Source organism: Hemibagrus wyckioides, linkage group LG09 (genome assembly GCF_019097595.1).
Source record: "Hemibagrus wyckioides isolate EC202008001 linkage group LG09, SWU_Hwy_1.0, whole genome shotgun sequence".
NCBI lineage: Eukaryota > Metazoa > Chordata > Actinopteri > Siluriformes > Bagridae > Hemibagrus > Hemibagrus wyckioides.
This window is the reverse complement of record NC_080718.1, coordinates 15,141,362-15,256,964: the sequence shown is the minus strand read 5'-3', so window position 1 is coordinate 15,256,964 and position 115,603 is coordinate 15,141,362. Positions and strand designations below refer to the sequence as shown.

Below are 115,603 nucleotides of genomic sequence, written 5' to 3'. Positions count from 1 at the left end.
GGATTACAGAAGTGTTAGGAGAATAAAACAACTTTATAGTATACTTAACTTCACAGTCACAACTTACTGAGTACCAAGAGGAAGAGCAGAACCTCTCAATAAGGGCTTCTCTCTCATTGCCAGTCAGGTGTGATCAAGCAGCAGTGCCCTGCATCACCTACCTGCTATGTCCATCTGAGCCAGCAAGTGACTGGGTGGGTGGACTTTCTGAGAAAGTGCAAGCTACATTCATTTATGAATAATGTTCTCTTGCTAGGAATAAATCATACTTTTGTATGTCTCTAAAATACATGCACTGGCAGGACAGCATGAACATAATCTGATTATACCTCATGTGTATGTAAATGCAATATTTCAATATTTTTTTTTCCTTCTGTATATTGCATGTCAATGTGATATAATGAGAATAAGTCTACACTTAACAATATAATTTGTTATTTTAAGAGGATTTTAGTCACCTTTGAGAGCATTAAATGTTTAAATATGAGTTGTTTTTTTTGTATAAACAAATGTTTGTTCTTTATTTTGTGGTCATTTTAATCAAAAGACACGCCGCAGACTAATTTATAGTATGGTGAAATATTATTAGATTTCCTCTGCGTTTGGTGTTTGGCTGTTATTAAATTAGCTGTAGCTGTCACTTTGTTATTGATTTAATTTTATTTACTGCAGTGTGTAATTTGATCATATGCAGAGCAAAGCCACACCAGGGACCGAAAGATGAATGGCTGGCTTAGATGGCTAGAAATATCTTAAATGCTTCTGATGGTCAGTTATGAATACATGCATATACTTTGACATTTCCAAGGTTAAAACATGCAAAAATGCCATCCATGACCTTCACTACACCCTGAATGATAGCCTTCATGCTATTATTTACTGACAGAGACTGACTTTATTTGACAGTACTCTTGTTACCTCAGCTGGCAAGATGAAACTGAAATCATCCTGTGATAACTCCTAGGCCCAAATCTGTCCATATTAAGTTTTCCTGCATCTGGTATCATGCTACTGTGGGATTGAATGGAGTGAATCTGATACTCACCACATTGTGAAAAAAAACCCTTTATGCATTGCCTTTTTAAAACTCTGTGGTTATTGTATTTTCTGTAAGAAAGTGATGTGCTTTATTCAATGTCTCATGCCCAAAAATTGGATAAGTTAGTTTTAGTGCAGTAGTCTAACATGTCACCAGAAACCAAATAATACATTAAGTCTACGCCTATTGTCTTATCATAGATGTTACACGTACATGCCCACGTTTTATAACTTGGTCTATTCCTGGGTGGGCTTCTTCCACCTCCAGGACCCTCTCTTTAGAGCCTCCTCATCCATCACTACCGCTGCAGGAGAGCAGAGGTGTTCAAATTGGCTCAGTGTAAATGTATCAGCCTGGACTCATAACTCTTTATGGCTTACAGCCATAGCTGTACAGAATCTCCGTGGTGCAGTTCGCGAACTTAAACTGTCTAAGGAATAATAACAAGCGAAGTAAGATATTCAATTCAAAATACCAGACCCAGTGGTTCCAATATTGTAGTCACCGAGTTCATACAAGTGTCACTGAATACCAGTTTAAATCATGAAATTGAACTAGGTTAACAGCTGTGCTAAACTGTTCACTTCAGTTTCAATTATCACTAAAAGAAGAAGTTATTATAAGAACAACATTATACAGTGCCCCTGAAATGAGTCTATTACATCACATATTATGGATATACAAAGTAAAAATGCTGTAAGTGAAAATCAGTAGCAGATGTTCTTGGGTGCTGAGTCTAGTATAAAGTTGCCCTTCTGTGGAAGTGTTCAAATGGAGTAAACAGAGTTACTTTGGGTAATTAGAGTGTGGATCCTGCCCCCTTTAGCAATTTCTGTTGGGGAATTAGGCAAGGTAGCATTTGTCTCCTTTACTTTAATACATGATTAATCATTGTGTATAGTGTATCACTCTAAAGAGAAAAGAAACAGATTTAAAGCTACAGGATTTTGGAATTTTGTCCTCTCTGACAAGAAAATGCCTCTTCAAGCTACTAACAGAAGATGACTACATAACATGGTTTGTGCTGCCTGCTTCTTCTATGTCTGCATTAATTTTATGACCGTGAGTGAACACATTTAGACAGAATTCAAGGCTGTGTTCCAAACCGAATACTATTCAGTATACATAAACAGTAATGACACCAAAGGTGCAGTGACATCTCAACTTCTCAACATGGGCTTCTCTCTCATTGCCAGCCAGTTATCTCTCAGTGATCAAGCAACAATGCCCTGATCACCTATGTGCTGTTATATAACTGTGACCATTCTGCAAGATAATATAAAGCTCCAGCATGTATTAGTTAGCTACTCCTCACTAGCTAGCAAAATTAAGCTCAGATGGAAAAACAATTCAGATTGAATGGGAAACTTTTGATTGAATTGAATGGGAAACGGACACATTCCGAAATGTTTTAATCTTCTAATAACCCCTTATTTTGTCAATTTATCCAAAATTTAATGTATGTACAGTATATAATGAAGGACATCATGCTTATTATGTTGTTGTTATGGAACATCCATGAGACCATCCAAGTTCTTTTAGATCCTTTTTGAAATTTCTTTTTCAGTCACTCTCATATATGCTACATTATATGCTGTGCTATGCTCTATGCTATATACAGTGCTCTTACTCATGAAACTAAATGAAATTCCATCTATAAATGTTAAATAAATAAGTTCTTACAGCCAGTAGGAATGAAAGATCTGATCATTATTAGCCTCAGGGCTCAAGGCTCTGGGTTGTTGATCAGAAGAACAGGGTTCAAGGCCCAGCACTGACAACCTGCCTTTGTTGGCTCCTGAGTAAAGGCCCTTAACCCTCTCTGCTCCAGGGGTGCTGTATCATGGCTGGCTCTGTGCTCTGAGTCCAACCTCCAAAGGTGGGATATGTGAAGAAGATTATTCCACTGTCTTCTTCTTCTTTCGGCTTTTCCCTTCAGGGGTCGCCACAGTGAATCATCTCTCTCCACCTATCCCTATCTTCTGCATCCTCAACACTTACACCCACTAGCTTCATATCCTCATTTATTACATCCATATACCTCCTCTTTGGCCTTCCTCTTTTCCTCCTGCCTGGCAGCTCCATGTCCAACATTCTCCTACCAATATAGTCACTCTCCCTCCTCTGGACATGTCCAAACCATCTTAACCTGGCCTCTCTAACTTTGTCCCCCAAACGTCCAACATGAGCTGTCCCTCTGATGTACTTGTTCCTAATCCTATCCAACCGTGTCACTCCCAAAGAGAACCTCAACATCTTCAGTTCTGCTACCTCCAGTGTTTAGTGACACAGTCTCTAAACCATACAGCATGGCTGGTCTCACTACTGTCCTGTACACCTTCCCCTTGATTCTCGCTGAAATTTTTCTATCACACAGAACTCCCGACACCTTTCTCCACCCATTCCAACCTGCCTGCACTCGCTTCTTTACCTCTTTCCCACACTCTCCATTACTCTGGACTGTTGACCCCAAATACTTAAACTCCTGTACCTTCTTCACCTCTTCACCCTGTAATCTTACTGTTCCACTTCCCTCCCTGTCATTCACACACATGTACTCAGTCTTACTACGACTGACTTTCATTCCTCTTCTCTCCAGCGCAAACCTCCACCTCTCCAGGTTTTCCTGCTCTCACCTGCTCCCTGCTCTCACTAAAGATCACAATGTCATCTGCAAACATCATTGTCCAAGGAGACTCCTGTCTGACCTCCTCTGACAACTGGTCCATCACCATAGCAAACAGGAAGGGGCTCAGAGCCGATCCCTGATGCAGTCCCACCTCCACTTTGAACTCTTCTGCCTGACCTACAGCACACCTCACCACTGTCCTGCTCCTCTCATACATGTCCTGCACCACTCTGACATACTTCTCTGCTACTCCTGACTTCCTCATACAGTACCACAGCTCTTCTCTTGGCACCATGTCATACGCTTTCTCCAAGTCTACAAACACACAGTGCAACTGTCTCTGACCATCCCTATACTTCTCCATCAACATTCTCAGAGCAAAAATTGCATCTGTTGTGCTCTTTCTGGGTATGAAGGCATACTGCTGTTCACAAATTTCCACTACCTTCCTTAACCTAGCTTCCACTACTCTTTCCCATAGCTTCATTGTATGGCTCATCAACTTTATCCCCCTATCCTTATTCTTAAAGATCGGCACTAATACACTTCTTCTCCATTCCTCAGGCATCTTCTCACTCTCTAAAACCCTGTTAAACAAACTAGTTAAAAACTCCACTGCTGCCTCTCCTAGACACTTCCAGACCTCCACCGGGATGTCATCAGGACCAACTGCCTTTCCACTTTTCATCCTCTTCAAAGCCTTCCTGACTTCATCCTTTCTAATCTTATCTACCTTCTGTTCCACAGAGTTCACCCCTTCTACTCTTTCTTCCCTCTCATTTTCCTCATTCATCAGCTCTTCAAAGTACTCCTTCCATCTCCTCTGTACACTCTCCTCACTTGTGAGCACCTTTCCATCTCTACCCTTAATAAGTCTAACTTGCTGCACATCCTTCCCATCTCAATCCCTCTGCCTAGCTAACCTGTACAAGTCCTTCTCTCCATCTCTAGTGTCTAACCTAGTGTACAACTCATCATACGCCTTCTGCTTGGCCTTAGACACCTCCCTCTTCACTCTGTGCTGTAACTCCTTGTATTCCTGTCTAATATATAAAGTCCTGTCCATGTCCCACTTCTTCTTGGCTAACCTCTTCCTTTGAATACTATCCTGAACTTCCTCATTCCACCACCAAGTCTCCTTATCGTCTTTCCTCCTTCCAGATGACACACCCAGCACCTTTCTTCCTGTCTCCCTGATCACTTCTGTTGTAGTTTCCCATTCATCTGGCAGCACTACCTGACCACCCAGAGCCTGCCTCAACTTCTGTCTAAATTCCTGACAACATTCCTCCTGTTTCAGCTTCCACCACTTGGTTTTCTTCTCCATCTCTATCTTTGACCTCTGCTTACAGACCATCAAATTCATCCTACACACCACCATCCTATGCTGTCTGGCTACACTCTCTCCCACTACCACTTTACAGTACCTAATCTCTTTCACATTTCCTCTTCTACATAGGATGTAGTCAACCTGTGTGCTCCTACCTACTCTTGTAAGTCACTCTATGCTCCTCCCTCTTCTGAAAATAAGTGTTAACCACAGCCATGTCCATCCTCTTAGCAAAGTCCACTACCATCTGTCCTTCAAGGTTCCTTTCCTTAACTCCAAACTTGCCCATGACCTCCTCATCACCTGTGTTCCCCTCACCAACATGTCCATTAAAATCTGCTCCTATCACCACTCTCGCCCAATTTCCACCAGCGCCCTGTAGGTCAACGGTGCCGATGGTGGTCGTTGTTAACCCGGGCCTCGACCGATCCGGTATGAAATTTAGAGTACTGACGATTCGCATGGTTAAATTTGGCAATGTTTTACGCCAGATGCCCTTCCTCACGCAACCCTCTCTATTTATCCGGGCTTGGGACCGGCACAGAAGTCACTGGACTGTGACCCCCATGGCTAGATTAGATTATTCCACTGTGCTGTAATGTAATGTGTGGCAGTGATAAAAGGCTTCTTCCAGATGATATAGATTGTTCAACATATAAATATAAATATGTAAAACAGAATCAATAACCTAATAAAACAAGCATGCTAATATAAATGCATGATTTGAATGACAGTCAGAACAGAAAATAAGTTTCAATCAAAAGTAATGAAATTCAATCAATAGAGGCAAATTATACTGCCTGAACTGGAGTTTTTACAATGTCTTTATTAGACACAGCCTTTAGATAGGAGATCTTTACCAGGTTCAAATGACTGACAAGGCAGCATTTACATGCTATGACTGTGCTATGGAGGAATATTTCTAACCAGCCATTTCATACTATTACCATAATTTTTACACTGAAAAAAAAAAATCATGAATATGTCTTTTTCATGAATCATGAATCATGTCTTTTTAAAACGAGTCTAGGTGTTAATTTTAAATTGAAAAGAATGTACATATTAACAGTATATTGTAACTAGATGTGCGATTTCATGTTTCATCGTTTCAGTGAAGGGGTGAACATGTACTGTATCGAGCTTTAACATACATTGTCTATACCTATACAACACAAAAGAAATGCTATAAACCAGCTCAAATAAGCTGAAATAAAACAGATTTTGTTTTACCTTTTGCTCTCATAAAATATGCCTTTTCTATTTCTAACATGAAAAACCTATGAACTGTAGCTGAAACTAACAGCTTTATGGATTTTATTCACAAAGCCTCCAGAAAATATTCACCTCCCAATAATTATTTCTCTTATTGCTGTATTGCAACATCAGATTTCAGCACATCAGAATTTTTTTCTGCTTCTTATGAAAAAAGAAAAACTCTCTACAGAAATGAATATGAATAAAGTATATAGATGTCCTCAGAAATATTGACAATTGATTAATTCACACACTCAATACGTTGATTCCATAAGTACTGCTTATATGTACCTTAAACAGTGCAATCTGATTGAAATACTATATGTATTCATTACATACTGTATATTCAGTCACCTCAAACAACCTGTTCTTTCCACTGGATGCCATGTTCATGATGAAAAACTTGAGACATGAATAAATTTATGCACCACAACACTACTCACATTTTTTCATTGTCTGTACCGCTTATCCAATCTATCCTAGGGTTATCTCAGGGGTCATCGGGCATCAAGGCAGGATACACCCTGGATGGAGTGCTAACCCATCACAGGGCACACACACACTCACACAATCACATACTATGGGCAATTTAGAGACACCAATCAGCCTAGAAGCATGTCTTTGAACTGTGAGAGGAAACCGGAGCACCCGGAAGGACACCCACCAAGCACGGGGGAGAACATGCAAACTCATTAAAATCGAGTTCACTGGGATCAGCTGAACGATTTTAAATCTGATTAAACTATCGATCTGATTACTATTAGATTTTTTTGATTGTATGTAAATGTATTTTGAGATGTCTCAGATGTTTCCATGTCTAACCTTTGCACATTTTGACCCTGACATTTTCTTCCATTCCTCATTGCAAATCTGACTGTATGACTTTACCCCCCAAGTCATTTTGTTGTAGTTTTTGCCCAGTGCTTTGGCTCATGGTCCTTTAGGAATATATACAGTGCTTGCACCCTGAATGCAGGTCTGGCCGACAGGAACAGGCTGTCCTCAACAATTGGCTTATGTTTGGCTACATGCAATTTTTGTGTGATAGTGAAAAAAAGTGTCCCAGTTCCTCCTGCTGAGAAGCAACCCCAGAGTATGATGCTCCCAACACCGTCCTTGATATCAGGAATGGTGTTAACTGGATGTTGGACTGTGTTTGGCTTTGTGCTAAACATTATGGTTTGGCTTTAGACCAAATCACTCAACTTGAGTCTCATCAGACCACAAAAGCTTTTTCACAGAATTTCTAACATGGCCATTCTGAGAAGTGGCTTTCCCCTGGCCACTCTCTTGTAGAAGGTAGATTTGTGAAGAGCTGATGCTATTCACTATTGAGGTCTGCCCAGGTTCTCCTATTTCAGCCAGTGAGCTCTGTATAACCCCTTCAGAGTTGTAGCTGAACTCTTGGACACTTCTCTGACCTGAGCACTCAGCTTGGTTTGATCTTTGTAGTGTCTGGTTTGTGCAAATTTATTTCCACTTTATTATAACAGTGCGCCTAAGAAGCTTTGCCAATGTCTTAATAAACTTCAGCTTTTTTTTCCTTCAACCTGAAGCTTCAGAAGCCTTATTCTTCATGACAGCAGGAGTGATATGATTTGCCATGTTCGGTGTGAGACCTCCTAAAACTGGACATAGGTGGATTTAAAATTAACACACAGATCTACCTTGTTTAACATGTTTAGTGTGCACTATGTGATTATTCACACTTTATTTGTACTAAAAACCACACAGACTGTATACTGGTCAGGGCTATTTTGTTTTATGAATCTGTCTTGCAGTGTATTGTATTGTCTTTTGACTTGACTTGACATGCACTTTGTGTGATAGGTTAATTTTTTATTTTTACTTTTTAGCCCTTAGTCCTGAGTTGTTTTATGTAGCTTTATGTAGCACCAGGGTCATGCACTGCATCAGCTATGTACGTTTCTTCAAAATGATAATAAAAAGCTTCTTGAAAAAAAAACCTGAAACAAAATTAGTCTTAATTTAGATTGCTAAAAGTAAGAGTAGTGAATATGTATCAGTGATGCAGTATAGCTGATTTTTTACCTAATCCAGGGGACATACATTTTTATTTTCAGTAGAGAGTCATTTGATGTTGCAATACAGCAAAAAAAGAAGTAATCACTGCGGGGGTAAATACTTCTGGAGGCACTGTATATACCATTTTCAAAAATATTTTTAGGAGACCTTCCTGCTTCCATTATAAATTTATTGTGGTGAAAAAAAACAAACATTGAAAGTACATAAGATGTACTTTTTGCTGTTGGGCTAACAAGAGAGCTGCTTTGTATTTACAGCATCAGAATTTAATCAAACACACTGTTCACCGCTGTTTACAAATTAGGCATTCATTAACAATTTGTCAGAAACCATACAATTGATTGTTTAATTATGTATCTATATGCTAAAGCTAAATCTGTTCTCCATGAGACCAGGGGGTCAAAGTGTCACCATCTAAACTAAAATTCTCAACTATAAATAACGCATTTGGACTGTCTCAAGCACTCTGGTTCATGCTTCAGAAGCTTTCCATGAATGTTTTATGACTGTGGATGCTGTGAGTGTGATTGGCCAGGACTATAAATAAGGCACAGCTTAGCCTTTGTTAAAATGTTCTTCCATGCTTTAAGAAAAAGGAGAACAATTTCCTAGAGGAAATGAGAGATTACAGTGCACAAGTCATCATTTGCGTGATTTTAAAAAATCTGGAACACTTTCTCAGCTTCCACAAACATGTATGAAATCAAATCATGAGCGACGGAGGGAATAGTTGCATTACAGTGCATTCGCTCAATCTAGAAGACACAAAATACTTTCCAAAACTACTTTGCATAATATTTGTAAGATTATATTTTTTATCATAAATTAAAGTTGTCAGAAGTACTTGATCCTCACCCTGATGTTAACCATGTGTAATGTTTCATTAATTTTGACTTAAATTCTTATGCTGGTGATACAGTTACAATTAATTTATTCTAAATTTATTATACCATGATTCATATCTTTTTTTATATACATATATATAGAACAATGGAGTAATCTTGGCAAAGGAAATGTGGCAGTAGCAAAGAAAAAAGCAAGGTGTATTATAATACTGAAGGACATGTTTTGCTTAAGACACTCCCAGGGGCCCACATTAACCAGTGGGTGGATGGAAGGAAATCAGTGAAAGAGATCTGCGAGTAGGAGAGGCTGGTAACACTTACAGTACATAGGCTTTACATAACACCCACTGTAATGGAGTTATGTGAATATAGTGTGCTCTGAAATTCATTTTAGTGCAAAAGGAAAAGCCTGTTTGAGCATCTTCCATATATGCTGACACAAACAACCCTGAAAGGTCAAACCCTCCAGTAGTATTCTTACTAATTATTCATCTTTTGCAAAGATTCTGCAGTGTGTTTGCTACAGACGATCCGTACTCACATTTACTAATATCACACGGTCAGATGGTGTATATAATCTCTCAGTTGTTGTAACAGAATCTTTAAATGCATAGCCACTGCTTCACTGTTTAGATAACTTTCCTAAATCAATAGCTCCTGTCTGTCTTCTGGCCCACCAGGAGCATTAGCATTACAGCTCTTTAAATCCACCCCGACTAATTAAAGCCATGGCCCCGCGTGTTTAAGTAATCCCTGACATTAAATATTCACCAACTTTGTTTCTAATTAACCCTTGCTGAAGATGCAGGTTGCTAAGGCTAATTTTACACTGCAACCTTTTTACCAGAATGCTGGCTTTACTCCAGCTGTGACTCATGATAGATTTTGCTGGGGCAAAACAACATTAATAACAAAACTAAATGAAATCCAAAGCTATCACACATGATTTATGTCAAGTGTATCTAGTGAATTTTTAGAATAACCTTATAAAAGGCACTTGAGAGTTGAAATCATACAGTCCTACAAAGTACAGACTAGCAGACAATTTTGTAACTGTGTTTGATACAGCAAGCACCAGAGAGGTGTTAACAGAAAAGGTCATATCATTAACCAGGTTAACCAGGTTTCACAAAACAACATCTCAAAAACAACAAAAGACCTGAAACCAGAGCTAAAAATTTGGCTATTGGAAAAGGATTGTACATTTTTCTTCTCCTTTTTCTCAGCCACTGCATGAAAAATCCCCCTTTCCCTCTCACAGTCTATGCAACATATGGAAATGGATCATAAATTTATAAACACCCCTTTTTTTTTTTTTGCAGAAATCTATTAAAGTCTAATTATTTAATCTACCCTTTTAATTACACTGATTAATTATTAACAAGCCCAATTTGGTGTAAAAACTGCTAGCTTTTAATCAGTCCTGCCATTAACTGTCTTGTCAGCTGTTCATCCTCCACAGAAAATGTTCACAGAGTGATTATGTGATTCCTACCCCAATGGGCCTCTATTAGCGCTTGTTGCAGTTCCCAGTGCAATAATACTCTATGAATCTCAATGAGGCAGTGAGAAAATCAACAGAACATCAGCTTATTTCTGTCAAATAGCAATGATTTTTGATTGTTGTTGTTTTTTTTTTTTCAATTGTTGTTGAATAGTTTATATATAGTAGGGCTTTGCCTCACCTGCAGCTATGAACGATCCACCGCTGTCTTTCTCTATATGATGTCAGAGCAGCAGTTTATCTTTAGTGCACATGATATATTTCCAGGACAGAGGAGGGATTAAGAAACTGATCACAAAGGTGACCAGGCATGTCTGAGAGACAGAAGAAAGAGACTCGTCAGGTTGCTCATCCCCTTGAAGTGTCCCTGTTCTCTTTTTGGAACAGCACCCAAACCCAAGCCTTAATATCTTGCCTGTATTGCCATATTACATTACAGCAGCCTCTGAACAACTCCAGATCAATAAAGTGACAGAGGGCTCTGTGCCCATTTCTAGATATAATTTTTGAGGCTTATATTATTCAAGAGACAATTATATACAAGCTAACAATGCTTTGCCTGACAGTGGGTCTCAGAGCTCCTTTATGCAGTATCACACAAAGATTGGCTCATATTAATCAGATTAAACGGAACAGACTTTTAAGTTCTTATGGCAGAAATTGGTCTCCATCCAAAAAAGGTCACCCTGAGATTTCCTAAATAAAGAACCTCAAAAGGATTCTGTCTTTACCATAGTTTAACCAAGAAAATGCGAATCCAGTACTCATCAACTGTATCCTCATCATACTGAAGGTGTGTTAAACAGATTCAGGATGTTACAGGTTAGAGCACTGAGCTTATTTTATGTAGAAGTGTACATTACAACCACAGATCTTATTTAAAAGCAAGCATCACCTATAATCTTGTGTTTTATGTGTTCTGACTCTGTAGCTCTTGAATATGTATGCACAGGCTGATCCATACCAGATTTCACTTATTAGCACATTAAGTAGAGATTTAGCAGTGCTAAGCTGACATGCCCTTCTTACTGAATATGTCCATGTCCACTTATTCACAGGTTCCTCAACCTGGATCAAAGTATCAGTGTGAAGGGAAGAACATTTTGATGTATTTTTAACAAGTAACGGTAGGATCTGGTGATAGTCAGGGGATGACAGGGGCCACAAATAAGTAAGAAAGGGCAAGGTAATGAATGCTTCTATGGCATCACTGTCAAAATGCTAACTGGGTTAACATTAAAGAAAAGTAAAGTTTTCCACAAAAGTAAAATTTAAGTCAGCTTGCCAACACCTATTACATTCATCTACCATGCTGTATAAAAGAGATATCTATTTATCTATTTTTTCTATCTATCTATCTATCTATCTATCTATCTATCTATCTATCTATCTATCTATCTATCTATCTATCTATCTATCTATCTATCTATCTATCTATCTATCTCTAAGGTACCTAAAAAAAGTTAAAAAAGTATCTCTAAGGTATTTACAGGTCTCTGTGTTTGTTGATGAATAATTTCACCCTTTAGCAAAATAAAATGAACAAATCCAAATATAAAAAAGGTAAAAAAATAAAAATAAAAGCTCAAATCCAAGTAAAAAATTGTTTTGGAAGCAAACGACCAACCTTTGAAATGGCCCAGTCAGAGGCTAGATGTGAGTCCTAGTGAAAAATTACTTGAAGAGCTACATGCACAGAAAATCCCACACAATTTGATAGGTCTGGGCTATTTTTAAGAAAAGCGGAATAACATTCCTAAATCAAGATGGTAGACTTAACACTGGGTCCTTTATTACAAGAAAAGATGCTTTAAGAAGGTATAATTTAAGTGGTGTGCAATTCAATTCAATTTTATTTGTATAGCCCTTTTAATGATGTACATTGCCTCAAAGCAGCTTCATAGACATATATAAATTCAGGATATAAATTAAAAATGTTATTAAATAGAAATTTATTCCTATAGGCAAGCCAGAGGCACCAGGGACAAAAGTACCTGAGGGGAAATTGTAAAGAAAACAAGAGGAAACAGACTTAAAAGGGAACCGATCAAAATATTATCAAGAAATTTCCCATCTATAATTGTAGTATATGGTCAAAAATGAGCAATTGTGTAGCCAGGAAATTCATTCTAGTTATAGCAGGAAGCCTGTCAGGAGGGAGCCAGGGAGCCAGGAAGCCAGGAGGTTATCAGCTGTTCACCTCAATTCATATATTGTTGTGCATTTAATACTGCGTAATCTTTTCACTTCTTTAGTTCACAGCATTTCTTTGCATGTGGCACACTACTATATAAACACCAGGCAGTTTAATAGAAACACCTGTTCATTCATGCACAAAAGCAATCAGCCAATCCTGTTATGCATGATGCATAACATCTTACAAGTCAAGAGCTTTTAATGTTCAAACAATAACATTCACAACGATGGGTTAAAATATGGTCTCCGTGACTTTGAATGGATGGTGTGGTTGTTGGTGCCAGACAGATCAGCTGGGATTTTTACACAAACAGTCTCTAGATTTTACACAGAATGGTGCAAAAACAATAAAGTACAGTACAGTAACTCAAATAGCTATTTCTTTTCAGACATGGTGAGCAGAAAAGCATCTCTGAACCCACAACATGTTAAACCATGAGACGTACAGGCTGCACCACCTAGAGCTCAGATCCTGCCAGGAATCTCAGGCTGCATTGGGCAAAGGCTCTCTGCAACTGGGGTGTTTTAGATTGGAGAAATGTGGCCTTTCCAATACAGCTAGACATATTTTGAAGAACAAAAGAACACAAGGCTGCAATAAGATATGCAAATTGGTTGTTGAAAGGAAAAGAAATCTGAATTAAACTGTATAATCTCTTCCTTCTGTGATCACAGCTCTCTCTTTTTATTCCTGCCATCGGCCTAATTGATGCAATGTCACCCTGACATCTCATTACATCCCATCTCTTTCTTCTTTCTCTCTCTCATTCTCTCTATCCTGTCGGTTAAATGAATGGCTAAACAGGCAAATCAGCTGCCAGACAGTCATTCTGCAGGTCCAGCCACGCATTTAAACCCAGTCTGTTCCCTTTCTCATTATGGGCTTGGGTTTCAACCACCCGCTTCCAGCACGTCTGGCTGAGTGAGAGAAAGAGGGAGAGACAGATACTTATAGGATTGAAATAGATGGAATCTACTTTTCTATTAGCAGAATCATTTTTAAGCCTGGAACAGATCATACTACATGCCTTGAGACGGAGAAGGAGGCTGGTCTCTCAGGTCCAGCCCTTATTATCATGCAGAGGCCCTCCTCACCAAGGCAATCTGTCTAACAGCCTACTCAGAGGGCTGACAGCCAGGCCACCACAACACTCTCATCCAGCAATGTTGTTCACCTCAGTTACTCATCTTACTTTACATTTCAGTGCTGGTAAGCTTCCATGGACGTATTACTGCTTCTACTGTATTATTAAGCTGGCTCCATAGCTGATGAATGTAAATAATTCATATAAAATAGAACTAATATGGAGGTGGGTTTAATTGATACTCATTTTTTTGAGAGCAAACTCAGGTTAGTTTGTAAACTGCTAGGTTGAGTGCCCAAGGTGATGCTTGCGCTACCATTTGATGATGATATTCGTGCTGTGATTTAGTGGACAAGCATCAGTAAATGATGATTTGTTGGCACAGCAAGTGGATATTTAATATTTCCCTCTTAGAAAAGCAGGAAGCAACTTTCTGATTTAAGTAGTAATTTAAGAAAGTAATTTAATCATCTTTATTGTTGATTTGGCCTTGAAACACCTGAAAAACAGACTACAAAGGAATAGCATAAACCTGAAGGAGAACAAGAGAAAGTAAACATTATGTAGAGAAAAATAATCTGTAGAACTAACAGATTTAGAGATAGAGTGAGGACCCGCTAACACATTTTGGCAATAAAAAGGAGTGACAGAGAGGCTCGGCATGTGTCTTTCACTGCAGGAAAATTGCCCCTAGGTCTCTGCAAATCAATTTGACACGAAAGGACTGAGGTCCCAGAAACAGAGGCTCTGAAATACGACAGCACGTAATATTGGATTTGAGATGGCCTTCGCATCAGCACATTTTTCGGGGCAGCTTGCTGAAGCTGGAGGACGCTGTAAAGCTGAGGATGGGATAAGAGCCCACAGCAAGCCTGTACTCAGCACTGGGAAAGAGACTGTGTTGGGGGTTTGCGCTTGTATAACATTTTACTCAACAAAGACAAAAATAAACTTTACATAACTGACTAATGGGCCCTTCGAGTCCAAATTCACTGGCCCCTCATGCATTAGATATACAGCTATATCAGCTTTTCTAAAAGCATAATTATGGGTACTTAAAATACCCATATGCCCAGATATCAGACAAGTTGTTTTTATTTGTTGAAACAGAGAAAAAATCTTAATATATAATAATATTGTATTGTATGTTTTCTAGTTGCGTTTTTTGAACCATGAAAAATGAACAAGAACGACGCATATGGAGTGTCCTTGGCTCACTCACAGGCCTGTGGTGAGCAAACTGCATGAAGACACATCATGAGGAGGCAAAGAAATTCCGTGACGCCAGTGTGGAAATCTGTCCGCTCCTCCTCCTTCTTCATTCCTCCTCCACATTCTTTTCAGAAATAATTTCCCTGCTTAACTGTAGCCATTCTGATGATACCAGCTACATCTTAAACCACCTACTACCATACTAATTTATGTCAAAATAATAAGACTGGTATTCACCATTTTAATACTTACAAATTATTCCCATCCCTTTCCAAAAGGAAACATTTTTTGTAATTAATGGGAAATAGTATATATTTATTAGATCTGATTTCTGTTGTAAATAAACTCAACACATACTTACCTGTTTCTGTTTGCTGCAACCAGCATTTGTTCATGCATTCATTTCTACATTCAATTTAGTTAACTGAACAAAACAAAGCAACCAAATTGTTGGAATATTGTAACAATAACTGTAATTCATTTCAAATGTTTAGAAATGTAATTTCAGGTCGAACGTTATTGAGTGCGTACAAATTTCAAGAATATGTATGTAACCCCTATCGAAGAAAAATAAGTGAAATACTTCAAATGGAGTAATGGCATTTGATTAACTTCATCTGAATCCCAATTCAAGCAGAGATAAATAATTATAAAAATCATGCATCCATCCATTTTCTGTATTGCCTATCTTACACAGGGTTACTACAGGAAACGTGGAGCCTAGCCCAGGCACTTCAGGCACAAGGGAGTGCACACTGGATGAGGTACCAACCCATCTCATCTCAGGGCACAGTCACACTCTACAGACAATTCAGAGAGGGCAATCATACTATTAAAGCACATATTTGGACTAGCAGAGGAAAGCAGAGTACCCTGAGCTTTCCCTGAAGTCCAGGAAGAACATGCTAACTCCACACAAAGTGGAGGTTGGAATTGAACTGAGTTAGCAAGGCAAACATGCCAACCAGTAAGCCACTATGAACCCTAGCTATAAACCAATTTCAGTATTTGTACAAATAAGTGTTAAAATTGCTTTGCACTGGCAAGGACATTGTTTTTCAAATTAGACAATTGGACAAACTGATACTGCAGCTAGAAAAGCATTTATATATTATATATTTATATTTGTATAATAAATGCTTAAAGTATTTAATGCTTTACAGGTATTAAGTTTTTTTTTGTGTGTGTTTGTTTGTTTTTTATTCATACTCCAAAAGTACAGTTTTAATGATTTTGAACTGGTATAATGACCAAAAATTTTTTTATTAAAAGTTTAAAAAATCTATTTCTTTGGAAGTTGCAGTCTCATGCCCCACCCCCACATCAGTGATGCCCCCGAAAGCTCTTTTCTTCTTCTGATAACTGAAAGATCTCTCTTTCTCCTTTTTCACCTTGTACAACTGTTTTGTTTCAACAGTTTTGACAGGAAGGCTACAGTAACAGTTTCTTTCCATTTGGGAATGGTCTCCAATGTTCTGGGAGGTGGAATATAGATACATTTCAAGTGTTAGTTGCCTAGAAATGCTTTCAGTGGCAGCTGGTGATAAACAGCTGCTGCAGGTTGTGGCCTGGTATTGACCTGGCAATGCAACTCTGCTCTCTGTGCTAAATGTAGCTGGTCTGTAACATAAGATGCTGCACATTCTCACGGCAAAAAAATGTTGTGGTTAAAGAGCTGGATTTCCAGTAATTCTGTACACTTGTTTCAGGTTCAGAGAGCTTCAGAGAGAAAGCTTCAGAGAGAAAGCTTCAGAGAGAGAGAGAGACAGATCAGATTATTAAGCATTCTCATGATTTAAAAGGGTGTACAATGTGGTCAGAGTGCAATCAATCAATCTGGCACCCTAGCACTCGGTCACTTTGCCACTTGAGATTTGACAGCGCAATTAAAAGTAAAAGCCATACGGAAACACAGGCATGAGAGCAAAGGCATGAGAGAAGCCTGAGAGAGAAAAAGGCTCATTATTCCACCATCAACAATGCTGAGTGATCATGTGAAAGACGGGTGGGGTAACATCATCAAAACATTCAAGTTTACCAAAATTATATAACTTCATGAACCACTAAAATAAATTGCCTTTAAAAAGAAATGTTATTTAATAAAATGCCTGACCAAAGAAACGGGTTTTCTGCCTAGATATAAAGAGTTCTGAGCACTAATTGGAAGGCCATTCCATAGCTGAGGGACCATGAAGAAAAAGCTTTGCCTCTAGCTGTGACTTCCATTATTCAAGGCACTGATAAAGACTCTGGACCTTTTGATTGAAGCAGACATAGAGGACCATAATGAGAAAGTTCAGCAACTGTTGAACGAGATTATTTAGTGCTTTATAGGTCATTAGCAGCAAAACAATATAGTCCAAATTCAAATTAGGCTTAATAAAGGCATTATATATTGTTTCTGAATCATGTAACAAACAGCATATTAATTATGCTAGCATTGTTTCTGATATAAAAGAAAGAGGTTTTAGTAATGCTGTCTCCACACTTTAGTCAAGATAGGGACATATGGAAGCAAGTGCAGGTTTTCTGGTAAAAGACAAATGAAAGGGATAAACATTCATCAGAAATGTAAGGCAGACTAATGGCTAGATGATCAGCAAATAAGCATAAAGACAAAACTAATAAGTATAAAGACAGATGAGACTAAATCAGTGAATGTGAAGCAGGCTGTGGTCAAACACTTATCAAGACAGGCTGATAAAAGCTCGGAGAAAAGGTAAAAAGAAAGAACTGTGATTACTAGGTAAAAAGAAGTATTTCTAATTATGTTCCAACATCCTGTCTGTAATAATAACTGGTCTAGGTTGGCAAATGTAGTCCAAAATGAGCAAAACAAAAATTCTTAAATATGTTTCAATTATGTTTCAACTTTAACTCGTCTTCCCACAGGAATACAGTAGATAAAAATATCTACACACCCCCGTTAAAACTGAAAACCAAGTTAACCCATGTCAGATCTTTTCTACCTATAATGTGATATTGCAACCAATAATTTCACAAGTGAAAAACAAATAGCACAAAAATGTATTTCCACACATTACATGTACCATGTAACACTGCAAATGGCATCATCAACAAGTGGAGAAAATGTGGCACCACCATGATGTTACCAGGAATACAAACCTCCAGAAATGATGAAAGGACTAAACAGATGTTTATCAGAGAGTCTGGCGACTATTAATGCTTCACAGATCAGGGTAGGCCGGCTATACAGAAGACCAGAAGACCTTTCTCACTATTTTTGTCTTATAAGCAAAGAAGCAAACAAATTTTCAAAAGTATAAATATAATGTGAAACAATTACATTTTAGCAAGTGAAGATAGAATATAGACAAATGTATCTAGTATTTCCTGTTAATAAATAATAATAATAATAATAATAATAATAAAAGCACAATTATCTCTAGAATGTCTAGAATTGGGGTTAATCGAATCATATAATTGGAGATACATTTGATTATATGAAAGAAGTTTTCACTTGCTTAAATGCTCCCTACTTTTTTTGGAAGCCTGTATCACAATCAGGATTCATCATATCATACATTTTTGGAGATCAAACCTTAGTTTTACTGACTCTTACACTCTTACCCGGCCTTAAGGAAATCACCCACTGGATTGTCAATCAGGTACCACTATAGCTTTTTTATTTTAATGAAATTAAAATGTAATAAAAGTAATTAGAATAAAATAATTTAAATTAATTTGTCACCCCCTTTCCAAAGTTCCAAATAATCATCTCATTTCAATGACAACCAATTAATGTACTTAAGTTAACAGACACAGGAGCTCAGACTTGAGTGATATGATAAAAAGACAGCTGACTTTGTTTTCACTTCTAAAAGAAGTAAGAAAAAGCAGTAGGCCAAAACAAGATGCTAAAAAGCAACAGATGAGCAGAGCATATTGCACCATCAAGATGAGACTGTAAATTACATTAATTTGCAGGTGACTCCTGCTGCATCACTAAAATCTTATGGTTGCAGTCCCCTGTTGTACCGCAGTCATAATACCAATGCTATTAGCTCTAAATTTGTGACTTTCAGCATGACTGTATTACATTAAGTGCTTGGAGCAGTGCTGTATATGCTCCAGGACATTATCCCTCTCTGTCCACTTGCTGGATCACCTCTCCTTTATTTTTGTGGTACCTTGTAACTTACCACTTAAGCGCTGCTCTTATCTTTCATAAGCTGAGGATAGATGGAAATCTTACCATCTTTTCAAGCCAAGAAGCTTTTATTGTCATTTCGACCATATATAGCTGACGCAGTACACAGTGTAATGGATCAACATTCCTCCAGGACCCTGATGCTACATTAAAATACACAGATGCATAAAACTGAGAACTAAGGACTAAAAAGTATGTTAAACTAGCCACATAAAGTGTATGTGTGCAACCTAGCGCAAACAGTGTGAGACAAAAGACAAACAGTTCAATACACCACAATACAGATACAGTACATAAGTGCAGACTATTGTACAGTTTGTGTGGCCCTGTGTGCAAATAAGTATACAGGTTTGTAAATATAGGTGTATATATGCATATATGACAGCAGCAGTTGGTAGCAGCATTAAAGTGTGACGTGCAAAAACTGCATTAAATAGAATTGCAAGTGTCATTTGTGTCAAAAAAAAACCAAACAGAAACTGTTGTAAACAGAGATGTATAGTGAATGTGTGTGTGTATGTGTGTGAGAGAGAGAGAGAGTTCAGTTCTCTGGATTCAGGAGTCAAGAAACTGTTACAGTCTGGTTGTGGCAGCTTGAATGCTTCGGTACCTTTATCCATGGCAGGAGGGTGCAGAGTGTGTGTGTGATGGGTGTGTGAGGTCTTCCACAATGCTGCTGGCTTTGCGGATGCAGTGTGTTGCTTCCTATGGTCATAATTTGACATCAACGCCATTAATCCATGGAACCTGAATTGTATTAATAGTTCAGGTTGCATGGTGTATTGATGCAGGAAATGTTTTCTTGGGCCACCTAATACCAAATAAGCATCAAATATTCTTGCAGACCACGTGCCTTCCTTAATCATCAAACCTTTTTTTTATTATATACTATTTTGATTTATGACACGCACAAGTGAGGAAAAAACTGAATATATGCAATTGGTTTGTTTTGTTTTGTTTTGTTTAATGCAAATCCTAAAACACGTACCAAACTACCTAGATTCCCAGGAGAAGCGCAGGATTCTTCCCCATTATTTCCGCCTCATGGTAAGACATGATGAAAAGCAGAAGGCGTGTAATATTATATTCCTCTCGGGACTGTATTAGTGCGCTGGGTTCGTTTGAATTTTATGGCATGTGATAACACTGCGCAGACTCGTTCATCTTCAAGTCAATTCCCTGTGGCGTAACCTACTATTTTCAACGTACTACTTAGTACGCTAGGATGCGGATTTGCTGTGTTTCCCTGGCGCTGGCTTTTGCGCCCCCTGGCGACCGGGTGCTGGAATCACCGAGCCAAGTTTCTCCCCCTCCTTTCTGGAGCTGTGTAGTAGTATCGGAATGCGTCTCCTCCGCCACTGGTGATGCTCTTGTCGGCGGGTCTCGCGTGGTTATCGGTTGTTGCTTAGAAGCCGACCCGCCTTTTATCCCCCTGTTCTCCGGGAGGATGAGCAGCACAGAGAGTAATGTGTTGGAACAAGCGAGCAGTCGTCCAGATTCGGCCAAAAGCACGAAGAGCTCGAACCTACCGACCAGAGCATCTCCCAGAGCGGGTTACAGGCACGCGCCGCGAGTGGCGGCCAACGGCGTGCACGACATCGAGGACCGCATTTTACGCATGACGGGCTACTATGGTTACTACCCGGGATATTCCAGCCACAGGAGTAAGTAACATATGGTTAATAATAAAGCTGTTCGAACTGAGTTCTGCGCTTGGCAGATCGTGCTGATGTTAATAAGGCTGGCATTGCTTCGCAACGCGTTGGCATGATGGCACTGAAGGCAAGCTGATGCACTGGAGCATTCAGATGGACCGTTTATTTTACAATTCCGTACGCTGATACATTTAGCGTAGAGGTGTGTGTGTGGGGGAGGTTTCCATTAAAACCTGATGGATTCCAAATTCACATTGCACCACATGGTGTGCACTGGAGGCAGGCAGCACGAGCCATAACTTCCTGGCAAACTTTGGATGCAATGCAAATGATCTGCTTTAGAACACAGGTTTTCCCAGCCCTGGTCTTGGAGTACACCATGTCCTACACAGAGTAGTATTTTCCATGCTCCCAACACACCTGATCTAATTAATCAGCTAATTAATACCACTTCCTGAGGGGTGGGTGTGTGTGTGTGTGTGTGTGTTAGAGCAGGGGAAATACAAAAATATGCATGAGCAGTGATACTCCAGGAACAGTGTTGGTAAACTGTGATACCCAGGGTTCTGTGAAGCATTGCCAGAGGTTTCACATTTTTTTTCTTCTGTTTTGTTTTTATTTTTATTAATTTAAATGTAGTGGTGGAAATCCCACTATTGTGAAATTATTATGTTTATTACGGAATTTGTTAGCATATTTGACTGGTTCCTTGAATGGTGCAGGTTTAATCCAAACCTCAATAACTCAAGAGCAGGTCTATAAATAATGTCAACTTGTCATTGTGCTCTGTTAAAGGAAATTCAGTCATAGAAAGCATTATGGGTCATAGACATAGACAAAATTATTATTGTGCATGTTTTAAATATTAGTGGTTATGAAACAAATCTGTCTCATGGACTTCTTTGGGTTTCAGTTGACAGTTACAGTGGAACAAATAATTTGAGATCCCTTTGCTCTAGAGTACCAGAATAACATCCCTTCTTTTATCAGTTTATAGCTCGACACCATGGTGTAATCGATGATTTAATGTAAAGCACTACGAAGAAAGCAGCGTTTTAAACTCCACCAGCGTGAAATGCACTCCTGGGTATTCTGTAGCTCTTGGTGTAACAGTAGCTTTACTGTTTAGAAATCTAACACTACTACTTAGTGTTCACCCAATTTGCTGCACTGCTTAAGTGCTTATATGCAGCATTATAATTAAAACATTCAAACCTGACAAAAAAAACACAGGGCTGAGAGAAGGGTCAGAGCGTCCTTGCACTGCCAGTTTTTTCCAACATAAAGAATTGCTTCTCTGACAGTTTTATAGACGAAATAAATTGCAGTTCCCTCTGTCATCTCTTATACCTACTGAGTTTTCTATTACAAGCTAAACAGTAAGAAGTAAAGGATTTTTTAAAACTATAACCAGAAGCCTATGTCCTTACATACCTTAGAATTATTACTGTTCATTACACTCATACTTTGATTTAAGTGGTCATAGTTGAGTGCCTTTAGGTCTTTTTTATTTTGAAATTACACCCACTTTATCATAGCTGTTAAAGTCTGAGTCGGCAGTTATATAAATAACGGAGAAAGTGTGAAAGGCTGTTATGATCTGGAATGGAAGTAAAGAGTTACTGTTACTGGAAATACACTAATCTACATCCATCTATTTACTCCAGTCCAAACTTAGCATCAAGTCAATTACTGTATTAATGAAAAATAAAGATATAGAGCTGCATTTTATGGTCAGAATGATCATATTGTATTAATAAGATAAGATAAGATGGAACTTTATTGATCCTGCAGGAAATTCTTTATTCTTCTTTCTTCTTCAGATTACACATGAAATAAATATAAATGAAAATATAAATGAAATATTCTATATATACAAAAGTACAAAAAGTACAAAAACCGTGACACATTGTGATAGTAATATGCAATTTATTAAAACAACAACTGGTGAAAATGTGATGCCATTCAGGTGGACAAACTAAAATGTATTGAATAATATTATTGATTTATCAAAACAATTACAGTAAATATTCATGAACATAGAATAATTCAGAGAGAGTGATGAAAAATGCCTGTACATTCCTGAAGCATAGCCTGTTACATATCCAACCTTATATTTGCCTTAAAAGCTGGAGTGCTTTTGGACTGGAACTGATATATTTTTTTCAGTACATTGATGTATTTCCGCCCTGTGTTTTCATGATTGACAAAAACAAATATCTTCATATCATTTTTGTGTCAGCCAACGCATGGGTATTGGCTGATTTTGTAATGTGAATGTTGAAAAAAGGTATTGCTTCTGTTATAGGCAATTTTCTTTCATGTGTATTTTCTACAAAATCATATTTATGAAAGAAACATGTTTAATTTCAGTTGTTTTCGATTTAGCCGTCCAATTAAGTAATAACTGGAACATATTACACAAATTACCCAGTTACATTTATACTGAAATGACCCTGGTATGTCCTAGAAATAAGCTGTAATTTAAAAAATAAAAAATCCAGCTTCTAAGTGCTGCAAGATAAAGCATTTACCCTGTCATTGGGAGATTGGGAGATTGAATCCAAAGAATGCCACAGCGATCCGTGGCCAGGAGCCAAGAGAGCAAAATTGGCCTCGCTTTCTGGGTGGGATAGATGTTATTACTCTCTCTCCTGTCAATCACACTGACACTAGCAAATTGTAGGTGTTTGTGAGATAATGTATGAAAAAGAGGACTGATAGCATTTTCCTCTCAGTGTGTTAAGCTGCCTGGGGATGCAGCGTGAGTAGCAGTTTGAAAAAAATGTGCAAGTCACATGTCTCAAAGAAAGCACATGCTAGCCTTCAGCTTCCCTGTAGTATGATAGGAGAGAGATGAAATGGCAAACTGGGGAGAAAATGAGATGGAAAATTAAAATCATTAAGGGTTCTTTGGTTGTCCTTCTGGGGAAACTATTAAAGATTCTATATTAAACTCTAAATGGTTTTCTATCAAAAAACTATCTAACTTTCAAAGCTAAGATCCCTTTACTATCCAAGGTACCCTGAAAGACCCATTGAAGGACCCCTTTTCAAAGAATGTACTCTTCCTAAGTGGATTTCTTCACACATTGCAGCGAATCTGCAAGGAAATTGTATGGCTGTAATTGGTTCAGGAAAAGCAGATTTAATTCCCCGTAAAGTGATTAGATATATATTAGATATGGATATGATTTTAAGCATTTTGGCTGAGTACTCTGAGTGCAGTCAGCCCCATCACAACACTCATATCTCCAGCTTTCCTGAGACCTCCTCTCTTGGTGGACTATTTTTATCTGCAAGCCTAATGGGACGCTATACAACCGAAGAGGCGCTGTTAGCTGCGGACTGGCTGAGAATAGAGATAGAGCAGTCTGCTGACTCAAATACTTGACCCTACGACCATCGGAGCATGTGTGTAGAATTATTGAGTGTGTAAGTTTGAAGAGTAGATACACAGAGAGCAAAGTTTAGGAGTGGAAAGATGAAATTCCAGCATTTTTGGAAACCATCCACTCCCCTGTAGTGTGATATTATGCCTGTACGTGGTGTGAAACCTCCGGTATAAGCACTATTTATATGTTCAGGCGATATTCTTGGGTAAAGAGTAGACATGTTGTGTGGCATGTTTCCAGCTGATCAATTTTACTTGAAGTGCATATTTTGTCTTGTTAAGATTCCAGTATATGGCCTGCAGTTAAAATGTGTACAGTACATTGTGTTGTGTATGTTTGACCTGTGTGTTTTTCCTTCCTTCCTTCTTTCTGCTGCAGAAATGTGTATTTAGAAGACATATTTCATTATGAACTCTTAGAGGTTAGAGACGTTGTTTAAACTGATTCTCTCTATACTATGTCTTTTTAACCCCTTCTCAGTAGAAGTGCACTGTCTTATATTTCCCTACTGCCCCCCTCTGGCTGTTGGTCATATCTGCCAGCATTCTGGCACTGAGGGATTGAGGGAGTGGAAAGCGTTGTGACTGCTGGCGCCATGACTGCAAATCTACTTATACTGATTACTATGCCAGTAACATCCAGTCACAGAGGCATTTAGTCTTTTTTTCATTTTTTGTAGCTCTTCTAGGCCGTGATGGTCTTACAATAATAATACATGGAGGAGTGAAGTGGCATATTAATCATCCAGAGTCAGCCATTTGCATACTACTAAACATTCTAGAGATGTTGACTGATATGTGGCATATTTTCAGTCACTGACTTACGGGTATACTTAATCACAGGCCATGCTGATGCTACAATTTATTTACAGATATAATCAGTGCCACAGCTACATGGTTGGAAATAACTAGAAAAATAGAAGTTGCTTGGTCCTTTGTCCGTTAACTGTGTAATGAGAGATGTAACACATGTCTAAAAACTATGTAGAAGATGAGTATAATACAGTGTCGTAATACTTCATTATATAATATGATAATAGTAACACTAGATTTCTGTCGCTATGGTGTACCACTTTGCCACATCCACATGGTGTCACCCTCACCATTTTTAACCCATATACATTTCCATACTTTCGTTTGCTTTACCTTTAAGCCATCAACTAATCCTAATTTCTTTCTGTATAAACACATGCTTATTTTTTGCCTGTCTCAGGTCTCAGATGCTTCTAGACCACAAAAGAAAATAAAAGCACAATTTTATTTCCAAGCTAAGACTGCTCCTGAAAGATGTGCTTAAATATCTATGCAAATCACTCATCGCCTCCACACTCTGAGGTCTTTTATGAGGTCTTAGTTGAGTAAGTGGATATGAAGTATGTAAAACACTTTCACTGTGTGGGTGTTGCCTCCGTTTTGTCGTATCTCTCAGCTCTCTCTCTCTTTCTTTCTTTCCTCTCCGAGAGCGCTGAGTGTTAGAGACATACAAAAGGCAGGCAAGGTGTGCAGACAATAGTGGAGGAACATGCCACTGATCTAAATGACAAAAGCCTGATAGCAGCAGTGTACCAGGGTAGAAGGCCAGGGCTCAGCCGTTGCTATGGGAGGGGGAAAGAAGGGGCGAATTTGAAATCATGGTCCATGATGAGACTGCAGGTCAGTAGGCCTCTCTGATCAGGTGTCTCTGTATGTGATGGATGGACAGAGGGATGGATGGGGATAGCTGGACTTATAGAAGGGTGATGACCCATGGTGCGATGTCAGTTAGACTATAGAAAAGACACTATTATGGATATGAACATATATAATACATTATGTGGAATGAAGAGATGATGTGTTCTACAAAATACAGATAAATATATGAGAGGAGGCAAAAAACTTCACATTACATCTGTTTCTGTATCAGATTCAATCTAGGTGTGTGCATTGGGACTGGGATCCCACAGGAAGAAACAAAATAATTGTGCAAGTAGGTGGTTTTGTTTTTCTATGTAGGCATGAGTATTGTTAGATATAAAACTCACAGAACAAAAAGTGCCGCATTTATTAACATGCCTTTGCAGCATTCATTTATTTACATTCACTCATGTAGTAATAAATGTAGTAGCTACCTGGTCAAGAATTGTTTATATTTTGAGAAATGGATATAAGTAGATTTATTAAGAATATATCACAGGCAGGTACAGACAAAATCAGAATAGGATAAGCTGGATAAAAACATGTGCACCGTTGAAGCCACTTTATATATATATATATATATATATATATATATATATATATATATATATATATATATATATACACACCTACCTCAACACCTACACCCCTCTGTGCAATCATGCAAATATCCAAATGGCCAATCTTGTGGCAGCAGAACAGTGCGCAAAATCATGCCACTACAGGTCGAGAGCTTCAGATAATTTTCAGATCAAAATCATAACAAGAGAGAAAAATGTGATCTTAGTGATTTTGTCCATTTGAATATTTCAGGAACTGCTGATCTCCTGGGGTTTTCACACACAAACATCTCTAATGTTTACTCAGAATGGTGCAGAAAACCGCTCTTTACAATCTTTGTGAGCAGAAAACCAAGTCAGGCATTTCTCACCTTTCCCTCTCTGACCCATAAAGCCACACCATGCTGTTTTCTACTCAGCGAATACAATAATATATTTATGGTAAGGACTGTTTTAGTCTTTTGCATGCACTTTGCTTTTTTGCCACAAAATGTTATAAAGCTGTAACATTTTGTAGTCCTTTTCGAGGGAGCTGTAGTTCCCTCAGGCATATTCAGATTATGAGTGTTTTAGTCTGACAGAAACTTTGAGTTATTAAACTAATGATATAAAGTGTGCATTATAAGGTTTCAGAGCACTTGGTGCTTCTGTGTGTGTAAGTGTTAATAAGGTCTCTCTCTCTCTGTGTCTCTGTCTCTATTCAAACTAGCACAAATTTGCCTGTGAAATGTTTGTGAAACATGTCTCCTGTAGTCCTGCTGTCTATCTTGAGTCAGTTGGGAGGAGAAGCATTTAAAAAAGAAAGCGCTTTCTGCTGTGTGCTTCACAGCAGTGTTTTATTCTGAGAGAGAGAGAGACAGAAACCTGGAGGGTGAGACATGTGCTTATGTCAGGAATATCTCACTCTGTGGCTGTGCTGTCTGCTGGGAGAGTGTAGGTCCCATGTGTTGGAGGAGGAGAGTGTGGGTGTTTGAAGAAGTGTAGATGGGGAAGAAGGGATAACTTTGAAACCGCAGAGAGTATTCCAGTATCAGGATGATGCTGTGTTAATGGGATTTCCCTGAGTTGACAGGACAGCTGTGGGCCAGGACAGCCAAGCCTAGGGACACACCCTGCTGAAGAAATCCACACCGCATAATGGAGACTTTCCACTTCAGTAAATGTAATCATATTTTAGCTGTGCTGTCTATTCCAGTCTTAACCAAACAAAGGATATGATGGTACAGTATATCAGCAGGGTAGTACACTATGATAAAGAAATTTAAAATGATTTATTATTTAAATTAATGAACCAATTCCACTGTAGGTATTTGGATCAATAGTGGCTCAAGGTTCAAAGCCAGTGATTAGAAGGTTACCATTAAACACCTTAGGTCCAGTAGCAAGGCCAATCGGTTTTGACTGTTCAAATGTCATATGAATAAAAAACAAATATGTTATATCCAGTAGTGGCTAAAATATTCCAATATTCATAATAAATGATTTAAAATTAATTGCCTAGAAAGTGTTGGAGCTATATAATGTACAACTATAAATTCAGTTTTATATTCTATATTTCTCAAAAACTATTGAGCATAGAGATGCTCTGATTTTTTTTTTGTTGGCTTAAAGGCAAACAGTAGTTTTCCCAATTTCAGTAGTTTAATACTTGCACTGCAGTGTTTTATACTATCATCCAGTGTCAGCCTCTTTAAAAATGTCATGAGGCTGACATGATAAAAACAGTGATATTTAATCATATATTTTTTGAACAATTTCACTCCACAGCCAACTACTCATTAGAAACAGGCTTTTAGCTAATTAGCTAAATGAAAAAAAAAAATCAAAGTATGCAATATTGTTAATTTCTTTTATCAGACATAAGAGAGGTAAGCAGTTAGATAGAGATGCCAGTCTGTGAAAAAATTTTTGTATGTCTTCAACAAACCCACACTCATTTCTGCACTCATCTGTGAATCTCTGAGTGCTCAGCAGCAGCAGTTCAGATGTCCAGCACTGTTGACACTTTAGGAGCAGCACAGCCAACCCAGCCTGAGGTAATCCAAGAAATAGAATCATAGCACTGTGAAAAGCGCAGCATATCATTGAAAAGATTTTACAGAGTCCCTGAGGCCTGGCGTTTGGCAAGCATAGCGCTGCAGTGGCTCCAACATCAGAGCAAGAACACGATCAGACGTAACGGTAGAGAGCTTTCGAGTTGAGGACAAGAGCTCCTGAAGGAGGTAGAGAGTGATTGGGAAAGAAGAGAAAGATGGCACACTCTTCGATTACCTATGATTTCTTTTTACTGGCCCATGTGACAATGTAGGCAACAGACATGAGGCAACAGACAAACGGGCTAGAGGGGAGAGGGGCAAACCCATCATAATTAGCCGGAGCTGCTTGGTTACCTTCCAAACAAAGCGGTGGCTCCATTGCGCAGCCAGGGAGGCGGAGAGAGGAGAAGCACGAAAGAGAGAGATAGAGGGGGAGAGAGAGAGAGAGAGAGAGAGAGAGAGAGATATGAAGAGAATGATTGCACTGTTCCACACACACTTGAAGCCCAGTCTCCCTAGGAGACACAGGATAACAGAATGACAGTGCAGCTGTGACGCTGGGAGTATCGTGGCAGGCTATGGTTATATGTAGAGACAGAGAAAGAGTTGGAGAAAGGCAGGTGGAAGTCAGTTGACAGTTGGAGGAGGAGAGAGACAACACACAATAAGGAAAATGGAAAAAATAGTCAAGAAAGAGTGAGTTAAAGCAGAGATGTACGTAGGGGTGAAGAGGATCTGTCAGAAGAGTTGAGCCGTGTAGCTCTCTCTCTCTCACACAGAGACACACACATACACACACACACACACACATCAGGCACACTTCTGAAACAGGGACGCACAGGAGGATGAAGAAACATTCCGCTAGAGTGGCTCCTCTCAGCTCTTACAGCACACAAGTCCTCACCTGCCCCATCTCTGAAGGTAAATAGTTTTGTGGTTGTTTCTTGTACGAACTGAAGAGAGGGAAGAAAAAAAACATGGTAATTGACAGGCACATTTACACCTTAGTGTGAGTGTGCGTGTGTGTATTTTTTTTTTTTTTAGGATAAATGCATGTATGAACATGAGCATGAAATATATGTTTTTAAGGGTGTGATGGAAAAACAAAGCAATATTCTATGCTGCTAAAGTACACATCGTTAAATTCACATCTATCTAGGGAAAAGTTGGTTCTCTGCTCGTTTAGGTATCATTCAGGATTGCTTGCACACCTGGAACAAGGAACAGAAAGTAGGCAGGATTTGTTCAGTGACAGGGAACATGCTGAGTACAGAGACACTGATGTGAGCAGCGGTTTTCTGACTGAATGCTGCTACTGTGGTGCTAATTCACCTCAATACAAATAGTTATTAGTACATGTACATATAAACAAATTATAGTAATTAGTACATGAATTTATTATTAATATTTGCTGAAAAGTATCTACTTGTGTAATTTCTTAACAGCTTTTCTCATTGATAATTTCTCTGGATCCAAAAATCATTAAATGTTTTGAGTTGACTCAGACTGCATTGTTAAAAATAACCTGAACTAATAAACCCAAAGAACTATTTGTTCAGTATATGAATGAGCACTCATCAAACTCATTAATATTTAATTTATTCGTTTTAAAATCAAGCCTGGTGTATTCCCTGTATTAGCCAAAGCATGTTAAAACAAGTGGAAATCACTTCCGAACATGAAAGATTTGTGCTTATATACAATATTTTTGCTCCTTGTCAGCATAAAAAACAGGAAGTGCAGTATTTCAGCCAATAGTACTACAGTTTTGTCAGTGATACAAAGCTATTACATCAGATGGGATTTATTGTATCATCTGCCAAATCTTTAAATAAAAGTATTGACAAAATGTGGTAGTTATGTGGATTAAGTTTGCTATGAGCTTATTATAATGATTGAGATGTGATATAATATTTGAAACCTGATGGTGATGTTTGGGTAATATAAACATAGTAGGTCTACTATATAATACCTCCTTTGCTGCATTATAACCATGAAGAAAACAGGTTACCTGATTGAAATGAGTTTAAAGGGTACATTATTGATTAGTGATTTGTGCTGGATCCTGCCCTTATAGCTGTTTCTAAAAAGGCATATTATGAGTGGATCATGAGTTTCTGTGTGTGTGTGTGTGTGCGCATGCAGAGGCAGGGTGTAGAGTGTGACAAAGTAGAGGGGTGAATGACGGATGGGTTTGGTGCTAGCGAGCATGCTAAGATTTTACCTAGCAGGCAGAATCATCTTATAGCTATGTTAACCTCTTATCAACAATAATTCAGAATGCTTGGTTAACATGTTTTTTGTCAGATACCTAGCATTAGTTTTCATCCACCAGGACTCTATCAGTAGCCTTATTAGCTGAAACCCTCCTTACAAAATGTACAGGTAACTCAACATCTGTAAAATACAAAATCCTGGATTTTGTGTCACTGCATTTCTCTGTTGCAGTATTTTGCATTTTGATATGTTTCATCCATTCCTGGCTAACAATACCTGACTGTATGCTTAAAAATAACAGTAAATCTAGTTAGCACAAATGAAAAACACTTGAAACTCAAATATACACAACAACTGGATGGAATAACAAATAGAAATGTATACAGTTATACAAATTATGAAAGAGTAATATGCAGAATAGTGGCATCATCACAGAGTGCAAAACAGAGCAGGATCTGATACACATTTCTGCTACATTAAACCCAGTTATTCGATCAGTTCAGCACACTGAAGACCAGAGAGTAATCCAGAGGCATAACAAAATGAAAGCATAGATACAGTGAATAACTAGTAAAGTTAACTTAAATATTTACCATAAAAATCGAGTCGGACTAAAAGAGCTGAAAATCTCATTAAGCTAGAAAACTTCACATTATTTTTATGCTCTAGTCATACTTTAGTTCCTTTTGAACAGTGGGCTAGAGAGGGATCTGTGTTTACACTTTATTCACTGATTCTTAATACAAGCGAAATCTCATGGAACTAGTCAGGAAGTAAATACTGATGAGGATGATGAAAATCCATGCAATATTCATGATTCATGCAACACAGTATAATATAATAAACTCAAATACAGTTGGTTCATATAGTGTGCTTTCCCACATGAGATGTTTATTCTGTTTGAATCGATTCCTGATGCATTTCCTCCCTTTGTGTGATTCCTTTAGCCAGGTCTGAACACAGCAATCACACTCAGGTGGAGACTACACTAACCTCAGATGGTCTCAAAGTGGCTCTAGTGCAGTTTGATTACAGTGAGAAAACAATTCTACTCTGAAATGACCCGACGGCAGAAAGCAAACAGGCAGCAAGTATTTGTCTGCTAAAGTGAGCAGAGAGTCGCAAACTGAGCCAAAGGACAGAACAGAAATGCTGCAGAAATGCCATGTGTTCTTGATATTTGAACTGACGAACAAAAGGAGAAAATAAATAGATGAAATACGAAACAAAATGGGTGCAGACTCTCTGTGCTCAGACTATTTTTGGCATTTCTACACAAACTTGGCAAAGATTGTTTTTCCTTTTCCATCATCTTTCTGACCAGTGAATGAAGGTGTTTGAGTAAAGTTTCAACCCTCAGTGTTGTTTTTGTTTTCTGTAAACCAAACTAAGTATCATACTACCAATTTGAACAATTTTACTCTGATGTAGAATTGACAAACAGACTAATGGGTGCTGTGCATATGAAAATATACAACAGAACTGTGAAATTTAAGTACTGCATTGTCTGCATCAGAGGCATACTAAATCTCCATTGGCACATGAATGAGTGAATGAGTTCTGGGGAAACTGAGAATATGGAAGCCATGATGTACCTGATATAATATCTGCATTGTAAGGTTAAGTGACCAAAAAGCTAAAGTAAATGATCTAGTGTTGAGTACATATGCACTCTCCTCTACTATATTTAAAATATCAGTTCTAGTGGATTGTACATCATGTACAAACCTTCCTCATAAGCCATCATCCCTGCAGATGTAAAGAGCTAGAGTACCAGAGACCTGAAACACAAAGTGGGAATTTGGGGAGTATGTTGCCTACTTTTATTTTAAATGGAATACAGAATGTGCAAGATGTTCATTCATTTTGGTGCCATTATTATTGGGTCAGGCTTAATCCTGTTTAGTACAATCTTCCATGCTCATAATTTAGTTGATATTTCAAGCAGTTTAGTTTAAGCGGGAAGTTTTTTCTGGCCATGTTTTTTCTTCAGCATGTTTTTTGTTCTCTTTTTTGCTTTTCTTTTTTTTCTCTCTTCTTTTGGTAGACTGCACCTTAGTGAAGTGTCCTTTGATATACTGCTTTTTACTCTTCGAACATATTCATATGTAGGTAGAAACAAATAGTAGTCAAAGCTTGTCATGATTATGTATTATTCAGGACTAAGATCTAATGGCAAAGAAATGGCAAAGTAGAGGCCCTCAGTTAACTGTTATTGATTTTGATTGAATGTTTCATGCATTGTTATAACACAAAGGTATTCTATTTGGGTTAAACTCAGATATTCTATTTGGGTTAAACACAGATTCTTTTTGGTGTTAAACACAGAGATTCTATTTAGGGTAAACACAGATATTCTATTTGGGTTAAACGCAGAGATTCTATTTGGTTAAACACAGATATTCTATTTGGGTTAAACACAGATTCTTTTTGGGTTAAACACAGAGATTCTATTTAGGGTAAACACAGATATTCTATTTGGGTTAAACGCAGATATTCTATTTGGGTTAAACGCAGAGATTCTATTTGGTTAAACACAGATATTCTATTTGGGTTAAACACAGATTCTTTTTGGGTTAAACACAGAGATTCTATTTGGGTTAAACGCAGAGATTCTATTTGGTTAAACACAGATATTCTATTTGGGTTAAACACAGATTCTTTTTGGGTTAAACACAGATATTCTATTTGGGTTAAACGCAGAGATTCTATTTGGTTAAACACAGATATTCTATTTGGGTTAAACACAGATTCTTTTTGGGTTAAACACAGAGATTCTATTTAGGGTAAACACAGATATTCTATTTGGGTTAAACGCAGAGATTCTATTTGGTTAAACACAGATATTCTATTTGGGTTAAACACAGAGATTCTATTTGGGTTAAACACAGATATTCTATTTGGTTAAACGCAGAGATTCTATTTGGTTAAACACAGATATTCTATTTGGGTTAAACACAGAGATTCTATTTGGGTTAAACACAGATATTCTATTTGGTTAAACGCAGAGATTCTATTTGGTTAAACACAGATATTCTATTTAGGGTAAACACAGATATTCTATTTGGGTTAAACACAGATATTCTATTTGGGTTAAACACAGATATTCTATTTGGTTAAACACAGATATTCTATTTGGGTTAAACACAGAGATTCTATTTGGGTTAAACACAGATATTCTATTTGGTTAAACGCAGAGATTCTATTTGGTTAAACACAGATATTCTATTTAGGGTAAACACAGATATTCTATTTGGGTTAAACACAGATATTCTATTTGGGTTAAACACAGATATTCTATTTGGTTAAACACAGATATTCTATTTGGTTAAACACAGATATTCTATTTAGGGTAAACACAGATATTCTATTTGGGTTAAACACAGATATTCTATTTGGTTAAACACAGATATTCTATTTGGTTAAACACAGATATTCTATTTAGGGTAAACACAGATATTCTATTTGGGTTAAACGCATAGATTCTATTTGGTTAAACACAGATATTCTATTTGGGTTAAACACAGAGATTCTATTTGGTTAAACACAGATATTCTATTTGGTTAAACGCAGAGATTCTATTTGGTTAAACACAGATATTCTATTTAGGGTAAACACAGATATTCTATTTGGGTTAAACACAGAGATTCTATTTGGTTAAACACAGAGATTCTATTTAGGGTAAACACAGATATTATATTTGGGTTAAACGCAGAGATTCTATTTGGTTAAACACAGATATTCTATTTGGTTAAACACAGATATTCTATTTAGGGTAAACACAGAGATTCTATTTGGGTTAAACGCATAGATTCTATTTGGTTAAACACAGATATTCTATTTGGGTTAAACACAGAGATTCTATTTGGTTAAACACAGATATTCTATTTGGTTAAACGCAGAGATTCTATTTGGTTAAACACAGATATTCTGTTTAGGGTAAACACAGATATTCTATTTGGGTTAAACACAGAGATTCTATTTGGTTAAACACAGATATTCTATTTGGGTTAAACACAGAGATTCTATTTGGTTAAACACAGATATTCTATTTGGGTTAAACACAGATATTCTATTTGGGTTAAACGCAGAGATTCTATTTGGTTAAACACAGATATTCTATTTGGGTTAAACACAGATATTCTATTTGGGTTAAACGCAGAGATTCTATTTGGGTTAAATGCAGAGATTCTATTTGGTTAAACACAGATATTCTATTTGGTTAAACACAGATATTCTATTTGGGTTAAACGCAGAAATTCTATTTGGTTAAACACAGATATTCTATTTGGGTTAAACACAGAGATTCTATTTGGTTAAACACAGATATTCTATTTGGGTTAAACACAGAGATTCTATTTGGGTTAAACACAGAGATTCTATTTAGAGTAAACACAGAGATTCTATTTGGTTAAACACAGAGATCCTATTTAAGGTAAACACAGAGATTCTATTTAGGGTTAAACACAGAGATTATATTTGGGGTAAACACAGAGATTCTATTTGGGTTAAACACAGAGATTCTATTTGGGTTAAACACAGAGATTCTATTTGGTTAAACACAGATATTCTATTTAGGGTAAACACAGAGATTCTATTTAGGGTAAACACAGAGATTCTATTTGGGGTAAACACAGAGATTACATTTAGGGTAAACACAGAGGTTCTATTTAGGGTAAACACAGATATTCTATTTGGGGTAAACAGAGATTCTATTTGGGTTAAACACAGAGATTCTATTTAGGGTAAACACAGATATTCTATTTAGGGTAAACACAGAGATTCTATTTTTGGTAAACACATAGATTATATTTGGGGTAAACACAGAAATTATATTTGGGGTAAACACAGAGATTCTATTTGGATGAATACACAGAGATTCTATTTGGGTTAAACACAGAGATTCTATTTGGATAAATACACAGAGATTCTATTTGTGTTAAACACAGAGATTCGATTTGGATGAATACACAGAGATTCGATTTGGGTCAAACACAGAGATTCGATTTGGTTAAACACAGATATTCTATTTGGGTTAAACACAGAGATTCTATTTAGGGTAAACACAGAGATTCTATTTGGGTGAATACACAGAGATTCTATTTGGGTTAAACACAGATATTCTATTTGGTTAAACACATATATTCTATTTGGGTTAAACACAGAGATTCTATTTGGGTTAAACACAGATATTCTATTTGGTTAAACGCAGAGATTCTATTTGGTTAAACACAGATATTCTATTTAGGGTAAACACAGATATTCTATTTGGGTTAAACACAGATATTCTATTTGGTTAAACACAGATATTCTATTTGGGTTAAACACAGATATTCTATTTGGTTAAACACAGATATTCTATTTAGGGTAAACACAGATATTCTATTTGGGTTAAACACAGATATTCTATTTGGTTAAACACAGATATTCTATTTGGTTAAACACAGATATTCTATTTAGGGTAAACACAGATATTCTATTTGGGTTAAACGCATAGATTCTATTTGGTTAAACACAGATATTCTATTTGGGTTAAACACAGAGATTCTATTTGGTTAAACACAGATATTCTATTTGGTTAAACGCAGAGATTCTATTTGGTTAAACACAGATATTCTATTTAGGGTAAACACAGATATTCTATTTGGGTTAAACACAGAGATTCTATTTGGTTAAACACAGAGATTCTATTTAGGGTAAACACAGATATTATATTTGGGTTAAACGCAGAGATTCTATTTGGTTAAACACAGATATTCTATTTGGTTAAACACAGATATTCTATTTAGGGTAAACACAGAGATTCTATTTGGGTTAAACGCATAGATTCTATTTGGTTAAACACAGATATTCTATTTGGGTTAAACACAGAGATTCTATTTGGTTAAACACAGATATTCTATTTGGTTAAACGCAGAGATTCTATTTGGTTAAACACAGATATTCTGTTTAGGGTAAACACAGATATTCTATTTGGGTTAAACACAGAGATTCTATTTGGTTAAACACAGATATTCTATTTAGGGTAAACACAGATATTCTATTTGGGTTAAACGCAGAGATTCTATTTGGTTAAACACAGATATTCTATTTGGGTTAAACACAGAGATTATATTTGGTTAAACACAGATATTCTATTTGGTTAAACGCAGAGATTCTATTTGGTTAAACACAGAGATTCTATTTAGGGTAAACACAGATATTCTATTTGGGTTAAACGCAGAGATTCTATTTGGTTAAACACAGATATTCTATTTGGGTTAAACACAGAGATTCTATTTGGTTAAACACAGATATTCTATTTGGTTAAACGCAGAGATTCTATTTGGTTAAACACAGATATTCTATTTGGGTTAAACACAGATATTCTATTTGGGTTAAACGCAGAGATTCTATTTGGGTTAAATGCAGAGATTCTATTTGGTTAAACACAGATATTCTATTTGGTTAAACACAGATATTCTATTTGGGTTAAACGCAGAAATTCTATTTGGTTAAACACAGATATTCTATTTGGGTTAAACACAGAGATTCTATTTGGTTAAACACAGATATTCTATTTGGGTTAAACACAGAGATTCTATTTGGGTTAAACACAGAGATTCTATTTAGAGTAAACACAGAGATTCTATTTGGTTAAACACAGAGATCCTATTTAAGGTAAACACAGAGATTCTATTTAGGGTTAAACACAGAGATTATATTTGGGGTAAACACAGAGATTCTATTTGGGTTAAACACAGAGATTCTATTTGGGTTAAACACAGAGATTCTATTTGGTTAAACACAGATATTCTATTTAGGGTAAACACAGAGATTCTATTTAGGGTAAACACAGAGATTCTATTTGGGGTAAACACAGAGATTACATTTAGGGTAAACACAGAGGTTCTATTTAGGGTAAACACAGAGATTATATTTGGGGTAAACAGAGATTCTATTTGGGTTAAACACAGAGATTCTATTTAGGGTAAACACAGAGATTCTATTTAGGGTAAACACAGAGATTCTATTTTTGGTAAACACATAGATTATATTTGGGGTAAACACAGAAATTATATTTGGGGTAAACACAGAGATTCTATTTGGATGAATACACAGAGATTCTATTTGGGTTAAACACAGAGATTCTATTTGGATAAATACACAGAGATTCTATTTGTGTTAAACACAGAGATTCGATTTGGATGAATACACAGAGATTCGATTTGGGTCAAACACAGAGATTCGATTTGGTTAAACACAGATATTCTATTTGGGTTAAACACAGAGATTCTATTTAGGGTAAACACAGAGATTCTATTTGGGTGAATACACAGAGATTCTATTTGGGTTAAACACAGAGATCCTATTTAAGGTAAACACAGAGATTCTATTTGGGTTAAACACAGAGATCCTATTTAAGGTAAACACAGAGATTCTATTTGAATTAAACACAGAGATTTTATTCGGGTTAAACACAGATTCAATTTGGGTGAATACACAGAGATTCTATTTTGTTAAATACAGATATTCTATTTTAATGGTTTCACAGATATCCTATAAAGTTAACACATAGAGGGTCTACAGAACCCTAATTCAGTTTTTTATTAGAATCTCTTTAGAAGACTAGACCCATTAACCATCCAAAAAGACTTTGCATAGTTTTACATGTAGTTCTATGTCAGCCCTTTACTCTTTATCTCGTAAATTTATGGACTTAATATTCTGTTCAGAATTGCCGTTTGTAAGCAGTTTTTTTACACTGTTCACTGTTTTTACCCAGTTCTTTAAAGGAAATTGGTAGAGGTGTGTAGAAACTCCTGCATACATTTTGCACAACTCTGTACACAGTTCTCTGCACCTAAACTTCAGCAGCTTCAAAAGCTTCATGAGCCACCCTTCCATGATTTAGGAATATTTCAGTGTTATTCAGTGGAAAAATGCTGACGATAGTGAAAGAAAGACAAGTTTCTTTACATGTCTACTTCTATAGTAATTGATAAAGTTATTATATAGATGATAGAAGTGAAAAATGGTGTTCCTCCAGGAGTTTGTCTGCAGCTATGCACTGGTATAGCCTACATATAGGGATGCTGAGGTTAAGCATCTCAGATGGCTTGTCCTTGGCATCTAATCGGAGGTAAGAACAAAACCAGAGCACAGGAGTATGAGAGTAATTGACTTTTATGACTGAGCAGTGTGAGCATGTATTACTAGAACTAATTGCCAGAGTTGTGATGTGGTTTCTGTGAATACATTTTATTAGAGGATGAATTGGAGGTCATGGAAAAAATGTATTGTGTTTGTTTTGCCATTTTACTGGGCTATTGCTTATTTATTTTAGCACGCCATTTTTGAACTGGAAGTGACATTGTGTTATTCTCAGATCCAGTGTCAGCCAACACCTGTCGTTTCTAATGTTTTATTACAGTTTAATTCCTATTGTTGCCATAGACAACAGGTTCCCAACCCTGGCACTGGAGTAGCCCCTCCCTGTCATGCACATTTTAGCAACACACCAACTTCAACTAATCAGCTAATTAACAGCCCTTACTGAAGTGGGTGTATTGGGAGCAGGGAAAGACTAACATGTGCAGGATGGGAGGTACTCCAGCGCCAGGGTTGGGAGCCTGTGCCATAGACCAAACAAAATGATATAGAATAGCTAAATAATGAAACATAAATCTTTGCAGAACTGTTTAACTACCCCCTCTCATATCCTACTGAGACTCTAAATGTTTGTATGTGGAATCCTACAACAGTGTTTCCTTCTGGGAAACTTTCCTTCTGGGAAGCGTTCCAAATAATAATAGTTTAATCTAGTATACCATTAAAAATTCTCCTTATTCTAAGAGTGTAAGAGAATATAATTATTTTATTATATACTCTTTTTTTTACAGAAAAACAACACTATACACAATAATTCTCTGTATGAAGTATCTACACTTTATGTTCAGGCTTACAGGTCTAGTGGGCACCAGTGCTCACATGAATAAAGAAATAAAAGAAAGAAAAAGTGAGGTAGAGGTAGAGATAATGTTAAAGAATAAGGAAGAGTAAGAGGAAATCTCTTAAGAAGACCAACAATCCAAAATGAACTTCAGGATAATATAGCTGACACTGTCACCTTGAAGAAATTTCCAGCATTGCTAAATATATATATTTTCCTGTGCTAAATGTTCATATTTTATTGTCAAATTCAGTAATTCAATAATCTCAGTGCATCACCGTAAGAATGACCAAAAATTACAATGCTTTTCAAATAGTGTAGATTTTTGCTAGAAAGCAGAAAGTCACCAATTTTGTGGGCGTGTGTGTGTGGGTGTTGGTGTGTGTGTGTGTGTGTGTGCACGTGCTGACAAAGAATACTGCAAGATAGCAGTGATGGTCTAGCACATGTCATCTTTTATTCCTGGCCTGGTGTAAAATGATCATTCTGTGTCTACTGCAAAATGGATCTTGGCTCTGTGCTACTAACACTCTTCCTCTCTGTTCAGTCTGTCATCAGTCTCTGTTCCTGCTTTGTGTGTAAGAGAACAAATATCACAAGTAACCCTGACATTTCCAAATGCAAACCCCTCAAAGCTGTTAGGGTTTAGTCTTGGTTTGAATTTTATGTTGATTTTTTACATTGAAATTTAGATTTCAAATATAATTGCATAAATATTTGCTATAATTATTCTATCCCTATATTCTTCAGTGTTAGAACCAAAGGCAGAGATAAACATGTAGAGATAAATAGCTGTAATGGAGGAATAAGCTCTACAAAATTAATCCCAGGATTCTTCATATAATTGAATGTTTTTTCTAAGTATTTCTGTGACTTTTTCTACATTCAAATGATCAGTTTTATGGATATTTTTTGATGTATGATTTCAGTCTGTTGATATTGTTATCAATAGTTAGTAAGATAAATGGTTTTGAAGTGTTGATAATGTGGAGATGTCACTGAGTCATGCTGTATTTGGTACATACATAGGAATGCTGAGGTTAAGGATCTCAGATAGCTTGTCCTAAATCTTGTAAAGTTTATGGGCTGTTTCTGTGAATACCTTTTATTGGAGGATGAATTGGAGGTCATGAGGAAAGTTTATTGTATTGTGTTTGTTTTGCCATTTTACTTTCGACTGTTTCTTATTTATTTCAGCATGCTATTTCTGAACTGGAAGTGACATTGTGCTGTTTTCAGATCCAGTGTCAGCCAACACCTGTCTATTCTAATGTTTTATTACAGTTTAATTCCTATTGTTGCCATAGACAGCAGGTTCCCAACCCTGGCACTGGAATAGCCCTTGTCATGCACATTTTAGCAACACACCAACTTCAACTAATCAGCTAATTAACAGCCCTTGCTGAAGTGGGTGTATTGGGAGCAGGGAAAGACTAACATGTGCAGGACGGGAGGTACTCCAGCGCCAGGGTTGGGAATCTGTGCCAAAGACCAAACAAAATGATGCAGAATAGCTAAATAATGAAACATAAATGTTTGCAGAACTTATTAACTGAGACTGGAAATGTGTGCTTTATTAAAGGCAGACACAATTGGAGGTTAAATTTGCATAACCAGTATGAACATAAATACATACTGCTCCTACATTACACTCACTAAAATCTATTCCTTGGCTAGATTTTCAAAATATCGTTAAAAATGCCAGTATCCTATCAGTCACTGTATAAAATAGTACATGTGAAGAGAATCAGATAATGTTCACATCAAAGGAAACATCCAGCGAGCAGCAGTTCTATGAATATAATTGCGTTGCTGATAAGAGTGGTCAGAAGAGAATGGTTAGACTGGTTCCAGCAGACAGAAAGGCTACAGGCTGGACAGTTGAGGATTGGAAAAAGGTAAGTCTAGCTGTACTTTCCTGCTTTGCTGAGCCTGGTGCCCATTCTAGCATTAGATTCATTTTCTTGGCCGACAGAAGTGGAACCCGATGTAGTGCTGTGCTTTTGTAGCCGCAAGCTTCAATGTGTTGAGACCACAGTTGTAATTAGTGGTTATTTGAGTAAATATAGCCAGCTCAAACCAATCTGACCATTCTCCTCTGACCACTGATATCAGCAACGCATTTTCCCACCTGTTAAACTGCTGCTCACGTTTTTGTTTTGTTTGTTTGCACCATTCTTGTAAACTGTTGTGTGTGAAAATCCCAGAAAATCAGCCTGTCTGGCACCAACAGCTATGTCACTATCAAAGTCACTGAGAAGATATTTTTCCCCATTGTAATGATGTGAAGAGTAACTGAAGCTTTAAACTGTGTCTACCCTGATTTTATGCACTGTGCTGCTGCCAGACTGGCTGATTGGATAAAAGCATGAATGAGGAGCAGTGCAGGTGTTCCTATTAAGTGATGACGATGATGTTCAACAATAGCAACATGTTTAAAAAAAAATCAAACCATATTTTGTCAGGCCTGAATCTTAAAAATCTAATCAGTTTACGTTACATTGATAAAAATCCATGTGCATTTCCTAATCTACTAAATATGTCTCAGTGTGTCTCAGGGCTCTCTGCCAGTATACATATTTGCTAAGCATATCTGAGTCCAGAATGTGCCGAAGAGCAGAATCTCTCTTAATGTATCCCCAGAGTCATACTGAAACACTCCCCTTGCTCTCAGCTAACCCATATTTTGTAAAAGTAGGATAAGAGATAATCAGGAAGGAGGTTATGCTTAGTAGGATGTGACCTGGTTAAAAAGACTTTTATGTTATTATTATACAGTGAATAGGTAGCATGAGTCCCATGTTGAGATTGTAGTGGTGCTGCTTCATGACCCTGTGGAGCTATTTTTGACATAAGCTTGGACTGTGCCATGTAGGCAATTTTTAACAGTATCTGCCATTAGTGCTTTACCTGCAGATAACTGACACTGCAAGCTATTGATCAGAACATCCTTCTCTGAGAGACACCAGGGACAGACGCAGCTTGATCAGTGTTGAAGATTTAAAATGTTAAAAGGCTTCAATTTGAGGTTTCTTTCTGGAATGATTTCCTATAATTCATTTTAACCCTGCCATGAGCAGATCTTATATTCTGTACAATGTTAAAAATCAATGAGTACAGTATGTCAAAGTCTGGTACAAGTTGAAACTTTTTGTTAATATTGTGTAATCTGTAGGAGATGAAGGTTCAGACTCCCACATCGATACTCCAGCCAGTGAGACGAGCGGCGAAGTCACCGCCTATCAGACCTGTGCCAACGTGGCTCTGAAGGTCATAGGTGGCCTGCTGTTGGTGCTGTGTGTGTCCTCGTCATGGGTGGGCACCACTCAGGTGGTCCAGTGGACCTTTAAGTCCTTCTCTTGCCCTTTCTTCATCTCCTGGTTTAGCACCAATTGGAACATCCTCTTCTTTCCTCTCTACTACTCTGGTCATGTGGCTATCACGAGGGAAAAGCAGACGCCCATTCAAAAATTCAGGTGAGTTTATCAAACCGTATGCACTAGGAATGCAATAAAAGATAAGTACAAAGCAATTTTATGGAATTCAGGCTAGAACATACAGCCAGTTCTGATTTAGCTTCCAGTTGCTTTTAATTCAACTTTCACATTTTTTGGAGATATTTTAATAGAAAAAAATGGATAGTAACAATTTTAATGCCCTTATACTAATAGAGTAATCAAATCTGCAAGTTATGTGGTGCTGCACACCCATTAAATATTTTTGGCAACAGCTCACTAGTCAATTATCCCTCCTCCTGATCCACCCCATCTGCTTAGAGACACAGCAGAAATTAATATCGCTTAGAAAAGCAGCACTTCTTACACCATAACCGAGAAAATTAGCCTGAGGATTTGGAAATTAAATAATTGTATCAGTGAGAAACATTTGATTTTATATGAATAGGAAAACTGTCTGTGTTGATAGCCACTGAATTCAATTGTCTGGGCACAACTCATCATGTACTTACCACACTGACCTCCTAAAGATAATAATACAACAAGAACAACAATTCAGAGCATTAATGATTTCCTCCAAACACACACATACACACACAACCAAAGGACAGTGGTTTGTATTTCTATTTGATTTTTTTCTTCTGTTTTGCACTTCTTGCTGTGTTTTCTTGGTGTTAGCTTTCACTTTGGTATTAGTGTGTCTTCTCCCTCTTTACCTGACATAATTAATTTTTGACGCATTTCAATAAATCCTCAGTGGTTAGTACTATGTATACATTTGTATGCACTTATAAAAGATTAATGCAATGCTTATGAATATGTTATAAGGCTCACTGAATAAAGTGCTACATGATTCAATTCTGTTGGTTACTTAATCATTTCTATTATCTGTTTTCTCAAAATGGCACCAAGATAATTAAAGCCATTAAAGGACACATCTGCATAATTTAGTCATAAAACCAGAATAAGGATCTTATTATCCATTTACTTTTTTTAACAGTAATTAGTTTTGACATTCATTTTATTTCATCCTTTAAACTATGCAACTTGCCATACATATGGCTATATTTTTACCATTGCTTGTATTCAAAATCATTCTAGATGAAGTGCTTTTGTATTTTAATGATATGCACATATAATTATCTGTCATCTCTTTTGCATATTTTATTGTATGATTGATAGAAAATCAGAATACAACATTTTCTCAGGCAAAGTTTCTTAAAAAGTTTCTACAGGCCTATGAGGATGTGACAAGAAGCCAAAAATAAAAGAGTGTTTCTTGGGATATTATAAAGCAAATTGTATCTGCCTTGGGTTTCATTGTGTAGGGAATGCAGTCGATTGTTTGGAGAAGAAGGAATGACGCTGAGGCTGTTTCTAAAGAGAACAGCGCCTTTCTCCATCTTATGGACGCTGACTAACTATCTGTATGTGCTGGCGTTGAGGAAGCTTACAGCCACAGACGTTTCAGCACTCTACTGCTGCCACAAGGCATTTGTCTTCCTCCTGTCCTGGATTGTCCTCAAAGACCGCTTCATGGGTGTGCGGGTCTGTATCTTTAACACCTCTCTAAACGACAGCAATGAATGTGTGGAGATTTAGTACACTCTACAAATATATACAAATGGACAAAAGCAATCATACCTAATAGCAGCTTAATAATGTATGAGTCTGATTGAAAGTAATGCTCTCTTGTTAAAAAAAGAAGAAGATAGTTATTCCAGTCTGACAAGTCAGATTTAAAGCTGTCTGGAACGGTTTGACTAAAAATGAAGAACTGCCTATTTTACTATGAAAGCAGCCATCTGACTGACATTGTGAATGACTAGCTGCAGACTTTTCCTGAAACTTTTCAGAAAGCATGCAAGCTTGTCATGTTCACTTACTACTAACATCTTCAAGAACTCCGAAATAAGATTCGAAACTTTCAATTCAGTAAGTATAGATATATCTGACTCTGAAAAGCTCACTGTGGCATGGCTGCAGAAAGTTTGCTTTCTTGTCAGAAACTGGTTCAAACTGGTAGACACAACACATTGTTATAAGCGATATTGAGGTCATGAAGATGTATCAATTCTATTCATTCTTAAATAAAATCCAGGGCTATAAAAGTCAAGTTTGCAATTTGTATGATCACAGAATACCAAGTTTCTTCCATCAAGCAGAAGACAGCCTGCTCTAGTCAGAACCACTTGACAAACTGTTTTATACAAATTTATGTCTATATTGATTCAATGAGATTCTCCACAATGTCTCTGGTTTCATGTGAATCAAACTGCAACTCTGACTTAAAGAGCGAAGAAGCTGCAATGTTCTAAAACAGCAGTTTTCAAACTTTTTTTAGTGTAAGGTCCACTATGGATAAGAAGTTCCAATACACCTGGTTCTACAGCTTTCACTGGCCTGCAGTGTACAGGAGACGTTTTGATGACATTACAGCTAACTCATTAAGTGGGTACATTATGGCTGAGAATTGGGAGTTACTTGGCACATATCTAATTTTAATAAGGTTTAATAATGTATAATCACTTTTTAAATACTTTTTTTTTAGATTTAGCCTAAAAGCGGTAATTGTTGTGCTACAACATAATCAGAAAAGCTTAAAAGAAAATATCTTACACAAGCTCGAAGCAGTACTCAATTCTGCAGGTGCAAAAGATGAAATTAATGCTCTCTCCAGTGATCAAGAATGTTATTTCAGACTGGCATGCATGTACTGCGTCTTCCTCTGAACATTCCACTCATGTTTAATCCATAGATTGTAGCTGCCATTATGGCCATCACAGGAATTGTCATGATGGCCTATGCTGATGGCTTCCATGGAGACTCAATCATAGGTGTGGCTCTAGCCGTGGGCTCAGCCTCCACCTCAGCACTCTACAAGGTTAGTTCAGTTGGCAGTGATGCTCTTTTAAATGCTCATGAACAATTTTTTTTGCTGATGAATTTAAGGACCAGCCTCTTTATGTTAGTGTCCTGTTGTCTGTCCACTCCCCAGGTTCTGTTTAAGATGTTTTTGGGCAGTGCCAACCTGGGAGAGGTTGCTCACTTCTTCTCCACCATGGGCTTCTTCAACCTGATCTTCATCTCCTGTGTGCCCCTTATCCTGTACTTCACCAGAGTGGAGCACTGGGGCTCGCTGTCCTCTTTGCCGTGGGGCTACCTGTGCGGCGTGGCCGGCCTGTGGCTGGGTGAGCAAACAAAATTTAAAATAGCATAGAAATAAAAAGTTTAAAATAAAATACTAAAAGCAAAAGTTTGCACCCCCATGCTGTTTGAATTTAAAAAATCTATTTCCATTTTTTTATTAGCGTTTTTAGAAATGATATGCCAAAACACATAAACAACTAAATAAATAAATGTAAGCATTTATGAATCTTACAAATTATATGTGGATATTAAATGCATATTGCAATCAAATAGTAAAGCAAAACAGATACTTTATAGTATACTTTATAGTATAAAGATAATATATGAAATCAGTATGAAGGCTCTATATACTTCCATCCACTCAGCTTCCTAGAGACACTGAAGCATCAGAAATGCATTTCATGTGTCACTGTGTCAGAGTGCTACATCCTCTATGACTGATGAATACACCCAGTTATTTAGCAAATCTATAAGCAGAGCTGAATCTTCCATAGTGAAGCTTCAAAATAATTAAAATATTTTATTCACCAAGCAGTGAAGATAAATGCTCCATTCTTTTATTTTTCTAACATATTCTACATGTTTTTGAACTGATGAATGAACACGAATTCTGAAATGATGTGGTATTTGTCTCTTTATTTTAGCAGTCTTGTTGTAATCGAGCAGTTAGCTTCAGTTTAATAGTCAAGTTATTAGAGAATATTTACACAATATTCAAAATTCTGTTAGTTTCCTCTGGGTTTCTGGTTTCTTGAAACCTGAAGGTAGAGGCTATGCTAAATTACCCCTAGATCCACACAGCATGTATTTGCCACCTCACACCCAGTGTTCACAGGATGAGGTCCAGATCCGCCACAGCCCTGACTAGACCCTGAATAAATGACTAAACAAACATTTAGACATGGAGATGACACTTTTTTTATGCTGATATATTATAGACCCAAAAGTATTTGGATGTCTGACAATCACAGTATGTGTGCCGTCCAAGTAAAAAATTATACAGAATTAATTCTTGTTTCTTGGTTTCTATGTCATAATAATTTCCCTTCAGTGGAACAAAGGGGCCTAAATATGGTTCCATCATGACAGTGTTCCTGTGCACAAAGCAAGCTCCATGAAGACATGTCCCAATGTTGGAGTGGAAGAGCTCGAGTGTACTGCACAGAGCCCAGACCTCAATATCTTAACATACTATAAATTCTTCTTTATTTTATCTTAAGGGTATGCACAACTTTTGCACTCAGCTATATCTAAAATCTTGTGAAACATCCGTGTTTAAAAGCATAAACAAGTTGAGGAGCACATTATCCATGACCCATATATTGAATTTACTGAGGACAAAATGAAACAGTATAGTAAACTTTTCAGAGTGCTGAAAATGCTTTGTAAGGGAAAATTTTGGGGTTTATATCATCAAATTACACTCTGAAGTAGCTTTTCATCACCTCAGCTATCCGATATGTGATGTGTCAGCAGGCGTAGGCCTGATAGTAAGAGATCCACTTGTTTACTGTCTTTTAAAACTGAAGTGGAGCACTAATTCTCTAAGGAGCAGGCAGCATCGATTATTTTCTCCACACATTTAGCGCTCCCAGTGAAAGACGGTGTCACAAATTATTTTCTCTCCTCTCTCTCTCCCTCTCTCTCTGTCTCACCCTCCCTCTGTATGTGTGTGCTGTTACAGTATTCAACATCCTGGTAAATGTAGGTGTGGTTCTCACCTACCCCATCCTCATATCGATTGGGACTTTACTCAGCGTTCCAGGGAATGCAGGTGTGTGAGCTCAATGCATTTCAAACACATTCAGTGTCATTTAGTTGTCAGGAAATTTCAGCAAATTACCAACCACACACATTCAGCGCATTATATCTAGCACTCATTTCTCTCTCTCTCACACACACACACACAGACACACACACACACACAGACACACGCTCCTGAGCAGGATGTCTCAAGTGATTAGTGTTTTTATGTTCCATCCTCCCCATCCCTCTCTACTGCTAAAAGCATCCAAACCATTACACAGCAAATTTGCCAGCCTCCCACAGCATCTCTCCTTCCTTAAGATACCAGCAAGAGAAACCCGATCAGCAGTGTGTATCCTGACCAGCAGCAGTGCTCATCATAAAAAACACAACCCGTTGCCAAGCGACACTAAATGCTTGATGAAGGTACTTGTCTGTAAAAGTAGCCTGCCAAGGTCAGTAGGTTAATTCAGGCTCGGCTTTTTTTTTAGCTAACGTGACACCCCCCCACCCACCACCCCGAGTTATTTGTTGTGGCTGAGATCAAGTATGTGGGGTTTTTTTTCCCTGTTCATGATCACTGCTGTGGCGCAGTTGCACTTTTTTTACATTCTCCTGCTTGAAGGAGGTAGTGGAGCTGAAATTCATCTCCAGGGACCTAATTTACTACAGTCATTAGCCAACTGGGCAGAATATATTCATAATTCAGTCATTACTCACGTTCCAGGAATTGCTCGTGTTAATCATTTCAACGTATGCAAATATTATGCTTAGCATTTAGTGGCTTGAAATTAGCCTTTAATCCTGTGTTTGAGTTTTCCTTGTTTTCAGTTGTCTTGTGATTTTGGAAGAGTGCCTTAGGGTTGAGTTGTTAAACTGAATGAATGTAATGAATTTAATGAATAATTTCAAGAGTCAAAACCAGTGTATTATGACAGCATTAGAACAGGGGCAGAATTAAATTAGTTTGATTCTCTTGCTGTAGTTTGACAAGTTTCTACAGGTTATTATGGATTTCAACTCGTAAAAGGAGTATTTAAGCTAAGAAGGTAACCAAATATGAGTACATTATTCAGATAATGTGTTCAAATACAGGTACGTACAAATAGGAGGCAAGCTATTCGTGTCTTTATTTGTTTTGTTTGTTTGTAGTTGGCAGAAAGGTTTACCGAGCATCTGATTAAGACTAAGGGTGTTCATCGAGATCCCAAAGGGAGCAACTAGAAAGCCATGCAAGCATGCGAGGTGTAAATAAGTGGTCTTGAGCATGAGGTTGTTTAAATGAGGCTACTAGTTTGTTTATATTTTGGGAACTAGATCCAAGCACATTTATGAGGACTTGTCAGTGCCAGAAATCATACATCATGCTGACACTGCTGGCATTTCTGCCTCTGGCTCTTTTCTCCCCAGTGTTTTTAGGGGAAAAAATATTCATATATTTTTTTCAAATAGTTTTTCAAATATAATATTCAAATATGGCGACAAATATTCAAGATTCATTTTAAAAAGTGAAAAACAGACCTTTTCTAGTTCAGGCCATGCCCACTTTGTGTTTAAAATATAAATATGTACACTTCCTCAGTGACACTGTCTCTAAACCATACAGCATGGCCGGTCTCACCACTGTCTTGTACACCTTCCCCTTGATTCTCGCTGATATTTTTCTATCAAACAGAACTCCCGACACCTTTCTCCACCCATTCCAACCTGCCTGCACTCGCTTCATTACCTCTTCATATACTGATATTGTGTTTTTTTGTTATTATTTAATCTCTGAATTATTTCTCTAAAAGAAAAAATAATGAAAAGCAGTTACTGATGAACCACTAAAAATTATCCTCAGTAATCAGTGAGTCTAGAAAAGCAAAACATGCAAGTGAATTAAAAATAAATAAATAAATACTGCCTCTAAGTTGTTTCTGACATTCTTTTGTGTAGCGATTGACGTGCTGAAGCATGAGGTGATCTTCAGCGTGGTTCGCCTGGCTGCAACCTGCATCATCTGCGTGGGCTTCCTGTTGCTGCTGCTGCCTGAGGAGTGGGACACGGTTACACTGCGCTTCCTCGCCACACTCGCTGACAAGAAGTCAGAGGAGCACGGAGAGGAACTGACGGAGTCCAGTGTCAACATGCGCAGCCGCAGCAGAGCTAACGGTGCTGTCTCAATCCCCTTGGCATGACCTCTGACCTCTAGTCCTTGGCCTTAAAGCTAAGAGTGCTAGGGATCCACCATGAGGCAGTGCCAGAGTCGTGGTACTTTGAGTGAAAGAGTGGAGATTATGGAGATAAAGGAGAACTAGGATCACAACAACCGCAATATCAACTGTGTGAAAAGTGGGCGGAGCTGAACATCAGAGGTTCATAGCATCACTTCCTTCTCCTTTAAGAGAGATGACAGAGGAGCATTTTACAGACTGTGCTGAGGAGGAAAATCTCCCTTTATAAAAGAAAGATTTAGTTACAATATTTGTTTTTCATGCTGGGATTTCACGTTCGCATTAACAGGAGTACGTTTTCTTTAGGGAGATAAACTCTCGTGATTAATGAAGTAAATAGCCTTTTCTGTTTGCACGCCTTCATCCCAGCTATGCCTGCTGAACCCTCACATGGACTGTATTCTGTGAATATAGACTCATTCAGGGCCAATTTGGCTCACTGTATTAAAATGCATGCACCTGAGAGAGAAGCGTATATAATACAAATGTTATTTCCATTGTATCTGATGGTATTATACTGTACATAAGAAGGAGAAATATATTATCCTATATATGAACAAGCCTCTCGTTTCTTCTTATACCGAAACCAAAAAACCTGCCTCAGAATGTTATTTTTGGCAAATATTCTGACTCTCATTCTCTTTGTGCAGAATAATGTATCACTATGACAGTTATAATCATTTGGCACTGAGTGGAGGCACAAAGCTCTGAACTCCAGCAACATTTCTAATCTGTTCTTTATCACCAGTCATATTATTTTATGGAGCTTACCAAAAGAAGGTACATATTAGGGTTTGGGTTTCTTTCAACCATCCCCAGGGCCTTAATTTAGATCATTTGCAAAAGAACAAAAAATTAAATACTTGCCTCTGGATAAAGACATTTTGAGGAAAAGAATAGATTTTACTTCAGAAGAATTTGTACAAATAATCCCAAAAGAAATGTCAGAAGTGTAACAACAGCTCAGGCACTAATATTGCAGATAAAATAATAATGATAATAATAATAATAATAATAATAATAATAATTTTATTTATTATTTATAAATTATATTAATAAAAATATAATTTATTATTATTATTATTATTATTATTATTATTATTATTATTATTATTATTATTATACTAATAATAATAACAATCCAGTGTCATTCATGTGTCGGTAGATTTGCTGTGATAGTGCTTCATCACACTATTGTACTTGTGTTAAATTTGACTGAAAGAGACAGGATATAACTTTTATAAAGTTCTATTTAACATTTTCTTTCTTTTTTTCTCCAAGACACACATAGTTACAGTGCACACATTATTTTTGAGTGATTGGTGTTGATGCCCCACTAAGTTAAGACGAAGCAGAGAACAGTGTCTAGCAGAAAGAGAAAGAAAAACTATTTACTGCTAACCGCTAAACTATTTCAGTCCATATTACAGGCTCATTACCGTCATCCTGGCACTTGGAGAGAGCACAGCATGAACCCACCCACTGTACAGCATGAGGACTTGCATAATATTGTTAAGTCACACAGATACAGGGCAATTAGAGAGGATTTTTTTCTGCAGATTGAAGGAAAAATTAATCCATTTTATAAATGAAAACTTAAGAGGATTGTTTCTGAAAACACTGCATAAAATATTCAGGAGTTCTTTGAACGTTTTTAACCCTTTGTATTAGACAGTATTTATGTATAACTTGATCTAAAGATACATGAAAAGCTTTTTTTCTTACATTTTTAGGTAATTTCCAATAACCTGGCAGAAAAACAGGAATAAACCAAATAATTAATTAGCTTTTTTTTTTACTTTAAAGTAACTGTTTTCTAGTTTTGGGTAAACGATTTTAGTTTCCAAGCCATTTTATAATCACTTTCATTTGTATGACAATAAGAACATTTTTATTTATTTTTTTGTCTATTGTCAAATGTTGAATGTGTTACATTTACATGCATACAGTAATAAGATTGCATATGCCGCATTCCAGTCCTAACTTAAAATCGTAATCTTCTCGCTTTTTTCTCTCTACATGACACTAAACAGTTACGATATTCCATAAAACTCCCTAAAAAATTTCATGTACAAATTAATTAGCCTATAAGATATTTTTTCATAACTTTTTTTAACCCATCTTGCCAATAATTTTGGAGCGGCTTTTCCTAAATTTCTCGCCTGTTTGCATTTCTTTCAATTCTTTATATAGATAATGTTGTGCTCTAGTGAGTCTGGGTCCTTTTTGTTCCTCTGCATTTATTCTTGCAATCTTTCTATCTTACTCGTTGACATATTTTCTCTAAATTGCTCAATCAGTTGCACAAAATAATTTTACTATAGTTAAATGTTAATACAATGCTTAACATAGAACCTGACCTAACTAGTTGAATGTCACTGTTGAAACCAGCGTGTCAACACCTCATAGTACACCTCGTTCTGATAGTTTTGAGAAATGTTTCATTATTTATTACAGTTTTGACCACTGATTGTTTGAATATGTGTACAGAGTAGAAATCAGTAGTTCCATTTTGTATTTTTTAAGAGGTATAAGGTGTTTGGAGATGACACGTTTTTAAATAACCTCCATATGTTGAAATGACATCAACTACCCATGAGGTCCAGATGGAGGAAAAGCTGTTACACCTTTTCCTAGTCACATGTTTAGGATTCTGTTATAATATTGTTCTAGTGCAGATCATTTTCTCTTTGGGATTCAGCATTAACATGAATGTTGGGACTGAATATTTTCAAAATAATCTGCATTACTTTCGCAGAACATGCCAAAAACTACACTGACACTTCCTCACTATATTCCAGAAAAAGCACATAATTTGACCTTAGTTTTATATGGTTGTGTCTGGATTAAAGAACATGGAACATAATGGATGTTTTCACACTTCGTCTGTTTCAGACCTGGTCTCAGATCAGTGGCTTAGCATTTTTTCTGCATATACAAACAAAACAAATGAACCCAGACCCATGTAAAATGACCCATAAGCAAACTTTCAGAGGTGGTCTGAGTATGGTTTGTTCGTGGTCCACTTGATTTGTTCATTGGGAAAACAAAGTCGGCTGCTTCGCATTTTGCTTTATGGATAAAGAACATGCAGTTTGAGTACATACAGATTTTTTAATCTTCAGCTGTCCACTTTCAATGAGCATATGTTCATGATTCCTGTTCTTGGCTAATAGAAGTGGAACACAACGTGGTATTCTGCTGTTGTAGCTCATTCACCTTTATGATCAATGCTTTCCTGTTCACCATGGTTTTGTGATTATATGAGCTACTATATCCTTCCTGGCAGCTCGAAACAAACTGACTATTTTCCTCTGACCTTGCTTATCAACAAGGCCTTTTTTATTTTCACACCATTCTGTGTAAACTCTAGAGACTGTTGTGTGTGAAAATCCCAGGAGATCAGCAGTTTCGGAAATACTCAAATCAGACCATCTGGTACCAACATCCATGCCAGTGTTAAAGTCACAGAAATCACACTGTCTTCATTCTGATGTTTGATAACAACATGAACTGAAGCTCTTGACCTGTATCTGCAGGATTTTTTTTTTTTGCAGTGTGTTGCTGTCACATGATTGGCTGATTGGACAGCTGCACAAAAGTGCTGGTGTTCCTAATAAAGTAGATGGTAAGTCTATATTACTATTGTAATGTACGACACCATTCTCTCACTATTTACCAAACAGTAAGTAGTGATATGGCATGAAGTATGAGGGTTTCTTTTTCATTTGGTGCTTCTTTTTCCACCACCTCAAAGTATTTCACTTCAATTCTGTTTTTCTCTCTTTATTTTTTTATCCACAGGCATGTGAAAACATCCAAAGCCAATTTTAAATGAATGTACTGCCTGATTTCACTTGAGTCAGTTAGACCTAGAAAACCTAAAGCACAAAACATAAAGAGTAGTTTTATAAGGAGAATTGTAGCAGATCCTGTCAATCATCAAACACAGCCACTTCAGCTGTAGCATGCCTGGTCAGGCAGAAGGAGAGACGTCCCCACGTCAGCATCCAACCATTTCCACTCTGTTACAGAATAACCCATGAGGAATGTCACTATGGTAACATGCCACATTACGAAAAAAAAAAACCTGAGAAATATAAAGCAAGAAGAGGGACATAAAATCTGACAGTCGCTACACAACTTTGCAATAGTTTCACACAAGTTAAAGGAAGAGGATAACTAGTGTTGAACCTCAGATTAATCAGACATGAGTGGATGAACCCTGTGAATTATAATCTTGAAAAGTGCCAAGAGAAGACACAAAAGCGTCACAGCAAGTCAAAGGTTAGAGAGCCTTGGATTGCGTCGTGAAATGCTGACCCTCGTAATGGCTCTGTGTCTGTAAGGATCATTTCATCAGTCCATGATGGGATTTTAGAATGTAGCATCGCAAGAGTTTTTTTTCCCCCAGTGTAACTCAGTTCCATTGCCAGTGAATTTAAAATGGGGACTAGCAACTCCAGAATAAAGATTTGCAAAGTCACACCAAAAGAGGAACAGCCTTTCCATCAAGCAGTCTCACCAAGGATGATCACTGCTGCGCACCGTTTACCACAACACCAGCAGGGAATTCTAGGACACCGGCAGATCAGCCAGCTGCCACCGCTCAAGCAGCATGCACCTCAAATTATTTCTTCACCACCAGGTCAGTTTATTTTTAATCCAAATTCATTTCTTTTTTTATAGCTTGTGAATAGCAGCCAATCTTTTTATAGCCCAGATCAACAGCCCACCTTTTCCATTTTTTCCTAACCTACAGGCATGATTATGGTTCATAACAGAATCCTATATTTCCTTTACACTGACCTGCATACTCATATTTGCTTTCTGTCAGTGCACTCTGTTTCAATATGTTGCTAACTGTTTTTACAGACTCCCAAAATGTATATGCTAAACCAATCCACAGCATCATCAAGTCTCATCCACCACAAAGAGCAAAGGTCTAAAATATCACCATACTCTTAGCTGTGCATACAAAATAAAACTTATGTAGCCATGCAATAGTTTGCAGTGGTACTGACCATGATTATTTCCCCTCTGCTCACAGGCTTGGCAACCAATACCATGCCCAGTGGAGCCACCAGCAGCGTCTAATACATCTACAAACCATGTTCCTATGGTACACACATGCCCATTAATCTGCCTTTCATGGTATTTCAACATTCTCAATGTTGAGAAGGTTGATAAGACAGTTAATGAAGCTAATGTGTCTGTAATTAAATATTTCTCTATTATGCAAAGGGATGGAGAAATGGGGGTGTCACAATATTCCACTACACGACATGGAGTTGGTAGAGCAACTGTAATGTTATATATGCCTGTGGTAACTGCTTTATCATGGTTAAGGCAATTATTTTAGTATTACAGGTGAATTTTGATATGAAACAGATGGCAGGCACAGTGGTCCAACAGCTGGTGTTTGTGCCTCCAAGTTCCAGGGTCCAGTTTTGGTCTTAAACCCCAGTTGATGTTTGTAAAAGGAGTTTTGCATGTTCTCCATATCCAGATGAGCTTCCAGATACATGACATTAGGTGGATTTATTTATTCATACAGTTATCTTGAGTAGCCTTGTCAGGATTTATTTGAATCTGGACCCTTTCTCAGGAACACTAAATGTGAGGTTGGCATACACCTTGGATGGTTTTCAGAGTCGGAAGATAGGAGGAAACCAGAGAACCTGGAGGAAACATGTAAAACACCACTAAGTCAGCAACTCAAGCTCAGGATTAAACCAGGGACCCTGGAACTGTGGGGCGGCACCAAGTTGGTGTATTGGGACTATACATTGCCCCTAGATGTGAGACTCCATGGGTGTGCAGCTTTTACCAAGGGTGCTTTAGATCACCCAGATCAACCATGATCCTGACCAGGATCCATCCTTGTCCATGCATTTTTCCCCTCTTTTTTATCTCTGAATTTTAAATATGACAAAAGAGATATAGCATGGCATTTGTTCAAACAAGTTCCTGGAGGGTAATAAAAAAACAACAACTGAGCAACACAGAACACAGGTGTGATCTATTAGAGATGTTTAGAAACCCACAGGAAGAAGTTATAGAAGAAGCACAAAACAGACAGCTGGTGAGCACTGAGCCTTGCCCTGGTGCTCCCTGTGGGTCTGATTACTGTGCTGCTGGAGTGGAAAGTAGCCTGGGCTGAAGCCACAGTGCTTCCTCCATGGGATACACTTTCCTTCCCCTCAGGAAATCCCAGAACTCTAAACAATGAACAAAATCTATTCTAACTGGTCATCATCAGGGGTCATCATTAGATACGTTGGCATCGTTAATAGGTTTATGTCTATTTTATGTAGCCTCTAACAAGTAAACCAATTCAGCATTGCAAGTGTCCTGAATTACAGTGTTAAGTGTTAAACCAGGGGTGTCCAGTCTTATCCACAAAGGGCCGGTGTGGGTGCAGGTTTTCATTCCAACCAAGCAGAAGCCACACCTTCTGGCCAAGATCAGTTGATTAGCCAGTTGGAATCAGGAGTAGCTTGTGCTTGGTTGAAATGAAAACCTGCACCCACACTGGCCCTTTCTGGATAAGATTGGACACCCCTCTGTTATTATTGCAACCAAAAATGTTGCCACCTTCTAATAAATGGATTTCTTAAAAGGGTTTACGTATTGCCCAGAGAAATAAGGGAGGGTTCCTGCCAGCACAGACACTCCTAATTGGTGAAAGAACCAAGAAGCGTCAATCCCATCAGCAGCACCTTTGGGAGCAGCAAAGAATTTATACTTCCACTGGTGAGTGATTAAACAAGAATGCTTTTGATTTAGAACAGTTTAGATGTATTTTCTGAACCAGTTCAAAGTCCCCGCTTGTTCAAAAGAAGACAAGCTTAAACTTTTCCGACTTCTCCAGTTGAAGGAGCTGGTAATTTGCAAATAGAAAGAATCAGACTGGTGTCCAGGCCAACCCAAAGAGACATCTTCTGGGACGAGACAAAAGGACAGAATCTGGACTTCAGGGAGCTTCTGCAGCCAAGTCCTCCACTGAGGCCAAAGCCAGACTCAGGAATGGAAGAAATAACAAAATCAGAAATTGGATTGAAGGGTAATTTCTCCAAGGACTTGAATGAAAGTGTAACAAAATCACCAGAGAGAATAACACAGCAGAATTTACCTTGGCTTGAGGACTTTCAAAAGAATGAGCAAAAACATTTACACTCTTGGGATGTACTGGAGGGCCAGTGGGGATGCAAACTGTGGCTAGACGTGCCTTGGGAACGCCGGGAAAAGGAAGAGAGGGAAATGGGTAGGAATACTTCGGGTCAGGTAAACTCTGTTCACCAGAAATGGAGCGGTTGGGACAAAGAGACATAGCATAGATATTGATGTGGATATCCTTGACTAACTCCTTTGCTTTTAAGCTGATGATTCAATATATATATGGAGTCCCAGGAATAGACACACTAATTGTAATGTGTCTGGCTTTGAAGGCATATATATATATATATATATATATATATATATATATAATGTGTGTGTGTGACAGAAATAGTTTGCCCAAGGTGGTGTTTTTAATCTGAACACTGCTGTTTAATAAATGCATTTGCTAGTGCAAATACATTAAGCTAGTCAAGTGGTGTGCTAAAGTCCATTTGTGTTGTGAGAATGTGACCAGTGTTTAATGTTTAACTCTCCTTTATTTCCAGGCAAATGATTAATCATTTTTAATCATTGATTGTTCCATATAACATGATTGGCAGTAATGCCAAAACATCACAAACCAATTAAAAATGAAATGTTCTCCGAGGAAAGGCTTTAATCTAAAAATAAACCGAAATGTGAGTTGATACATTGGGCAGGCAAAGCGCAGCTTCATGGTGGCTTTCCTGTTCCCAGCCTTTCTGAAAAGAATGTGTTAGCTGCTGCTGAATGGTTCCCAGCTGACATAATTATCATGATAAAATACACATTCATTTTGGCTGTACTGTGGTCTTTATCCAGTAGAAATATGAATTTAACACCAATTTAAATGAGTTGCTAATTAACAACCACAAATAAATCCAGTTTGAGAGTGCTTACCGATATGTGGTTAGTGTGATCTTAAACCTAATTTTCAGTGTGATACAACTTCTCATAGGAAAATCAGTGCAATATCAATAATACATTATAGTAAAATGTTCGTTTTCATCTCCGTCAGCCAGTATTCACAAAGGATGTAAGACAAGACAAAACAGATACTCAGGTACAAATTAAAATACAAAGTAATCAAGCAAAGCAGATGGCAAATAAATCACTACACATATGCAATAAAAAATCAAATAATTTATTTATACTTTTTAAACAAAGTCTGTTGTCCACATGAAATCAAAGAAAATTTGCAAGAAAAGTTGTAAGAGGCGAGAGTGAATGGAAGATGAACGGGATGACGAAACATGTGGACCATACTGTATTTCCCAACTCCATGACTCCATGAGGTGCAAGAATCCTTTTTTAAAAAAAAAAAATAAATCAGAAGCAACTGGGAACCAGATCACACACACACAACGAAAATGTTTATGGTGGAGAGCAGACCCACTGATCATTCCTTCACCAAGCCATGACCAGACCACACAGGATCATGTCTACTTTTACTAGTAAGAATGGTGTAATATGCAGCTAGGACCTGCCAGCTGTTACTTCAGAAGCTGTTGGGGTTTTGTTAATGAACCTATAGTACAGATCTCAGACATCAGAGTAAAGGAAATCAAGTAACGATGCAATTGAAAGTGCAACTATTCTAAGCTCTTTTAGAATTGTGCCTGCTCCTCATCACATACCACATTGATTAAACCTAGAAAGAGAACATAGATGAACATATATAGAACTTCCCAGCTACCAAACAGTCATTAGCATCTACTCAGAGATTTAGATTTGTACCCAACACAAATTAAGCTGCAAGATTTTGGAGTTATTTAATCAGAGGCATATCTGTCAACAGTGGTGAATGATGAGAGGGGGCATTTGCACAATAACAGCTCACATTTCCATCTCTCAACAGCTATTCACATCCTGAAGGAGTCCAACCCCTTTACATAAACAAACTCCCTCTGAAGGGTATTATGGTTTTTAATAAGAAGGGGGTCCTTTAAAAGAGCCCTTGTAAAAGCGCTCTTCTCAAGGAAGAAGAGACCAAAAGGAGAACTGGACACCTGAGCCTGTTTGTTTTGAGGGTATCTGGCTGTATCCGCTGTGTCCAAATAAGCCTAGCAATGAATTCAACTTTAGTATAAGCATTACATTTCTTATGCAATTTAGGTTCACAAAATACAAATGCACAATTCAGTTCTTCAGGCAAAAAAAAAAATCCATAATGTTCATCTGAACAATACTGCTGCACCTCTGTACAAAAAAAAAACAAACAGAATCACATTTTCCCCACCAAAAATTGTATGATTTTCAAGAAAAAACAACAGCAAAGCACATCATCAGGCAGGATTGCAAGAGAAAGCAGATCAGTATTTATAGGGGGGGGGTTGACAAACAGGAAAAACAAAACAAAACGATGAACTTCTACCTTGCAATGTGGGGTCTTTACTCATCTACACTCTTAATCAGATTTTCATTCTAACACCATATAAAGGTTAACACACTATACAGCACACACACTCTGTGAAACAACTTCTTAACATTGTAAATTGTTGCATATCCTCCTCCGCATAAGTGGTTGTTAATACAGAGTGATGAGCTGCTTATACTTACATGCTGCCCCCTGCTGCTAAACTAAAAGCAGTGCTGGACAGCACAGGTGACTGTGCATGCAATGAGGAAGTTATCATCATCATCATCATCATCACTACCTCCCACCCCCAAACACATATGGCATATTTGAGTACAAGGCATTGGTTATGAATTAACTATTGATTAGCACTGTTAAGTTGCACCTTTGGCAGTCACTAAGTTATGCATCATCATAGATCATTTTTAAATCTGCTAACTGCATTACACTTTGGACATATCTGTTTAAGTTGGGAACATTTAGAAAAAAGTGCATTGGTTGTATTCGTAAATGTGTCTGAAGTCATTTATTATATTAAGGAAATTTCTGATTCATTTTCGTTAAAACACCCTGACGATTTATAAAGATGGAGGGATCATTTTTCTCTTACATGTTTATGGTGCTGAATGGATGTATATGCAACAAAATAAATTTAACCTTTTTTTTTTTTTTTTTTTCAACAAACCGGCACAAAAGTTTAAAAACTAAACAAGCCAAAAAACATTACACAAATGCATAAAAGAATGCAGCACATTCAAAATCAGGTGATTTGCACAGTTTGGTGATTTCTTCCCAAGGACATCGGACTCAAGCAATTACTAGTTTTAGTAGCTGAAAATCATCAAACTGTGCCGGCCTGTAGTTGTGTGTCCCCGCTCTAAAGAAAGTAGGATAACAGGAGAGTAGGATCATTCTGGCACAATTTAGGTGCAGACAGTGATTTCTGGTAATTTCATTTGCCTGTTGTAGCAATTCAATGGCTTGTATGTATAGGACAGTATCTCTGAGTGCAATGTGGTGTCTTCCTTTTCCAAGAAGTGCATATCTGGCTTAAGCAGCTGTATTCCTACAATGAAAAGAGCTTGGTCTGTTCAAATATAGGGAATAAAATACACACATAAAAATAATAGGCCCCCCTATACACCCACAAACACAAGCCAATGCTTTGGCCTCTAACACAATCAGAACATCCCCCTGAACCCTCTTCTGAAGAAAACAAAAAATAAAGGAAAAACAGAAAAATCAGATTTGTTAGTGTAGCTTCTATTTTTTTTCGCATGTTTAATTTTTTTTGACTGTAGAAGTTTATTTTCCATCCCACAGTTACAATTACTCATAAAAAATAAAAGAATAGAGGGTGATGCCTTGTTTGTTTTCTTTTAGCCTGATCCAGTTCGACACAACTCCTAGAGGTGATGCTAATGTCCTGCATTCACTCAACCACCTGCAATCAGGCTTTTGGACAACAGCGAAATCCAGAAACTTTTCCTCTTCGGAGTCAGTGACTGCTTTAAATATTAGCACCCCCATTTTTTGCAATAACTTCTCTCGCAAGGAGAAAGGTACATAAAACTCTTTATTACATTTTGCTTGTTTTTCATGCGGCTGCCTCCCCTTTGTGGCTTGCTGGAGGCCAACTCTCCGTACTCACTTGGACACAGGGACAGGAGGACAGAGGAATTGAGGGACAGTCCGGGACATCACAGGAAATCTCAGCGTAGCCACAGCTTGAGCCGGAGAGCATCCACTCCATTTAAATAGTATCTGAACAGCCGCTTGTCCCTGACAAAGCCCAGGTTCTCGTAAAGTTTCAGGGCTGATTTGTTGGTGATTTCAGTCTCCAGTACCACCTGCACAACACAGCAAGGAAACATGCGAAAGGTTCCATTTAGGAGAAATCCCATGCATTTCATCAAAACTAAAGATGCAACATCTACAGGGATTTGTGCACTGGTATGAACAACCTATATCCAAGATGTACATATCTATCAACTCAGAGGCAGACTGTCTCTTACCTCATCACAGTCCCCTTCCACCATGGCATAGATGGCCTTTTTAACAAGGTTTGTTCCTGAAATGACACAACAGTAAAATATACATTAGCAACCGTTTCACTCCATCATTGACTTCGAGCACCGCTGTGACTTGACTGTACGCCATAATGAAAAAGTGAAAAAGATTTTGGAAAAAACAAGTAACACAACTGATCAATAAACTTTCACTGAAATGAGCCTCCATTGTCTGACACATTATCACCCACCACTAGATTTTAACATTTCTCTCCATTTTCCATTAATTAACCAGCATGCCACAACAGAGCTGCGTGTAAACCAGTCAGCCCTTGCAAGTGCGTGCTACAGAAAGCAAACTGGGCGGGTAATGTCATTCAGAATACTCCTAACATTTGAAAGACTCCTAAAAAGACGTTTAATGACGAGGCTAAACATGACCATGCATGAAACACACATACCGATGCCTTTCCTGCGAAATTTGGAGTCCACAGCGAGCATGGCAATGTATCCCCGTCTAAACATTTTCTTATGCATATCCAACTTACATACAATGGCACCGACACAGTTTTTCTCCACCATTGCCTGTAAAACAACAGAAAGTTCAAACACTCATGTAAATAACTTTGTGGAAGGGGTGTGGACCTCTGATTTGGTGGGGAAAAAGGCAAGAAAGTACTTCTAACAATAAATTACTTAAATAATTTAAACCTAATATTTTCAACTTTGTTTGTCAGCATTCTCAATTAGTCATTAATTAAGTCTATTATTATAACGGAATCAAAACTTAGCATTTGATTGTCAAGAAATATTTCAAACCATGTTATTCAAGATATCAGACTGAACAGATTTGCTCATATGGTACAAGGAACTAGTTCTAAGCTGTTGTTTCATTGTGTTATCCCAGTATACCAGTATGTAGTGATGCCTTTTCTACCTTTGTCTTAAATAGTCCAAGGTAACGTGTTTTAATTGGCAAAAGGTTTCAGTTGACTCCAGTAAAAAAAATAAAGAGAAATTAATGTCAGCTTCAAGTGCAACAAAAACCGTAAAGAAAAGCCATTAGGTCGCCTGTATTTAGTTAACATGCTGTCAGAAAGCAGTGTTTATAGTCAGTAGACTTTATATTATATATGAACACTGATCAGGATCCAGAAGCAGCTTCTATATTATGAAAATATTCAATATGATCTGTATGAAGGATCTCTGGACATTTTCATCCAGTCACTACTATATTGGAGGGCAGTTTGTGAACAAAACTAAATATGGTTATATATAACATGGTGTCAAAAATATATCAAGTATCGTGATCTGGTTTTTTTTTTTTTTTTTTTTGCCATATCGCCCACCCCTAGTAGGCAGTATAACTACATACATACCAGAAAGCAGAGCTGGGGCCAGTTGTGAATGAAGTACCTATAGGTGTATATGGAGTAAGGCTCGGACAAGTCTTTAGTTATGAGCCGTATTATATCCGGCATCTGCAGCTCGGACTCGTATCTCACATAAGTGATGGGGCTGTGATCGGCTGCCGGTGTGCTCACTGACAGCTTTGCTATCTGATCCTCTAGTGGTGCCTCCTCAGCTCCTGCTCCCTGCGGCCCCAGGCCTGGCTCTCTGTCCTCTGCCGAATTCTGCACATTATCATTACACTCGGAGCGACACACAGTCCTGCCGAGCTCGGCTTTCAGACCCGTACTGTCTGTTTCCAGCTGATTCAAACAGCCGGGCTCGGTTATGGCCGCGGAATCGGGGGAGTCGACTCCGTTACTGGGTAGCGAGCTGTCGCGGTTGTTATACGCTAATTTCCTGTTTCCCCTCTCGTCAGTGCTGTCCACATATTCCGAGGCAGTGTGCTGACAGTCGGCCGCTCTGTGAGCTCGGTGCTGGACGTGATTTTGAGCGGTTTTATGGCCGCGGTGCTCGTCGTGCTCTGGGTGGCTAGCGATGCCGTTGAGCTGGGCCGGTGAAGAATGCAGCTGAGCAGCCGAGTTATGGTGATGAACGCTGTTCTGGCTCAATTTAACAATCCCTTTGGGGTCAGAGGCTTGTTGTGCCTCTGTCCCCGGAGCTATAACGTCTCCTCGGCCGCGGTCCAATTTTTCATTGTTCCCCAGGAACGAGCAGCCATCCACGGGCAGCGATATAATTTCGGCCGAGGACGCAGGCAGTGTGTTAGGCCCAGGCGGCACTTCAGCCATTCCACTGCATGCAGTATGGATGTAAACAAAAGAAGCAAGCCCAAACCGAGCTCTCGAGCTAAACGCCGAGTAAGACAAACACCCGCTGTACTTCCAGTATTGGTAAAATAATAAAAAGAAGCGAATAACTGTAATCTCGTTTGCTATCTCGTGTCCCCTCTAGCCATTACTCAAGTCACTTCACACTAGCTGGCCTATCAGCTATCGCAAAGCAGGTTTGGCAATTTGCGACACATACAGAATGCTGGGAAATGAAGTATTTAATCATGGAGTACAGGGAAGAATTCACCAAAAAACTAAATTCCCCTCAGAATATTCACTCACTTTCACGTGATATTGTAATTATTCCCTGATTCAAACTAAAATAAAGCACACATAGGTTTAACAAGCTTGTGTTAGTCAAAATTATTTTTTACCGTCTTATGAAATTTCCTAAAACAGCCACTAGATGGACCAATATGTTAAAACATTCACCAGACTGAGTGCCTAGAAAGAGGTTTTAACTGAAAGTGTTTCAAAATACTTTAATAAAGAATAAAAATTTAGGCCTGAGCCTTATGTGTGAACTGATCAATAAGAAGAATTTAAAATAAATAACCTAAAAAAGTAACCATCACATCCAAAGTCTTCAACTTTCCACTACAATTAATCTTTTCAAGAAGGTTTTTCTTCTTCTTCTTCTTCTTCTTCTTCTTCTTCTTCTTCTTCATCTGAATATACTTTTATTTTAGAATAAAAATGATAGCATTAACAGTCTGAAATAACACATAAGGAATTTTGCAGTGACCAAGAAACGTTTCAAACCAATAATATAATTTATATTTTAAATACATTATTCCTGATGAAGCTTTGTACAGGAGGCTTTTCTTTCCAAATTCCCAAAGAAGCCATCAACAACATATCTGCATCTCTTAAATAAAAATTAATTATTTGGATTATATTATTTATATTATTTATTCATTCATTCATTCATTTTAATTTAAGCAAAGCTAATGTACACATCAGCATTAAGTTCACAAATTAACAATACAAAACTTTTTTTTTTAATAATTATATATTTAATGTAGAGTGTCTAAATCATACATCAACACTCAGCCCGGGTGAGAAGTATAACCTACAATTTACTGGTTCTGACAAATGCATCTGAAATTTCATATAGTTCCAGAGTAATTGGCATCAGTGTTACCACAACAAACAGGTGAAGCGCTCTTTCTGTCTGATAAGATCAAGCCAACAGATTGGTCATGGCCAGTGGGTTTGTGATGAGGACGTCCCTGTGAGAAAAGCCTGGCAATGACAAAGGCAAATAACCAACAGACATGACAGACACAGAGGCTCATATACCGAATGTCGTAGTGTAAGTTTAACAATAAGAACCGTGATGTTTACACAATAGCAGCACACAGTAGTGCCTAAAATAATCATAACTATTATTATGCGTAATATGGACATCACTATTTCTATTATTCTGCTAATTTATTAAAAGATAAAGTATTGAGCTCAACAAAATAACTTGTTTTCTACATGCTGTATTGACTAAGGTAAGATTATCCACAAAGTGACTGATATAAATTAAAAATGAGAGGAAAAATATATAACAAATAGAACTCAATGCCAACAGCTCTGATGGGGAAGCCTTCACTGCTAACATGTCTAGTTCTTCTATGCCAGAAATATGCTTAAATTTTTTTTTCAAGCACGAAGGAACCTAGTAAAGAAAAGCTATTTCGTACATTTGACCTTAATGTGACCTTCACCCTGTTGGAATCAATTCTAAAATTGAATCAGTCCAACAGCTGGTTACAATGATATTTTTCCATAAATCCTACTAACATTTAATCACACGTTCTGGAGATATTATGCTAATAACAATAACAGATGGACCAACAGACAAATTGAAAGCTGAGGCGTAACAATTGAAGCAAATGGGGAAATGCACTCTCACGCAAAAACTGTTACAGAAATAATTCTGATGTAAACATATACTAAACACTAGAAAGACATTTTAGTTTACAGAGCACTGTAATCTGACCAATTATGGAGGTTAACTTCTGTGTTCTGAGTAAAAGAAACAAAAAGTAGTACTAGTGCATCAAAAAGCCATGTTTAACAAGAAAAAAGCTGTCAATAAAGTGGCAACCTTTAAGCCTAAAGTCTCTGCCTTGCTTCGATGTATAATCTCATTTGTATCAAAAGATTTGTTTGTCTCAAGGTTGCTTCCTCATGTCCTCTCTGGCTTGCTCATTAGAGATCGACATCCAAATTTCTGTAAAGCTGCTTTGCGGCTGTTTGTGTGTTGCTAAAAATGCTTTTAAAATAAAATTGCACTGAACTGAAATGTCTTACAAACTGCAGTGGCCTATGGTACAATAAATTTTATGTTAAAATTAAAATCAATGTGTAATTACACTGTATGAGAATTAAGTGGAAAACAGAAACACTCTTTTATAATTGGGTGTGTGTCGGTGTTCAGAATGAACCAGTCACATTCAATATCATGTTCCAAAGTAATTCTCCTACAGCGGTCATCAATTTCAAATGATTCTGATTAATCTCAAATTAAGATTTCTGTAGGATATGCTTCACATCTCATTTGTTGAAAAATATTGATAAGGAGTGGGGTATAAAAGAATTTCCAAAACACTAGATGACCATCATCAACAAATAGAGACAAAAAAGCACCACAGTAACATCACCAAGAACAGGACATCCCAACATCCCTCCAAAATTGATTAAAGCACATGATAAAAACTTACCAGTGAAGCGGCCATCAGACTTACAGCAACATTAAAGGGGCTGCAAGAATATCTGACAATTACTGATTTAATCTCTGTATGGGACAGAAATCTTTCATACTCCTCACATCTGAGCTGGGATGACTTTTTTTCACAAAAAGCATCCAAGCTCTACTTAATCACTCTAAACTATGTGTTATGGTCTGAGAGGACTAATTCAAAAAGTTATAATTATTCAGTAAATACACATTCACACACAAATGTTTATGGAAACCTTGATGGCAGCATCATGTATTAAAATTGCTTTTCTTCAGCCAGAACTGTTTTTTTTATCAGGGTGGAGGGAATCCTGAATAACTACAAATACAAGTCGATTTTAGTGCACAATGGTCAGGTGTCTGCTTGTAAACTGAAGATGAAAAAGAATTTCATCTTTCAGCATGAGAATGAATCAAAGCATACACCCAAATCAACAAAGGTGTGGCTTTAACCATAAGAAGATCAGACTAGAGTCCAGACCTGAATCTAACTAAAATTCTCTGGGTCAATTCTCTGACCTGAAGGATCTAGAATTGTTTTTGCAAGAAAGAATGAGAAAAGTCAAGATATTAGTATTAGAACAAAGAGTAAAGTATAAGTATAAAAAAATGTATGAGTTTAAGGATGTGTGCACTTGCACACAGATTACTGTAACCTTTTTGTTCCTTTATTCCCTTAAAATGTTTCTGATTTAGGCTTTAATTTCATATTGAGGGTGAAAAAAGATCTGACACGATCATCATGCCACAAAATAGAAGGTTTACAAGCTTGTATGTTAGACACTGCTTAATTATTATATGAAGGCTCTGTGAAGGACCTTTTTTTTTGTAGAGGAATAAAGGGCATGGACAAGCTGAAGTGGGTCGTTGTGGAGCAATTAACTACCTTGCTGAAGACCACTTTAGTCTTCTATCTTATTTCCCAGTCTTTCTGTCTGTCAGCCAGACAGTCTCATTTCAACACCAATAAACCCAGACAAGGTCTAAGCCTCATTGTGGAAAAAAAACCTCACGGAGTTTCCTTATAGCCTCTATCCAAAAGCCAAGTGGAACAAAGCAAAATGAAGAGGCAATTAATTGCATTTAAACAAACACACCGATATCCAAAAAAAAAACCACACAGAAAACTCAAGAAGTGTGTAAAAAGTTAGATTTTACTTCAGTCAATGTACCTTATTATCATTTTCACTTATTGCACAATTTTTACTCTGAGAAAAAGAAAAATCCAAAGAACTTAATCTGTAAACAAAGAAGGCACCTAATGTGTCCAGTTTGAGAGGGTTGGCATGTCTATCTGGGATAATTTGGAACAAATACCTGCAGAAGGTTGACTCGCCCTAGGTAGAATGCCTCTACCTGCACATCTCTCACACTTAGAGCTCCTATAAGAAGCAGCTTCAACACTTTAATTCACTGACTATTTGCTGACACTCTTTTGTCCTGTGGGCTAATTCAGGTAAAAGTATATACAGTGGTGGGCAATATTAGAGAAACATTCATAAAACACTTGATTTATTTTATCCTGAGATATTGCTGATCATCACTCAACATTTTAAGGAATATTAACTGTATTAGCTGGAGATACCACTGTTCTACTAGCATGTTTTCAAAATAACCAAGGCACTAAACCTGTCTGAAAATCTCTGGAAACAACATCCCTGGAACAAAGTACTGGCTAAGAAACCAATACAGTTACTGAACTGTGGAAGAGACTGGAAGAAGATGTGCTGATGCCATTCAAAGCAAGGGCCTATACACTTTTATATATTATATTCTACAGCTATAACCTTTAAAAATGTGAGTTATCTATTTTAGTAATCTTCTTTTGTGCTACAAACCATTCTCTAATTTTGATCACAGTGTTTTCAACAAAATAAAGTGCCTTGGTAATTTTGTAAAACATGTGAGCAGAGCAGTGATATAAGTACAGCTAATATTCCTTCAAATTTGCAATGAATATTAACAATATTTCAAAAGCGTTTATAAATTGTTCTCCTATTTTGAACGACCCTGTGTTTATATCAGCTATTAAGGTCTCTATGCTGTAAGTAATCGCTTTGCTACAGTATCACGGGTCCAGAACACACAGGGGCGTCTCCAGTGGAGTTCCAGATGTAGTATTCAGAGGACACCAGCTCTCGTGCTTTGGGAAAAACAAAGGTATTAAAACAATATTAACTTCATGTTCAGTTGAAAGGGCTGTTATGTTCATGTCTCATTTTTTACAGGATTCTATCATCTTATTCTATATAGCAGTTCGATAAAACATTTACTTGTGATGATCCGTGGCTTTGCTGAGGAGTACACTTGTACAGAGTGCTGGTCCACACAGCATCCAGATAAAGTCAAATCAGGTACCCGGAAGTAAAGCTGCAAAACAGTATAAATACTGAAGTTGAACAGATATTCAATAGTCACCTCATACTCAACCTCTAGCTCTGGAAAGAGCAGACTGGCAAGCAGAAGTCACACTTACTTTCACATATGCAGTGAGATCTGTACACATAGGGTCTGATGGTCCAGCAAGATGCCCTGAGAAATGAATCGCACCTTCCAGAGATACCTCTCGTGACTTTGGAAATTTCTGACCTGGTTTAGAAGTAAATAAATATATAAATTAATCTGGTTGTCATTCCTATACAATACATACCATTATCTTGGATATAAACTTACCAAGAAACCAAACAAGCAGATTCTTCTCTTTAGAAACCTCTAACTGTCCTGAGGTCACTTTTATATCCACGTTTCCCATTAGGTTTCTATAAAGAAAGATTTAGTCTCATTTATGATGTCACTAATAATAAAACAGTATCATTGAACCCTTATGTTTTACCAGTATCAGAAAAACTTAAATTAGTTCAATCCAGCTTTTACTCATCTTCAGTAATAACATTATCCTGATTGAAGTCATGGTAGAATATATTCACATATTAACATGCACACTCACTCGCTCACACACACCCTCTCTCTCTCACACACTCACAATCATTCATGCAAGGTGCAATTCAGAGTACACAATCCATATACTGCAGTGTTCTTGGTGGGAGGAATTAACAAACGACGAATAAGCAGAAGCAGCCATATGCTGAACACACCGGAGCCGTGAGGCAGCAATACTTCCTGCTGCCTCACCCTCCATAATTCTTATAGTTAAGCTACAATCTGCTCAACTTCCCAATCTCAGCACCTACAAAAAGGAGCTTGGAAGCATTACTGCTTCTCATCTCCAGGGTCCATCTTTTTGGATCCTGCTGCATGCACAGTGTCCATGTGATAGGCTTTGAATCCACCGTGAACCTGACAAGGACAAAACATTTACGGAAGACAAATGAATGTTGAATAAGCTGTGTGTGTGAAATGAATCACCTGTTGAAAAATGGAAGATGTGCTTCACAGAATTCAAAGCTGTTTCTGACACTCTCGTGAAGTTTAAGGACTACGCTGAGCTTGAGATGGTTGTCCTGTGACTTGAGATGGTAGGAACCAAGTATAGGTGGCACAGGTACCTGATTATAAAAGTCATTTAAAGATATAATTAGTGTGAGGCTTTGAGGATGCTGCCTTCAAAATGATGTATATAAGAAGTAATTCTATAAAAACACTCATTAACTCATCTAACCATTAAATGTACCAAGATACCTGGGAGGTATAACTACAAAGTCGGAAAGGCTCCAAAGGTGGAGAGAAAGGAAATTTGTATGGCCCTGAAAAGGCCGAGCCATCGTTCCCCTCCACACTGCTAGCTGTAAGAATACTGGAATCTAATGATGTCACACAGGGGTGCACTAGGATGTCCTGCAGGGGTGAACCATTGGGTGGCAGGGTAAGGGTGACCGTGACATTGGGCAGAACACCCTCCACTTCGCACTACCAGCAAAACAGACAAAAAAGACAAGATGTTGGTTAAGTGCTACACCAATATGATTTATATACACATTCATACAAACAGAAGGCTATACTCACTTTGCATGTTACTGTCCCGTGCACATCCCACAGATCCTGTTTACTCTGGTTTCCATACTGCATGGATTTCACCATCTCTGTGAGGGCCACGCTAACCACCGCTCTTCCTCGATGAACTCCTGTTTTCCATGCAGGCTGTTTCTGAGCACCACCAGGGCCAGGAGCCAGAGCTGCCGACAGCATCCCAGACTGAGGAAGAGTGTCCAGGGGGGTCCCTAACGGACAAATCTGCATCAGTACTGACGGAAGGGTAGCCAAGCGAGAGACAAGCACATCCGGCTCTGGTGTTTTTCCCCCTGTGCCACAAAGAAAGCCCTGTAGGCTAGATAACAGGGCTAAGCCCTGGGACACAGAAGCTAGGCTGGGAAGGGAGGGACGAGGATCAGGTGGGACTTCCGTCAGCGGGACACAGGCAAGGATTAGTCCACCCTGGACGATGGTTAGGACCGGCCATAGTGTCCTCTCGCCTGAGCTACCAACACGGAGCTCCAGTGCAGGAGATCGCTGCTGATGGGAACAGTCATCCCTTGCAGCAATGTAGGGCTTGTCAGGGTCTGCCAGGCCCAGTTCACTCAGTAGGAGGTGGGCTATTTGACAATCCTCAGGAACAGACACATGGTGAGCTCCAGCAAAGGTTTTAGCACGAAACTCCACCGAGGGATATCGCCTGAATGAAAGACCACAGGGGACAATGTAAAATGAAAAGACAAGGACATCCATTAAGGACAAATGTCATGGAGAAACAAATCAGCCATTTTCTATTTCACAGCACAGGACCACAGCAGTGGAATGGCCATGTGGGTGAAATAAACCATATGAGCCTAATTGCCACCCATCAAATCACACCTTTATGATGGCTATTCATGCAGACATAATGAATCACATCTAGCTCATGCTGGCTTAAATCATTTTAGTGTCAAGTATTACTGAGCAGCCAGTGCAATAATGTCATTATGTGGCCATGCAAATAAACATGTAGCCATGTGACACATAATTGGATGGTGCCACTCTCACTCAAAAAAAATAGTTGACTACAGTGTATTTAGAAAGGAAAATGGCATTTAATATCAGTTAGCAAAGGCTTCCTCTCACCATATATAATTTAAAAACAAAAAAAACACCTATTAGCTACCAGAAATATAGGCAGACTGGGTCTTGACCAATTTGTCCCAGATTGAAGGGCCAATTTAACATAAATAAACACACCCACTTACACACTAGCAATTGGATGACTATAGTTCAATAGCTTCCCACCAAATTACAGAGAAACTGTTTTCAAAACATTTTCAAAACTAACAATCCCTAGGAGACACCTGTCCTGACCAATACCCTCTGTCACGATCTGCACGTTTTGCATGCTGGAAACTTTTCTTTCACTCACCTGGAAAACTGCACTTTTACAGATTCACCCTTCTCGTGGGTGAGAACCCACAGCGCCCGGATACTCATCGAGCCTCGTTTCCTTTTATCGCATGAATGAAGATTTTAAAGGCAGCCGATTTAGCATAACATCTAACTGTGCAATAAAACCCAACAAGTAGTTTACTCTCTTATATTAGTAAAGTTCTTTCTATAAAAGTCCGAAAAATCCAAGCTGAATAGGCAAAGAGACCAAACATCACGAGCTAAACATTTCACTCTGGTTTCGACTTCCTGTTTTGAAACGACATGTGACACATGGAGGCGTGGCTGTCGGTTTTCAGGCCTTTAGGACGCTGATGTCAGATCAGGTGCACGCCTTTACACACCATTCTAGTATATAAACAAACGAACATCGAACTGATTTCAGACCTGCTGCTGAAGGTTGAGTTTTGTTCGTTCTCTGTTTCCGGCCCGGTTATGGCAGCTGTATGCAGGAAGCAGAGGGCCTTGATTTGGGGTGAATGAGCGGTAGCTATATGGTCCGCTGTATGATTTAGACAGGGTTCTTGCTGTTTCTGTCAGATTTTCTTTGCCTCGAGCAACATCTCTCTGTTCAGGAAAGATGGCTACGACGGCGCAGTTATTTGAGGTAAGTTGCTTTATTTGGTTAAGCTAGCAAGCAGGTTAGCTTGGTTGCTAGCTATCTTTGTAAATAACACACCCACCTTCATAAAACGGAATAGTTCATATTGAGTGTCTAATAGATTCAAAACTATTTAACCTTATATCATTGTCAAGAAATTACCTTACGTGTTGTATAAAACAGAACGCTTTTAGCCTGTTAGCATTTCATAGGGCGAACAGAGCAGCTGTAGCTGCAAGAGGCTAAATCTCAAATGGCTGTTGTTTTGACATATAGTGCACTACAAAGGGCGTAAAAGCCTTTATTTTTTATTTGTATGTAGTGAACCTTAGTATGGAGTATGGACCCATTTAGGACACAGCTCTGTGCCGTGCTTTTGCAGTTAAAACTAAAGTTAATGGAGCGTCTCAGTGCGTTTTTTGCAGCATTGTATCTCAGTAATACCTTTGTGTCTGACTTTATTACTTAGTTTGGAGTATATTTAATTTTTTTTAAGCGTATCCCTTATTTTTAAAGGTTATATAGTATCTACTCAGTGCTGTCATTTTGTTCCTGACTGGCTGAGCTCAAGCCTATTTTTACTGCGTTGATCATAATTACCAACCTTACAGCTACACTCACTATTCGTTTCCTCACGTATACGATGTAAGTTCAGTTTGTAACATATGACCGTGAATATTCACTGAGCATGAAAATAGAGTTCAAGTCGCAGTGTCTACAAGGTTGACCAACAGTACAGGTCTGTATAATATAGTGGACAGTAAGTGTAAAGCACTACCATATCACTGGGACTGTGGTGCTGAAGAAGAAGGCTTTATTATTGACTCACATACATTACAGCACAGTGGGATTCTTTTCTTCACATATCCCAGCTTAGGAAGTTGAAGTCAGAGCACAGTGATCCACCATCCAGATAATATTTGGTCAGCACTGGTCATGTGGCAGCTTGACAGGGTAAAGGAAGTCTGACAGAATGTGCAAAGCTAGATCTGAGCTACATTCAATCATTTTTATACCTACACTAGAGGGAAGGTTTACTTCCTAGGTTTTTGAGGGCTGAGTGTATAACAATGTGTAATCTGTACTAACTGAATACATTTGCATTTGTACACTATATTGGCAAAAGTTTTGGGACACCTGCCTTTACATGCATATGAATGTAATATGGAGTTAACCCGCCCTTTGCAGCTATAACAGCTTCGAATCTTCTGAGAAGGCTTTCCACAAGGTTTAGGAGTGTGTTTATGGGAATTTTTGACCATTCCTCTAGAAGTGCATTTGTGAGGTCAGGCACAAATGATGAGACGAGATGGCCTGGCTCACAGTCTCCGCTCTAATTCATCCCAAAGGTGTTCCATCAGGAAGAGGTCAGGACTCTGTGCAGGCCAGTCAAGTTCCTCCACACCAAACTCGCTCATCCATGTCTTTATGGACCTTGCTTTGTGCACTGGTGTGCAGTCATGTTGGAACAGGAAGGGGACATCCCCAAACTGTTCCCACAAAGTTGGGAGCATGAAATTTTCCAAAATGTCTTGGTATGCTGAAGCATTTCACTAAAACAAAGGGGCTGAGCCCAACCCCTGCAAAACAACACCCGAATGCAATGATTTGGAAGGGTGTCCCAATACTTTTGGCAATATAGTGTATATGTAATTGATTTCTTTTTGTCTTTTAGGAGCCATTTGATGCAGATGAGTACATTGAGCGACTGGCTTGGAGAACTCCAGGGGGTGGATCTAAAGGAGGAGCAGAAGCATTTGACCCTAAAAAGTAAGATTTTTTTTATTAAGTATTACACATGAGATCACAATGTGAAACTTTGACTACTATTCTTTCAACTATAATTCTGCACTTTTTTTCTTTTTATAATATGCTTCTGTTCTGCATGTTTCACCCAAAAGTAAAGTTAAGGCATTTTAAAATCAGACGTGTAAACAGAGAACTTTTAAAAATTCCCCTGTGACTGTGGCGTTGGTGTATTACACATATTTTCACCGCTGGTATTTATTTACAGCCGACTTGATTTGGCTTGTGTCTGTTTCACTACAGCATGTAGGTATTTAACAAATTGATCAAAGTCTGACATTTATAGCGTAAACAATCACACTTTACTAGCACTGTTTTAGATATCTTTGTTTATAAATAATAAAATGCAATAGATATGTTCATTATAATGAATGTTTATAAATTAATTTTAGCAGTTTGTTAGAATTTAGACACCTTGACATCCAGCATTTTTTTTTCACATACATGCCACACACATCTACAATCAAACCAGATCATTTTGAAAACATTAGTGTTAATAATAGTATTAATAATGACCAGACATTGATATAAGTAAGGTACATCCTGAAAATGTTGTAAAATGCATTTGGAATAGTGTAAAAAGGTACATTTGGTTTTATTTGTACACCAGGTTAACCTGCATTCCATTTTACAGTTGTGATAAATAATAATTTCCTCAGGCCCCACATTCAATAAATGTTAAATAAATGTCTCCTAACAAAAATTTACATCAAGAGTTTCATGTTTTTTCTTTGTTGAACAACAGCACATTTTTAGATGAAGTTTACTGTTGGCCTCAAATTATGTTGAGCTTCTGCCATACATCTCTGTGAATTTGGTGAAAAACAATAGCATAGAACTAGTGCATTAATATTAACCATATCGTTCATATTACAGCCATTAGCCCAGACTGACTAAACTGTCTATCTTGGATCTGTTGCAACAGTTCTCTCTAATGTGGTTGAGAAGTGTGTTAGTGCTGTCTAGCAATGCAGAAACATCAGCCCAGATTTTACACTCCCCTCTCACCCACGGAGAAGCTGATAGAAGCATCTGAAGTGCTGACTCACAAGTGATGGAAGAGAACGAATTTCAGTGAAAGAGAGAAGGGAAAAGACCCTAAGCTGCACTGAGCATTGGGGGGAATTATTGTGATATGAGATTTTGCACTCATCACTTTGGAATTTTTTTTTCCTTTTTTTTTTTCTTTCATTTTTTTTTAACCACCCAGAGAATCCAAACATGCTGACTTGAAGGTTTTTACTCTGCTGTCCTGCAAGTGCTTAGAAATGCAGCTGACAAAGCTCTGAGTAGTGTGTGATACACACACTCACACATATAAAGACCACTTTTATGTGGAGTTGCAGTTTGGTAATAGGCAATTAAGTCTTTTGCCAGCACTGTAAATGTAGTTTTTGAAAAAAAGTAATGCTTCTTCTGTGCGTTCCTGCAGTTTTCCAAAATTCTGTTTAGACTCAGGTTCGAGAAGCGTAGCTATTGGTACGAGGCCTGTAATAGTCAGATACAGTTCCTAAACACCTGCTTTATGCATGTTTATTCCTGGAAATAGTCTAGAAATCCTGTATCTGTGTGTTCTTTTTTAACCAGATGTGACAACAGTGCAAAAACATTGTTACTGTTAGTCATTTCTATGGATTTCTACTGTTATACTTAAGCCTTCTTCTTTGTCAGAAAATAATTTAATTGTAACTGTACACTAATGAACGTTACATACAGTTGAATTTCAAATGATATACTAACACTACTTACAGTATAAACTAAGGACCTACTACATGCACTTACACTATGCACTATACAATCTACCAGCTAGTGTACGAGTTGGAGAAGAAGATTTCTCAAATGTAACTTTTTTTAACTAACCATTTGCCAGTCGATAGCAAATGACTTCCAACGCTTGAAGAATAAGTGACCTATTAAAAAATAAATCACACAACATGGGCTAATTTCATATTTGCAAGATGTCTCCTCCACCAGAGTGTCATTGGCCACCAGTGACGCCGCCTGCTAGCCCCACCCCTCTTATGTTAGTCAAGCAACATGTGATTGTTGAGTGCATGGAGAGTCCTCCATTCCACCCTTCGTTTATTACAGCTGAATAAGTGCATCATATGGGTACTTGAAGTGCTCTTCTTATTGGAATTTTCAGCATGAACACACTACTCACACTATTTTTACTACACAGAATATTGCTTGAGTATGCAGTTTGGGACACATAATGTGTTACTTTGTTGTTTTGAATCTATAGCTGTACTATATGTGAGTCTTGCTAATATATAGATGTCTTGCTCTTAAAATAAATGCTTTGTGTGTAGCCACTACAAGAGGATTGTTGTACCTGTTTCAGGCTGCTAGAAGAATTTGTTAACCACATAGAGGAACTGAAACAGCTGGATGAACGGATCCAGAGGAAAGTTGAGAAGCTTGAACAGCAGTGCCATCGGGAAGCCAAAGAGTTTGCACACAAAGTCCAGGAGCTACAGAGGAGCAACCAGGTTTGATAATATGATGGATTAAATCAGTTGGGTCAGGGACGCCTGAATCTACTGCACACTTATACGATTTTAGTCAAATATGTGATGTGATTCATGACAGCCCTTTTTTTTTTGCACTCTAGCTCCAGTTTTCTTTGCAGAATAGCAAAATCCCCCAGCCAGTATTTCCACAAAGAACACAATTGACCACTCTATTTGGAGTATTTGGGGATCAGAGACACTTTAGTGGTGATCTCTCCAGGTGAAAGATCAAACCATGCCTTATCAGCAAGTGCGCCCCTCCATGCCTCCCAAATAACTGACCACAAGTGATTTCAAGTTGTTTAGTGTGAAGATTTCAGCGTTTCTGAGATTTCCTGAGAAGTTGCATAGTGTGTACTCTACTTGCTGTGAATCTTTTCTGTGATTGTCTACTTGCTGTGAATCTTTTCTGTGATTGTTTCCACAGGTTGCCTTTCAGCACTTCCAAGAGCTGGATGATCACATCAGCTACGTGGCCACTAAGGTGTGTCATCTGGGAGACCAGCTGGAGGGAGTGAACACTCCGAGGCAGAGGGCTGTGGAGGCCCAGAGGCTTATGACCTACTTCAATGAATTCCTGGATGGAGATTTGCGTAGTGATGTTTTTACCAACCCTGAGAAGGTCAGTGTTTCAAAAGTATAAACACTGTTAGGCCATATTCCAGTTACAGGATGGGATGGGTTTTTTTTTTTTAAAGCTGTATCTATGCATACGTTTGCACACACAACTGTTTTCCAGTATGTCAGTGGCTTTCTTTCCCTCCACTTAATGATACTGGATTTTCTTTAATCATTTTATCTTGTTTCCCCTCCCCCTCAACCATAAAATACCTTAAGATGCACATGAGATTGGACATACCCTCTGAAATAATCTTGGGATGAAATTTTCATCTTTTCTTTCTAGCTCTGCTTCCCGCATTAGCTGGATTTTGTCCGCCTTTGCACCCTCAATGCTGGGGTTGTGGGAGGCGAGAAGACCTCCACAATCGATTGTAGGCTAGCGTGTTTATTTTGTACCGCCTGCTTTTCACAAATTAATCATCAGCTGATGTATAAAATTCCCACATTCTTATGTAGTTACACACTGAAATTCATTACTTTTTTGGAATAACTTCTGGATATTCACATTCAGTGTTTCTTTGTCAGTCTGTAAAGTAAGTTGATTGAGGGTTTAAGGACACTGTAAAATGATAATGAATGTTGGTTGTTATATCAGCTAAGCTAAAAATATTAATCTACATGAGTACTGACGCACACTAACTCGGTATGTAATGACACTTCATAAGTGTCTTTCAAGTCACTATGGGGTGGGGTAACTTGGGTGGTAAGTCTTGCATATCATATGCTATTAGCATTAGACCACCAACACACTCCCCGAGAGACGCGTGGGAATATACCCGGCAGACTTTTCTTTTTTTTTTTTTAATAAATGAGCCCACCTTCAGAAGAGAAACGAGGGGTCAGGGAGAGGAGATGGTGGTGAATAGCTAAAGGGGGAGAGGAAATAGAGGAAAGGAACGCCGACCTAATCCTTTAGAAAAGGAGGGCTGGCCCCAGACAGTGTGAAGACAAGCACTGGTAAAAACCCCCCACTGCAGGGAGACTTCTACATCACTTACATGGGATTTAGCTAATCTTAGCTGGGGGACAGATACTTAGAAAACCTCGATGAGGAGAGCAGAAAAGCTGGATCCACCTCACGGGAGCACAGTAATGATGTTAGCTGAGGCAGGCAGGAATAGGAAGCAGAAATGGAAGATGTGTGGATGCTAGGACCTCCTCAGATCCTGTTCTCCCCATGTGTTAGCAGTGAAGGGAGAGGTGGGGTGTTCTTGTCTAGCCTGTTTTTGCCAATACCTCCCGCCTGCCCATTGGGACAGATTATAGAAGGTGATTTAGTAAGGCTGCCATGGGATTAGCTGTAGTCCACTACTTACGACAGAGAGAGTAAAGCGCTAGATGGGCAGTGGAGTGCAGAGCAGGGGGTTAGCTGAGCTGCTTCTCATGGGCTCACTCCTAAATGGTCCATCCTCTGTGATGGACAAGAGGAAGGAAAGAATGATGGGGGGGTGATGCAAAGATTTACTGTAAGCTGATCCTAAGGTTTAAGGCCTGTGCCACGAAGGCCTTTCTCATGTCCATTTTCTCTTATCAGCAATCTCTTTATGTCTGATTCACACTTATATCTATCATCATTGTAATGTGTCTTAATATTTTCTGTTTTTACTGAGCAGATTAAGGAAGCAGCTGACATCATTCAGAAGTTGCACCTGATTGCTCAGGAGTTGCCGTTTGACCGGTAAGCAGTGTGAGATGATGAGGAAGATGAGAGTTGGCACTTGGAGGGGAAAGATAATCCAAATATCATGGGTGGACAGATCACTAGCTGTAGCACCTGGGACAAGCAGATTTTGTGTCCTGACTATTAGTTTCTTTACTCCAAGTTGCCCAGAGGACATGTAGGTTAAATATCCAGAAAAAGTGGAAAAAAGCTTCCTAAATCACTGCAGTAGGGCAAAGCTATCATGTAAGTCCCATGTCTACAATTGTACAACAAGACAACCTTGCAGTTAAACATACTGAGTGAAAATAAAGTTGTTAACCACTCTCAAATATTATCATTTACATGTGAGGCCAGAACAGTAAAGCTCATACCTAAAAGTTCATTTAACTTAATCTGCATTTATGCACTTAACTTTTAAAAAAGAATTTTCAGTCTAAACAATATTATTGTAGTATTTTAATATAATACATCTCACATATTCAATGAACATGAAATAACCTTTTATAACAACAAAAATTTCATATAATTGAAGTTTTGAATTGAAGTATTTCATATAATTGAAATTTCTCAAAAATGTTGAGGCTGTAATAGATTATACCATCTAATTTACCATGTTTACAGTTGAAGGTTTTCATCCTAGATGTCTAATGACCGTTCACTCTACTTCCTCTGTCCTTCTCTCTCTTCTCATTCAGATTTGCTGATGTGAAGGCCAAGATAGCAAGTGAGCGTTTATTCCTTTTAATTCACAAAAAAAACACAATTTGTGAAAGATAATGACAAAGCAGAAATTTAAAGCATTAAATCATGAATGCTTTATACTCTCTTAATGGCAATGTATGCAGTTAAAAATAACCTGTGTGTGTGGATTTCAGGTAAATACCATGACTTGGAGCGGCAGCTGATTCAGGAGTTCACAGCAGCTCAGCGCAGAGGGGAAATCGGCCGCATGAGAGAAGTGGCTGCAGTCCTGCTACATTTCAAGGTGAGGTAGAGCAGCCACACTATCTTCTGAGCCTTTCTACACTCCCTATAATTATTGCCTCATATTGTTTCTTCTTTCATTCTCAGGGCTATGCCCATTGTATAGATGTCTACATCAAGCAGTGCCAAGAGGTAAGCCCTTTTTGATTTATATGTTTAATATATTTTAAATATTAGAAGTCTAGAAGCTGGTGCAGTTGTCCGGAAATAACACAATAACGTCTGTTCTCAGGGTGCATACATGCAGAGCGATGTGTTTGAGGACACTGCTGTTCTCTGTCAGAAGGTCAATAAACAGGTGGGCGAGGTCTTCTGTAGCCCAGAAATGGTCATGGCCAAACTTGTCCAAAACATCTTTGAAAACAAGTTACAGGTAAAATCCTAACTATACATGCTGATCTGAAGTGTGTGTACATATATACATGCATACATACATATACATATTGCCAAGTCAGAGAGCTGAAGTGACTGGACTTTATGCTTTTAGACCTATGTAAAAGAAAGGCTTGATCCTCGTTCCACTGAATTGGAGCAATACCTCAAAAACCTCTATGACCTCTACACCAGGTATTCATTACATTTCTTTGAATGGAATAACATATCTCAGTGGTTTGACTCTTCCTTTAACAATGTCTGGGAATGTCTGGACTCTGCTTTCAGGACCACAGCTTTGGCTGCTAAACTAACAGAGTTTAACTTGGGTTCAGACAAACACACCTTTCTGTCCAAACTGATTAAGAGCATCTTCTCCTCCAACCTGGATAGTTACATAGACAGGGAGCGGCAGTATCTGCAGTCTCGTAGTGCTTCAATTCTGCAGCGATACTACGACTCGAAGAACCACCAAAAACGTCCAGTAGGAACGGGAAGGTAAGGAGGTCTTGCAGTTGCTATTTGCTCTGTCTGGATGTTTCAAGCTTTATAAAAAAATCTTATATAGACATGAAGATAAAATTGCAAAACTCACAAATGTGTATGTGCAAATACCACCTACAAGTAGAGTTCCAGATTGCAAGTGAAAAACTGTAAAAGCCAAAGCATCTGCAGAAATCACCGGAATGTCTTCTCTGATCTTGATCCTCCTGTTATGTTAATGTTGGTGTTAATAAACTTACCCACCAGCACACCATGTGCCTAGTATACAGGCTACTGCACTGTTTCAGAATTTTCAATGTAATCTCTTTCAGCCGTATTTGTAAATATTACTTTAACCAATATTATTGACACATTACTCGTTCTGGAGAAAAGAATGTAAAATGCTGGGAAAGACATGTGGTGATACAATAAACATAAGTGTCTAAAGAGTTTTGTGGTATCTGCACACAGTTGAGTAGAAACTGCATCATTGCTGTGTTTGATTTAAGCCTTATTACTAAAAAAGTACACTTATTTCTGAAAGGATGAATAATATTGTATTAGAGCTTAATTTATCAGATTAAGTCAGATTAATACAGACCTACAAGTGAGCTTGGAGTAAACGGGTTTATTTCTCCACAAGAAGAAACATCTTCACACCTTTGTCCACAATTTGCTACAGATGAAGTATGTGGAGATTTGGTTGAAAACTGAAGTGTTTATTTAAAGTAGAGAAACATGCAGTGCTTCAGAACAGCTATATATTCCAGCTTTGTGCAACTTGGGTATCTTATGAATTTATGCCATTCCCTTTCTCACATAAACATATACAGTATCCAGGAGCTGAAAGAGAGGATCAGGCAGCGGACTAACCTGCCTTTGGGTCCCAGTATTGACACACATGGAGAAACCTTTCTCTCACAGGAGGTCGTGGTCAATCTGCTGCAGGAGACACGTCACGCCTTCCAGAGATGCAACAAGGCAAAACAATATCTTATATTTGATCTATAACCTCTGGGAAAAATTAATTGTGGAAACTAATATTTGTATCTCTCCTTACAGCTGTCTGACCCAGCTGATCTCCCTAAAAATGCCTACTCTATCTTCCTGCTGCTTGTAGAGCACCTTTGTGTGGATCACATTGACTATGCCTTGGAAATTGGCCTTTCAGGTAGAAAAGATCATATTTTTTATATATATATATATATATATATATATAATGTATGTATATGTATTGCATTAATTATAGTAGGTTGTTTATTAATCAAACGTAATGACGTCTTTGTTTTACAGCTATTCCGTCAGCAGATGCCAAAAATGCAAACCTTTACTTCTTGGATGTGGTGCAGCAGGCTAACACTATTTTTCACCTCTTTGATAAGCAGTTTAATGATCATCTCATGCCACTTATTAGGTAAATGGAAATGATGAATCGTTTAGTGTGATTCAGGAAGGAAAAGATGGATAGATAAATAAATAAATAAAATATATATACATTATATATTCTAACCTTTATTGGCTCTATGACCCTGATTTGTTCTATGACTCTTGTAGCTCCTCTCCTAAGCTAACAGAATGTTTGCAAAAGAAAAAGGAGGTGATTGATCAGATGGAAGTGAAACTAGACACAGGCATTGACCGGTTAGTCTTCTATATTTCTCTTTATCTCTTGGGACTGATGCATTTTTGAGACATTCCTGAGATTGATTAGACTTCTGCAGTATAAAGTATGAATGAACTTGAATTAGGATGTACATTTAAATGGCCTCTCTTGATTGCTCGTGTTTAGAACACTGAATTGCATGATCGGCCAGATGAAACATATTCTGGCCACAGAGCAAAAGAAAACCGACTTCAGGCCGGAAGATGAGAACAATGCAATAAGTACACTACAATACACTACAGTAAGTAATATTAAGTTCTGAATTCTAACTGAAGCACAAATGTAAATACTGAAATAATCGAATCATAAGAAGCTAGGTTTGGCTGTCGTTTGCATTAGACATGATGCTGCGGTGTTGTTCCTGTGTGTCGTTTTCCTAGGCATGCTCTAAGGTATGTGTCTACGTGAGGAAGCATGTAGAACGTGTACGGCGGTCTATGGATGGGAAAAATGTGGATACGGTGCTGGCTGAGCTGGGCGTGCGCTTTCACAGGCTCATCCACGAGCACCTGCAGCAGTTCACCTACACGTCCATGGGAGGCATGCTGGCCATCTGTGACGTGGCAGAATACCGCCGCTGTGCCAAAGACTTCCAGGTAAGGAGAGGTCAAAGTTTGAGTGCATAAAGGGTAAAGGCTTGAGTAATGAGGTGATCTAAAAGGAGCTATCCATAATATCATGATTACATACATCACCACTCATACAATGGTATACCTAGCTTGAGTTAAAATGTATACCTGCAGTTGTAGGAGAAATAGTAATTAGTGGTATCTAGCTGTAAACAGTAAAACAGCAAAATAAAACCAGTTTACTGAGCACTGAGAACCAGTTGAGACAAATGCAGCAAAATGCATTTGAATACGAGTGGGACAGAAATAATGGGCAGAGATTTTCAAGCTCAATTGTTGCCATGGTTGCTAAACTAAACCACTTTTAATGTTCATTTGTTTTGAAGTCGAATTATTAACCAAGCACAGAACTGAAGGTGGGATTAATCAGAGGATTGGTGGGGAAATGAACAATGAACAAACCTTATTACAGTGGTTTTCTCAGCTATTAATTTACAGCACCAACTTAATACTAAAACTACTCTGATGGAATAAAATTCGATTTAGCCATCTTTGATCAGAATATGGGATAGGTTTACTGTTAACCTGAAAATGATTATAATGACACAGAGGGCTTTTTAAGGATTAGAGTTATGTGCAAATCACCTTGCAAGGCTGTCATTTACATCACCCGTTTTCTGTCCTTTTTTGATAATTGATTTCTCTTGATTGTTATATATTATATATATATAATATAATATAATATAATATAATATAATGTAATTTTTTTTTTTTTTAAATATTTATATATACAAATTTATATAATTTGCCCTTTTGGCAGTATAAATTGTGATGGGTTTCTGCTTTGTCTACTGATTGGATCGATGTGATTTTGTTTCAGCATGGATTTGTAAGTGTGTTATCACTGTGCTTATGTCTGTCTCAGGTTCCTCTGGTCCTGCAGCTCTTTGACACATTACACGCTCTCTGTAACCTTCTGGTTGTTGTTCCTGACAATCTGAAGCAGGTTTGCTCAGGAGAGCAGCTCACAAACCTGGACAGGAACCTCCTGCATGCCTTCGTGCAGCTCAGGGCGGACTATCGCTCAGCTAGACTGGGCCGCCATTTTAGCTAATGATTGGGTAAGACTGCACACCCTGTACACAGCTGTCCAATCAGAAAAAGCACTCTTGGTTCAGTCTGAGTGGCTTTCGGACTTTCTTTTTAACATTTAATTATAATTTCTCAACAACTCGCGGATATGAGAATGTGTGTCCCGGTGCATACTGAGAAAAGAATATTTATGCATCTGCCCATTTGTAATTTTTAAGTTTTATTTGCGTCGTTCCTTTTCTGTGCTTTCCTTTTTAACCAGTCAACTACATGTATGAATGTATGGCATTTCACTGATATGAAATGTATTCTACTTTTTTGCTTTTGCATCACTGTTTTTGTTAGCTTTTTTTCTTTGAAGCTGAGGGTTTAGTTTTAATTTGGTTCACATCTGGAAACAACGTATTAAATAGTTTATTGTACCAAATATATGTGGCTCTGCTGGCACTGGAAGCACTTCAGCAGGTTGCATCATGCGCTTGCTAATGAACAACAGCTAATCAGTCCCCGCCTCCCCCAACATAAGAGTGCATATTTGTCTGATGTAAATTCTGTACAAGGTTACAGAATTTATACGAATCAGGTCAATTCATGTAATGAGGACTAAGAAACAAAACATTGCCCAGGTCGCTGCTTATAACAAAGGATTTGAATAAGTAATACAAACTGATAAATGACTAGTAATCATTCTGGTAACTAAAATGAGCATAGCTCATTGTTCAGATTAAGCTTAAACAGAAAATACACAGCATATTAGTTAAAGACACATTCCCGTCTTACTAAAAAATTTTATTGTAATGGTATGCACTCGGTCAACTAACTTTTTTCTTCTTAGGGTCCTGGTAGTGGAGGTTAATGGGGTTGAACTGTAAGATTTTAAAAATGCCAAATATCTCCATTTCTGAGAAAACAACATGGAAGTTTAGCAAACAAGTCGTCTTTGTGTGCTAAAGTATTCCTGACATACAACTAGTGGCATATATCATTGTAATCTTCCACATTGTATATTCCTTCCACTCTTAAATCAGTCAATTTTCCAAATCTGATGCTTTTATGACATTGTATGGATGGCATGTCAACGCAGAAATATCTAAATAACTAGATGTTAACCACCAGCTTGCTCAGAACTGTAACAACACAACATTTTTGATCCAAAACACTAATGGCAATGCGAATTACTGTACTAACATACAATCTTTAATATCCCTATTAAATATAACTGTATATAAGTATAACTCGCAGAAGTTATACTTATTGGTTAATTTGTTAAAATTGGGACTTGAGGGCACTGAATGTGCAAGTTTCTCTCTAATACTGTTGGCTGAATCTGATTAAAGAAGTCAAGTGTCTGCCCTCTGCAGGGTTGGTAATAAGGTCCAGTCAACTCCACTGCTCCGCAAACTGAAACCAAACCAGAGTGTGATCATTCTGACCCAGTGTCACATGACCCTACCTGAACATAATTCTAAGGATCTGTGGGGGGGAAAAAAGGGGATGTCTGATCCCAGTGTCTGTCTTTTGATGTTACTTATTTTATTTTTTTTTTCTTTCTTCTTACTGTTGATCTCCTACATATACACAGGCACTCATACTGATATTGAACCTGCTTGATATGATTTAATGAATCTACAAAATAATAAAACAAGTCACAATGGCACTCATTTTGTTTCTCACTAATAACAACATGCAAACCTAATTCAATAAAATTTGAAGTTAAGTGAAAGAGTGTTCATTCCTTCCCTATAGTAATCTATATGCACATCATGTGCTCATATTATATGTTCACTGGTTTTATAATGTCACTCCTGATACCTGGTTGTGTGTAGAATGTCACCTTAAATCTCAGTACTCAGCTACAAAAGCACAGGACACTGTGAGTACCTCCTTTATTTTCAGCTGTTCTTGTAACTTCATGAAAATAATTGCATTGAGGAACAAACTCCTAACATATACACTACCGCTCAAAAGTTTGGGATCACTTGCATATTTCAGCTATGGAGGAAGACTCTATCAAGCCGGTCCATTTTGTGGGAGATGCTTCAAGAAGCATGGGGTGAAATCTCATCAGATTATCCTGAAAAACTGAAAGCTAGAATGCCCAGCCTGTAATTGCTGAAAAGGTGGTTTTTTTTTGATGAAGGCAAAGTTTGAAGAAAACCTTAATCATTTCCATCAAAATAATTATTCCAACTCTGACATATCAGCATGTCCTGTTCTTTTGCTATATTTTCTATTCAGACTAATTTCATGTCTGTTTCCTTGGAAAACAATAAAATCTTTGAGTGATCCCAGACTTTTGAGTGGTAGTGTATTTATTAGGACTTATTAGGAATAATGCCCAAAAGAAGAAAATTAATCTTGTTATTTAAGAGTTGGAAAAAGCCATGCTCCAAACCACATTGCAATTTATAAGACAGAATGCTATGCGGAGTACAGGCGGTTCAAAAGCTGGCCTAACTCTGTCTCCGGCTAAGTGTACTGTTGTGTAGAAGGTACACAATGACAAATGGGCAAAGTTAAACAGCACAATTAATTAGTCTAATATTAATATGATCAGTGCCATGGAAATTCAATTCTCACAGCCCTAATCACAACTGGATAGCTTGTAAAAATTATTTTGTTAGGCCCTGATGCAAACACCGAAGCCTTTTCCAAACATTTGAGAACTAGCTATTTGTTTTCTGTGGCGATTAGTGCTTGGCATTAGCGAGTGAGCCGGTGAAGGGGTGATAACAGGAGGGAGAGGAGCACTGAGTGTCCCGTGGGGCCTCTGACTCATTATGGAGGTAGGACAGAGCGCTGCTGTGTTTGGGACTTTCTGTTTGAGCAGGTGGCATGGATTAGAAACATTGTCAACAGTGAAATGCTGGAATGAAACCACACTGCGCTCTACTCATCACTGCTTATTAGCCTACATGATTTTACTTTTTCCCCCTGTCTCTTACACACAAGTTAATATGTTTCAGTAGATGTTTTCTTTTCTTTAGAAATGCAGTAGTTGTTTGTAATTAACACATTGAATTGATTGTGATTACATTTATCAACATTTTAAAAAATTCATTTAAACTGAACTGTGATATAGGGATCTAAAATCCAGTCCCCTCAGAAAGTATTGTGACAGCAATGTCAATTTGTTCTCTTTATTTCCTCTATACACTTCTATACATTTGGGTTTAAGAATGAGATGATGAAATGTAAGCTTTTATTTTTCATATGATCAAAAATATTGATCATTTCTTGTTGTCCAGGTATGCCCTGTTAGATTGGCATTAAACAATTAATAGCTACACAACAAATGATAATGGGAAAAAATTTAAGGTTTTAGACGGGCCAAGACACTGACCAGACCTTAACCCAACTGATCAGCACTTCATCTCTTGAAAAGGAGACTGCAAACAACAAGCAAACAACAACATCTGGGAAAAGCTGCAGAACAATACTGGGAAATCCTTTACAAATGAAGAATGGAGCAGTTTGGTGATGTAAGTGAGTCACTGCGTTGTAGTTATTGCCAGCATTGGACATGCAACCAGATATTAACGGTTATTTCCTTTAAGACTATCTGTTCTAATAATTTTGTACTTGTGTAGTCTGCCACCAAACCTGGTATGTTTTAAGTGTTTTAACACATTTAGATGTAAATATCAGGAAATAAGAGCTGATCTAATAAGCTTGTCTTCTGATCTCAAAAAATGTTAGAGCAAAAACAAAAGAATTGGCCTTGCCGTTCCAGTACTTTTGGAGGGAACTGTAAGTGTAGTAATGAGAAAAAAAAAATACACCCAAAAGTTTTGATTTTTTATTGATCAGCACTTTTTTTCTTTTCAAACATAAACAAAAGCAATCTTTTAATGTCGATTCATGTTAAAAGAGAAAGTCATATACTTTAACCTAGTGAGGCCAAGCCACTGAGAAAGTTAAATAATAAAATTCGAATAAATAATATGAATGAATCAAAATCATAAAAATCACCTTATAATCACCTTATAATATTTAATAGATTTAAATAAATGGAATAAAAATAAATGGGGTAAAAAAAGGTTAAGTATTGTGACACTTAAAATCTTACTTTTTTGAGACATTGTTGAGACCAAGTGGAGCCACTCTGGCATTTGAAGTGTCACTTCTAGCCTTGAAGTGTCTCTTCAGACAGGAGTGATCTCTCTGCAGTCTCAGCGCAGGCCTGTGTCCGTGCATTCCATGTATTCAAACTCATTAATCCACAAAACTTGTCAAGAGTTCCACAGGAAATCTCATTCCTAACTTGTCTTGAAGAAGTTAACTTTATATTAGCATTTTATGGAATTTTATGGAGAAGGTACGTATACCCACCCACATTAGCAGAAGATGTTACTGTGAGCCCATGGTGGTGTTAGGTCCAACCTGTCCCCTGTCCCCTGTCCCCTCCAGTGGTTTGAGCAGCCCACAAAATCCCAGCTTGAGCACATCACTCCCTTACACGGTCCTCCCTCTACCTCCTGGAGCACTGACAATACAGTATTACAGCAGTCGATCCATGTCAACAGCAGCTTTGCTTAATACCAGCTAAAAGCTCATAAGCTAAATCTTCACCTAATTATGTGGAACGATTAGCACTTGGTCTTTGGTCTGCCACTGGGCTTGTATCAATACATCTTTTTCTTTTTCTTTTTTTTAGTGTGTGTCTGGGTGTTATTTCCTGGAAAGATATGTACATATTCATTTTTAAGATTGAGCAACGGAGCACAGAGAGGTGTAATTTGCAGTAAGGTCATGTTATGGTGACTCTGTGAGGGTACAGTTTTGCTCCAGACGTGGTACAGACATGTCCCTAGTTCCTTACAGATTTCTCTGCCAACCAACAAGTCCAAGTAAAAGTTAAAGCAGTAAGTAAGTACGTAAATAATTAAATAAAAAAATACACTCATGTTGTATCAATTGGCCTTGTTATTCATCATTTTTAATAATGAAATGTGGATTTCATAATTAAAGTTATGGACCCTGTTGTTTATTTCAATAAGAAGAGTACAGACTTGTAATCTATCAGTGTATATATATTTTTTTAAAAATGGCAGAAACAGATTTGGTTTTATTTGATAGTTCTTATTGTGAGCTTTGTTAATGGTGAGAAACACAAAGTAAAATATCACCAGACATATGGCATGAGGTAAAGTGTCATCATATGAAAATCCGTCAGCTGTAACTTTATAGACCTACTTTGTAGTGATGCACAAAAATTGGAATACATTATGATATGCTTTCCAGGTCTACAATGTGGCAAAAAGCACGATACTTCATGTACAAAAATCTTTCTTTAACAAGCTAACACTGTTGACATTTATGTTATCTTAATGCCAATTGGACTATGCAAGACGCTTAATAAGACTGATGCACTGCTATTTTCTGTTTAATAAAAGTGCTAGTAAATTGTAAGTTGTTAATCATGTTGTACTTTTAAATTAGCATCAAACATTGTAGATTTTTGGTGTAAAAACATAGAGAATTGAGCCATAACTGTGGACAACCCATTTTAGAATATCAGTGGTCATCAAATTGCCATCTCTTCTCCAGATAAGTGATGCACACACACCAAGCCATCCATGTGATGTAAAAGAAAACATGATTCATCAGACAAGGCCACCTTGTCCCATTGCTCAATGGTCCAGTTCTGATGCTAATATGCACATTGTAGGTGGTGATCAGGGATCAGCATATGGACTCTGACCGGTCTACAGCTACACATCCTCATACACAGCAAGCTGGAATACGCTGTGTGTTCTGCATTCATGTTTTCAGCAGTTTGTGCTAGAGTAGCTCTTCAGTGAGATCGGACCAGACAGGCAAGCATTCACTCCCCACATGCATCAGTGAGCTTTAGTCACCCATGACCCTGTCACTGGTTCACCGGTTGTTCTTCCTTGGAACACTTGGTACTAACCACTGCATACTGGGAAAACTCCACATGGACCTGCTGTTTTGGAGATGTTCTGACCTCATCACAGTTTGGCCTTTGTCAAAGTCACTCAGATCATTACAATTGTCCATTTTTCCTGTTTCCAACACATTAACATTGAGAGCTGACTTTTCACTTGCTGCTAATATATTTCACCCCATGACAGGTGCCAGTGTAACGAAAATTCTTAACGTTATGGCTGATGGGTGTATATTGTATAATTGAATATCACATAATCCCACAAAGTCACAATTCCTGTGAACACCTGAGAGGAAGACCTTTTGATTTGTGAATGTAAATTTACATGCGCTTTTATTCATTTTAACTGAAAATCATGAGCTTGTACTCCAGAATGTGGAGCGTAATTAGTGAAGCTGAACTGCTGGAAGATTATCTGCAGTGCTCTTTACAAGCAAGAAGAGGGCAGTAGTGTTCTAAAGCAGCCGTCTTTCCTCTTGACAAGTCCTCTCCTCTCAGCTCTTCACAATGGGAGTGCACCCGGGGGGGAAGTGTTGCTTTTTTAGGTCTATAAGCCCGTATCCCTTAATCCCTCACCATGATTGACAATCATGATTTAGGGTATATGGTGTCCCATTCTAATCCACGAGCACTGCTTTCATTTGCATACTTGCTGTGCGTGGCCTCATTTTCAGGGAAGGCATGCTGCCTGCTCCCTTTGTAAGAAATGCAGAGAGAAGGGAAAAGAGACAGAAAGAGAGAACAAAAAGGGAAAGAGGAGATAGAGGGGAGAATATAGAGGGAAATTTTGAAAGGAGGTAGAGTAAGTGTGGTGAGAGAGAGAGAGAGGGAAAGAAAGAGAAGGTATTGATGAAAATAATAATGTTTGCTTAAAAATTCCTAAAAATTATAGAAGTAGATTAGCAAAACAGAATGTTTGTGTATACTGGCCAGAACTGAGGACGAACTGAGGTGTCAACCAAAGTTATTCCCTGCCATCCATCCACTTTTCAAGCAATATAGTCGCGTCGCTTCACCTAAACATATACTGACCGAAAGAATGGAGGATTAGGATGAGACTAAATTAGCATGAATTAATCTGCCGCCCTTCACAATTACAGAATACAGTGATTTATTGACCTTCACCAACATCCTATAAAACATTCTGTAATTAAACCCAGTGTGAGAATTTGAATGTGTTGCACAGTTTGACAATAGTATGATGTTCTGTAATACACATTAACGCTTATAATAATGGAAGATTATTTTGAGTGAAATAACCTTACTGTATAGCTGCTATAACACAACTGTAATTATATTGTAATAATTTAGTAAAATACGCAGTCAAATCTTAATATATTATTCATTTAACTGTTAAATAGGGTGTTAAATGTTTTTTCTAACATTGGTGAAACAGTATAGATTCAAAAATGTAAGGCAAATGCTGAACACAACAAGGTGAAATACAGGACAAAAGTTATAAGCAGACCTGTCAGGAAGAACCTAGCTAGCTCCCGTCAGTCTACTTATTATAAAATAAATCATCCATATACCTGACTGTAGCTATTTAAATAAAAATAACAAAATTATAATATAATTGTCAGTTGAAAAGTAAAATCTCTGACTATTAATGAGCCAGGCTTTCATTATATCCCGAATAACCCTCTAATTAAAAACAATAGCTAACATTAACATAGCTAGCTAATAGCTAGTTCCTGCTGACAAGATTCTAATAGTTGCTAATATTTTGTTCATTTACTATACAATTTACAATGTTTACAAAAAAGGGGCTTGTTGGAAAAAAATTGTTTTAGCAAACTCATCTTTTTACTAATAAAAGCTACCTCTCCGAATTCTACCTCTCGTAAATAATTTGGGAAAAAGATTTTAAAATTATTTTTTGCCTAGCTTTAGTTAATGTGGTAGCTGCAATGCAGAAAAAAATCACACTGCTCCTATTCTCTCAAAATGTCTAGAAAAACACACAAACAAGCAAAAATTACAATACATAATCATGCATTACAAATGCATCAGAAATGCTATAGTGGTTATAGATTTTTATTCATGAACTCTTATGAAAAGCCTGAAAACAGCTATTACATCTAGGATTTTATTTCATATTGAGCGGTGCTTCCATAACTGATTCATCAGTGTAATAAAAAAAAAAAAGTATTCCAGTGATGGGAAAACTCAAGAGCATCCTTCTGCTGGATGTTTCTGTGTCCTTCAGAGTGGGAAATATGAAAAAGAAAAATATTACGAAATATAAAAATATTTTTAATATTGACTTCTCTAATTTATATGATGGTTTTTGAGTCTAATTTAATGCTAAAAAGCATAAAGTAGCCATATCATTGTAGTTTGTTTATTTGTGAGCTCTGTCACCATACAGAGATGAATATAAACATAAATATAATAATATATAACATTTATATAAAAACTGGTGTAAAATTAACAATACATAATTTTATGTAAAAGTAAAACTGCTATGATATAAATTTACATATTTATCTCTCTCTCTCTCTCTCTCTCTCTCTCTGTGTATGTGTGTGTGTGTGTGTTTGTGTTCCTGAATTTTGTCTATATAAGACTGTGCAATTGAGTGTATGTATCACTAGAAACTGTGTATAAAGGTAGGCTGTGTGTGTGTATGTGTATGTGCGTGTTTGTGTGTGTGTGTGTGTGTGTATGTGTCTGTGTGCGCGCCATCATTTCCACTCCTATACACTATAAGTCATCATTGTTTACCAGCGTAATTGATTTCCTATCAACATCTCCGAGTTAATTTATTAAATAAGACCGAGTCTCTGTATGTGTGTTTTCTAGCTCCTATCTCTGAATATGAGTGAGACAGGGAAGGGAAAAAAAAGCCTTCAATTATTCCCCCATTTTGAGAAATTATACTCTTGTACTTGATCCAGCTAACAGGATTTTCTTAAATTACTTTATAAAAGACCATCTTTTAACTTTCCCTCGTTTGCACACAATCCATTCATTAGTAGGTCTGCCTGAAGGGCCTTCCCACATCAATAGCTTGGGTTAAAGTTCCAAACTTATGCAGCTCACTGATGCTCACACTCACAGAGGTTTGTGGAGGCGGGGGCCAAAATTAATAATTTTTCAACTATTAGGGGGAAAAGCCTGAGTTTGAATTAAGAGTATTGGCTCTGTGTTATCCTGCATACTAGCCTGAGGGTCCAAATGTAGTGGAGGACATTATGCAAAATCTCTCTCTCTCCTGGTTCCTGTCACTCATTCACTGCTATTCACGTGTTTCCTCCTGCAGTATGTAAAACATATGTCCCCTTTTCCTGTGATCCACATCATTTCTAAATAATATAACACTAAATTGATATCAGCTCATTAATCTTTCTGATTCAGAGCAGAGAACAGGCTGAGTTTCAAAGTGGTCCCATGCTGTCTAAACATTAATCATTTCCATCATCACCATCTATCTCTCTCTCTCTCACTCTCTCTCTCTCTCTCTCTCACTCTCTCACTGTGTAAAGTGCTTCTGTGATCTCTGAGTGCTCAGTGGCAGAAAGTCATCTATGACTACAGTCTGTGTTTGTTTGGCAGCCTGGGAAAACCCTTCGTATGGTTAATATTTGTGACTTTCTTCCATATGAAGAAAATCTTGAAGTGATAACAGAGACTAAATTCCAGTCCCACTAAGAAACACCAATGCATTGATTATCTAAACTACAAATTATTCATTTAATTGCAATTTCATTCAATATACTGGAAGTATACACTAGGACATATTTATTCATTTTGATCATCAGCATCATCCATTTCAGTCTTTGTAGTCTTTGTAAGTAATTGTCACCTGAATAAAAAGTGTAACCTTTCCTGTTTTGATGACCGTGCAGAAGCATTGCAGACTTTCTGACAGCTGCTATCTGTCCAGCTAAATCAATTAGTGTTATGTCCATTTGTGTCTGCCAGAGTTACCCTGTTTTAGAAGATTTTATACACACTGACCACATTTACCACTGTGTTTGTCACTGTACTAGTTCTTTACTGGTTCCTACAAGATAATCATTTGCGGAAGGTCTAGGCAAGTAAATAGTAACATCTCCACATCATCAGGATATCATAAAGTTGATATCTCAATGTATTTTATAGACAGAGAAAGCCGTTTTGCCAGGTTTTCCCAGACCCCAGCAGATTTTATTTCTCCACTCTCCATTCTCACAATCTCTGTCTTCTTGCACTGATATCTGCAGAAATTCCTGTCCTAAATATTGACTCTTCTTAACTTTTACACCTAGCAATTAATTAGTAATTAGCTGCAAACAACAATCCTTTGTCACCTCTGAGGTGCAACTTGACACTAAACCGTTCATTTGGGCTGCTAATTAGTTGACATCTGGGTGGTCCTATCTCAGGCAGCGTTATGTCATTGACATGGCCTTAAGGCTTTAGTCTGAGGACTGAAGGTATGATCAGGGGCCCATGAGAGCAGTTAGCCTATACTACTAGCTAGTGGCTTTGAATGGAGGGAAGATCTGATGTCAGTAAATATTAGCTTTGTGTATGTGTGTTTTCCTCATTCATTGACAAGTCGAGTTGATTGCATATTCAGAGACAGATGTTGTTGTGGTCCTGTTGATGCTGAGAGAGAGGAGAGGAGAGCAGCAGGGCTGGGGGTGTGGGCTGCTGCTGGCAAAGGGGAAGGTAATTGGCCCCCAGGCGATGATGGCACCAGAGAGAGAGAGAGAGAGAGAGAGAGAGAGAGAGAGAGAGAGAGAGAGAGAGAGAGATAGTGTAGCACTTCCATCTCCCCCTCCAGTCCCTCTAGCTCCTCTCATGTCTTGTTCTGTGCAGATCTGATAAAGATAAACACACAGCAAATGAGGGAGGCTCAGGGCAAACAGAGGTGACATGATGAGGCTGTGATCTGTCTGTTGTGTGTGTGTGTGTGTCAGGAGGAGCCGACCTAAAAATCTATCTCTCTGTGTCTCTGTATGTCCTGTCCTGTTCTCTCCTCTCTCTCTCTCTCTCTCTCTCTCTCTCTCTCTCTCTCTCTCTCTCTCTCTCTCAATGCCATACTCTATCTGTACTTATTGTAATTTAATTCAAATATTAAGTAGTCCTCGAAAGCATCGATCATGAAACTAATTATGGGATGTTGTGCTTTCCATAATGCCACAGACCATTTAATTTTGTAAAGTGCTTGTATCAAAAATGATAACTAGAAGAAAAAAAAATCCAGAAACCATGGAATCATGAGTGTATTTTCATTCCTTAAAAAGGAAAAAAAAGAAAAGAAAAAGACCAGAGAGACTTACACAGCAAGTAAAATAACTTTGCTTTCCATTTTGTAATAAGTTTTTATAAAAATTGTTGGGAAACAAACAGGTATTAAAAAGAAGGTGGACTCGTGTCACCTTGTGAAGCGTATGCCTATGAGTATTCAAGTCTTTGTGAAACTCTCTCAACCAGTTCAATGATATTTTAGCTACAGCTTCTTTGGAAAATTCATTTATCCACATTATATAATCTTGCATACAAAGGCATATATTCAGACATTTGTAGAAGTTAAGAAACAGGAACTGGTTAAAGTGAAGAGCTGAGAGACTGTCTCTGCTTGATTTCATGTCTTTAGATGTGAGTGAGAGCCAGTAAGAGATGGACTTTTGTGTGTGTGTATATATATATATATATGTGTGTGTGTTTGTGTGTGTGTGTGTGTGTGTGTGCGTCAGCAAGCTTTGAAAGGCAAGCCCGCTGGCTGAATGCTGTGTGGAGCTTGAGTGAGACATGCACAATCAGTTCCACTCTTTAAATCTCTCTCTGAAGCATATCAAACGCCACAGCCCTGCCTTCATCAGTTAGTGGGCTGTGATAGGTTACACAACTTCAGCAAAATCAACCCATAATCAATGAGAAAAAAATGGAGCCACTTTTTGAAACCTTTCTTTCTTTTTTAGAATTCCTCACCATATGTATAAAAAAAAAATCCTCAGAGAAACTATGTTCATGTTTCTATTTTCATTCTCTCTCCACTCCTCTCCCCTATGAAGTCTCTGTCTTTCTGAGTCGATTGTCTTCTGTCACAAGCTTCTACGTTAAACATATAGCAATTATAAAAATTGTCAAAAGTTGAAGAACAAAGCACAACATAGTCATCAATTCTACATGTAATTCCCCTCCAGTGACAAGAAGCAGCGGGAAATTTAACATCTACGTCAAGTGATCATACTGAAACACTGTCTATCAAAAAACTTCATAGTTTGTACACATTCAGAAAAAGACATTTGACAGGTTTGAGCTTGACAAGGCTTGATCTTACGCTAATGTGGACCAACTGTTACATGTCCAATATCCTGAGCTAAAAACTGAAACAAATCTACCTATGATGAAAATAACCTTTGGGAGTATTAGACTACAAAGAAACAGTGTGTACACAAAATGTAATACACATTATATACACTTGCAGAGTGTGCATTTTTAACAGGTGCCTCAACCACATGGTTCCACACATTTATTATTGGAACTCCAATATGATGTGATCAGAAATGAGTCTACAACTTTGTCTACAAAGTCTTCTTAGTCTACAAGGATTACGGCAGAATTAAAATACAGTGAGTGTTTTGAAATAATACATTCATTAGGAGGGCACTTTTTGAAATCCATCCATTTTCTATACCCGCTTTATTCCTAATTAGGGTCACGGGGATCTGCTGGAGCCTATCCCAGCACACATTGGGCGAAAGGCAGGGGTACACCCTGGACAGGTCGCCAGTCCATCACAGGACCACACACAGACAGACAACCACACACACACACTCACTCCTATGGGCAATTTAGAATTACCAATCAACCTAATGTACATGTTTTTGGAATGTAGGAGGAAACCGGAGTACCTGGAGTAAACCCACGCAGACATGGGGAACTTTTTGAAATATATCTTTGAAATCTGGTTGAAAACTGGACATTGATCGCAACAACACTACTCTTCATTCATCAAGCTGAGCTAAAATGTCAAAAGTTAGCAAAAAATGATGACACACATACCTTGTTTATGGCTTTACACTCGTGAAATTATAAAGCTATAGTACAAATAATGCCTTGTATTTATGTATGCGTTGTATTAAAGCAAATGTTCCTTCACATTGCCTAACTGAAGTGATTTAACAGGAGTTACATTTCATGAGCATACTGTTTTATGATAACATTTTGTTGTACAATGATTATGAAAATGATTATGCACCCAATGAACCCACATTCCTGAACTATAGTCCCCAGGGCTTATTTCCTAAATTTAACACAAAAAAAAACAAAAAAAAAGTGAAAAACGAACAATTAGGCAAGCTTATAAAATGTACAGTTTAACCTTCTATGAGCTTTTTACTGAAAGATGCAAAATAGAGAAAGTGTAGTTTATGTACTATATTTTATTTTATAACTTTGTGTTTTTTTCCCCTTTTTTATAGGAAGTACTATTAAAAAGTTGATAGTCTTATAGAAGGTGATGTTCTTGTAAATACCTACAAATATTTACTTTTAATATCAAATTCATATAACTAAATTCCTTAAAAAAATACTTTTAATGTCATTTCTAGGCACTTATGTTTACAGTCAAAATCCATTAAATTCATAGCTGTGAAAGTAAAACCACGCTACTGGTTCATTTCACAAAATGCAACCAGTTTTTGCACCTCAACCAGCCAGTAGACGTTCATAAATCTTCTAAACTCTTTAAAGGGTGAGTTTGAAAACCATTTTTATGATATTCAGTTAGTAAGAATGACCTTTTTTAAGTCATGAAGTATTTTGTTGTGTGCCTATTAAAAGATTAATGTAGCCTAATTTAAGTGCATACTGTTTTCTGATGAGGAATTACATGTGTTTCTTGAAGGTTTGTGAAGGCACATGGTACGTCACAAGAGATCAACATATTTGAATGTTCTAGAAATCCCTTCAGAACAAAGGCATCACTGACAGGAGGAATGTGCCAGGCCACCAGGACTTATTGCCACCTCCAATCTCACCTCCTGCACTGAACCTAACCAAGTGATTAGTTGGGGATTAAAATATTTGCTGGGCAAATACCTGCTTTGGCTGTCTGAATCAACTCTGAAATGTAGTTCAAAGACACTCCTTGAACTCAAGTTAAATAGCTAAACACAGTCTTTCAACCCTCTAACACTGCCATGCAGCTGAACTACTTCTTATGACTTGTCTATAAACACTATATAACACAAAATAAACACACAATCAACCCACAGAATTAGGACTAATTTTATTTGAGGTTGTTTAAAACTGAAGCTGGGGAAAGATTTTAGATTTTAAGATCTTAAAAGTAAAATACGAGTAAGTTTGAGGGGTTTTTTTTCCAGATTAATTGAAAATTGAGGGTTTTCATTTCTCATGATTCCTTCAAAAATGAATCAGTGAACCATAGTAAAAAAGTAAATAAATAAATAAAAATTTAAATATATTTAAAAGTACCTAGGTCAGAGACATTTTTTCATACTTATGAAAAATGTAATCAAGTCCAATATTTTACGTAATTGTTTCCATAAGGATTTAAAAGTGTTGTTTTGATCTTTATTTTCAATTCTAAGTAATCAAATCTGTTATGAACAAAACATAAAAGAAATTTTCATTAAATTTGTAAATAAAGTGGAATTTGGGGTTTATGTAAATGCATTAAGAAAGAAAGCAGAAAAGCACCTGCCAAGTCCATTATGGCTTCATGGGTTGAAACAATGCTGACTGTTCACACACCAAAGTGCACACTCTCCACAAGCTCAACCTCTGCTCACAAAACAATGCAGCCTGCAAAGTGTTTTCTGCCAGCTTGTGCTATTCCATTATTAAAGGAGCCTAACCCCTGCTACTCTGGCCTCTTATATTATTTTTAACCTCCAACAGTCATTTGGCACCAACATGTCTTTATTTTGGCCCCCCTCCCCCCCTACACACCTTTTCAGTAAGCTGCACTCTTGTGCATAAGGCAGGTTGTGGAAGTAAAGGTTTAATTACTTTCTGCTAAATTAATTTGAGAGAAGAATGAAGTAGCTGGCGGTTGGTCTACAGAACAAAAGGTGGAGTGTGAGGGTTTGCTGTGTGTGGTGAGGCGTAGGGCATGCGCTCTGACTCACACAGGTTTCAATTAAAGGAGACCCCCCTCAGCAGTTCGGCCGGCGCGGGCTGCAAGCCCTAGCAAAGCTCTGCAGAGTCTTAATGATGCCAGCCTGGTACACATCAATCACTGTCAGACAACAACCCGGCCCTACATTAATGTAACCTGCTGAGATGCAGATTGGTTTTAAGGATATGAAAGTTAGTGCTTAGTGTTGCACTTGACAAAAGTCTGTGTTAGTAAAACCATCATCAAGACTGGACCTAGTTAGGTTAGTAACAGCGTGGTGTTTACATTTACATTTTACTTTAACACCCTTATCCGGAGCATCTTACAGAAGTCTCTGTCATTAAATACATCCTCATACAGGTTCTCTAGGTCAGGCACAAAGAGTAATGTCAGTCTAAAAACCTATTGGAGAGGTTAGGATAGTATTAAAAGACACACAAAACATGGATTTTTTCCCATGGAACAAGCTAAGCACTTCATAAAGAGTTAGGCCTTTAGACTTACCTAATCATGTCTAAAACAACGAGCAGTTCCAGTTCTGAGCTATATTATTTATTTATTTATTTATTTATTCATTCATTCATTCATTCATTCATTCATTCATTCATTCAAATCCCTGTATATTCACATCTTGAGATTGAAGACACAATGAAGACTGCCTCTATAAGGAGACTGTCATAGGAGCTATAGGGATAGAGGGATGCCATTTCAATGCATTGTTAAGGAAAGTTAAACTCCTGCCATAAATTATTAAAGGAAAAGTTAGAAAACCTGAAGTGGTAACAGCTAGGCCAGGACAAAATCATATAATCTTTCTTTTTTTCAATCCAGTCTGACAGAAACTTTTGCATGCATCTTTTTCGAAGCACCTTGTATATATCTAACATCAACATTCTTGCACAACCATATGTGGTTGTAAAACATTTACTTGGATACATCTATATATTTTAACTAAGTTAACTTCTTCCACTACACTATTAGGATAAGATTAAATATGTAGTAAATAATTTTCCCACCTTTTTTATACATTCACTGTACAAACAAACAAACACATAAAATAAATAAATAAATAAATAAATCAATCAATAAATACTGTAGCCTGGGTTGCCGATAACATACTGGACATGTAAACCATTTCTTTCTTTTTTTTACAGTGCACTTCATACATAAACTTTGTGTTTTACGCAACATAATTTTTTTTAAAAATGTATTAAAAATGCCCTATTCTCTCACACTAAAAACATAAAATTACCAAAGACAAACCTTGAGAGTGTTTCATGCTTCATTTCAATTATAATGAACATTTTTACCAAAGTATAGTGAGCTGTGGTTTGAGGACTGCGTCTAACATAACTGCTATTACTAGCATATTACATTGTATTAACAATATAGAAAAATAGTAAATAATAAGATATTCCTTCCAGAAATATTTTTTTTGAAATAATGTAAAGCTAAAATGGCTGATCACTGTATGCTTTTAAAATTTCTTTACATCTCACTGATTATTTGCCTTTCAGACAGAAAGCTTCTGTATATTCACAGCCATATGAAGCCACAGAAGTGTCTGCCGACTCGAGTTTAGTGTAGGTGTGAGAAATGGTGGAAAAAGTGGGCCAATGAAAGAAAGAATGAATGCATGTCTATAGCCTGCAGTGAGGTATGTGCATTATTTCACCTGAGTACAAAATATCTCTGCAGTGTCAGTGTGGTGGTGCTGGCATACTAACACATGAAGCACAATGTATATAATTTATAACACTTTTATCACTTCATACACTTAAAGAAGGTAGATGTTGCTTTGTTAATGAAAAACAGGACTGACACAATAGATTTAGATTAATTAAACTGTCTAAAATCTGAAACTGTACTTAACAGTAACTAAAGTGAGATGGGGGACAACAGAAGTGGAACAAGAGAGTTTGTGTGCAGTGTGAATGATTGTGGGGTGTGTGACTGTGGGTGGTATGAGGAGCAGCCTCACTAATCTGCTGTGCTTCACTACACCCAAAACAAGGATTATACACTATGGCCAGGCCTCATGACCAAACACTGCTGTAACAATCACACGCGCACACACACACACACACACACACACACACACAAGTTTGGTCTCTGTCTAATTTATTTGGAATAAGGGGGAAACAATCAATCAATCAATCAATCAGTCAATAAATATCAATAAATTTCTCAGACAACACCTTAACATAAATTTGAAAGAAATGTCCCATGCATTCTCTCATCTCTCTTATAGTTAGCTTGTTGTGCTAAGTAGCAACTTTTTATAAGGGAAAAAAGCTGCTTGTGCCCCAACTCACAGTGAAGGTGCAGGTTGTGAGGGAAACAGCTGCCAAAGAGCCGTGACTCCAGAAAGACTGAAATCCTCCCAGTCTGTGAGCTCTGTAAATATTCATGAGGATTTGGGGGGTATAAATATCAGAGGTGTTCACACTGCCACAACACTTCCTATCTGAACAGGAGAGAAAAAATGACTTAATGGGCTTATTATGAGGCACATTACATCAGCAATGCCCAATTAAAAATCTCTAAAAGAGGACTGGAGGAGGCTACAGCTCTGGGGACAAACTTCAAACAGTCTTCTGGAAAAGTTACAGTATAAAGAGTCAATCAAGGTCATTCCTTGAGCTTATGAAGATGTGGTGTACAGGCCATTGATGCAAATGACATATTGTCTCAGTGAATGATTTGCCCAAATCCCCCTTTACCACTATGTTTTAAAGAAGACTGATAGAGTCTGGTCCATAAGTGTGGGGACAGTGATACACTTTTTGTCATTTTTGTTCACCTTTAATTCAATGAGTTTTTTTTTAAAAAAAAGTATTGTTTAACTGTTAAAGAATTACAGCCCTTGTATAAACAATTCCTCAATTTTCACAAGTGCAAAAGTAAGTGTGGCCTGTTTATTCTTCGTTGTTTCATGATGAATTAAGTAGAGAATAGGTCTGGAGTTGATTCCATGTCTAGCAAAGCATCTCAATGGAGGAAACTCAGTATTTAGTAATGTCCAATGGTTCCAGACTTCAGGTAATCATTGACTGGAAAGGATTTGCCTTCAAGTACTTAAAATAATCCTTCTTTTTATAATTATGTTTGTTTGTCCAATCACCTGCATAACTGCAACACCATCTTTCTCCTGTAAATCTCTGTAACCTCTCACGACTCATAGAACAAAGTATAGTTAAGGTCAGGGCTGGGGGGTTAATGTTAATGTTTTTTCCCTTGAACTTGATTTATATGATACCCAACAAATAGATTATGATCTATTTAAATGCTTTTAAAATGTATATGATATAGGTTTGAGAAATGCAAAGAAAATCATAATTTGGAATTTCTAACCTCCAATTTCTAGTCTGATTTCCCTTACTCTGAAACTCGGGGCAGTCTCCTCAACCATCAGCTTGCAGGTGATGTCACATTATTTTTTTCCCTCACAGCATGAACAGTAAACTAAGTAACACTTATAACTTTAATTGTTTTTGATGTATATAACGTCTCCTTATATATAACGCTATTAGAACAGTGACAGCAATTCATTTGTTTTTGCTGTAGACCAAATACATTTGGGTTTAGGAGCAAACAATGAATATGAGAAGAGAGTGTGTCCTTTATTTCCTGGTATTTATGTGTAGATGTGTTAAATGACATAGAACATAAATATTGAAACATGGTGACTGGTGTTTCTTGTTATACAAATGTGATTGATTGTTTAAACAATAAATAGCTTTGAATATCTACTCTTGGTTTTAGTCTGCAGTTTCACCTGTGAAGACTGCATTTGTTGGTAAAAAGGATAAGCCAAGATGAAGATCAGAGCTGTCTATGGGAGAAAAGCAAGCCATTTTGAAGCTGAGAAAAGAGAGAAAATCAATCAGAGGCATTGCACCAGCATTGGGCATACAACAATTAGGAATGTCCTGACAAAGAATGAAACCACTGGTGTTCTGAGCAACAGACCCTGAACAGGTCGGCCAAGCAAAACAGCAACAGTTGATGACAGAAACATTGTGAGAGCTGTTGAGAAAAACCCCAAAACAGTCAATGACATCACCACCAACCTCCACAGAGCAGGGTGAAGGTATCACAATCCACTGTTCAAAGACTTTAAGAGCAGAAATACAGAGGCAAACAACAATATGCAAACCACTCATCAGCTGTAAGAATCGGAAGACCAAATTCGATTTCACAAAGGAGTTGAGCTTCAGTGGTCCTGTAACCAAGATCAACCTCCATGATCCAAAATAAGCTCATCTGTGAAACATGGTGGTGGTAGTGTCATGGCTTGGGTTTGCATTGCTGCTTCTGGTTTGGGCTCACTGATTTTTATTGATGATGGCAGCAACAGAATGAATTCAAAAATTTACAGTAACATTTTCTCTGTCAATATACAGAGAAATCCATCCAAATGAATTGTTAAGAACTCCATCATGATGCAAAGATCCAAAAGGCACTGTCAGCACAACAAAGGACTTCATCAGTGGAAAAAAGTGGAAGGTTTTAGACTGGACAAGTCAATCACCAGACCTTAAGTCAACTGAGCAGCATTATACCTTTTGGTGTATATTCCAAGAATACCTGGAAATAAAAGCTAAAATCCTGAAATCTCATGTAATGTCCATCTTTTAATCTTAATCCGAAATGCATTTTGTGTATTGTTATTCTAATAGTTTTGGCGGGAACTGTATTGTATTGGTTTAGGTCAACCAACCTGCAGGCATATTATCTTGTAAAATCCATAACACTATACAGTTCCCATCATTGAGAAGAAGCGATATACATTATTTATCACAGTTAATATGACAGCAAACAACATGAAAAATGGTAGTATCCCGGTTTTTTTGCTACTTTATAGCTTCAACATATGGCAGTCGACAGTGAGATAACTTCTGAGTTCTGACTTCTCAATTTAAATGCAGCGTAACTCTTTTAGAGACTTGCAGGAAACATCTAAAGCAGGTCATATGATCAAGTTAGTGAGAATAGGGGCATGATTGGTGGGGTGCATATAAAGGTAGTCCAATAGTGGTTGTGAAAGCAAACTCATGCTCTATCAGCCCCTGAAGTCATTCTGTAAGTTGTGTTAAATTTGACAAGGGCAGGCATGATAGAGATGGGAGCAGAGATGTGGAACAGTGATCTCATGATGAGTCTGATAGGGAGTGAAGATTGGGCTCAGTTAGTAAACAGAGGCAACGTAAGACATGAAGAAGATGGACTCAGGAGAATCAGGAAAAAAGGACAAGAATCTGCAGGTGCTAGCAGTGGGCAGCCCCTGAGGACTAGAAGAACCCTATTCTTGCAGGCCTTCCCTTGCTGGGTGCTGGTCCAGATGCATATGCAAGGAGAGACAATCGGGCAAGGCGGCAGGGTGGGCACGAAGGGAGGGAAATGAAGAAAGAGAGGGAGAGAGAGAGGGGGAAACAAGTACCATCCCTGCCGCTTTTTATCACAGCCATTGATCGTGGCATATGTGCATTGATCCAAGTCGACCATCTGCTAGAGTTAGATAAGCATGTGAGGGCCTGAGCATTGTACTGTCACTCAGAGAGAGAGACTGAAAGTGAGAGAGAGAGAGAGAGAACGACAGAAAAAGATTAAGAAACGACATAGTGAAGCTGAACGAAAGACAGAGAGAGAAAATGTTCGAGACAGAGGCATTAATAGAGCTAGAGGAGAACAGGAGAAAGTGAGGAGAGTGATGATGACGGTGGGGAGGGATAGAAGGAAAGATGGGAGGAAGAAAGAGGGGGGTTTGCTTTTGCTGCAGGGAATTACGAGGCCAGGATTAGCCTCTTCACTCCCAGGAAACTGAATTTTAAATGGCTGTCTCCTGGCTCCCTTTCACACAGATTTACAGACCCCCCCCCTTCCAAACATAGATGTTTTTCTCTATATTTCCACAGCTACGTTTTTCATCAGATTTGTCACTGTATAGATGTCCCTAGTGGTGGAATGAGGAGAGGCACATATACCTCAAAGTCCCACTGAATAATTTCTCTCTCACCCAGACCTAAATCCCATTCCCATTCTCATCATCTTCCATTCCTCCTCAATGTCTTAGAATGTTGGTTTCTTCCCCTCTATCAGCAAAAATCACTTTCTCTTCCTCAGTCTGATCCCTCTTACTAAAATTCTGCTCAAGGTCTGTGTTAACAAAGGCCAACCACACTGATTGCTCACATAACCTATTGGCCTATTGATAGTGCTGTATAAAATGTATATGACTTAAAAATAAATCAGAAGCAGTCTTGACCCCCAATTAATTACATTTTTTACTTGTTACATGATCTGCAATAATTTGATATCCAAAGGCAGCATATAAATCATGTTATTTTTTGTAAATGTCAATGAATTTTAGTTTTTCTCAAACCTTGTGCAAATAGAATAACTCCTACAAAATGAAACAACTGAAAACAACTGTTTTACAGGATAAGTAAGCCAAGTGGCACCATGGTATAGATTGGCATGTGATGGACTTTGCATTTGAAGGGGTGTTGGTGAATTTGGTAGCTAAGGAAGTTTGTCATTTTCTCCTTGTTGTGGAGTCTTACTTGTGGGGTGAAGGTCTGAGGATATAGGGGAGTCCCATGGGTACCCTATTGCCAATAAGTCCACAAAAGAGCAACAAGAGCATGTGGGGAAGACACAAGGTACTCTGCCACCCATACCTCCGTCTTCTGTCCTGCTATCTTTCACTCCATTCTTCTGTGTTGTGGCAACTTTCATTTCACTCCATTTTCCTCTTTAGAACATGCACATTGGGGTCCGACTCCCAGTCAGGACTGTGCCATTGTTGAGGTGTACGGGGGGAGGAGAGGTTCCATTGGGTATGTGGGGATTAGCGGGGCCGGTTGGATCATCTTACAGCCGCCAACACCCCTCCCGACCAGACCTGCGGACAATGGGGATTAAACTTCTCTTATTCTTTCCACGAATCAACGGGATGACAAAGACGGTATTCCTCTGGGCCTTTTAACACTGGGCTGCACAGCTGAAGTTACGGTCGGGGGTGGCTGGGGATTGCATTTGGAAAGTGAAGGGGGGCACATTGAAAATTAATCCTATGGAATTTTCTCCCTCACCTCTCCTTCTTCACATCCTTGCAAATGAAGCTTTGTGGCTCTACTGCAATCTTTTTTGTGTGTTTGTTTTTGTTTTTTTGCTAACAGCAGAACACACTCTCTCATGTCAGTCAATAACACCCTTTATTAGAGAAGCAAGCTCTTACCGAAGATGCTCTGAGTTGATGCTGATACAAATCGACGTTATGGGTGTAGGTGTCAATAATCACTTTCAGAGTAGTCGATGCTGATAGTGTTAATTATGTGTCCTATACCCCAGTCTCCCGCTGGACATCCACTTAGATTTAATCAGCACATGCTTAGAGTCGCCATACACGCGTGATGAACCATTTGAGCACCTCCCACATAACTTCCACCTAATTTCAGCTTGCTCACAGTTTATTAGAGTTTAGCTATGGCACACTGGGAAGAAATTATTGAAATAATACATTGACAACACACCTCTTATGAGTGTCAGTCATCAGATATAAGTAGTCACCTTGGATGAAGATCAATATGTTTGTATGAGAGAATAATTACTTTCTACTCTATATTTCAGAATGTAAAGCCTTCTGAAATCTTTGCCACAATTAAACCTCCTTTTACAAATACTTTTGCTCTCTAATTGGTGTTTTTGGATTTAAATGAATACTTCTGAACCTGTTTTTTAGTTGCACACTTGCTCTGTACATTCTACATACTGCACCAGCATATTTGAACCAAGCTAACCTTGATCACCATGCTATTTAAATAAGATTGGTTTATTTACTTGATTAATTTACCTCTTCTTATTTAGACAGATTGGTCATTACCCAGTTCAGGCATAACATTATTCTCTTATCATATTCGCAAGTCACATGATGATGCAGTACAGAATAAAAAGTAGTTTTCGGAAAGGCTGTAAATTGTAAATGCTATTCAGGATACTACTACTATTCAGGAGACTTTCTGGTTTTCTTTTCTTTTCTTTTCTTTTCTTTTCTTTTCTTTTCTTTTCTTTTCTTTTCTTTTCTTTTCTTTTCTTTTCTTTTCTTTTCTTTTCTTTTCTTTTCTTTTCTTTTCTTTTCTTTTGTTTTTTTAATACCCACTTTACCATGCTCCCATGGTTACTATGCATGTTTTCTCACTTCACCTGTTTTAGGTGTTTTTATGTCCTCTAATTAAATTTTATTTCTTTTCAGAAAAGTTTTAACTTCTTACGAAGAAGAAAAGACACACAAGCCTCAAAATAATAATGATTCGATTTTATACGCCTGCCATGTAATGCATGTGTTATTTTTCCGCATGTAATTGATTCAGATGATTCATTTATTTTCACATGATCTCATTACAGTCCTTTTCACATATAGGGCATGTGATTTTATTTTTCACATGATTACATTATATCAAATTATTCAACTGTTGTAACACGGATTTTCTCAGGTTCACGTGCAATTTCAGGGCATAACACAGTAAAATGCACCTTCATATGTTTCTCCACATGATCTAATATTATAAATATAATCAACATAAAAATGTGTATGACTTTTTCTTGAGGTTGTGTTGTATTTCAGGAAGAACAGGAAAGATAGAGGGATGTGATTTGGAAAATATAAGGTGTAATATCTAGTGTCCTTGGAATAGAAAGAAAGCTCATCTTTGTTGCATGTATTTTCCTTCTACTCTCTCTTCTCAGCACCTCCATTTCATCCTCATTTCCACTACCCACTCTTACCAGACAGACGTGACATCCTGAAGGCAAAAGTGGCTAAATTTTATTTTGTTACTTTAACACATAAACTACTAAAGTAATAATAAATCCAGACAGAGACCAAGTAGAATTTCCTCATGTCCATTAAGCTTACACAAACAAACATGCTTGTCAGATAACACTTACAATTTTTCTGATTTTTGTCTAGGCCATCTCCATCAGATAATGAATTCTAAAAAGATCATGCATTTCTCAGATGAGGGAGCTAATTTAAAAGGTGGCAATGAGATTTTGATCTAAAATTTGCCACATTGCCTCTTTGGTATTCTGTACATGAAACTCTGATACAGGCTGAATGTGAATTGGCTTCAGAGAGATACACTAGAGGAACAGACTTACCCAGTGCTGTATTTGCAGTGACAAACAAAGAGCCTCTTCAAGCTTCAAAAATCAATAGGCCATAATCTCTGCTAATAATAAGGCAGGTTATTCATAATAAAACAGCACTGGATCTACTGTGCATTTACAGTTTTATGTAAAATTGAGATCACTTGCATATCAGTTGTTACAGATCACTTGTATATCAGCTGTAGCTGCAGAGCTTGTCAATATGAGTCAAATAATAAACTTTAAAATACTGTACAGTACACAAAGAGAGAGCGAGAGAGAGAGACAGAGAGAGACAGAGAGAGAGAGAGAGAGAGAGAGAAAGACAGAGAGAGAGAGTCTTCTTTTAATTCAGATGAAACCTCCTTCTCTGCCTTTGCTTAGTCAGGCACTAATAATTGAATCTCAGGTCAGGATTAATTTTAGCAGCCACACTTGACTCGGTCAAAAACAACTATTACAGAGATTCAGTGTTTTTTTACACAGCACTTCACATTGATTAGGCAATGTGCGGCCATGAGAAATTGTATTGGATTCTAGATGACTGTTATTTGCATCAAAAAAAGGAGCCTGCTGCCTGGGGACACTGCCTGCCCAAACACCAGTGGAGTGGAACAGGAAAGAAATAACGGTGGCCTGGTGTTCTGTAGTGCCTGTAATGATAGACAACAGTACAGAGCTGAACATGTCTGATCATTATCTGCTATTTATTCAGGATTTTAAAATGAACTACAATAGAGCTGTATGATTTTGTTGTTCCAACATGTGAGCTATTATATTCAAAAATAATGTTTCAATATCCAAATATCCGTCCAAGGTAGAAGAGCCAAATCCGTTCAAAATTCATGCATAAAAATTTTATAGCATGTATAGGAAAGGGTTATATATATATATATATATATATATATATATATATATATATATATATATATATATATATATATATATATATAAATAACCCTTTCCTATACATGCTATAAAATTTTTATATATATATATATATATATATATATATATATATATATATATATAAAACCCTTAACATGACCCTAACCCCATACATATTTCTATAATTGTACCTCAAATCTCCATACCAATCTAACCATTCTAGGCAACATAATTCTTTTTAAAATAATTTTACTTTAGATGTTTAATTTATGACTTCTGCATTATTTAGTTAGTAAAAAAAAATAAATGTCATTTCCTAACATGACTTTTCCAACAAATGTTTGTATGTCAGTAAAGAATCTAAAAAGCAAGTTCCCCAAAGTGTACTTGAGACTAATTGTGTAAAAAGGGTTGTGACACCAAATATTGTCTTTGTTTAGCTTACCATTTACTGCTAGTATTGTATTTTTTATGTAGAAACATTTTTTAAAATTATTTTACAAGGTATCTTTGCCTTCTTTTACCTTCAGTATTTAATGACACATACCTATGACTTTTGCACGGTACTTTATAACATCAGTTTGGGAAACTGACCTTTTGTATCAGCCTGCTGTCCAATGTTTAATGGAAAGAAAACAGGCTGCTCAGGTATCAAATCAATACTGTTCCAAGCTTGTAATTTTTTTAAAAACTTTGAGTGTTTGCCATATTGTAATTTTTAAAAAGATATACAATGTTAGCAGTGGATATAAAACGTTGAGGCACAGAGAACTAAACAGGCTGAGAAAAGGTGACAGTGAAAAAACCACAGGGGCAAAACGAACATAGGGGGTTGAGAAAAGTGGAGTGAATGATGTAAGGAAGGCTGGTATAAGAAAAAAAAACTTTTTTTCATTTCTGAGTGAAAGGGCAAGAAACGTCTTGTCTGCCTCCTCCTGAAGCGCTGTCAAAGTGGATCAGTGCTGAGAGCTGCTGATGGCCGTTCATTGCCCAGACTCTACTTGTGGACAATAGAATGTGCTGTGAGCTGTTACCACACACACACACACACACACACACACCACAAGGCCTACATCCAATTATTGCCTTTTAAAACAGGCCTTTCAAAACAAGGGGGCAAACAAATTCCCTCAGACACATTTTTACAGCACAAACACAGTACAAGGAGCATAGTGAACTACATTTTTAGTTCAGTAGACATGAGAACTTTTGTACAGAATAGACAGTAAAGTGTGGGAAAGTGTAACAAATGTAACTGCAAGTAGATGTCCTTCTACATTCAGTCCAATAAAGGAGACTGAAGCATAACCAGAATCATCTTCAAACCTCAGCAGATGAATCGCTTCAAGTCCAAAACAAACGTAATTGAATACAGAGACTCGCACTGCTTTGAAGGCAACCCAAATTGGCCCACAATATGTGTGAGGTAAAATGCCTTGAGCCCCAAAGCCCCCTGACTCTGAACCTGTAAAGGGCCTTGAATAGGAAAGCCTCAAATCATGTTGTCGAACAAATCTGGTATTAAAAGGAGGAAGAGAAGACTTTGCCCCAATTTACCGTCCCTGAAGACTTTACTTAAGCTAGTTACTCTGGAGCTTAGGTGGAGATGTGGGGGCTGTGTGTGTGTGTGTGTGTGTATAAATCCCTCTTCACATAGCAGGGTCTGGGAGAAAGGGCCATTGGTCGCCAGACTCTCACTCTCTGACACTCCTTCAACTTGAACCCCCTCCTATTGCCAAGCCTGTGTTTACCACCGCCAAACAATAGACCTGCTATTGGCAATTAAATGCCATTTGGGGATCCCTAGTGCAAGTTAATGGTATTACTGTTGCAATTCTTTCTCTGAATGGTACGAGGGATTTCTTTCTGCACCAATAAAACAGCTCACCGTCTTACCAGCATTACATAGCTTACCTTAGGCTTATGATTCACGCCTGCATGATTACCATTTGGCTGTTTCTTTAACAGCGTAGTCAGTGACTACCGAGGCTGTTTGTTGGACGATATGGACTCCCTCAAATTCTAATTAAACATTATTAAAATTAGTGTTATGTCCTGTTTTAACATTTAGTTCTGTCACATATTGTATGGGTTTCAATATTACAAAATGTGCAGAACTGAAATTGTGTTGTTTCGAATAAGAAAAAAATGATTCTGCCAAACAGTGAAACATGTTGATAAGCCCAACAATGCAATAATTTACATAGTCATTTTTTCACTACATTTTAGAATATCTGAAACGATCATATTCCACAATAATTATACAACAAATCTTAGAATATAACACAGTTTGAAAGAAACAGTACAAAAGTGTAGTGAACATAAAAAATGAGCATGAAAATGAACAATGTCTGTTAAAGTGCCCCCACTTTGCTCAGCCCCTCTCCCTCTCTGTCCCTCCTCATTTGTTTGCCCAGAGATCCTGTTTAGTGTGTCTCCTTTTCCTCAGACAAGGAGCTTTGAGAGGAATATGAAAAGACAGATTTAAAGGTGAAAGGTGGTCAAGAGGAGAGGGGGGTGTATACTATAACAGCTTTCTCAGTACATTATATATATTCCTCTTTTTTGGCAGAGGGGGAGAAGAGACATCTGTTAATATAAAAGTCTCTCAAACCAAAGGTCAAGTTTCTAAGACCAGCAGAATTATGTAGATTTGATTTTACACAAGCTGAATTTAGTTAGTGTTAAACAGACTAAAATAGATGTGTCCATAAAATGAAATTTCTCTAAGAATAACTGATCTATTAACTCCATAAAACACAGTTGAAACACAAAAAAACCCTTATATGATGAATAATGTGGAACTTTTTTTTTACTAAAGCTTCACCAAAGCAGCAAAGAGTATAATCAAATCAAAATGGTACACGTCTCATCAAAAAGGACAATTAAGTAATGACATTCTGAGGGCGTAAGGATTTGGTGCCTGAGGTAACGGCACTTGAGTACACACACACAAACACACACACACAAGGGGTTCTGGTGTAGCATCCCAGCCCTAGGCATACTCAACTCTTACACACTCCATGTAATTTCAACTAATGAATTTGCCGTCTAAAACTGGGGTAGATCCCTTATATCCAAAGGCACATTCAACAAAATGTAATAGCTCTGCAATGTGTAAAATTAGCAAGGTGAGTTCTTTTATGTCTGGTCAAGAAATCAACCCCTGATTTTATACTTATATTTGTATCTTCTCTGAGAAGGTGCAGCAATGATTTGCTATTCTCTTGCCTGATTTGCTCCTCTCTCCTGTAACACTGCAATTTAAACCAGTCCAGGCCTGGCTATGATCATAATTAGCTACACCTTCCTCCCATTTCCCTCTTACATGCTTACCCCCACCCTCTAATTAAGCTTGCAGTGATCCTTGGCTGAGGGGCTTCATGCAAGCGAGGAAAGAGAGGGAGAGAGAGAAAAAGAGAGAGAGGGAGAGAAAGAGTAGATTCTGTTGGCCAGGGATTACAACCTTAAGCTTGGACCACATCACAGGAATTCATCACTGCCCCCATCCTTCCAATTCTGGGCAATAGTGTAGCACACAGCTATTTCATCAATTAATTTGCTTTGTATATTAAGCAGCTCCTTCACTTGAGTCAAAGAGGATTTCCCTCTCAGAGGCAGCCACAGTAATGAGCAGTGTCAGAGGAGGTGACTGGTGTTAGTGTAGCAGACAAGCAAAAAGCACGGCAGCTATTGTAGCCTCCAGATCCCGCTAGTGCCCTTCACTTAAGAGATGCGCTTGAGCCAATATGCACTCAAGAGACCATTGCCCTTCTAAGGGTCTTTGTGATTATTGCACAGAAGGATGCTTTAGATAATATGTAGAGGGACACTGACTGTCAAAGATTCATAGTAACTTTGATATGTCAAAGATAAATGATAACATAATTAATAGAAATGATTATTACGTATTCAGAATTTGAAAATGATTTAATGATTCATGTTTCAAAAATCATGCACAGATTAAACAGCACCTAATCTAAAGTTATAAAAAATTGTTCCAAAATATGTGTAGTGTTGTATGTATGTAGGCCATCAATAAATATTGACATCACTCAAAAAAAAACAGATTAGAATAGATTACCCAATATTACACACAAAATCATTACAGACAGACTCCAACTCAAAGAGAGATAACTCAAAGATAGGCTGTACAATTTATTAATGGTTTCCAACAATTTATTGCTACAATTTATAAATGGTTTCCACAGACAGAGTCCCTTGTTGTTTTAACCATCACCCACAAATAAGATCCCAGGGAGTTTCACCAGTTGCAGCATGTCTCCCCTCAGCTAAAGGGAGTGTCTCACTGCTTTCCAGGAGAGAACCATTGTTCTGGATTTAGTGATTTTCATCCCAGATTCTCCATGTCAGAGGTCCACTTCAGATGGTGCCTAGGAACATCATCTGCAAATAAATTGAGAGGATGCTTTTCTCCAGAATGCACACTTCTCCAACCTTTAATGTCTCCTCTCCATGAAAATTATTTCATGGAATGGAACTTATTTCCAGGAATGTGGACACAATTGTCACTGCACTCATACAAAGACCTGATCATGTGAAGGAGCTACTGAGAAGCCCCACACCCCTGCTGTACCTAAACATATGCCATGGCACGTCAATTTTTAACACATGTAGACTGGAGTAGTGTACTCAAACAACACCTAAAATTGGACAAAACCCATAGTGTTCATCCTGAATACTATCAGATAGACTCTTCTCTTCAACACCCTGGCATAGGCTTTTCCTGTGATGCTGGGATGCTCAACTATAATTGGGACATTACTTCTAGTGTTCTTTTTTTTTTAATTATTGACCACTATTATAATGCCCCTTATGAATGTTTTTTAAGGCCATAATAACCTCAGTCACAGATATGGATTACAGAACACCAGTGGTGGCTTGTTCGCAGGTGAAGACGGGGAATCTCACCATATATATCAGCCAATCAAGTCCTTGTTTTCTGAATGAGCAATCATTTAACAAATGTTATTTAGCATATATTCCATTGATTTGCTCACCTTTCTAGACACTGCATAATTGTAAAGAAGCTTGCACACTGCTCTTCTTATTGCGCCAAAAATAGGAACTGCCACAAGCACCAATGAAAGCCCATTGCAGTGGGAATCACACTGCCCAATGTGCTTTTTGAATCCTTACTGTAGGGTCGATAAAGCTGACAGAACAATTGATGGGGTTGCCAAATGAAAAAATACTCAGTGGACATCTTTGTTTTTGACGCACAATCTGAATGAAATGTAATAATTTTCTACATATTTTTTTTCTAAATGTTTTTTTTTTCACACTGTGTCTGAGATGTTTGTTGTCTCAGATTTGTAACTATTAATTATTAGTTAATAAAGTTTACACACATTAGCAAGTACATAGAGTATAATCTAAAGCACTGTTTATTTATAATCTTACTCACTTTTGTTAACTGCTTCATCTTGGTCAGGGATGTGGTGGATCTCAATCATATCCCAGGAACAGTGGGAGTGAGGCAGGAATACACCCTGTTTGGGACACCTGTACATTGTATGGCACCATACTGACAAACATTCACACCTAGGCCAATTTGGTGTAGACAATCTGGGAGAAAATCAGACAACCTGATGAAACCCACAGGAGAAGGAGAATTGCACTTCAATACAGAGAATATGCACAGAACTTCTGCACTAACAATAACCCAATCCATTCAATAAATCAGCTAATTATCAGTAATATAAAATATTCAAATAAATCCTCTAACAATTTATTAACATGTGCTATGATTATCCTAATATGAATTTTCTCTAGATGTCACTGCACAAATAATGAGCCAATAAACAAAAAGGAGAGGTAGATTTTTACCTTTACATTTATATTTTACCAATGGGTTTTTATCACATTGCAAGGCTTAAGGCTATATCTACGTGTGTATTGTCCACACAGTGTAGCCTCAATTTATTAAGGTTTATGGAGAACCAGATCCACTTCCTCTCTGTCTCTTTTTCTCTCTCAGGATGAA

The 115,603-nt window shown here is 37.7% G+C and overlaps 5 protein-coding genes across 6 annotated transcripts; 3 read left to right on the top strand and 2 right to left on the bottom strand.

Moving 5' to 3' along the window:
* The first annotated feature begins 20,640 nt into the window (after positions 1-20,640).
* On the top strand, positions 20,641-50,887 carry slc35f4 (solute carrier family 35 member F4). 2 transcript variants are annotated; one of them, XM_058398365.1, is made up of 7 exons: positions 20,641-20,975; positions 42,955-43,255; positions 44,563-44,782; positions 45,993-46,118; positions 46,233-46,425; positions 48,069-48,158; positions 50,069-50,887. In XM_058398365.1, the coding sequence occupies exons 1-7, from the start codon at positions 20,759-20,761 to the stop codon at positions 50,308-50,310; spliced, it is 1,389 nt and encodes a 462-aa protein (XP_058254348.1). In that variant the 5' UTR covers positions 20,641-20,758; the 3' UTR covers positions 50,311-50,887. The 2 variants fall into 2 exon arrangements, with proteins under 2 accessions (XP_058254348.1, XP_058254349.1); XM_058398366.1 differs by lacking the exon at positions 20,641-20,975 and adding an exon at positions 29,041-29,551.
* A 3,568-nt stretch (positions 50,888-54,455) lies between these two features.
* LOC131359493 (uncharacterized) lies at positions 54,456-58,159 on the top strand. Its single transcript, XM_058399406.1, has 5 exons — positions 54,456-54,994; positions 55,222-55,289; positions 55,397-55,468; positions 56,970-57,102; positions 57,221-58,159. Exons 1-5 carry the CDS (start codon positions 54,793-54,795, stop codon positions 57,679-57,681), a joined length of 936 nt encoding a protein of 311 aa, XP_058255389.1. The 5' UTR covers positions 54,456-54,792; the 3' UTR covers positions 57,682-58,159.
* Positions 58,160-58,609: 450 nt separating this feature from the next.
* Positions 58,610-64,263, bottom strand: naa30 (N-alpha-acetyltransferase 30, NatC catalytic subunit). The gene is made up of 4 exons (XM_058399405.1): positions 63,231-64,263; positions 62,313-62,436; positions 61,858-61,913; positions 58,610-61,692 (listed from the first exon to the last, which is right to left on the bottom strand). The coding sequence occupies exons 1-4, from the start codon at positions 64,050-64,052 to the stop codon at positions 61,555-61,557; spliced, it is 1,140 nt and encodes a 379-aa protein (XP_058255388.1). The 5' UTR covers positions 64,053-64,263; the 3' UTR covers positions 58,610-61,554.
* Positions 64,264-67,970: 3,707 nt separating this feature from the next.
* ap5m1 (adaptor related protein complex 5 subunit mu 1) lies at positions 67,971-72,508 on the bottom strand. Its single transcript, XM_058399322.1, has 8 exons — positions 72,170-72,508; positions 70,789-71,455; positions 70,465-70,692; positions 70,192-70,331; positions 69,499-69,584; positions 69,302-69,414; positions 69,099-69,195; positions 67,971-68,968 (listed from the first exon to the last, which is right to left on the bottom strand). The coding sequence occupies exons 1-8, from the start codon at positions 72,235-72,237 to the stop codon at positions 68,886-68,888; spliced, it is 1,482 nt and encodes a 493-aa protein (XP_058255305.1). The 5' UTR covers positions 72,238-72,508; the 3' UTR covers positions 67,971-68,885.
* Positions 72,509-72,623: 115 nt separating this feature from the next.
* On the top strand, positions 72,624-86,282 carry exoc5 (exocyst complex component 5). Its single transcript, XM_058399321.1, has 18 exons — positions 72,624-72,799; positions 74,469-74,563; positions 76,944-77,091; positions 77,540-77,734; positions 79,347-79,411; positions 80,092-80,120; positions 80,272-80,381; positions 80,468-80,512; positions 80,613-80,753; positions 80,868-80,947; positions 81,041-81,250; positions 82,069-82,216; positions 82,298-82,406; positions 82,529-82,649; positions 82,790-82,876; positions 83,025-83,139; positions 83,279-83,494; positions 84,393-86,282. The coding sequence occupies exons 1-18, from the start codon at positions 72,773-72,775 to the stop codon at positions 84,579-84,581; spliced, it is 2,130 nt and encodes a 709-aa protein (XP_058255304.1). The 5' UTR covers positions 72,624-72,772; the 3' UTR covers positions 84,582-86,282.
* The last annotated feature ends 29,321 nt before the right edge of the window (positions 86,283-115,603 follow it).

Bases quoted from the DNA above. Each gene is read 5' to 3' on its own strand.
- slc35f4 (XM_058398365.1), top strand. From the start codon at position 20,759: ATGAGCAGCACAGAGAGTAATGTGTTGGAACAAGCGAGCAGTCGTCCA. The intron at 43,256-44,562 runs GTGAGTTTATCA...TTCATTGTGTAG, and splicing joins ACGCCCATTCAAAAATTCAG to GGAATGCAGTCGATTGTTTG. The intron at 46,119-46,232 runs GTTAGTTCAGTT...TCCACTCCCCAG, and splicing joins CCACCTCAGCACTCTACAAG to GTTCTGTTTAAGATGTTTTT.
- LOC131359493 (XM_058399406.1), top strand. From the start codon at position 54,793: ATGGGGACTAGCAACTCCAGAATAAAGATTTGCAAAGTCACACCAAAA. The intron at 54,995-55,221 runs GTCAGTTTATTT...CTGTTTTTACAG, and splicing joins AATTATTTCTTCACCACCAG to ACTCCCAAAATGTATATGCT. The intron at 55,469-56,969 runs GTACACACATGC...ATTTCTTAAAAG, and splicing joins CTACAAACCATGTTCCTATG to GGTTTACGTATTGCCCAGAG.
- naa30 (XM_058399405.1), bottom strand. From the start codon at position 64,052: ATGGCTGAAGTGCCGCCTGGGCCTAACACACTGCCTGCGTCCTCGGCC. The intron at 62,437-63,230 runs GTATGTATGTAG...GTTGTTTTACAG, and splicing joins GGCCCCAGCTCTGCTTTCTG to GCAATGGTGGAGAAAAACTG. The intron at 61,914-62,312 runs GTATGTGTGTTT...GTGTCATTTCAG, and splicing joins ATTTCGCAGGAAAGGCATCG to GAACAAACCTTGTTAAAAAG.
- ap5m1 (XM_058399322.1), bottom strand. From the start codon at position 72,237: ATGAGTATCCGGGCGCTGTGGGTTCTCACCCACGAGAAGGGTGAATCT. The intron at 70,693-70,788 runs GTGAGTATAGCC...TTTTGCTGGTAG, and splicing joins ACGGGACAGTAACATGCAAA to TGCGAAGTGGAGGGTGTTCT. The intron at 70,332-70,464 runs GTATCTTGGTAC...TTTTATAATCAG, and splicing joins TTTGTAGTTATACCTCCCAG to GTACCTGTGCCACCTATACT.
- exoc5 (XM_058399321.1), top strand. From the start codon at position 72,773: ATGGCTACGACGGCGCAGTTATTTGAG. The intron at 82,217-82,297 runs GCAAAACAATAT...CTCTCCTTACAG, and splicing joins CCTTCCAGAGATGCAACAAG to CTGTCTGACCCAGCTGATCT. The intron at 82,877-83,024 runs GTTAGTCTTCTA...GCTCGTGTTTAG, and splicing joins CTAGACACAGGCATTGACCG to AACACTGAATTGCATGATCG.